This window comes from Molothrus aeneus, chromosome 4 (assembly GCF_037042795.1).
Source record: "Molothrus aeneus isolate 106 chromosome 4, BPBGC_Maene_1.0, whole genome shotgun sequence".
In the NCBI taxonomy this organism is placed as follows: Eukaryota; Metazoa; Chordata; class Aves; order Passeriformes; family Icteridae; genus Molothrus; species Molothrus aeneus.
In genome coordinates, this window is record NC_089649.1 from 52,538,377 (window position 1) to 52,682,555 (window position 144,179).

Consider the following 144,179-nt stretch of genomic DNA (forward strand, 5'->3'; position numbering starts at 1 on the left):
CTGAGCATTCTTTCATTGTAGGGATTTATTGGTCAGTAACACCTTCCTTCTCCAAATTTTTTGATGTCAGGAACTAAAATTTTTGTTAAAAGGGCAAGGTTAAAAAAATTCTCTTTGTACCTGAAGGAAAAAGTGAGGAGATTTGAAGTTAACTCAGCATGATAGATAAGGAAAAAATGTAAAACTTCTTAGTACAGCTATTATTGGCAACTCATTTTTATTAGCATATATATTTTGAATATTATAAATAGTATTTATTTTTTTGTTTTCTATTCCAATATTAGTACTGGAATTTCAAGTGCACCTTGAATTTACAACTCTTAGCTGTCTTGATATCAGTCTGTATGTGTTTTCATTGAAGAGCCCCTCTTGCATGGCCAGCATTATCAGTGGCAGCACTGTTGGCAGAATACAATGTCAAGCATTGCTTTCACATCCAAGCCAATTTGAACTGTAAAAGCTAAAAAGAATTTTTGTATAATGAAATCTGTTCTTCTGAGAAGCAAGATACATGCAGTATTAGTGAACTCTGTTTCTTGAGATTATACATCCCACTATTTACCCAAGTAAATTTCTAAGATGTAAAATTATAAATATTTCCATAAAATTGACTATAAATTTATTTTTCCTAGCTAGGGATATTATGAATATTTCCATTTTGAAAATATTTAGAAGACACTGAGATACTTTGATTTGTCACAATTTGTTGCATATTTCTCTATCTCACAGGTAAGTTGTCTTTGAAATATTTCACTCTGCTTTCCTTTTCTAACCATGCAGCTAACATCCACTGTGTACTCTGCTATCACTGTGTTATTTACATTTTCAGTAATTTCAATTTCTATTTAAATGCCTGTAACATAGATACAGTGTGTGGAAGCATAACTTCCCATTTCATTTATGTGTTTGGCTCATAAATGCATAAACAAACAAAGGGAGGAAAAAAAACCTGACAGAAAACCCCTGACTATTTTGTTATCCTGTTTTGTGGGTTCTTTATCTTGTGAGCTATTATGAGTCTTCTTTAGATTTATTTTTTCATGGTAAAGTGAGAGCTACATTCACCATTCTTTTTCTAAATAATGTCTAAAACATTCTACCCAAAAAGGCTAACTAAGAATTGCATATAAAAAGAGAATAGCAAAAGTAAAGCATGCAGAGGCTATGGTATGGCATAAATATAAAACCTTGAAAAATATATAGATACTGAAACATGGGAAGTTCCATCTGAGGATCAGGAAATAATTTTTTAATGCACTGGCACATGTTGGCCGTAGAGGCTTCAGAATATTACAGAGGTTGTGCAGCATGTAGATTGCTGGAAAATACTCAAAATTCATTTTGACATGGTCCTGGGCAAAATATTACAACTGATCCTCCTGAGTAGGGTGACTAGACTAGGTGACCACCACGTGACCCTTCCAACACCAACCTTTACTTGATTTTTCAAGTTTCCTTTCAGATATAATTTGTAGCAGGAGAGGGAAGGCAATGAATTTAACATTGCTAGCAAAGCTCTAATGAATGTTGTAGAAAAGATTACAACTATCTATTAAATTGATGTGGAAGTAAAATTGATTTTATAAACAGTGATAAGCAGTGAGCTAACTTAGAATATTTTTTTTACTGTCTTACATCTTTATGCTCCAGAACTCAGCCTTGTCATCTTGTCTGTTGTATTCCACTGGGACAGATTTTATGGTGTTTCAGTTACACTCTACAGAAAACATTTAAATCCATTTCTTTAGCCTCTGCTTTATACTGTGATGTGCAGTCCCTTTCTCAGTTCTTTGCTGAGGCTTTTATTTATGGAGAGGAATGAAGAGCTAAAGATTGCCAAAATGCCAGAAGGAATTTTCAAAGTCTGGATCTGTACCTCCAAAACTGTATATGAGTCATTCAGTGGATACAGTGACTGTGTTGAGTCCCTCTGACATGAGGAAAAAAAACATAACTTGTGGTACATTTTTGTCTAGACCACTAGTTAATTTGTTGTTGAAACAAAATCTATTATGCTTTCAATTATCTAATTGTGTTTAATTGTTGCTCTGGAGTTCTTTGAGAGTTTTACACTGCAAGTAGATAGAAGCTTGTAAGACATGTGAATATTAAAATCCTTCATTTGCCAAGAATACCTGGAGTTATAGTAGTAAATATTTATTTGTGGCAGGCAGAGCTAGGTTTACCTATAAAGAAAAACATGTGATAGCTATTTGTATGTGGCCTGTCATGCCAGGTTTTTCTAAAGTAATTGAGAGGTTACATTCTTTTCTTTGTCATGTTATTCAGGATTGTGTCACTAAGAGAAGGCAACTATAACTTTTTCCAATAGAATTGGAATTTTAGGATCTTTTCAGAAGTTCTTAAAATGTTTTAAAAAGAGAATGAAGCTATTTGGAAACTCTAAATGAAATTTATAGATAAGTTTTATTAGCATCAAAATGAATATAAACTCTACCACATTTGATCTTAAGTATAGAAATCATATATGGAATCTAACAAACTCTTTGTATGGACCTTGAAGAAAACTCAGATCATTATGACTCAAATATATAGCCATGTCTGTGAGAAAAGAGCAGTCCATTCAGAGCCTTCCAGTGTTCACAATTTTTTCAAGGGTTCTGAGGAAGCCTAATCAATTTACTGCTACTGAAATAAAACAGTTGTTCAGAAAATCACATCAGTCTTGCCTTAGGCCAGTAATAAAGATAAATAACTTCTCCAACCAAAACATCAAGACATCTTTAAAAGTTGGGTAGATGGTCCAACATGAATTTGGCCAGAAGACTAGACTTAATAATCTATATTTCAGTATTCTAGCATCTTAAAAGAGGTTTCTTGTTACATTTGAAAAGTATCACCACCAGCAAGAGTTTGTCATATCAGTAGAAATTTTGTAAAAAATAACCTGGCTGAAAAAGAGAGCAAAAAATACAGGCAGCTCTCTCTTTAAACATGAAAGACATGTAAATGATAATAAATAACCATTCACACTGTATTTGAGTGTCATAGAAATAGGAATCAGAGTGGATACCATTTCTGTAATAACAGATTCTAAAGCACTTTTTCAACATTTTTTTAGTTAATACACTAGAATAACTATGAAAATGATGCACCACCTTACATCACTGTCTCATTCAACAAGACAATGGATTACTATCTGCTTTTTTTTCTTTCCCATATATAACCCCATATTTTCCTGCCTAAACTCAGATACTGTCTCTTTCAGATGGTCTGACATAATTATTTAAAGAAAACACTTATTAACTTTTTTTATTGTCAATTTTTGTGATTACTCTTTTTACTTAAGTCTTGAAGAAGAACCAGTCAGCCTGGAAGCATATATTTTTAAAGTCTAAAAGAAAATGTATTCATTGTTTTGGAATGAAAAAAAAAAAACAAGCCCACATCAGAATTAAAAAAAGAAACAGGAAAAACACAAAAAAAACCCCACAACAAAACAAACCCCAAACAAAATCCAAAATTCATAAGCTCAAAAAACACCAAAACCAGAAACAATAATTCATAATATATTTGGAATTTATTAAGTTAAAATCCCACCACATCAGATTAGAATTGGATATGCTAGACAGCCACCTGTGTAAAAATAGAGAAAAGAAAAAACTTGTCTATTCTAGAGAGGAAAAAAAAGAGCTAACACCCACACTTCCATATGTCAGAAAAGAAATAAGAAGTTGAGTCAATTACCTACATTTTATAATGTATAGATAGAGAATGCTGGTAAACAATGTTAACTAAAAAGCTTAATTTTCAATGGAATAATCAAGATAATTAAAAAGAAAAATCAAAAAGCAGGCCTAACAAGTCAATTGCATATATTATTTATCAGGAATTAGTGTTTTATTACCATTCTCTAATAGTGGTAAAAGTAGGATCATATGTTTTAGATGCAGAAAAACCCCAAGAGCAGTTATTGAAAAAGAAATTGGAGTAAAATCCCAATTGATTTGCATACAGTGTACTGGCTCTAGAACCAATGCATATCTCTGAGAGAAATAAATGCTGATTAAAAATATGGGGAACAGAATTATCACAAAATAATTAACATAGGATTAGAGTAGAGGAAGATAAAGAACGTGCTGCAGTAGAACATGTAACATACAACTTTTCTCCCACTGCTCTGCATGAGATCCATCACAATTTATTTGTGTGCCTTGGGAAGGGCAAGTAAAGAATTTTTATGGATTTGTTCCTGGAGTGTTATTTTTCAATATATGCTGCTTTACTTCTGAAATAAATAAGAGTCAGAAAGAAATTTTAAGAACAGACTCATTCAATGTTGTATGCATCATAAAGGCAATCACAAACAGTGAAAAAAATTGCAAACCAACATAATAGAGGGTACAAATAAAATTGAGGCAAATTCACACACACAAAGCTTTATTAGTGATGTTTGTAGCTGATGGAAAACTCCAACTTCAAAATTACTTTAGGAAAACAGTTTTTAAAATTATGAGGATAGTGGGAGAAATGGGAAGAATCTCTCCCCCAACTCATGTATACCTTTTTTATGTATTAGTAGCAGTTATCCTTTATGTTACCTATACTAGGTCTTCAAGTTACAAACTGAAACATATGAGAGTACATGGGCAATCAATTTTTATTATGGATTTAGACAATATCTATAAGACAAGAGTGAGTAATCAGAAGAAGAAAAGAGTGTTTTAAACAATAATGATATTAACTTCCTACAAGGAACCTGATCTAACAGACATAACTATCCTTCAGAGTCTGACACTGTAAGATTGTGAGGATAGCAGCACCTGAGACCCTGGGTAAAGACACTGTCAGAGCAGCTTCAAGATGCATGATGAAAGGTAGCAAGAGTCTAAGTGAGCAGCAGGCTACAGAGAGAAAGATCCCCAGTATAACAAAAGCTAAAGCAAATGCAACACTGCAATATAGTGTTATTTGGACAGAAAGTTTCCTAAATTAGTCCCTAAATCTGATGATCCTGCCTGTGTTTTTTATTGTTTAGCTATCTCAGTGGGTTGGTTGCGCCACATTAAGAGTAAATCCTGGTGAAATTCTGCACTTATGAGAACTGTTTCAGATTTTGCAAAATAAGCAGTAAGTAGTTTCTTGTGTCTTTGATACACTGGAGTAATTCTCCATTAACACTGTCAGCCTATTCTGCATGCAGACTACCTCTGGTGCATTATCAGCAAGCAAACTTATTTTGAGCATATTACAATTGCTGGGTATTTGACAGAAGAAAATGTGGGTGGAAACAGGAGATTCATGACTTTCATTAACTCACACTTTAATAATGGTTAAAAAATAGTCAATGAATATTAAGTAGCTAACTTCTTTTTCCTTTAAAGGATGTTTGTAGTATTTAGAAACATGTATGATAAAAGCTGTGTGGCAGTCTGTTTAGTACATACAGAAAAGTTAAACATGGAATTTGCCAGGGAATGTTATAATTGCAGTTGAGAAACTTTTTGTCATTGGATCTTCAGAGTCATAGCATGAACTGTTGTCTTGAGTTTACATACATTATTATTCTAATGACATGTAATGATCACATGATATCAGAGAGTCTATGAGGTTTTGGAAGTTAACATTAGAATTATTTCAAAATAATAAAAATATGACATTAATAAGAACAGCAGCTACACAGACAAACAGCAATTTTGCTTTAATTGCTTACAAAACATTGCAGAGTCCTAGCAGAAGGGTATTAAGGAGTTACAGAGCCAAAAAACTTAAAAGGTTAGGAGAAGCTATGACTAAAATAATCATAACTTAATAAGACCTGTTTATGTGCACACCTTCTGTTACAGTTTTACTTATGACCCAATTTTTATACTACGGATTGCCTGATCCACCAAGTTTACAAAATACATAATTCTGAGAATAAATCCCAGTTGTCAGAGGAAAATATTTCATACTGGATTTGACAGCCTGAGAGAGGCAAGGCTACTAGAGCTCCTTGCCCCCATATCCAGCCTGAAGTGAGGCTGAAAATATGTTCCCAGTGGACACAGACAAACAGAGAACATTTGGATATACATTTGGATATGAAGGGCTGTCCACACATATTCCAGAGACACACAGAGAGCATTCACATGAACACAGCATCAACAGGCTCATCCTGCTACCCTTTCTGATTGAGCCAGGACAGACTTCAGTAGTGGAAATAAATATATCTATGAAATATGTTTATCTTGGCAGCAGCTGGGTTCAGACACCCAGTGTCTGTGCCTGGATCCCAGTATCCCCAGTTGCTGGCATCTGAATTTACAAGAGCCCAAGGTCACAGTGCTGCTCCATTTGTTGGTACAGATAATTTCACTCACACAGAGATGTCCACGGGTTCCTTGGTCCCACAGCCAACCTGCTGTGCTCTCTGCCTTAGACACACACACATCCAGAGCAAGTCCTTGGTCCCAGGACACTTCACCTACTGTCTGGATTAGCCTCATTTTCATCCCAACAGTCACTTCAATTTCTGTACCAGAGATTCACATATGCAGAATTATAGAACTTCTTGAGTTAGAAGGGACTTACAAGGATCATCAAAGTCTGACTCCTGACCCTGAAAAGATCCCCTCAAGAACCACACCGTGTGTCTGCAGGTGTTGACCAAAACCTTCTTGTACTCTGGCAGGATTGGAGTTGTAACAGCTTCCCTGGGGAGCCTGTTCCAATGCCCAAGCAGCCGGTGTCCAATATCCAACCTAAAACTCCCCAGATGCAGCTTGAGGCTGTACCCTCAGGTCCTGTCATTGGTTACCACAGAGAAAAACTGCCCCTCCTCTCATGAGGAAGAGCTTCATTGTAGACTTCATTGGGGTCTACCCATGGTCTCTTCTGCTCCAGGCTGAACAAACCAAGTGACCTCAGCTTTTCCTCATACAGCTTTCCCTCTAAACTTTTCACCATCTTCATGGCCCTTCTTTGAATGCTTTTGTATTGTGGTGCCCAAAACAAATGTGTCAGGTGAGGCTGCCCTGGTGCAGAGCAGAGCAGGACAGTCCCCTCCCTTGCCCAGCTGGTGATGCTGTGCCTGATGCACCCCAGAACATGATTTGCCCTCCTGGATACTGGGACACTGCTGACTCATATTCCAGTTGCCATCAACCAGGATTCCCCTGAATACTTTTCCATGATGCAGCACTACAGCCTTCCATTACATTCAGGGTTGCTCTGTCCCAGGTGCTGAAACCAGAGCTTGCCCTTGTCAGACTCCATACATGCACAGAGTAAAGAGATTCTTACCAGAACATAATTGACAGTGGAGTTTAGGTAATGATAGGAGAGACCACAGTGATTCAGGTACAGGGCATGGCCAAATAAGCCTATTGATCAGCCCCTGCTTACATGAGAATGGACAGTTTGGTTTTTTTTTTCTGTTTTCCTTCTAAGTCCCTCATTTATTCTTCCCCAAATCAGAAAATCCTTTCCCACCTTTGATTTCTGTTCTAAATACCACATGAAAAATTCTGTAGTATCCCAAAATCTTTTTCCTGTGCATCCCATAGCATTTCCTCCATTTTTAGGCAGCAAATAACCTTAATCTAAAAGGTGATCAGGAGAGCCAATTCCATGTCTCAAGAATAGGACTGATGACAGGGCCTAGACAGTGTGTGCCATCCTTAATCTTTACTTTGACTTCCTGTCTGTCCCTGTACTCCTGTGTTTCTCTGGTGTTGCAGAGATGGGCCCTTTGGTGGGCTGATGGCTCTTCTGGGATGTGATGGGAGCTGCTAACAGGGTATGATTTCCCTGATCTAACCCAGAGCCTGCAGTTGTCTCTTTGTGCTCCCTTTAACCACATATCCTAAACCTGGACATATTTTTCATAAACAAAAATATGTCCAGGTGACATATTTTTGCTCTCTGCAGGACTCCTGCTTCAATTGTTCTAAACATTGGAAAGCATTACATAAATGAGGCAGAGGAGCTGCAGGAGAAGGCAGCTGAGAAATGCCCAGGGAAATTATCTACTTTCAGGTCTCTGCTCAGCTTTCCTGTGCAAGTCTGGATCAGTCACTTAAATCACATTATCACAGGTGGACAATGATTATGTATTCTTCATTTTCTGGGTGACTGACTTTATTCCCTATGGTCTGATTTGCAAAACAACTGGGTACTCATAACTGCAGCATAAGCTAGTTAGAGTTGTGCTTTGAATTCATAAACTGTAATATACAATTATATTCTCTAAAAATCAGGTCCAGGTTATGTGAAATTGGGCACATACAATTAGTGACTCTTTTTGACCTTATTATCTCAATGTCTTTGTTCTCAACCTATGTTTTATTAAATAGGATATAAATAATAATGACATCCTTCCTCATATAATGCTTCTACAAAAATTAGTTTGTGTTGGGGAAGCTACCAGTTATTGTTACTGTTAAGTCTTCTATATTATTGACACAAAACCAAAATATTTTGTGATTGAATAAAATACTGTAGGAGCTTAGGAGCCTTCTTCACCTATCTTTTCTTATCCTTCATTTTCTAATAGAACAGATATTACTTATGCTACCTCATTTAGGGGATTCTCCTTTCTAAAAGATCTCAGGGAATTGTATTCCTCCCTATAACATCCTGACCTTGTCCCTAAAGCTGTTTGGGTATATGGCCTGTCACACATATTGCCAGTTCTACTTTATTGAGGCTCTTTACTAAGAAGATGTTTGCATATGATTTTAAATACATTTTTGACCCAAGTCAGACGAATGTCTATGTGTAATAGTGTTGCTACATCTCACATTAACAAATTTTGTTGCAATGAATACCATGCAGAAGTTGGTGAACAAAAGTTTTATACTCAGAAAATATTGTAGAAACATAGCGATAGAGGAAACAATTATAAACTCTATGAGCACCATGGATTCCACGTAGTAGAAAAGTATTTACAATGTGGTGCTAATATAATACTGAAGACAGTTTCAATGCATCTGCATAACACAATGAGATTAATCCCACAATATTTTTTCTTTTGGTTATTCAGCTTTACAAACTTAGTAACTTTAAAGTTTTTCTTCTGTTTAATAAATAAAGGTGCATAAGATTCTTATTAAGACTCACAATTGAATATATTTTAATCTGCTGTTGAAAAGCTGTCAGCTTTCAGAAAAAGAGATAAATGCTAAGAAAATTGTCTATACTAGGTTAACACTGATTTAACTATGTGAATGAGCAAATATTCAGTTGATTTTTATGTTTTTGCGTTATGATAACAATGAAAATTAATGAGTCATATAATTACAGGAAAAGTGAGGATAGAGGGAAAAATGATAAAATTGTAAGTGTTTTTACAATTTTATTTAAGCAGACATTCTTTTGCATAAAATCTGTATAGAATGAGATTCTGTTATTTTCCTGAAACTCTATTACAAAATAACTCAGGACAGATTGAAAGCACTTGCTATGATTAGTATTGAAAGATGGAAGTATTTTTGGAAGCCAGTTTTTAAACTTAGAAAATTATTTTATTTGCATCCTGATCCTTGTTTTTTTTCCTCAAACATATCCAAGAATACCCATACTTTCTTTAATTCATATTGTGCTTCCCAGGAATAAGAAAAAAACTCAAGCTTTAGTCAGCTATAATCTTCCAGAAATATCAGCAAAAGTATTTGTTCATATAATAGGAAAAAACAAATTAAAATATTAATTAAATACATATCTAATATGCAATAAATGACATTTTTCAAGTACTGTATAATTCTGATGATGTCATAAAATGTACAGCGCAGGGTCATCCTTTAGCAGTGTAGGAATAAGTAAGAAGACACAAAGTGATACCTCTTGGTCTTATATTATTTTGACAATGCAGGGTAGGGTTCAAGGGGTGTTTGCAACTCATTTTTGCTGTCAATTTCTATATATTTAGGAGGTATTTTTGGGACATGTATGATGTAATATTTGGAAGCCAGTAAATACTGAAAAATCCTGTAGAAAACATTATCTTTTTTAGAGTGCTAGTCAGTGCTCTGTGATAAATTTATGAAAAATCTTTCCTTAGGCATGGAAATTCCTCTTCAACTTAATTTCATGCATGATTCATTCATAACAAAGAGCTATGTTCAACCTCCCAAAGCATCCCTATATTGTCTCCCATAATTCTTGCTTTACTCTGTCCAGCTCTGTTAGTCCCATCCCGGTTCTCTTTTAGAAATTGTTTATCCATTAGGTTGAGAAAGTCATACTTCTTTCAGCAAAACTTTCTATTCCATGGCTTTGCCATTTAATTTATACACTCTTGATAAATAAATAGTTATATAATTTTATTAAACAGAGTTTACATTGTTTGTTGTGCCTGAAATAATATGAGCGAAACTGCATTAATTCATAAAAGAAACATCTAAATTGTCACATTTACTTAGTTAAGTCATGTTGTCAAGGAAACAGGGGTGACCTTCTCTAAAGAGAAAAAGTATTTTATGTTTATGAAGATTTCACTAGTTCATCTGTATTTTTTTTTCATTAAAAGAGACTAATTTTAATCTCTACAGCATGCAGTAATACAGATTAAACTTCCATAGTCAATTTGTATCAGATATAAGAAATAAATTTTTAATGATTTGCAGCTCATTTGACAGTGGTTAGTTTATATTTGATTGCAAGAAGTAAAACTTTTTTGTCATCAACTTTACAAAGTTTTTCTGCCCACAAACATCCATAATGCTTGAATTTTACTTTTTCTACTTCACAGAATTTTAATATTCCTTTAAAGAATGTTTGTAAAGAGATTGTCAGTGTGCCCTGAATCTTATGAGACATCCTTGTAGCCAGTGAACTTGGAAGCCTTGCTTGTGACTGAAAATTACATACTACTTAATGAGTGATGTGAGCAGATTGTGCAACACATCAAGTTTATGCAACAGCCACAAAATTCTATGTAAGTTAAATGTTTTCATGTTTCTGAAATTTTCAGAAAACAGACCTTTTTCCCTTTTATCTGAGTTTTAAAAAAGATGTAAAACCAAAGATGCAAAGACTAGATGTCGTGGTCAAGGACTATCTTGTCACTTGTGTAGATGTTCATCAGACTGCAAGGTGGATATTATTGTTTAATCTTGTGGTAATAATCTTCCCTACTTTGACTTAAATTACTCTAGTATAAGAACTAATAGTGCTGAAACTTGCTTTGAATTTAGCCCTACATGTTTGCTACAGTAGAAGTTGTGCTGTCACAGAGCTGGCTGGAAAAACTACTGAATGCCTCAGACATCTCTTCAGTCTCACATGTCAATTGCAGTTACAATCAGGAGAAATGTCTCACACTTAGCTCAATGAATACAGTTAACTCCCAGCTTTTTATCTGGCCTCCTCTGTAGACCATCTCAAATTTTAAAGTTTGCCTATGCAGGAAAAAGCCCAGAAAAAGAAACAAGAGCTGAACTGTTAAGAGGACAAATCAAAACTCTTTGATTCGATACAGGTCTCAAGAAGGCCAGTGCATTAAAGGAAAGCTTTTGTTACTATATTGTTAGCATTAGTAACTGATGTGCAGAACAGGTTTTTTGATGACAAAAATGCCAAATGAAAATAAATAGTGGAAGTAGATTTAGATTAACCTAAGAGTGAAAACTTCAGAATATTTTTTCTCTGTCCTAAGGATACACTTAAATATTTTGATGTTTTATATCTATGTTTTGACAGCATTTTGGGACAAAAACAGTGTGATATTTCTTTTCATGTTTTCTTTTCCTTTGGAAAAATGGATGTATAAATTCTCTGTTTAAAATTAAAAAATGGAAATAGAATAAATTTAAAGAAAGGAAATGGATATCAGCTCCTTCCTAAGTTACCTTAAAGGCCAGAAATAGCACAAAGCATCAGGCATTCCATTCATTTCAGTATGAACTCTCTTAGGTTTCATAGCTTGGGAACCTTAAACTCATACTTTGGACACAGACTTTATGTGACATCAGTGTCCTGATGGAGAGAAAGTTCAGCTCCATTAGTGGTCATCCCATAGCTCTGTGAAACTGCTGGCTAACAGCAGAAAATTGGCTGTTGAATTCATTTGACCATTATGAAGTCTCTCCTGAGTAATGGATGGGTAGAAGTGATAAAAAATCTACTCCAGTTATGAAAAGAAAATTAGTTCAGTCCCAGTAATTTACTTTCTGGAAGGGAACATTTCTCAGCTTCTCTCCATGGTATTGAACAGCACCCAAATAATCTACACAGTGTGAACACTGGATAGAGTTAAGATTGAAGAGTATGACAAACTATGGATGAATAGGCATCATGAGATATCAGGTTGATCTGACATAATATGAGAGATCATTATTTTCATGGTTACAGAATCATTAAGGTTGGAAAAGACCTCCAAGATCATCAAGTCCAACCTGAGACTCTTCTCATACTAATAACTTTACCCTGACTACTGTTCTGGGTTAGATTGCTTTTCCAATGCACTTTTGTTGCATGTAGCTAGCTACCTGTGGAACCAGGTGTATGACAATGAGTGCCTGTTCATACACATTCATTCATATATGCTCACATATGTGGAAATACTACAAGTGTCTAAACATCTCTGCTTATTAGAATATCATTATTACTGGTTTTCTAGACAAAGTATAAAGAAACTGTCTTTTACTTTAATCATTGTGGTTGTTGCTCAGCCTCTTGCTGTTCATCTTTTTATTCCTTTTTCCTTTACCTTCACCCATCTTATTTTCCTTTCCCTGTGTACCTGTCCAGACATATGTCCTACCCCATACATTTTGCCTTCTCCAAACATTTATCTCAAGTTTTATTCTTCTTATATCTCATTATACCTCATTTTTTGTCATGCTACCTGACTGTCAGACCTACCTGTGCGTTTATTAGATACTGATAGAAATTAATGCCTTCATTAAGACTGCATCTCTTTGTTTCTACTAAACAGTTTCAAGTAATGTCATACAAAAGCAATGTGACAAGATTTATTTTGGTTAAAACTTGGCAACAAGTACTGTTTGCCTTTGAAAATTATGTTTTATATTTCTGTTTTCATCATGCTGAACCTTCAGTTCAGATGGACACTTCAAATTGATTGGTTTTGAACAATAACAAAAAGAAAATATATATACTAATGATTCATAGTTCAGTAAACTGGCCTTAGAAAGATTGTTTCAGGGTGACCTCTGATTTTTCACACTCAATTAGCTACCAAACAGAAAATGTAATGAAAAAACTTACAGGAATTGTAACTTTTTAGCCCATTATTTTTCTCTCTGCCATCACAAGATCATTATTATTTGCAAAATGTGTATCAGGAAGCAGATTGCTGCTTTTTGATCATAAACATTTTTAATGTATTTGATACAGTTCTCTCTTCAGCGTCTTTAGCTGAAAACAGTTATTTTTATTGCTTTACTATAAAATAATATTTTTCCTAAACAAATCTCTAGTTAATAAGAAGAGAATCCCAGTTTTAACTGAGTAATTATACTAAATAGAACAAGGAATTTTTACACTACTGATAGTTCATTCATAAGAAAGACTTATCTCAGCAATTATACACGTTAGATTAATAGAAATTGCTTTTGTCAGAGACTTGCTTATGTATTTAAACAGCATATTTTTTCTTAAGCTCCTTCCTTAATTGTGCAGCTACTGTGGACTCTTAGAAATATAGCCTTAATGTTTTACTTCATTAGCTTTTATAGAGCTGAAGACACTAACTTTGAGGATTGTCTTCTATGTATTTTTGTCTCAGAAAGTGCACTTAAAACTGCAATAAACAGGCAACTAAAATTTGTCCAAATTTGGAAAGGCTTGTAATTATCAGTACAAACATATCCGTATCAATGGGATGTACTTTATTTAAATAATTTAACCTCTATATCCCCGTATTTTATTTTATTATTAAAAGAAACTTCAACAGAGGCTTAAAGGAAACTGTCATTTTACCGATGTTTGACTAGAGTTACTAATTTTTATTTCAATCAACATTGTAATTTCTAATAGTATTTGCATTAGGTTAGCATAGTAGAAGTACTTTTGGTGAAAGAAAGTTTACTTTTCATCTCAATGTGCTGACTGTTAGGGAATAAATAAAAAAATCAGTCACTATCTATTTATTTTGTCTGATATTTGTATGGCAGGCTGAAAAGTCTTCTGTGTAGTTTGCATGATATATTCCAATTTAACATCAGGCTAGCAATGTAAGGAAAACAACCATTAAAAATTCAGCTTTTTATAAAATGTGACTCAGGAATTATATACATATGCATAATAATGCAGGAAGATGAAAATATTGGGCAACATTGATGAATATATTGAGGAACTTGTTAGAGGATTTAGGTAATGATAAATATCAATAAATAATAAGAATTTCAAAAACATCATTAAATGCCTGTCTTTCAGAGAACAAGTAATGGAGAAAAATATAATTGCAGTCTTTTTTCATGTTAGAGTCATACTGAAAAAAAGACAAGATGATAGCAGAAAAAATAATTCAATTCTTTCTATTGATGTATACTGTGGAAAACCTAAGATATATTCCTGCATCAAAACCTTCATAAGACTGGTCTCATGATAAAGCTTTAGAACGGTTTGATACAGTGAGAAATAATAGGATGCTAGAAATCAGATATAGAGCTCCTGAATGAGTTCTTGTGTTTAATATGTTGTCTCAATCAGCCTCCTCACCAGAAACAAGAAAAGAGACAACAGTGGTAAAAGAAACAAAAGAAGACAAAAAAAAGGACAACAAAAGAAAAAGGGACATGTAAGCAAGTCAGAGATAAGTATAGTACCTCAAAGATCTCTTGCAGTTTTTAAAGGAGTCAATGAATTGATATAGGTATCAAGGTATCAATTTCTTCTTCAAAGACTTTGGTTAATTTCTTTAAGTTGTTACAGGGTAAGAAGAAAGATAGCCTTATAATTTAAAAATATCAGTGAAATACAGTAAGGGAAGGGTAACCATATGGATCAGTTTTCACAATGGCTGAGGGTCACCAACGGAGCCTCTTACAAATTAGTCATGGAATTACAATTGCTGTAGAAATTCATAAGCTATCTACAATGGGTGTGAATAGTGAACTCTGCTTTGCTACCAATATAAAGTATTTGGGGCTCTACAAAAATAAAATGAACAGAGGAGAATTGGAGCAAATCTCACATAGGAGTAATTGCTCAGTGAAGCAGTAGGTGAAATTCAGTGTTCTGAAGTAAAGTGGGGGGAAAAAAGCCAGTCCTTGATATGTGCATACAGCAGCTGGCATGAAATTAGGTATTTTTTCTCAAGCATAATATTATTAGATCATTGCAGATAGATCATTGAAGTCCTCAAAGTCCAGGTGCATTCAAACAGAAGTAGAATTTAGGGGAAAAAAAAAATAGTAGTAAAAATTTAAAAAACAAAAAAGCCAGGAAAACTACAAGAGGTTTAAATGTACTAAGACCAAAACAGTCTCATAGTGAGGTGACTGAGGTAAGTCCAGGGGTGAGGGTGAGATCGAGCTGTGCAGGGGGCTCCCTGGGCTTAGGGTCACCTGAGCAGCACCTGCCTGGAGCTGGAAGCCCTCAAGAGCTGATCAGGCAAGAAGTGGATGCAGCTGGGATCAGCCTGGGAGGTACAAACTGCTCCAGGGAGCGTGCTGAGCAGGGCAGGAATGCTGTGTGTGGAGAGCCGTGTGGCTCAGCAGTTCATGTGTGGAGGGAGTGCAATCTGCAAGAGGGTCCCCAGCTCAGGTGGATGCTGAGTGCTCTAGGACTCTGCCCTAATGGTGGGCGCTGGCCTCAGACCCTAAACCAGTGACTCCTGACACAGTCCCTGTGTGTTGCTTTCACCCAGATGCAACTGCTTTGGAAGGAGACTTGAGTAGAGGTGGTAGCTTGCAGTGGAAGCTCATGCCCTTGTTGGAGCAGGCTCCTGGCCAGACCTGTGGCCTTATGGAAAGAGGAGCCCACACTGGATCAGGTTTGTTGGCAGGACCTATGACCCCATGGGGGACCCACACTGGGACACTGAAGGACTTGACCCCATGGAAGAGACCCACGTGGCAGCAGCTCATGAACTGCAGCCTATGGGAAGGATTCAAATTGTAAAGATTAATGGAAGACTGTCTCATGTGGGAGGTCCCTGGGCCTGGAACATGGAAAGGAACCCTCCCCCTGAGAAGGAAGAAGTGGCAGAAACAATGTGTGATGGTCTGATTGTAACCCCATTACCCATCCCTGAGCACCCCTGAGGGGAAGGATGTAGAGAATCAGGAATAAATTTAAGCTGGGGAGAAGAGGAGTGGGAGAATGATATTATTAAGATTTAGATTTACTTCTCATTATCATACTCTGATATTATTGGCAACAAATGCAAGGAATTTCCCTGTCTCGGGGCCTCTCGCTGGTCAGAGTGACCCTGAGAAATGTTAGAAAGTCTTTTCCCAGCCTGGTGCTCGAAGAAGGAGTCAGAGCTCTTCAGTTCTCAGCCTCAAGGTTGTTTCTTGTTCCTTATCTTTAAAATATTTTCTCCTGTCCAGCTGAGATCCGTTCAACAGGACAGTCCAGGCACTCTGCCTGCCCCTGGGCAGTGTTACCTTTTTATACTAAAAATTACGTATACCCTATTTACAATTACTTTCCAATACCTATCATCTATGTTAGACAGTGAGCTTCTACTCTAAACCAATCTAGAAGTGCCAACATCATCCAGAAGTTGGAGGCTAGGAAGAAGAAGGAGAAAGACTGGTCACGCCCCAATTCGTCCATCTTGCCCCCTGAACCCCCATTCTAAAAACCCCAAAATCTACTTTTTCACCCCATGAAAAATTCAGTATCATTAAACTGTCGTGGCTTGCAGATCTTCATCTAAGGTTGGTAACTTGCTCCATGGGTCATAATCAAAACCACAGGCATCTTGGGCTCTGTGCCAGGGTCTCTGAGTCCCCTGGCAGGGGTCTTGGTCCTCCAGGGCAGGCAGAGGAATTTCCTGGGTTCTCACATTTCCACAAGTGTTTTACCTATGGTGATAATTTTTGAGTGTGTCTTCCTCTCCTTATCTCAACCCATGAGAGTTTCATTATATTTTCTCACTCCTGTCCAGTTGATGAGGGGAGTTATAGAGTGGCTTAATTGGAAATCTGGCACCCAGCCAACATCAAACCACGACACAGACAAAAATGTTGTTTGTCTAATATGGAAAACTGAATTCACTGTGGTAGTTTCCAATTTAAAAATTTCCATATACGACCTCTTTCTGCAGTTTTTAGGTTAATGCCAAGATCCCTCAACTTCTAATATGAAAAAATCAGCTTTAATAAATAAGAAGCCCTTTTGTTTGGGGATATTTTTTTTTTTGGTGGGTGAGGGGAATAGAGGAATATTTTTGAGATCTTTTTAAAACTTGCCTTATAGAGGAAACCTCTATATAACTTTGTGTGGTTTGGGGTTTTTTTCTTCAGGGAGTCAGGGAGAGGTGGTAGCTTCCCAAGCATGCCCAGCTAATTTATGCATATCTGAGGCAGAAAAGTACATTTTGGACTCTCTTACAAATCAGAATTATTTTCCTTCATGTAATGGATTACATTATTTATCATGAACAGATAATAGCTGAGATCTGTAGTATTTGTGCAGACTCAGACCACATAATCATACATGCTGCAGGTTGCTGTTCACAATGTCTTTGCAGTCTGCACTCAGTTTTGAGACTTAACATAATGGATTCCATATATTTCTTTCCTTTTCAGAAGAAATGCAAAGAAAAACATGCAAGTGATAAATGTGTCAGACCTGAATACAATTTTTTCAGTAGTTTCTCACCATATGTAAAGCTGTTCTCAGTCTTTTCCAGTTTTGGACTACCACGGTCACCAACACTTCAGTTGTTGTCCCTCCCACATATAATTGCATATGGCTCTTACATCTCACTGTAGTTCATGCCCAATCCATGGGAAAATAAAAAAAATGGTTTCATTTCAGAACTGCTATAATTCCCAAATTTTGCCAATCCGTCCAATTTTGCATTGATATAATTACCTACTTAAAATTGCATCAGTAACCAATTGCATCAGTTGCATTTCTCAGTCTCTGATGCTGGTCTTTTTATGAGGCGTTTAGGAAAAGGCATCTTTTTTATTTCTTCGTTTTATCATTTATTATAATCCTCAGACTCTGTTGTAGGTCTTAGAACAGTAGTTCACTACAATAAGAGCTATCTGCAGTGCGTATCTAAAATTCACACATATGAGGCACAAAGTAGCTTTTAAGACTAATAGGTAACCAGAACAATTGTGTACAGTGGGTTATCCATTAACTCTTTAGGGCTTAGAAAATGTCTAAGAATGTCAGCAAAGACAGATGCCCACTTTTAAAATAAACACTAGTTACTTTAGTGTGTTACTCTGAAAAAACAATTTTAACCTAGTCAGAAGAACTTTAAGTATTGTGGGATATCCACCATATTAGATGAACTATGGCAGCTGGTCTTTCATTACTTGGATGTTCTTAGGGAAGAAATTGTCAAAGGTTTTTTAGAAAAGCTTGTCAAGATATACAGTGTAAGGAATTTAAAATTAGGATTAATTTATTACAGAAAATTATTATTTTCAATTTAGATTAATTTACACTTATGATATCCATAACAGACAAAACACTGGTTTATAGTTTTTCCAACACTAGAGTGATAAGTCCTACTTGTATTCCTAAAGTAAAGCATATCTATTTTTATCCTGTTTGTGACTCAGCTAGATCTCACTGAAGATCAAAACGATCTATAAGTGCATCAAGAAGTTGTTGTAGATGACCTTTTATAGTTATTGAAGTCCTGTATTTTGTTTTAATTCTATGAAGTCTGGATCTATAGATTGGGGATTATACACATATAGCCTTTGGTGTGGTTGAAAGAATGTGCAAGAATGTGCAAGAAACCCACCAGGTGTGGTATTCAATTGCTCAATCTATTATCCTATTGAGTCTAAATGTTTTTGGTAGAAGGTAGCAGAAAAATGACCCAATTTAGCTGAAAAGAAGTCCAAAAATTCTTAAAATTATTATAAAGTTTGTTTATTTTTGTCAGCTATGCTATCACTAGTTTATTTTCTTTCAAGTTAATGAAAAGAAACTTTTCTCCATACATACAGAACACACATATGTGAAATAGCTAAAAAACTAAAACATATTCCTCCTATATGAAAAAAACCCACAAATCATAAGAGGCAAATAAGTTCTATATATGCAAACTTTCATTGTATAAATTCAAAACTATAATACAAAAAAACAGTACTGCTTTTTATCTGCCTATTTCTGGTACCTCTATATGAGAAATTTCTTCAGCTTATTTTTCTGGACATGACGGTCACTGACAGATCAGCTGGGCAATAAGATTTTTGGGATTCAGAAAACACAGTTAATAGAATCTATATTCCTAGACTGTATAAAATAACAAAGTGTGTTATACTCTCCAATATCATTTGAAGGTAAAGGCATCTTGAGCCATAATGTCAGCAGCAGTACCATCCTGTCATTTTAACAGGATATGAGCTCAATAACTTATTGTCATGTACTATAATTTGAAGACCTATTAAAATTTGTTTCATGGTTGAGTGCCCTAGAAAATACACAATAGTAAACTGGAGGAATGATTGTTATCACAGGAAAGGAATAAATTGGTTAATGTTTAAATATTTCCACATTTCAAGATACACATTTATTAAGATTTAGTGGTCTCCAAAGTCTACTATATTATTTTCTATTACCAATTTTTTGTCCTTTTCTTCCCTTCTTTTAGGTTGAAAGAATGGAGAAGAATGGAAGAAGGGAAGAGATCTCTTTGATCTATATTTAAGATTAGGTGGGTGTGGATGAATGGAAGATTGGTTGCTAGTGGTCAAACTGGACACAAATACCTGTTCACCTTTCAAGTGTGAACAAGATAGAAATACGGCTCTTAGCCCTCTATGTGGCCTTTATGTTTTGTTGTTATTTCATATCATCATTAAGCTGAATGATCCTCCACTGTGATATATTCTGAACTGAGAAAAGATAATTACAATTTTATTACAATATACTGTGGTCTCACTTTTACAGATGGATGAAATGAATTTGGATGTGTGTGCAAAAAAAGTCAAAATTAAGAGTTAATATAATGTGAAATTTGCTCATATCCTTGTTTTGACCCTCTGTACTAAGGATGCTTCTTTTTGTTCTAAAGGAAAGAATTCAGCAGATAAAAAGTGGACACAAAGGGACACTTTTTCAAGAGTAACAGGGAGAGCAGCACTGAAGTATGAAAAGGGAGAAAAAAACCAAAAAAAAAACGAAGCCAGAAGGTATAATCTGATCTGAAGCCTGTGACTAGCTTAATAAACTTACTGAATTGCTTAATAAAATCTCAAGCATAGGAAAGGACTGCATAAACTGATAATAAATTAGGAAGAAGTGTGTAGCAGAGAAAGATGTTTTATCTCCATTTTAATTGTTCAAACATTTGCATGTGTACATATAAAAGTTGTTAACTGAGCTGGGACTTTTAGAATTTAAACCAGACATGTTTTTATCAAGTTTTTTAGCAGCTTATGCCTCTCAATATCTGACTGTCCTGTCAGATCATCAAGCCTGAGGCAAGCACGTACAGCTATACATTTTTACCAACTTAAAAAACAGGAATCAAATGAATAAATGGATGAATAAATAAATAAATATCAGAAGGACTTTGAAGCCTCTTTCATTTTCTTCCAAATATATTTTTGACCTAATACAGTACAGAAGATGTGTTTCCAGAGGGCATTTAGCAAAGTCCCTTGGCAGTAGAAAAGACCTCTCACGCTCCACTGTTCTCCATTTTGGAAACAGTTAATGTACTGCTTCTATTTGTGCTTGGTTTTCATTTATTTCTTGACACCAGGGTAATATACTGAGTGTGCATTCCCCTTCTCCTGTTTTTCTGCCATTTGTAAAAGGCCAACTATTGTAAGTAGCTATAACAGAGGTTATTTGAGTTGCATTGGGCATTGCTAATGAAAACTGCTGCATTACAATGTTTTTGTCATTTCTGGCAGACCACATTGAACAAAAGCTGCTTTTAAACTACTAATCAAAATACCTTATATTTTTTACCTCAAATTTGTATAATGAGTTTCCATTAACAGGTTTTTTTTTTTGTTTTGTTTGGTTTGGGTTTTTGTTTTAGATTTTGGTGTTGGTTGGTTGGGGTTTTTTTGTTTGTTTGTTTTTGGGTTTTTTGGAGTTTTTTTACTGAAGTAAACAAGGGCTTTACTAACATTAAGATTTATTCTATATTTTATTTCATGAGTTGTATTTAACTCCCAGCCTTTTAACAGAAAATACTCTTTCTAGCAAGTTTCTAAATCTATTTTTCTGAGACAGTTCCGATTTGTTAGTTCTATTTGTTGATGCAAATAAGCTGCTAAGTAGTTAATTGTGTTACTTTTTCTACAGATGGATTATATGTCCATTATATTATGTGTGTATTGTATCTGTGGCTCACAAAGCCTAGCCTCTACTGTCATTATTTTGGTGCAGATACAGTATTAATCAAATTTGTTATTATCTTGCCATGCATGCAGCTGATGCAGTGTGTCAAAGCTGGAAAACTGTGCCCAGAACTTCCAGCATTGTCAGTTGGATAATACTTCTGATGGCTCCAGCCCTTACCTGGTGAATAAGTTATACCACTAAAAAGTTAATATAAAACATACTACAACAAATAAATTTATGAATATGTAGCTTAAACAAAGATTTTTTAATCCTAAAAGCTGGGACGTTTGGAATGAGGCTAAAATAGAGCAGGATTTATTATGCAAAGAACTTGCTGCAAAAAAAAAATCAATTCTTTTAAGAAGTGCTGAGCTGAGTGTAAGGGACAAGCTTTGGGGCATAAAGCCATTTAATCTATTGTGACAAAGCAGGAAAAGAACTTCTTAAGCAACAAAAGGCCAGGCCACAGGTTTGGCATTTCAGGATAAGAAGCTAAGGATAACATTTCCCACTGCAGAACTTTGCCCTTTTTATTCATAAGAGCTCTTTTTTTTTTTTTTGTTTCACTGACAGTAAAGTTCAGTGCAAGCCAAGGGGGAGACGTTACTACTTTTCAGGTGCTAATATAGTCACACAATTGTATTTATGATTAGAAATCTGTCAAATATTTGTTTCAGTATAATACTTTTCTAAGCTTATTTAAGACTAATTTAGTTTCTTGATTACTACCTAAATTAATGCTTTTGGGCCAGTGAGGATCTCTTACATTGCTTAAAAATTGCTAGAGAATTTCTCTTCTTCTTTTATGTGCACGCATTCAACACTGCATTAGCAACATGCTTCTTTCTTTAATACTTAATCCATTTAGACAATGCTATAGAAAAATGCAATGTTCTCTTTTTCAAAATCCTGTTTCGAGGGAAATAGAATTTATACCCTTACAATCTTATAGATATGGAAATAACCTTGCAGTCTTATGGAAAGGTGACTTGATTGAAGTCTAAACTGCTTGCAGATTCCTATGGAGTTTTACAATTTGTCTAACAACAACCACAGAAAAAAAGAACAGCAAAAACTCCTTGCTACAACCTGTGTTCTTTCCAGTATCATTCACACCAAGGAAAAATCTTTATGTTTTTAAAAACACTTGAGCATTCAGTCTCTCACTGTCTAACATCTTTGTTGACTCACTTGTTGTATTTTCAGACTTCATGTCTACATTTCTTTCCTTCATGTTTGCCTAGCAGGCATATGCCCACACCCCCACCTCTCCCACGAGGAGCTAGCTTGTGCCTGGTGTATTCCAGCAGTTGTGTTAGCTTTGGGAATAGCTTTGATGGAAATAGCTGTGTTAAACAGGACTTCTTTTACTACACAAAACTCTTATTCTATCACAATATATTTAGAAAATCTGTCATTTGAAAACCATTTCACTTGCATTTGATTATACACATTAGCTTTGAGTAAAAATGGACCTTCTGTTTTTCTATTAATGTCATGCATGATGATAGTAAGAAAGAGGCAACCTCATGAGTTCAAATAGAGACTCTTTAGGCTAAAATACACAGCTCAGTAATATAAATCATTGAGTTAAATATAGTGCAGACAGGTGGGTATCTTTACATCTAAGGTCTGAAGAGTTAATAGAAGAATAGTAAAAGTTTAAAGGCAGCATCATTATGCAAGTTGGTCCAGGGTGAATTTAATCTAAAACTTTTTTAAGACAGGAGTTATTGACCTGATTCTTCAATACCCCATAGGCTCTTCTCTAAAGCTTCGGTTCTGTATTACCTTTTGAAGTTGTTGAAGGATAGGTGAGCAATTTGCACTACCAACAGCCTAATTAGGAAGAATGATGTCCCTTGGGACAAGAAAACCTTCTTCATATTCAATCATCCAGTCCAAAAATATACAGGGTGGGGTAATGAGTCTTAAAAATGCCAATTTAGTGAGTTTCTAATCACAGATACTTCATCAGCTGACAAAATAAAAGCCTCAGTAGGTATAGCACTTCAAAATCTTGGACAATTTACATGTAATTTCAAGAATCAGCAGGGATACACAGCTGGATAAAAATAAAAAGCTTGCTGTAATTGAAAATTGCCTTGCAGCTTGTTTGTGATTAAAATGAAGTTTGGTTCCTTGAAATCTTGCTTAGCAATTAAATCTGTTTTACTTAGGCAATGAAATATTGTCTATTGTCCTTGAATGATTAAACCGGTACAGGCATGCTTTAATATTTCATGCTAATTGAACATGTATGCATACAGAAAATTTCAAAAGCCCATGTTAAACAACTTGGTTCTTATTTGAACATATCCAAGAAATGAACTCTCTCACTAGAAAAGGTTGTGATCATCTATATTATTTGTAAAGAATCTCAGTGACAGACTTGTGTTTTGCATGAAACACAAAAAAAAAAAATCTGCACTCTTTACATTTGGAATAGTTCTCTCCAAAAGCCAGGCGATAACTTTACCTACACATGACTGAGTTTAAAGTTCAACTTAAATTTAGAGTTAACCTATAATAAGAGTTCTTGTTTATTTTGACTTTCAATTTTTGTGTGTCTTTGTTGTGTTGAATAGATCAAGAAATGTGAGAACTGATTCTCTTACAATAAAACAGCCTGCAAGAGACTTCAAGTTTTTTATTTGCTTGTTTGTTTTCTTAAATGATTTTATTAGTTTTTGAGTTAAAATAATACTAAGAAACAGTTGCAAATGAAAAGTGAGATCTTACAGTTCTTCAAGCCATTTTCAACATAAGGTTCATCTATTTTCATTATTTTTGTTTACATTCAGGTGTAATGAGTCCCCAGTCCTCACTAGGTTTACATAGGAGAGATAAAACTTGAATTAATAAGGTAAAAAATTAAATAATAGTTACAATTATTGAATCAGAAAGAAAACATTTGTAGCATTAGAAAAACAAAACCCCACAAAAGCCGCAGGGAAATTAATAATGTATCTTCTAATCCTCAGCAGACAAATCACCTTCTTTATGCATATCCTATCCTTAAATATGCACTAGACATACTCATACCCCAACCCTCATTTTATTATTCTTCTTATGTATTTCTTCAGTATGCTCAGTATATTTTTTGCATTTATTTATATTCAGTATATTCTATGCATTTCTTCAGTATATACTTTCATATTTAGGACTTAGGTAATACTAGAGTTTTAATAAGGTATATATTTGGAAGTTAGAAATGATATTGAACTGTTTTAAAGTATTTAAATCTGTAATTGAATTAGTAGATAAAAACTTGGGGTTTTTCAACCTTTTGTTTGAATCCATATTGAGGATGTATTTAGCTCCAGATAACAGACAGATCTTTCTAATACTTCTTCAGAGTAAATGAACCAAAAGATCAATCCATAAAGGAGAGATTTCTACACTGGCTGAACTTATAAAAATTACCTGAGAGGACAAGGCAGTATTTGTAGCTTAAAGGCAGTAAATTTTCACTCCAAATTTGGAATTAGGAAAAAAAAAGTCAAATAAGTGTGGAAAGATTATTAAAAACATCCTGATTGAAATGCACTCTAAGAGGTGCTGAAACATTGCTTGACAGACTCAAGTAAAAATCAAGAATGCTAAAGGAGACTAAATTAGAAAACAGTAATCACTTCATTGACCAAAACTGGGATGCGAAAAAATATTTAAAGAATTATCCAAAAAGGATGATACAAAAAAAAGAAAAACATGGAGGAGCTTTTAAAAAGCAAAAGAGTACATGCACATCCAAAAAGTAATTGGAGAAAAAAGGTTCACTAGCTGAAAAACAAAGCATTCATTGCCACCATATTAAAAACAAACAAACAAGCAAAACCAAACTAAACCATAAAAAAAAAACCTCAAAAAAAACCCCAAAAAAAGAAAACCAAACCCCCTCCAAAAAACCCACCAAAACACCCTAAAAACTCCACAAAATCTAAATCATAGTTTTGATCTAGAATTCTCTTTTCTGGGAAATTTGAGAAAAAAATTCTGCAATCTTAAATCTAATGAGTAATACTGAAAGTAAAGATTTGAGGATTTGTATGTACTCATAGCATCAATCAAATGTGAAAATTGAAGAGTGAACATGTTCATTAATACTTATTTTCTTTATAAGTGTTCATTCTTCAATTTAAAGAAATTGTCCTTCACTAATCAGCTTTTGGTATGATTAACAAATGTAACCAGTGGTTCTAGGAATCACGCAAAGCCAAAAAAAGATAAAGTCTAAAGAGTACATTAGATCTAGAAAATAATTCAGGCTATTGAGGGACTCTCAGCTGGTATTTGGATACATGATGAGGCATGTTAACCTTATCTGCATTTACTGTATGTAAAATGTAATGTTTCATATTTTTCTCCATTTCTTTTATATATATGTTTGTTTTGTTTTTTTTTTTCATAAAAAAAGTATGAAGTCATGTTCCTAGATGTACCAGAGAGACATCGCTCCAGGATATAACTCGTTGGGGTTTTTTATTATATAATGGGCTGAGGCTAAATCTAATCCTTTGGTGAGAGGTAACACATTATTGTGGCTGTATTGGAGCAGGGATTCTCAACTTTTAATATAATGGTCCAGATCTTCAAAATATGCTTAAAATATTATGTAATTCTGAAAGAGTTTCAGTGGCTTTATGCAGAATATATTCTCCTTGGTATTTTTAACAGTGATTGTCCTTTTAATTTTCAACAGTTTTTTGCTCTGCTCATGTCCACAAGCTATTCCCACAACCAATAAAAGTATGCAATATTATATCTTGAAAATTACTAATTATACATGTAATTTTACAGTTCACATATAGTATTCACCCAGTTTTTAAAATACTGTATTTGTTCAGATCTGAAGGGAAGGTTGAATATTAACAGGTTTTTTTTCCTTCCGTAAGGTACTGAAAAGAAAGCTACTGTGTTTATAAGCATTTGTGAGAATGGGTGGGAAAAAAGGCATAGCATGGGAGGAAATTGTGTACAGAAGACCCAACATTCATAGGATAAGTGAGCCATGACTAGAATCTCATAGATAGCATGAGGTCCTGACTTATTTGAAGGTGAGGAGACTTGTATTTGACTTCCCAAATTATCTGATGCCTGGAGAGAATGAGAAGCATTCTGAATGAGCTGTAAAATAGGACATGGTAGTTTTCAAACAGCATATTGGAGGTCCAGGCATGCTGTTTGTAAGGAAATACTAATCATGGATCACAATAACACACCACAGGATGAAATTTTCTGCCTCAGCTGTTGCAGTCATTTGTTTTAGTATTGTAACTCTCTCTGTCTAGGTGTAACTCGTGAGGATGGATTCCACCATCCAGGTATTAGAATGCTCCTTGTTTCATCCTCAGAAAGATATGATCTGGTAGCTATGGCAAAGTGGAAGGTGAGGGAGATCTATGAGAAGGGGGACAGCCTTCTTTGCATCAGGAATGATAAACAAGGAAAAAAAACTTTCTCAAAGGCTCTGCAGTGGCAAGAGTCTAGGACCACAGATGTGAAGTTTGGTATGGTCACTGTTGAACTGGAAAGGAGAGGACATGAACTGCCTGATGCATGGAAACTAGAAGCTTGGATTATGTGGCAGTAGAAGCAAGGCTTCATCTCCCCCTAAAAATGTTTAAACCCATGGTCTTGACAAGGAAGCACAAACAATAAATTCAGACATGAGGATTCTGGGCCAGACTTCAAGGTATGATGAGTCTATAGAAGAGGAAGTGAAAGGTGCTAGTGATTGCTGACTACCTCTTGCCCAGGACAAAAGCATTAATTTGCCAAATATGTCTAGCACTGCTTGAAGCAGCAAGGTATCTCCCTCAGGACATGTGGCAATGCATAAGCCACTGTTTCCTGTGCTTCTGACTGCTCTACCCTGCTTCTCAACCACAGCACAAACACTGCAGCCAGAGAAACTCCCAACATGGCCATAGTTGTGTCAGGACTGTGGGTGAGAGTAGGGGTACAGAGGGCCCAGTAATGTTTTCATCAGCCCTTCTGATTAAGGTAAAACAAAAGGCAGAAGTATCCAAGTGCTTGACTATGCATCTAATTTCACAACTAACTTTAATTTTTCCATTATGGTACCTTGTTTAGACTGAAAAGCCTAATCACGATTGTAGGATATGCTATTGATGATGATGTCATGATTGCAATCATGATGTCCTGATACTCATGACTGATGTCATGAAGACTTGGAGGGACACACAAGTATTTGGAGCAGGGATATTTGAATAGGTGTTCTGGTTCAACCCACCCCAGAACTAAATCCCATATGGCCACTCACTCACATACCTCTTGTAGGACTGTGGAGAGAATAAAGATAGTAAAAAGGAATAAACTTGTGGTTTGTGATAAAGTCAGTTTAATAGGTAAATAGTTAAAAGCCATGTGTGCAAGCAAAGCAAAACAAGAAATTTATTCACTACTTCACGTTGTCAGGAACATGCTCAGCTACTTTCAGGAAAACAGTGTTCTATCATATGTGAAAGGGAATTTTGGAAGACAAACACCATCCCTGCAAATGTCCCCCATTTCCTCCTTCTCTCCCCCAATTTTATAGGCTGAGCACAAGCCCATACTGTATGGGATATCCCTTGGGCCAACTCTCCTGGCTGTGTCCCCTTCCAACTCCTTGCACACGTCTAGTGTCCTCCCTGGTGTGCTGAAGTGGGGTGTAGAGCAGAAAAGCCTTGACTCTGTGTCAGTACAGATCAGCAATAACAAAAACATCCCTGTATTATCATCACTGTTTTCTGCACAACCCCCAAAACACAGCCCCATACTAGCTACTGATGATTCAAGATGAGAAAAAAAGAACTTTTAGAAGGAATGGGGTGAGTAGGAAAGAAAATGTAGTATGAAAACTGCTCAAACACTGAGTAACAAAATCAGAAAGGTCAAAGCTCTAGCTAAAACTGGCAAAGATAATAAGAATAATAATTTTGCTTTGAACTCTTTTCAGGTTAAAAATAATCACAGTAACCTGCACTGGTATTACAGTTTGTTAATCATATATTACTCTCACTATGCCAGGTTCCTATACATCTTATAGGGTGACTAAATTTTTACTGTGTGGTAAAGTATTGCAACATTACATTTCTAGGTAGATTATTGAACACAAGAAGAAAAGCAGGAGGAGAAAAGAGGGTTATGGCAACAATTATGTAGTCTTACTTATTTCCTGTAAGGAATTAATGTATCTTCCCATAAGCATATCCTATAGGATACTGAACACAATTAATCTTAAGAATAAATGATCCCATGGACTATTTTCCTACTTTTTCTCAGTATCTATTAAGCTAAGCTGAAAGAAAGGGCTCAGCATTGAGAATAGTTGCTATTATGCCTGAGTGATTGTCTGGCATTATTAAAAAATGTGAGTTTTAACCCATCTGCAGTGCATTTTATTACTTTATTAGGCATTCAGCAAATTTTCAGTGCTAGTTTTGAGCTAAAAATGTCACAAGGCAGGTTAAGGCTGAAGATTTAAGTTAGTTGAAAAATAGAAGTTTCTGAAAAACAAGTCTGCTTGTAACAGACTTAAGAAAATTGTTCTCAATTTATAAAATGGAGTACCTGGCTACTGTAAGAGATAGAGCATTTCTCCTTGTAATGCTAGTACATCTACTCCCCAGAAATGCAAACCCTGATTATTCCTGATTTAGTTAATGAGCTTTATTTCTTGTCTGGTCTCATTAGGGAGCTATCAACTCTGATGTAAAACAGTTCTCACAGCATTTTCTTTGGCTCCACTTTGCATAAATAACAAGTAGATATCTGTTGGGTTCACTTTTAAGATGCTACTAAGGTAGTTTGCTCAAAAGGCAAATTAAGAATAAAACTCTCCCCACAATAGCATGGCTGACTACAAGTCATCCAAGGTACTGTGAACTAAAGTACCACTATATAAACTAAACCAGAAAAAGGGATAATATGTTCCTTACCAAAGTGAGTTTTCTGCCTTTTAGGGCAAATTGTTTTGTTCTTGTGGAATTAAAATTTCTTGGAGACTGAAAAGGTGATTACAAACTTTTCAGATGTTTATCAGTAATCTTATCAGTAATCTTCAGTGATAGTTCAAAAATTAGGCTTATGTATATTAAAAAGTAGTTCCAAGTAACCAGTAATTGTTAATACTAGAGAGGAAAATAAAGACTGGGGATGTTTTTCAAAACACTCATTTGCCTAGAGAAATATTTCTGTGTGTCTTACCTTCAAGTAATTTGAGTTATACTGGGGACAGACACAGACTTGAGTAGAGCTTTTCAAGTAATACGTTGAAGTCTAAATAGGTTTGGGCTGTGAACATGTAGTATAGCATAAGAGGACCTAAGGAAAAAAGTCAAATGAGAGAAATGGTGTTGTTTTTAAAAGATTGACTTCTAGAATGGAGATGTGTTTTCTGAATAAAATGGTAAAACATAGCAAATTCAACATCCTTGTTATTTGCAACATTATATGTGGTAAATGTAAAATGGATAGCATAAAAGGCAGATGTCCAGAGGGAGCAGTCTACAGTGTTTTAATATGACTGGATAAAATAAACTTTTGTATGAATGATTATAAGGATATTTTCATTAACCTTCTGTAACTTTTTACAGATATCTTGTTTCTAATTCTAGTAATTTAGTGTCATAAATGGATAGAATTCAATCACAAGAGAACTGATAAAATTACATTTAAAACACAACAATACAACCACACACTTTCTTTTAATTCTTAAAAAAATGAGTGGGGCCATTTTAAATTCTTTTTCCTGCAAATCATTTCCCAGCTAATTACAGGTCTTCTGATATTCCCTTTGAAGTGGAAGCAACTCCAGGTACAACACTGTATTCATGAAGAACTTGAGTTTGCTCTGAAACTATTAATAAATCCTAGATATTATTCCAGTTTATTGCAATGTTTTCTATGTGATTATATTATTTTGAAATATCAGAAAATATGCAGTCACCCTTTCTGGATTTTTCTAATTCCTGGATTCACACATGACACAAAGGATGCCTCACAGGTGGCGTGACCCATTGCTTCCTCATTACACTTAGAAGAAACCTATGTGACATTCTGCTTTTCCTTTGCATAAGAGAGATTTAGATACAATCCTTAGCTTTCAAGAATGCATTATTTAATATTCTCTTTATGCTGATTAGTATAGTTGTTTTAAATCAGGTCAACAAGATGTTTGTTCTGGCCTTCAGCTGGAATAACCTGCTTAACATAAATCAGTAAAAGTCATAAAGCAAGTTATTACTGTTAATTTATATTTGTGCATTTTATCCAGAGAAGATCAGGCCCTTATTTTTGCTGCATATTCTTTGATCATAGCTTTTTAGAAAGTAAGTCCAAGATTGATGGTGTACTGCATTCATTCCATTAATTGGAAAGATGTTTTGTGTACAACTTCTAAGTATAATATTCTATTATATTATTTTCTAATTTAATCTTAGTTCAGATTTTATTTCTATGTAAGCAAAATGAGAATTATGTTTTTCCCTCAAAATCTAGAAACTCCTGATGTGTAACTCTGCTACATCTCCTGCTGTATAAATATACTGGAGACAATATGGGTTTGTTGCTACATTTACTTAATTAGATAATAATGAAATTAATTTTCTTGGAATAAATGCTATCTATTAATTGAATGTTAATTTTTCACAAGCAAATATTGAAGTTTAAAGCCAATTCAGAGTTATCCAGGGAGTTGACTTGTACGTACATAATTATTTAAAATGTTATGAATCAAATTTTTTTACATTCCTTTGTAAGTTTGCTGATGAATAGTCACTACCCAGATACTACTGTTAGATCATGAGAGATATTTCTACAGAACCTGAGTAAGTCACATAAAAAGTGAAATGTGGTATCCATCCTGATGGCTGTACCCTCATGTGTATGCTGCTATCCATTGAATTTCCCCAAGAGGTCTGATTAAGTGCTGTGTCACACCCAGAAAATGGGGTGGCAAAGAGAGTAATCTGTCTTTGCGTTTAAATAGCATAATTTTAGTTTTTCTGGTTTTGTGAGTTTGTTTTGTTTTGTTTGGGTTTTTTTGTTTGGGTTTTTTTTTGTTATCATTGCTGTTGTTGTTTTATTTAGTTTTGTTGGTGAACTATAGTTCAGTATCTTAATTTGCATTAATTTTCTCCTAGGAAATTCTTCAATAAGTGCACATTAAAAACACAGTCAGAATGAGTAATTGAACTGAACAGTTAAATAAGGAAATTATTCTTAGTTTATGTAAATGATACTTTCTAGAACAGCTTAGGAGCATGGATAGAAGAAGGGCTAACATGGACTCTTTAGAAAACAATAACAATATTTCCTTTTTATTTGTTTTAAATTTAATTTATTTTTTGTTCTTTCTAATCCATTTTATGTTATTGATTATGTTTTATTCTAATATTTTTCTTTCTGTGCTTGAATGAAATCTTTCACATTTCCATTACTAGGAAGGCAATAAAGAATGGGAAATATCCAGGGGTCCACAAAAGCAGACAGAAAGATAGATGTGCATTCTAGATGTGTCTGTGTCCATCTGACAAATTTGTCCTGCTCAGATACTCTAGTTCGATTCATAGTTAGTAATTTATATCAGATTTAAAATCTTGGGCAATCATAAGAAACCATTTTCTCATGGTAATCATATTTGATGTGCTTCAGATTCCTGCTTTGAATTAGAAGAACATTTGTTTTGAAGGCAAATTCTTCAGCCACAATGTACAGGCTCTTCTGGGACTTCATATTCTCTTCTAAACAGAAAGTCTTAGGTAGACTTTGGAAGGTACATTTTCATTTCAGTGAAAAGTAGTGTAATCACCTGATATTCAAATATTTGCCAAATGATGCTAAATTGCTCAAGACCAGTATGATTTGGGGTCTTTTACTGGAGGAGATCTTCTAAATTTCCAAAGCACCAGCAAAATATGAGAATGTAATGGGAGGCTACACCTTTGTCTCATCTACAGGATAGATCAATCAGTCCCCTTTGCAATCATAACATTCTGGGGAGAGACTGAGGTAAAGATTACTAATGGTCTTTTTTTTTTCATTCCTCCTGAAAGAATTCTAAACTAATAATAGCTTACCATAGGGTAAAATGCCTAGCTATTTATATTTTTTTCCAAATAATTCTAATACCTTCATAGGTTGAAATTATTTATATTCATAAAATTTGAAAACAGGGTTTAGGAAAGACTTTATTTCTTGGACTAACCTGAATTTCAGCCCAATTTATTTAATAGTAAATCTGACAAGCTTTCTAAACTATGCCACAAAGGCATAAGCAATATTCTACTTTCTCAAAGTTATACTGGGCATTCAAACCTGATTATGGCATATTTTACAGCTGTATGATCTGGAAGTTCTATGACAGCTCTCATACTTGACATTCACAGCTACTACAAAGCTGCAGAATTCTGGATCCAAAAATTATGCCCAGGTAAAGTTGTCTGAAATCTATTTATAAACATTTTTTAAAGATTTAGTGTAGATACCAATTGCATTTCTTAATGCAAATATTCAGAATATAACTAAATATTGCTCTAAAGATTTAGTTTAATACAGTTAGCTCAATTAAAAAAAAAAGAAAATAATATTTATTTTGTTATATTCAAACACAGTGACAAAATTACTTGGATTTTTTTTCCACAGTTCAATCCACTATAAATTATCCTATTGATTCCTATATTTCTTCAATATCAGAATGTCAGAGAAGTACAGCAAGATTGAATGGTAATTCATATTGGTTACAAGTGTGGATAGAATTAAAGTCACATAGCTATAAGTATCTCTCTGGGATTTTTCCTTTGCTGTAAATAGTGTCTCAAACTAGAACTTCAGAGAAACCAGAGACTGTTATCAAAATGAAAGTAAATTAGTAGTGGAGAGTTCATGTACTGTAAGGATTCAATAAATAGAAAGACACTTGTTACACCTGTGGTGATTTCAGCTGTTAAATTGAAATTATTATTTCAATTGATAAAGGTGAAATAAATATTAAATTTAAATAATCTTTAATAATAATTATTTTACAAGTCAATAAATACCAAGTTTCCAAAGCAATACTTGGATATACAATGATTTCAGTTTTAATTTTTTGTTGCATGCTTTCAAAAAATATTTATAAGTTAATTTTATGAATAATTTATTAGCATATGGGATATGGTAGCCCTTTTTAAAGTATATTGTATGATGCATATTTAAACTCCCTTTTAGATTTCTTTGTGACATTTATGGAGAAAGTATAATTCCAGTTCTTCATTTTCCTTTGAGAAACAAACAGACTGCTTTTGTGAGTTTTAAATAAGTTTTGATAATGGGGCTTAGTAAATATTTGCAACATTTTAGATGAACTATCCTAAAAGGCATACAATTAACAAATTAAAGAGACATTGCAATTCTGCTGTAATGATTACCAGGAATTGCATATTAATACTATGCAATCAGTATTAATAGGGATTAATAAAAACCAAACAAACACCACTTTTTTTTAATAAACTTAATTTGGATTTCAAAATGATTGGATTTTATCAAAACAGATAAGTAAATATTTTCCTGTAAATTCTTCTGTAAATTCTCTACAATTCATTTAAACTCATAGGTGATGAATGAAAACTTATGAAGATTAATCTTATTAGAGTTTTATGAAATATTAATAATTTTTTAATAATCATTGCATCATGGGAACATGAATAAAGGAAATTAATTTACTTCATGAGATAGGAAACAATGTTCACATTACTACTGTAAAATACAGGGTGTGGAATACGGCATGAAATGCTAGTTAATCTGCATTAACTTGGTGGAATTGTTCTCCATAATTGTATTGAATAAATGGAGATAGGATACTGTTTGTGTCTGCATGTGTATGTTTGTATTTACACGCTCATTTCTGAGACAGAATCATGAAAAATATTAAGAGCTCCTGACTGCTGTGATTTTTCATAAGGACGCATTTTTAGATACATTTGTGATATGCAAATATGTATTTACATACACATATAACTGCAGTTTCTTTTTAGAATTTTAGTTAGCTTTTATGCTGAGAATTATAAAACAAAATGAGAAAGGCGTGTCTCATTTTTACTTCTCCTTACGCCAAGAAAACACTGTAGAACAATAAAAGATAACATCTCACAACATGCCCTTTTAAACAGAATTTCAGGAAAACTCATAACATTTCATTTGCTGTTGTCAAAAGTCAGCAAGAACCACTCCAGAAGTTTACAAAATAAAGGTCTTAAAATTAAGAGAGCACTTGTCTGCATTTTTTTGCTGAAGAGAATTGTATAATTGATAGAAAGAACTGTTCCTATTATAAATTCATAATGACATTTTTAGATAGTGGATACGAGGTCTCATTATTCCCATACTAATTGGCATCAATCTAATCTCACTTCTAATAGAATGGAATTAAAATAAATTTCATCAAAGTCTTGTAAGTCATTTGGGTTTCAGTTTCTCTGGATTTTTTTCTTTCATCCCAGAATCAGTCTTCAGCCTCTCTGTAGTTTTCTGATGTCACACAGAGAAACATGATCTTAGAAGGAACCTCAGGAGGACTCTACTCTTACCTCTTGCTCACAGAAGGTCACTTGTGAGATCAGACCAGATGGCCCAGGGTTTTGTTCAATCAGGTCTCAAAAAGTCTCAAGGATGGAGACTGAACCACCTTTCTGAATCCACCTGTTCTAGTTCCTGACTGTCTTCATGAGGAAAAATGCTTTTCCTATTTAGAGGGAAGATGTCTATTGTTGAAACTTATGATCATTATATCTTGTCTTCCTGCCATGCACCACCGTGATGGGATTTCTCCATTTTGCCTTCCGCAAGGTTTGTTAGTGTCAGGTTCCCTCAAATTCAGCTCTTCTCAAGGCTGAACCAGCTGCACTCTGCCAGCAGCGTAGTGGTTTCCTGCTGAAACCAGGTAACCTGATACTCCAGGTAACCAGTATCTTTATTGAGTAAGGGTCACAAAACTGACAGCCTAATGACCCATGAGGAGAGGGGAATAACCATTCCTCTGTACCTCCTGACCATGCTAGTCCAGCCCTGGCTGCTCTTGGCATTTTGTTTCCAGGCCATGCTGCAGGCTCATGCCCAACCTGCTATCAAGCAGCATCCCCTTAGAGCCTTCTCTGCCAAGGTGCCCCCCAGGTGGTGAGGTCCCAGACCATGTCACGCCCAGAGGATGAACTGGCATTTGTTCCTCATGAACTTCATGAGGTTTCTGGCAGTCCATCTCTTCCCTATTTTGTCCAGGTCCCTCTGGTTTGCAGCTGCAGCAGAAAGTATCAACTGTTCTGTGTCACTGGATGCCATCTGCAAACTCAGTGAAAGTGACTGCTGTTACATACCCAGCTAATGCTCTTTGTTTAACAGCCATTCAGAGAAAAAAGCTTGCTCTTAGTAAGAATTCAGGTGAAGATTGTAATTATTGCCATTTCATGTGCCTGTTTATGGGGAATTTATATTTTTATCAGACTGGGAAATGTTCTTCTGATTATTTTTCTTGGAGAACGCTGCAGCAAAACTGTCTGTATACTAATAATTTTGTTATAAAATTCAATATGTTTGTATATTTGACAGAAGAGTCTTCTAAACATTAATTAGAAAACTATGTAGCAATATTATCTCTGATGAAAAGATGTCTTTTTACCCTGATGAGTCAATATTTAGGTTCATAGATCAAATTTTTAATCATCTACTTCAGCACTTGAGTGGCACAAGTAATTGTGTTGGAGTTAAGTCTGTATCTCTTTTTCTCTATCTCTGTATCATCTGTATCTATATCTATATTTATCTAGATCAGTATTTTAGATGACAGTGAGATGAAAATGTTTAGAAGACTGGTAACACGGTTTTTGCTTTAAAGTGGCACTTATTAATTCCATTCATTAATGACACACTTTGTGATAATATTTGATTTTTATGCAGCATGAATCACTATCACTACAAACACAAAGCTGTCCATTCTTAAAAAAAATTTAAAAAATAGCAATTTAGCTGTGAACACTGTTGACATATGGTTAGTATTGATGTCTGTAGTCCTTGATAATATTCAGTATGGAGGTCAAGGTGATCAGATTTGACAGCTCCTTTGCCAGAATGATTGGAGCTGAAACAGAGTTGTCTTCTTTCTTCTCCATTGCATCATGTTTGATATTCTCATTATGCTTTCCCCCCTCTTGGAAGGGGGGGGTCTCTGCTGTTCATGATACTTCTTCTCTTGGTTTGAGTTCACTTGAATTTCAACAATTTGAAATAAGAAGATATTTTATGTCAGGTAAAAATCTCTTAACTTTTATTTAGGTGAATTAAATTATAAGTATAGATATTTGTACGGCACACCTCTACTTTGTTATTTGGTCTGAATATATAATTCACAGCCTGTAAAAAGGAAAGTGCATACAAAAAAGGGGAGAAATATTTTTTAACATTGTGGTTCGGCACAGGTCACTGTGCTTTTCACTATGGATTCATGCCATTATTGAGCTTCTTTTCTTTCTTGTCATATTTGTGCTTGCTAAGTTTACAAAAGCTGTATGACACTGATGTATTTCTCCAGTGGTACTGACAAGTACATGTTTTTTTCAACGACTCAAAAGTTAAAACATCTCACACTCCTGCATCCAGATGTGATATGGTGTCACTGATTTAAGCTTAAAGCTGTGACGAGGGTTTAGTAATCTGATTTCTGCTATGTTTTTTCTTACCAGCTGGTATAATAATGCCGGAATCAAAGGTAATTTAAATGGAAAATTTTCAAAATTTAGACCTAGGCATATATTCCTTCAGTATCCAGAATAATTCACAGTTTTTTGTAGGCTTTTCACAGACAAAACCACAAATTTAAAGTTCTGAAGCAAAGAACTTTTTTCCCTTTCTTGTCATGCTTATGGATATTTTCTACACTCTAAATGCAGGAAAGTTTGCTACACAGCCAACCATTCTCATCTTTGTTATGTCTTCCAGATAGATAAGTCAAAACCAGGAATTTAAAAAGGGAAGCTCTTGTATTCACTACCCTCAAGTCTATTCAGTTTGTGTATAACATCTTTTCCTTTTTCTTGACTTAAATTTTGGTCCATCATGTGTCTTTACATATGCAGATCAATTTTAATCTGATATAGCATAAAATTTTCTTGTTCTCAAGATAATAATTAATTGGATTATTTTAAGATTAAGAATTATATATCTGTCAATGTAGAGGTAGATTAAGTTTCACCAATTTATTAATGATCCTGGAATTAATAGAAACAGAACTGTAAATAACCTTGGTGAATGTATACAAAACATATTTAGATGTATGAAAAATACGCATAGTTAAGGGCTTTGAAGGTAAAAATCAAAGCAATAAATCTCTTAAATGATTTTGAAAGTTTTGTTCTGAAACTTTTTCAGAGGCATGAGGTACTCTTCAGTCCAGTTTAGGCATAAATGAAAATATAGCAGTTTTCTTTCAAGTTTAATTTTAAGCACTTCAATATACATTCCCTAATTGTGAAGCACCTTGACTAAAAATTCCATTGAAATCAGCATAAGTTGGAGAGACAGAAAGCTGAAGAACAATAGAAATTTAATTCTTGATATTTAAAAATTTACTTCCTTCCTGCTGGTATTTCTTGTATTTCAGGACAATAGTCCTGATGAGAGTTTTTAAATATGGGATAAAATATTAGAACACTTACAGAGTAACATTTCTTCTAAACATTTTCCATAATAAATCTATATAAGTTTTTTCTGCATTTATAAGAATATTTATGTCTAGTTCATAAAAAGAGACTGTATATAGTGACTTTTCATATGATATTATCTACAGTGAGAGAGGTCAGATTTTTTAACATTGTCCAAATACTGATTTAAATCAAGCCTTCAGTGCACAAGTGTCGCTTATTGGCTTGTGCTCTTAATTAGATGAAACCAGAAAACTCTAAGCAACCAAAGCGCAGTCACTCATAACTTTATTCATTAGTGGTTGTAAGGTAATTCCTAACTCAGCCCACGAGGCTTTATCAGTGTTAATCTACTATTCCTACTATTCAACTTGCCATATATTGAGAAATTCTAATGTGCGTTAATTAACCTCTTGAGTAATGCAAATTCCAAGTAACCAAATTAATTCACCCACCATATCTACCAGAAGTTTACTGTCTTTACTGTCTACCTTTCAGTGTGGTATTTTTTTTTTTTTTTTTTTTTTTTTACTATTTAATGGATTTTAGGATTTTAGAATTGTGGAAACATTAAAACTTTGATGATATTTTGATATTCAGTAAAAATGAGATTGCTGGGTTTATCTCAGATATCTCATGCAGAATTATTCCAGACTCAAGAACTAAAAATTAATGATTCCAATTGAAATATGAGTATGTTGTCAAAAAATAATTTTCCACAATATTTTTCATAAGCTGCATATTTAAAAATAAAACTTAACATGAGATGCAGACAAGATTGATTTCAGATTGTATTTTACGGGATCCAGAAGTTTAGTGATAGCACTAGATTCACATGAATACAAAAGGATTTATGTGTTTGTATTTTGTGGAGGGGGAAATAATTGCACAGTTAGTACCTCCTGAACACAAGGTAGGATATAATAACTGAAATCACCTTTGAATTAAGCTCTAGGAGACCAAAGAAATGCATAGATCAGAATTAAAATGAGGTGCCTGACAGATAATTAAAACATGGATTACAATTCCTCTGTACATATAGAAAAAAAAATTTAACTTAAACTGAAGTCATAGATAAGAACTAGACTGTGCTTCACAAAAACTTGTAATTAAAATAATTGTATAAAAAGCCCATAAAACTTCTTTTTCCTTGCATTCTTACACAATAGCTTTTCAATATCACAACTTGATTAGAAACATTTTATATCATAGGAGTATAGATGACTCCTTTATTAAAATTTTAAGATCTTGAATCCAGACCCCCCAGATAATATATATACAGATAAAGTACTGAAGTATTCGAGAGTTTGTGTTATCCACATAATTACAGGACTGCTGCTTTAATGTCAATAATGAAAATGAATTGAAATGTATGTTTTCAACAATTCTTTGATATAATTTCTTAGTGGAAAATTTGGGCCATGTTCCAGTGTTTCAATCAAAAGATACTTCTTATAACAAGTAATAATTTATCTTATGATATTGTAAAAATACTGAAACAAGAATTAGTTAAACTGCTGTGTGCTAACAAAATGTTGCATCACTTTACCAAGTTCAGAAAATATCACCAAAGAGATTTGTTCTACTAACAGGTGCAGTATTAATGGATAGTTTGAATGACAAATCATCTGTCATTCAGAATCTCTTTTATGCTACTGGGTACCTTTGCAATTTTTCAAATTGATCAAGAGTTGCCATTTGCAACATTGATTAAGTTCTTAGGTACCAGAATCATTCCTATTTAACCTTTTCCTCCAGGAATAAATTTGCGTGAAGGCAATATTAAATAAATTTGTATTTTCTTAGACAACCCATATTATTCTCTATTCATATAAATCTTATGATTCATTATTTCACTGGTGTTTGGAGTTTTAGATTGTAGTAATCAGTGTTTCTATTCTCATTAGAACTTTTTTGCATAATTAAAAAAAAGAGAAAAAAAGCTGCCGAGCCCATGTAAGTATATCCCTTGATAATAAGATACTACTGTTGAGAATGTTAAAACTCTAGACTATAGAGAAGTGCTGCATTAAAAAAAATCTGTAGAGAAATAAGCAATAATTGATGACAACTGAATTATTTTCTTTAATTTTTATTTATATATATATATATTTATTTGTGTTTGTAGTACAATCACATTTATCTACTGATGACATAAATTTTTTATGAGGTGCAAGATCTATAAACAGCTTTTTTTGAAGGCAGTACCTTTGCTATTGACAGATTTGTGACATTCCCTGGCCTGACATCTGCTACCTTTCTTCAGCAGTGTATTGAAACAGATAGAAATATCAGAGTGCTCTGGTTACAACCAAAATGGCAGGAAAGAGAATATTATTGTTACTTGAAGAAAATATATGTAATCTTGTCACATAATGTCTGTATTGAAATATTCCACAGTTGCTAATTATACCCTGCTTTTTATTGTTAAAATTTCTTGTTGCATACACTATACTTACCATCCACAATGTTTCTTCTTCTTCACATAAACTTTTCCTTACATCAGTGGTACAGTTTTTATGGACTCCACCAAAAAATCATAAAGTGATGCCAACACAGCCTTCAGCCTTTCTTGTATTATACTTTTAGTTATTTTCTAAACCATCAGTTTAGCTATACTGTTCATTACTCAGTAATGAGAGAAAGAAAGGTATCAACTTCCTGGAAAAAGAATAAATAATAGACTTGTATTCCAATTGACTTATTAAGAAGATTCTTATTCTCTTTCTTTGTCTTCCTAGTCAGGAGGAAGGAATATAAATAAATGTTTTCTCTGAAGATTGTAGTATTTTAGATTTCTCAAGAACAGGTTTAATTCTTGCCTGAAAACATGATGAAGAATCTTCAAAGTCCATAATAATTTTTCACATTGATTTGATACAGGACTTGTGCATGAGAAAATTTACACTAGAGATATCCTCTCTTGGTGGGGTTTGTGTGTGTATATATTTGCTTTTTCTCCCTTTTTTCCCAGTAAAAACATAATTACCTGATGACAACATTATTTGGTTTTGGTGCCTTTCCATGCAAGGTATTTGTGTTACTAGGAGTTTAATTTCATCACACCAACTTCTATTGTGGAAAATCCTCACTCTTTGCATTTCTCTCATTTTCTTCATTAAATTGCTGATAAATGAAGTTAGTTTATAAGAAACAGCAAATTAAGAAGAAAATAGCAATATCATAGTTATTTTAATAAAGACATAGCATCTCTTTTTATAGTAGAAAAAAAGGAACAAAATATATAATTTTTTTAACTTGTTTTTCATACTCTATGATTTCTGGATCAGTTTATATCTTTTAAAATTCTCTGCATTTGATGTAAACAAAGTAATACGAATGTAATTATTGCAAGAAATTGGCTCACATGATCTCAATAACTCTTTCCTTTTCAACCATAAGAAATAATTCAGCTTCCCAGTAACTGTAAAACTATAAATACATTGCTATAACTGTCTTTACTGGACCATTAATCACACAGCCATGTTTCTTTCTCTAGGATTCTTCAAGATGAATCAGTTTAACTGAAATTTATTGTATCTTCATTTCCCTTCCTTTCTTTTGCCAATTACTGTATATTGTCTTGCCATGCCTGAACTGAAAAAAACAATGTTAAATAAATGCAAAAATAAGACTAATAATATCACTCTAATCTCAAGTGGAAAAGGAATGTACATAGATGTTACACTGGAGGCACTGTTACATTCACAGATTACAAAGTTGCAATAAAAGGCTGCAAGTTAAGAATGCAATTAAGAAATCCTGAGTTCTGTTTCGGACGATTTTATGTTAGTAAATATATTTGACAATTTAGTTTGCATGATATATAAATATAAGCAATATACAATATCATAGAAAAGTCTAAATACTAATAGCAACTTTGTACATAAGGAAATATTTCTGATTATAAAAATGAGGTGGTTTTTCTAATGACTGTTCTTACCTAAGGGACATAGCATTAGGAAGAAAGGTAACAAAGGGCCACAACCAAATGATCCCTTTTTCAAAGCATTCTAGCTTCTTCCTGAAAACCAGCAATATTTCCAGGTATGCCTTCAGAGGCTGGTAACCTTTAAAGAATCAAGATGCAAAAATTTAGTTTAGTTTACTTTAATTTTAGTTTAGGTAATTTTCCATTATATCCTAAATATATGCACTTTCACTTTATGCTCACTTTTCTTCCCACCCCTCAGTTTATGTCCCTCTCCAGAGGAATGAATCCTACAGTAAGCACATCCTTGTTACAGTGTGTGTGCTCTCATTTAATCTTCAGACTTCTAGCTCTTGTAACTATTCTTTGTGTCAAAGCTTGTTCAGATGATGTTTTTCTTCTTTCATGTGTACTATTGGTGTCATGTGGAGTTATCCTTAGTCACAGTTTTACAAATCCACTGAACATTCTGAGCTGGAAGGGACCCACAAGGATCATGCATTCCAATCAGCTAACAAGATTCTTCTTGCTGAAAAGTGAGCCAATAATTTGTTTAGTTTAGAGTCTACGTCTTGATTATCTTGAAATTATGCATTTTATATCTCATTCTTATTTTTGTCTCTGTCCACTTCCTGCCCCCATCTTCAGACCTAAAAAATATGGTGCAGCTTTTGTTGCTGGTTAGTCCATTTCCTGGTTGGTTTTTTTCTTTTTGTTAGTTCTCCTCTGATTCCCAATATACTTCATAATTGTGGCCATTTCTCTATTTTTGTCTGTGGATTTTTTCCTCCTAGATTAATTTGTCCTCATTTTATTTTGGCACAAATTTCAGAAGATCTTTTTGCTTTTGTCTTTTTCTTTTCTTCAGATATTATTTAATTCCTTAACAGTGCTTTTCATTTTGCATGTTTGCCATTTGGAAAATAAAATCCTATTTTCAGCAGACTGTAACAGTTTGGATTATAGACTTACCTCACTTTGCTGCACCTGTTCCCTTGCATTTAGCTTACATTTATTGTAATAGACTGTCTTTTGTTGGCCAAATAGCTGTTAAAATTCAAAAATAAGAGAATTTCAGATGTATCTCTGACTCTATTTTAGTGAACCTGTATTTAATTAGGCATAAATTCCACTGTTGGAGCCTGGGAGGAAATCATGAACAGTGATGGGTGATGCCTGAGGACACTAAAGGAGCTGCAAAGCTGCATCATTAGCAACCTGTATCTACAACCCTAACTACACTCATAATATGCAAAATATGCACACAGTGGTATTCCAAGCTGCATGTGTCCTCACAGTAGAAAAAAATGTTCATATATTTTGCAACACTGGCATACACTAATTTCCTGAAAACAAAGAACTGTGAAAACCAATATAATGTTTGTTTTCTGAATCTCAAGTGTATGAAGAATTGAGTTTTAATCATCCTAAAAAAAGGTTCAGGTGCATTGACTTCTTTAGCTGCTGTAGGGTTTAATGCCCTAAAACATGCATTGTTTATCTAGCTTTTAGTCTATTGAAATGCCTTCTCTCTGGGATTGATATACAAAGGTCTAACACATGACAGGCATAACTTTTTTATTACATTATAGATCGTGGGTTTGATATAGCTGACAGGCTCCCTAATTTTTTTTTGCTACTGCTGTTTTAATTAAATCAAGGCTCTTGTTTTCTTATACCATTATTAGATGTAGTCATTTTAACTTGAAGCAGTTAATATGTTTCTGCTTCAAATTTACTGTTTTCTCTACCTAGCTTTATTTTGTCCAGACATTATTTCCTGACCTTTTCCTAATCTGAAATCTAAACCTTAAAGTCTCTTCAAGGATTTGATAACATGGCTCTGACATCTTGAGCTATTGTGCTAATACAGCCTAGAAAGCAGAGATCAAACTTGGCAATTTTATTTAAGATATCTACCCAGATGCACCCAAACTATGGTTGACTAAATGAGACAAAAAGAAATATCTGAGGAGATAAAAATCAGAGAAAGAGTTGTTAATTTTCTTTGTGCTTTATGTATTCTAATAAAGTCAGGGGTAATTGCTATTAGATTGTAGGACTAATACTCCAAGACACAAAACAATCCCTTTGCCACACTCTACAATATGCATTTTAAAAATCAATAAAAACTTTATGTAGTTCCCTTATCTTTATGCTCAAGTAATTTCTCAGTTAGTTGTCACAGAATAAACATCTGCTCAAATCTCCTTGGCACAAACCCCCACTTGTTATTCTGCCAGTTGATTCCTGATCTGTGGTTTGAGTCCACATTGTATCACTCTTAGGAATCATTTTGCTGCCATAGCTTCACAGATGCACAGTATTTAATGTTGTGTAGATTTGTTGGTTTTTTATTAATAGATATTTCACCAAGACATAGAATAATAGAGTTCTCCAAGTTTCACCAGGTGTGACATATATATTTTAATCCTTACATAACACTTTTTTTCAGGGATCTTTGTATTACCAGACTATTATTTTTAAGATTAATTAAATTGTATCTCCTATTCTATCTTTATAGCTGTTTTCTTGGATTTATAATATGTAGTTGAGAAAATATTTGTATTTTGTTCCAAAATATTTCTCACCTTGTAAGCTTCTACTTTTCAGACTTTGTTTTACTGATCTTTTCTACAGAAATATCTACATAAGTATGTTTCTTGCTGCAATTCTCTATTTAGAGAATCACAGAATCAATTAGGTTGGAAAAAGACCTCTGAGAACAGCCTATGGCCAAACACCACTATGTCAACTAGACCATGGCACTAAGTGCTATGCCCAGTCTTTCCTTAAACACCGCCAGGGATTGTGATTCCACCAGCTCCCTGGAAAGTCCATTCCAATGTCTAATCACCCGGTCTGTGAAGAATTTCTTCCTAATATCCAACTTAAACCTCCCTTGGTGCAGCTTAAGACTATATTCTGCCTTCCTGTAACTTGTTACCAGTGAGAAAAGACCAACCCCCACCTGGCCACATCCTCCTTTCAGGTATTTGTAGAGAGTGGAAGGCCTCCCCTGAGCCTCCCTTCCTCCAGGCCAAGGAACCCCAGCTCCCTCAGCTGCTGCTCATAGGACATGTGCTCCAGATGCTTCACCAGCTCTGTTGCCCTTCTCTGTATCCACTCCAGGCCCTCAATGTCCTTCCTGATGAGGGGCTCAGAACTGGACACAGGATTTGAGATGTGGCATCACCAGTGTTGAGTACAGGTGAAGAATCACTTCCCTGCTCCTGCTGGCCACACTATTTCTGGCACAGTCCAGGATTCCATTGGCCTTCTTGGCCACCTGGGCACACACTGGATCACATTCAGCCAGCTGTCAGCCAGCACCTCCAGGTCCTTTTCTGCTGGGCCACTTTCCAGCTATTCTTGCTCCAGCCTATATTCACTCATAATGTTAAATTCATAGTGTTAAAAAATTACCAAGTTGAAGAATCAGATGTTTCCCTTAAAGACACAGAAAAATTAGTTCCTTTAATGTGTTTTATCTATGTTTTGTAAAAAAAAGTCTGCTTAGTTAAAAGGAAATATAACAACACACTGCATGCAAAAACTATTCTTAGGAAAAAATCAATCAATTTTGGCTCTCTATATATGTGCAATACACGTGTAAATTTCAGTCTACTGAAAATAACAGGCATTTCAACACCCATGGACATAATTAATGTGCACCTGGGCATATGTACCTAATGTATAAGATCTTGTTTTCCTTCCTTAAGATGTTTTAAGAAGTTTCCTGCTGAAACCCATAAGGATATTAAAAGCTAGCTTTTTCCCTTCTTATTAGGACCCCCTCACTTCAGATTCATAGCCTCTCACGAACCAAAGTGAACAGATTTTGAAAGAGGGACAAAATAGCACTCCAAAGAGCTTCAGTGTTAGAGAAATAGAATTTTCAAAGTAAATATACTGACTGTGATAACTATGATTCCAGGCATCTGCTTTCCTCACCAGACCAATTAGCTTATGTCATTCAAAGAATTGGAGTCAACAGGCTCTTCAGAGGCAACATGTGTCACTGCACAATAGAGACTGCATTTATCCTGTTGAAATTGGATAAATTACTAAAGTACTGGTTTTTATGTGTGCAAAGAATTTATGAAATTTATCTTCCCCGGTTAAAAAGACTTAGGGTATTATTAAGACTGCTAAATTTCACCATCTCAGAAAAGAATGGTGGTTTGGGGCAATAACTCATCTATATTCCTGAGATCACACTTTTATAATAATAATTCCACTATCAGTTACTTAACTGATAAAAAAACCTGAACACAAAAACATGTATAACTATAGTTTTAGGATTCTGGTCATTATGGTACAGGTACTTTGGGCTTGGATTACCTTATGCTTTTGAGCACAACTGTGTTCACAAAAATTTGAATGTGAGATGCATCGCTGACTGAGTCAAGAACTTAACAGTTTTGAATCATTACAACTGACACAATGGAAACTAATTGTTTCATAGCTCAACAGATATACACAGGCATAATTATAAATAGGAGAATGTTAAATGAGATGAAGCTCCCTACATTATTACTAATGATCACTTCTAAAAGAAGGAAATCCTTATTAAATGCATCTTTGCTCTTGAAATTAAGTTCATTCTGATACCATTTCAAATGATGACAGCGGAGGTGAAAGCTTTAAGTAGTCATTTTAGCTTATTGTGCAAATTAATGAATGTCTCTTGATTTAGTTCAGATTTTTAGTTTCTCATCATGCAAAAAAAGGAAGAAAACTATCTGCAATAATTGCACAGAGTATATTATTTACCTTGTTAGCCTGAAAAATCGTCAGGGAGAATGTGTTTCCAAACCACAATGTCTGATGCCTGATTCAGAACCACTCACTCTGGAGGAAGTCTTAAAATACAAATTTTCTGAGTACTATAATTTTGCATATTACAGTAATATGGGGTGGAAGTGGTCCTATCAAGAGGACTGTGGACATGGAGATGCATGCAGGCATTTATTCTCACAAGCAGAATATCTTTATAACTATAGACATTTCATATAGAGTTTTTTTCTGGAAATTATGTCGACATGTTGTAGGCCCCTCCAAATGTTATTTCTACTACTGACTTCTGTGGTGGAAACACCACTTCTCAAAGTATGAGTAATACCAAGTATGGGATTATGCAGAATCAAACAGACTAATTTATTAACTCATTCTGCTTTTAGAATCATCAGGTTTTGTAATTGAGGTTTATGTTCTAAAATCAATGAGCTGTAGTCTCACGATTTCAGTTGCAACATCACCTAGACACAAAGGCACATTGCCTGATTTTAAAATGTCAGTATGCTTAAATGTCAAAACCTTATACACCTGAAAGTAAATTTTTTCATCTCTCAAAGTGTCTCCATTTTTTATGCTTGTCAAAGGAGAATCTGAAAACAAAATAAAGTAGGTCTGGTTTAATGATCATTTTCTCTTCTCTGTTATTGAATCATTGGTGAGTATTTCCTAATGGTGGATATTATTGAAATGGTTTAACCGGGTTTAAAAAGTTGCTCAGGCTCTTTTAAAGCTTTCCAGAATAAGAATTTTTATATACAATCTTGATCTTGTAGTTTCTGTTTTGTCAGGTTGCCATTTTTGTTATCTCCAGGGGTATACCATAGCAATTTATTATATTGTGCAAACACCCTGAAATAATGTGTGTGTATATATTTGATTTGGTTTTGCAAATCTAGAAGTGCTATCTGAGACTACCAATGCTTTTAGAAACAGGAAGAAATTCTGCCAGTCTTTTTACCTCACCTTACACTTAATTCATTCTAACATCAGTATGCCAAACAAGATTTTATGCCTAGCTGCATCATTTAAATTGAATATTAAATCAAACAGATTATTTGTACATTATAGTTATGAAGCGAAATTGTTCATTACCAATCAACTACAAATGCAAGGTAAATTTTCATTGATTTTTTTGTTGCTGATGATTTTGTTTCAGTTAGTAACTTGTGTGTTCTTGTGTAAACAGTATTATATTGCATTTTATTCTTGTTATTCTTTTAATCTAAAAACAAGCTTAGAAGTTATTATGTGTCCAAAAAAACCCAAGCAAACAAAACCCCCTAGAAAATCAGGAGACAATTCTGACTAGCGGCAGAACTCAGGGCAATGTTATCCATGTAGACCCTTCTGATAAATTAAGTATATAGTTTTCAGATTTAATGCTTATTGAACTATTCAAATATATTCACAATACTAAGTGTAGACAGTTCTGAGTCTGACATTACAGGAAGATTTATGAATCACATCTTTTTAAACTGGTTTTGGGTGTTTTACAACCTTCAGGAACCCTAAACAATAGGACTGTACTGGCACCTTGCATTGTCACCATGATGTGCTTATTAGATCAGCTGAGGTAGAGCTAAATTCTTTGGATGCACTAATTATTTCTGTATGTAGGAATTAAGATATTTAGGACCTTCAGCTATTTTTCTCTTCTTTCTGTGCAAGTATTTTCAGACTGTGTTATAGATACTTACTTAAAAGACAGCATAGTACTTTTTTATTGATCTATTTAAAGAAAAAAAAGTGAGTTGAATTCTTGGAGGTCTATTTAGGAGAGATTGGATGGATTTTTAAGCAGATGATACTGAAGGGTCAATAAAGAAATGCAGAAGTCTTAAGGGTTTTATGTGGCAAGCGTAAGAAACAGATTCCAGGGAAAAAAACCAACAGTAATCATTGCTATTCTGTAGTGTTTAAAATTTCTGGATTCGAATTCCAAGCATATATTATTTAACTTTATTCTTTGTGGTACACAGTTTAATCAAAGCATGCTGACTATGAGAAACATAAATGGAACCATTCACAGTATTCACAATTTATCAATGTTTTTAAATATGACATTTCTATTTGCTGTTTTCTCTGCTACATATAAAACATTTTCCAATAGTGAATGATTTGTGAAAAAAAGTCTCTATCATGGCTTTGGAAACATTCTTTTCAAGTTCTTTTCAGACAAAAAACCTATGACAAGCACTTTCAACAGCATATATTAAGGACATGTTTGAATATCCTATCCTTTGCTCATAGAACACTGCTTCAGGCAGGATAAAGACTTTCTGCAGCTGCAGTTAGAACATTTTATAGTACAACAGATATGCATGCCTGAGATTATGTAGATCTCAAACCAACCTCATAAGGTTACCAGCAATGCCAACTTCTCAAAAACTTTGTATATACAGAAAGCATACGTTGAGTATATTTATTAGGCATCCCTAACAGAAGCTAAGGATAAATATACTCAATGTATGCTTCTTTTAAAAGGTGTTTAGATGAATCTCAGATAAAAGATAGTTAAATGTGACATTATTTGAAGAATTTAATTTTTAAAGTCCAGATGTTAATAGTGACAGATTTTTTTTAATTTGGCTGGAGCACAACAGGAAAGGTATATTATGAAACAAGTAATATTTCTTTTAAAAGAAAGGAGTCCATGTAGCACTTGGGAAAGATATTGAAAAGTTCTTTTAACTTTAGCACAATAGTGTTTGATCCTTATGTATGTGATTAATGCTTAGTTTTGTACCATAAAGTGCTTAGTACAAATGCCAGAGATTAATGTAATTTTGTGTTAACTCCCTACATCTGTTCCAGCAAATACTTTCCTGGTTACCTATACCAGTGTACAAGCAGATATATTAGTACAAGCAGATATATTAGTTTTAAGAATAAAAATTTTGTGCCAGACCAAAGATGATAAGTATTTAATAACCTGGCAATGTATTTGGGATATTCTCAGGGAGAAAAGATTCATTAGAAGATCCAGTACCATAAAAGCAAAATTTCAGGAACAGGAAAGTTCCCCAAGTTATAACCAGAGACCCTCAAAGGCCTCTACTCATATTCAAAAAAATCTACAGAAATCATTAGCATGCATATATATATATATATATATATATATATATGTTCTGTAAATGTAATGAATATGCAGATAACCTGGTTTGTTAGGCTGCTGGGTGTGCATATTAGGTGGAGCAATTCCCCCTGCACCCAGTGCTGCAATAAACTAATGTCAACTTTCTAACCTAATGAACTACTTGGAGAGTTTATTTCCTGGTTTTCAGCCACAGGTACATGAAAAGACTTTTTTCAGGAGACAATAAATGGTCCCTAGACTTTGTCAGCTATGACTAGAAAGAGAAAGATGTCTTGTAGAGCACTTTCAAAACAATCATAAGACTGTTTTGACGAACTTGATGAACTGTTGTTCTACAAGTCATATTATCATAATGCAGCATGTGACTTATTCTTAAAAAGAAACTTGAAATATAGTTATGATTTTATTTTGTTTTCATTGGGAAGGGAAGTTCTGCAGAGGGTGTGGAAAGCAAAGGAGAGGCATGGTGCAGGGTTCTTTCTGAATCCTGATAAGGAAGTCCCAACAACAAATGGTGTCATTAAATAGCTGTTCTAAAAAGATACAATAAAAGGAGGAACATAGATAGCAAGTAAATATTTCTTCAGATGGTGGGAGTCTCCCTTTTGTGCCCTTCTGGATGCACCCTAAATAGGGGATAGGATTCTACTATTGAGAGACAATGCAGGAAGAGATTGTGCTACTCCTTTACTGAGATAACATCATTGCTGTGTGTTGCCTACTTCTCCTGCAGCACTCAATTTGTTTCTCATTTCAGGAGTTTTTCCTCCACTCCAACTCTCTGTGTAAATTTCTCTGTATTCTTGTATTATCTATTATTTTTGTTTGTTGGCCATGAATTTTGCCTGTAAAACTGATATTTAAAGCTAAGAAACATATTATTTTATTGTATATTCAGATTTTAATGACACAGCTACACTGATAAAGATCCTTGAGTGACTACACCAATTAATTTGGAGAATTTGGAGAGGATAACCTTCAGGTTATTTACAGATTTAACTACATCTGCTTAGAATTTCACTTTTTGTTCAGCAGGTTTCAGGTTTTACAACTTCAAAATCTCTGTGCTGTCGAGTTTTATATTCAATTTCCATGGCTGTCTTTCAAAACCCAGAAGTAAGCCATGTGACAGCTGTATTTTTGAGTGATATTTAAGAGGGTTTTTTTTCAGTCTCCTAAGAATTAAAATTATTGGATGTGAATTCTCAAAGAAAGATTAATTACTTAATCTTTCTTCTAATTCTTATTCCCTCTCAAAACTGCACAATTTCTGTTAAATTTCTATTACAACTTGTTGGCAGTAAGTGGATTTTCACTATGTCTTAATTTTTTTAATATAATTTTCCATTGATAAATAGTCTTCCAAAGACTCATTATGGAAGTAACCAGCATCATTGGGCTGTAATGTGATATTTCCTTTTTCAGTCATTACTATTGCTCCTGTTTGGTTTAGAAAGAAGAATGCACTGTCAGACGTACTGAATCTTCCCATAAACCAGAGCTCCTCTCTACATTATTTAGAGAATGTTGTGATTCAGATATTGAAATGATAACTTTTATTAATTATTTTATTAATTGTGTCCAAACAAACTTAGGGAAAAAATATTATTTAGTTCTACAGCTTCAATATCCAAAGAGGAAAAAAAAAGAAGACTTTATAAAGGTGAATTAATTTTCTTTAGTTTGTCTCAAAAAAAGCATATTAAAGCATATTTATTGTAGTTTGTCATAAAAAAAGCAAAAGCTAAACTTTGATATTTGAAAGTACCCAGGAAATCAAAAATTAAGACACTGATTTCTCAAAAGCTGCTCAATAAATGTTCCCTTCATTTATATCTGGCTACATTTTCAAGGACTTGTTTTGAAGACTAAAGATCAAATGCAACTCTTATAGATAAAAAGCTTCAAAAATTCTCTGAATTTCACTTCAGTAGCTTTCATGTTTCCATGTTTGTTTTTCCTTTGGCATAAATGTCTATGGCAATTATAATATTTAGAGATATTTACTGCTACAGAAACAAAAAATGAACACCAAATTTCAGGTGTTAATACATTTAAATGTAAGGATTTTCATAATGTCATAATATCTTCCAGGTTTCAAAACCCCAACAGAAGAACCTTTTGCAGAATGTTTGTTTTCTTATGTTTTCATTTCTACATAGTAATGAAGAAAAAATAATGAAGTCCATCCTGGAATAATTTATACAGTATTGCTTAGCAGATAACTGCTGTCTTATTTATGTCTCTTACTGTCTGCACTTATGCTCTGTTTTATGTCTCCTAATTACAGCAGAGGTGCACAAAGCATACCAGTGGTGAGTTGTGCCATTATATACTTTATAATTATATTGTATAATAAAATATGTATTTATTACTATGCCTCATACACAATATTTTTAAATAATAATTACTTTAATATTAACTTAAATATTTTAAAATATTGTGCTATTTTTAAATAATGCATTTCTTATTCAAAAGATCATATTAGAAATATAGCTCAATGTCTTGGCAAGGACTTAAATGACAGACAGACTTCAAATTCTACTGACTAGGGTGGATGAATTTGACTTGGTAGAAACTGTTACACAACAATCCAAAGTAGAAAAATATGTATTTAAATATGTGGGTCTTTTTATGACACTAAGGACATGAAAGACCCTGAACCTCATATTCAGTCCACAGAAAGATAATCCTTTCCTCTTTCTTTACAGGAAGAAGGCAGTTCCAGAACTCAATATTAGGAAATATCATGATGCAAACATATTTGACAACTAGTTTTTAGAGTTGCATGGCCAGGGAAGGATGATCTAAGAATGGCAGAGAAATTTATGAAGCTTATTTCCTCTCATACGGAAACAACAAGAATTTTGATTTCCCATTCATCTCAAAGCTACATACAACACTATGTGCTGCTTCAGGGTGGTTTGGTAGGTCTCAGGAGGGTATGTATAAAAAAGGTAGGTAGAAAGCAATCTTCGAGGCTGAGCATGAAAGTGAAAAAGAGGATAGAAAAGATCTTGAATGTTCCAAATATTGGGTAGAAAAACATGCGTGTTTTAGGTGTTTTTAGGTTTTTTTTCCCAGTCTTGTTTAAGAAGGGGGCATTTAGGCATTTTCAGGGGCAGGATACTGCTGATGTAATGTGATTTTTGGCCTAGGATATTATTGCCATTGTTATAGTCTCAGATTGTTAGGGCCTTTCCATTGCCAGTGCTTAAGGTTTTATTCCCAGTGCAACAAACTCCGAATCTCACAGTGCAAGCCATACAAACTCAAAATCCTCTCCCTTTATTATCTTATAAATCTGCAGTGATTACGGAAGGGAAGAACAGTAAATACAGATTTTATAGTCTACTATGTCTTTCTTAAATCATATAATAAAAACCTTGATTAAAATGCTAAATTAAGATTGTAAATGTGGCAGTTCAAAATATTTTGAAAAGATGGAAAGATAAGAATATAAAAATCATTTTATATGCTTACGGTCTTGATCCTTCTTTTCATTTTACTCAGTGCTGATAATCTGCAGACTTGAACAGAAGCAGGATCAAACCTCTCAAGAGCAGTGGCATTTTGATGTATTACACTAATACATCACCCTATGCAGCTCCTTGATGATGTATTGCCCTAGTGCTTTATCAAAGTGTCACTGCCCTGATGAAGGCATAGCACCTTCTAGCAAAGCCCTGGATGAGAAGTTACGTTGGAGAAGAGGTTATGTTCTGTTATATGCTATGCTATACTAAGGTATGTTTCATGCTGGTATAAGGAACAATACCAGAAAAAGAGAGATGAGGGTTCCAGGGTTAAGTGGCAGAGGTGGATACGCCCATCAGTCAGACAAAATTCACACAAATAAATTTCAATAGGACTTTGGGCTGCTAATGTAATGCTATTTGAAAATTTTTGTCCTTTACTTTTTTTCAATATCTTGATTTTTGATTTTGATAAAAAACCCCTAAAATATGACAAACTTTTAAGAATATTTTCCTGTAAAAATGGTGTCTAATGAAAGGAGAATCTTTACATTTGGCTAAATTACTTATCTCAAACCATCATCAAGACACTTATTGACTGGGAAGACTGGGGAAACTGACTGCACAAAATAGTTTGATAAAATTATTAAACCCTCATCTCCACTCTCAAGATAGTGAGAATGTTCTCAAATTGTTTTTTTACATAAAAATCTAAAGAAGTTTAGAAGATCCAGTAAGATAAACCGCAAAGATCACAAAACCATTCAGTATATCTCTAAGCATATTTCCATTGCAATGGAGGTACCAAATAAATATCTAAATAATCACATTATGTAAAAAAAAAAAAGCACAATTTGCTAAAATGGAAATAACATATTTGATGAGAGATGCATTATAAATGTCTTATAGCATCCCTATTGTTACAATTCAGAATATGAAAGTAGAAAGATGCCTAATAATGAACAGGTTTTTTTCAAAGTTTCAGTCCAGTTGGATGATCATGTAGGACCTGATTCTGCCATCATGATGCACACTGATTTTTGCTTTATTGAGTACTATAAATCTAGTCATGCATTCACATGAAAGTAATCCTATTAACGACTTCAGAAAGAGTACATTCAAGTTGAAAAAAAGTTGAAAACTAGGTGATACTTTGCCTCAATTTGGATTAGGTGTTTGTGATCTCTCTTTTCTCTAGCATCAGAAAAATCACCTTTTGGGACAAAGAGAAATTTTCACTCTTTGTATTTAGGACACCTCAACTATACATCCTTACATATTACAAATGTGTTTGGGTCTCTGTATTCAAACTACTTTTCCTGAGATTTAATGTTCTCTAAAGGAAGCAAGATATAAACTGGATAAACTGTTACTGGACAGACCTTGATAAAATCTTTTCTAAGAATACAGCTTAAAGATCTGCACCCAAGGATCTTGCCCATCATTCAGCAATGGCAGGGGAAATACACGTACAAGAAGAGCATGATGTATTCTTCTATTTGTGAAGATTTTCATTCTGATTTTCTTGAAAAAAGAATGGATTCCATGAAAAAGTATCTGTTATCCTAAAAAATTACTAGTAGGCTTGGATTTGTTTAACTATTCACACATTACTAGGAAAAAAAGTCTAAAATGAAATAAGTAAAAATTATTTATTATGTGTAGGTTGCAGTTAGACTACCTTTTTTCTTCATTTGTAGAATTTTGCTAAGAATTCTGTTCTAATGACATTGTTCAGAGTAGAGTTTGGATATTATCTTCTATTGTGTATGTTGATGAACAATGGATTTAGACTAATTTTCTCAGACTTCATAGAACTACTTAATCATATTCTTTTCTTTTAATATCTATTGTCTTAATTTTTTAGCACTTGTTGCTCATTTTTTTAAGAAGAGATGTGGAAAGCCAAGAATGAGACTAGTAAGAGTACAGGGTAACACTCTGATGTTGAATAAGGTCATTAATTTTACTGTGCATCCCACATGTTCATGGAAATATGATGTGTTGAACATTCCTAACTTTCTTTGCAATGGAAGAACTTTAGAGAACTAATAATTTTCTTGCAACAAAATACAAAAAATATGATCTGTCAAAATAGCAAATTGGGTATCTGTGGGTGGACACATCACACGGTTCCTTTTATGTTTCATTACCTCAACACTACATTTATAAACAGGTGAAAACCATGAAAATATAAATAAATGATCACAAAGATAAATAAATTTATGATGGGCTCTGTCAAGTTCAAATATGAGCTACCATAGTGCACATTGCCATTTCATATTTACAAAAATCGATTTGGTCTTCTACTGACACATACCAAATAAATACCATTATGTTCCATAATTTGAAGAATTTATTAGTTTTTACTTTTTATTTGTAACAAACAATACTTCAAAACACTGATATATTTTATAGGTATAGTTAACTTTTCCTCCTTTTCCCATAGATATTAGTTTTTGTTGGCCATTATTTGATAGCAAGGTTCAGTAATAGCCTGAAAGACTGTCCCATATTTACATAGCTACAAAAGCTAGTTTACTTAGTATGGCACAATAATAGGTTAGATTGTAGTATGTGTAAACTGTATTGCATGTGGTAATAAAAATTGATCTCAATTTTCAATCTTTTAAAATTAGAGTACTTGTATAGGAGACATAAAGATCTCAGTTGTCTCAAACACTGCTAAGACCCACTAAGGGACTTTGCCCACTGCAACAAACTGTGTAGAGAAGAAACTTCTCATGTGTGACTGCCAAACCCCTTGAATATACCTCTGTGGATTCCTGGAATTTGGACTGTAAATTAAGCCACCAGATGGGAACTTGAGATATGATAAAGGTGGTACCATTGTCCAAATATGTAAGGCCTAAGGAGAGGTAAGCAAGACTAGGGGAGAATAATGTACCACTGCAAACAATCCACAAGGAAAGCCATCTCAGCACCTGTGCTGATAATCAGCTCTGACTGGGTCTGCCAGGGGGTCACCATAACTCACAGACTCAGAAGAAGAGAAATACTAGAATGGGAGTACAAATATATAGATAGTGAAAAGTTTTGAATGACTTTGGGACCCTCACCACTGAGGAACCCAGGATAAAGAGGACCAAAGGGATGTCATCTGGATCCACGGGTGGAGATATCTTTCTGCTTTACCTGTCTCTTTCTCACTGTGTCCCTCTTCCTCCTCCTCTTTTTCCTATCTCTTTCTATATGTCTCTCTACCTCACATTTACTGTTAAATAAAATCTGCACTATGGACTTTGGCATACGGTCTTGTTTGCACCTCAGTTTGGGCAGAGGCATTTCTCAAGAACTAGATCTTAACAACTGGATAACAGGAAAAGTGAGTCAACTGCTTTTCTTGCCCTTTTCCCAAACTTCTTTTCTCTGTCTCTTTCATTCTCTGAGTGGAAAGAAGCTCCCCATTGTTACATAATGTTATATATTCTATTCTACCACAGGCCTTTCATTGCCGCTGCACAGAAAATACAATTGCATCTTATACTTCCTCTCCTTGTCTGTACCTCTTGTCTTCTGACTGTAGCCTGAGAAGAAAATAACATAAGACACAGTATCTTTCTTCTAATAAATGTCTTTCAACTTACTATGCATTTTTCATTTTAAATGTCATTTCCACAGTAATATTTTTTCTTGGTGAAATTTCTTTTTAAAATTTAAAATATAATAAGATAAAATAAAAATAATATTAAACTTAATAATATGGAAAAAAACCATTTTTTTCGGAAAATCTATGAGTTAAATATGACAAATAAAGTGTCATGTTTCTGAAAAGATTTTGTTGAGTTAGGCTGTTGAGAAATAACTTCATTAAAGAAGGTTATTTTGACACTGAAACAAACATAATAATATAAATCAGATTCTGCAGGAATTGTTTTTCACTTGATGGGCTTAGATTCCTGTTTGTATCAAGAAGCCTGTGTCCAGACTCTGACCAGTGGTGAGGGGCAGTCCACAGTAAGTTTGGTCATGACTATCAATGCATTTGTGAACTTATACCTGACATTTCCCAAGTATGCCTTATAAGAAGCAATACTTTAAAAGTTTGCTCTTATGACAATCTCCTGCTAATGCTCAGTCATCTGCAAAAAACAACCCATTGCTTTCAGCTATCCAAGGGTGAGATCTGATTTGCAAAGTTATCTTGGTAAAGACAAAATTACTTCCTGTAAATATTTTCTCTACACCTGTAAACTATAATGGATCGACAGTGACCTTCCCTTCCCCACTGAGATTGTGGCTGTTTGCATATTTCCTCCAGTCTACTTTTCACTTGAAAAAAGTAGTTGAGAGAGAAAGTCAATATTTTTGGGCTGTCTCTGTCAAGGTATGAGATGTAAGGTTGTTTTTTTATATATACATATATAAAATCACTTGTATTTTTTGTACCCAAGGTGTCCAACAAGAATGGCTATAGACATTTATGTTTGTGTGTGTATAGATCTCCTTTCTTATTAGGGTGTGTAAGGTAATATCAGAACAACAATCATCACTGCAAGTTATTCTAAAATGTCTTTTTATTTATTGTACATTCAGACAAACCATAAACAGTCATACCTATAACGTGAATAATACAGGTGATAGTGCTTCCACGAATTTATTTCTATGTGATGTAGGACTAAATATTTTGGAAAAGTCTACTTTAATGCCCCCAAAATATGTTAATAGCTCAGGATAATTTTTCAATCCACTAGAAGATGTAGCCACTAATAAAGTTATTCATAATCAGAAGATTTTATTTTTAGGGTTTGAAACCCTGATTTCTTTACCTTACTTTTCTATTGTGCTCATTTCTTCCTACTTAGTAGCACTGGCAAAACTTCAGATGTAAATTTATTCCATTTTGCATGTAGTTCTTCTACATAACATGAATCATGCAGCACAAATGTTTTACATAACATGATACACTTATTTATCAACATATTATTTAACAGTTAAAACCATCATTTAAAAATGTCAGACATTCTTACTTCACAAAAATTTTGAACTATATGTGTCTAGACATATTTAGAAGGCATATAAATTTCAAATAAATTTGGAAAAAGATCTTCAGATTTAAAAAAAAAAAAAAGAAAAATACAATTAGAAATCTTTTTTCAACATGATCTGACACCTCCTCTTTTTTTGTTCCTGAGTGTCTACATTCAGCTCTTATCACTACTGAGCTGCTCTAGAATCATATTTTCTGGTTACTCGGAGCCCTCTGTCAAGCCCAGGTGCTGAGAGAGCCTCTGTAATAGGACATGCCATTATTATATCTTGATCATTTTGAAGATAAATTTGACTTTTGTTTTCTGGAAATTTCTTGAAGTCGTCTGTGTAATCCTTCAGAATCCACTCAAGATACTGAAGAGCACAGGGATTACTGCAGGCACAAAGTCTGCATGGTCACCCTCACAGATTCATACCATACTCGTTACTACAAGAGAGAATCCATTACTGTTCCTTAACAAATGAAGTTCCTAAAGATAAAAGAAATGGGATAGCAAAATGGCTAATTGCTAAAATGGTTGCTTTCATCCTCCAGATGGAGATTTGGTTCCAGTATAGAGAGGATTAAGTGAAATGGAGACTCAGGTTCCTTTCCCCGAATATTCTGTACCCCAGAAAATGAATAGTTTTAAAGGAAGAGGGAATCATGATTTACATTTCACAGCTACAGTTTTAAATGCCAACATATAACATTCAAGTATAGCATTTAGCTCTCAAAACAATATGCTTTTATCAGCTTTTGCCACTTTCTCCTTACTTCCCCCATTAGATCTTTCCAAAGCCTCCATATGTTTACATGCTGGTAGAGTTTCTGCCTTCTGTAATAAGGGTCCTTTTCTGATACAGACCTTGACCAGAAAAACACAATCTTTTTGCATATTTTTATCAACAAATACCAAATTTTTTCTGGATTTACTGATTTTAGAGCCAATTTCAAGCTTGCCATACTAAAAGAAGGGCAACTACATGTATTGTCTGACCATCTGCCCATATACATATCCTGGCCATTTATTTTAGAATGTTTTACTAGCTGTTGTTAAAAGATATTTTGCAAGTTCATTGTTGAATGTAGATGGACAAAAATCCCAGGCAAACCCATCCAAATTCCTTAAGAAAGAACAAGTGGATAATTAACAAAACAAAACACAAAAGAAAATAGTGGGAAATGAGAAAACATATATTAGTATATGCAAAATAGATAAACAGCTACTAAATTAATGAAGTGAAATATAATCTAAGAGAATGTCTTGTCTCATAATACTTTATCTTTTATGGCTCCAAACATACAACTTACAATATTCCCATGGCAACCATTTATGATATTACAAAAGATTTATAAACTTTTGTAAAAAGATTATAACTTTTGTATTAAGGTTTACAACTTAAGGGGAAATAATCCATGAATGAAGATTAACTAGAAAGACAAATAATACTTTCACACAAATATGCTTCTTACACTAACAAAAATATGAAAGAAAATTAAAAATATAGACAGCATTGTTCTGAATTTTATGCTTTCCTAGGCATTCTTTTTATTTTGACTCACAAATTCCTGGGTTTTAGAATTTACAGTGCACCTTCAAATTACAAAGAGGTAACTGTCTGTTGTAACAGTGAGTATGAAATTGTTGTTTCTATATGGAAAACATAAGCTCCAACATTTGCTACTAAACAAAATGGCTAATTCAATGGAATCTGCTGCTTTGCATCTCTAACTGAGAAACATATACCATTCTAGCAGTGTCAAATAATTTGCTAAAGAATCTAAACAAAACATAAACATACAACCTTTTTTTTGCTGATGTCTGGTACCCTGAAATTTTATTTTCTATTGCCTTCTCTCAAACTTCAGCCCTTCACTGAAAATACTGAACAGAAAATATTTTTAATGATTCCTTATCATTATTCCTTATATGCATATTTCAGTGTATATACAGAGTATCGAAAATTTTAAATATGAGAAACTTCAGAGAAATAATGTTATTATGGAAATAATTATTCAAATTAATTTCTATATGAAATTATGTTTAAAACATGAACATGATTGTATCATTTTACCTTGGGTGGAGTTTAGAAATGTCTCTCTCAAAATCTGCTAAGTTATTCTAACTACACGCTTATGATGAACTTCCCAGACTTGCTATTCTATGGACTAGAAAAAATTTTAAGCAAAGTTTATAATTTCATAGTTTAGTGACATTGATTTTTATACTTCCTGTTGAATTATAAGTGGGAAAAATGAAAATGACGACTGTGTTTGAATTTTCTTTATTATTAGTATTCATAATGTTTAAGTTGATTAGAAACCTGTTGTTTTCCTGAAAGTATCAGTAATTGTAAACAAGACCATTTTGCCTTTCTTAAAATCAGTCTTTGTGGGTCTAATTATTTCATAGAACAGAATAATCAGATTACCAAACCCAAAAACCTAGACATCAAGAAGCTGTGAAACCAATAGGTTCTTGAATTCCTACATTGTATGTGTTATTTTTCCTGTTCCAGTCCTTGTGTTAGCTTTGAAAGGGAATTGATAGTTTGTGTGACTGCCGTTTCCATTTTTCAAGTACTCTTACTACTCTTTTCCTATACTACTATAATTTAGACATTCAGGGCATATTCAGATAATTATATTTACAGCACAAAATATATCAGTGTTCTTCCATGGAAATATGTATTCCATTATGACATTAATGTGTTAAGTCCTCCTTAAAAGTAGTGGAATACAATTTCCAAAAATCACTAAGATATTATCACTTGAATTTCTCCTGATATTCTCTCCACTTAATCAGGTCAGAAATAAGCAATAGCTATTCAAAATTTTCAACAAGTCTTGAGAAGTCCTATAAAAAAAGAGAAAAAATATTATAATTTCATATTATATGTTAATGTCATATCAAAATGCCCATGAAGTGAACCTAACTCTCATGCTAAGCTTTGACATTTAAAATGGATCTAGATAGTACTTAGGGTTTTTGTAAACTGATTTTCTTTAGAACAGAGGAGTTGTAATTACCCCTTAAGTAAACTAAAAGTAATTTTATGCAATTTAGATGTATTCAACTATGTAGCTACATTTTGATTAAACTTATTGTTGGCCTATGTATAATCACATTTTGTTTTTTTTTTTCTTCTCTATCTCTTTATATTTAAGGATCAGTGGCATTATTTTTATTAGCTTACATTTTAGACACCCATCACCAGTTAACATTCTATTTCCCTAGATTTTATTTACAAGTCTATGACTCAGAGGGGAAAAACACAAAGAAATCCTCCTAATTCTATGAAACATCACTACATTACAATAAAGTAATGAAAGGCTATTATGTTTCAGATTGGTCTGTATATTCAAGTTCCTGAAAGAAATGGGTTGCTGAATTGATTATAATTTGTGTGGAATGGACTGTATATGCATGTTAAGCAATTTTCTACAAAATTACACAGAATTGGAACATCACCATAGCAATATTCTATTGTATGCAATTTTAACTAAATATTATAATCTTAAATAGAAACTTTTTTGATATGTGTCATGCTCTGTAAAATTCAGTTTTACTGGAAGGAATTTTCAGAAAGTGTGTGAATGCTTATGCAAAATAAATTTTGTAAAATTTGCTAGGAATACCAAAAAAGTCCAAGAAAGTTCAAGTGAGTGTTTAGTGATAACACTTAATGCTAATGTGTTTAAGGGCAGTAGTAGAGAAGATGAGGTGAATTTGATTGTTCTCTTCCAGTACCTTTTCTCCTGGTCTCTATGGAACCCAGCAGTGCTTTATACAGATGCACTCAGCCTTTCATGGCCAGCTGCAGGATCTTAGCCACTCATTTCAAGTAAGAATTATGAAAAGGTTCATTCAGCTTCCTTGATCCTGAATAGTGAAGACTTCTTAAAGTTAGTATTTTTTGCTTCTTTCCATTTAAAAATATTCCTAAATAGGAGCTGTTCCATTATCCCAAAATAGAAAGTCAACAATACTTCAGCTCACTCCAAACCATCTGTTTACACTCATTTCTATCTCAAACTTCTCAGCCATTTGCATTTTGCCCAAGCTGTCAGTTCTTCCTTTGCCAACATTAAATAACATCCCACAGTTGTGGTAGTTCTTTTCAGTCATAGTGCTAGAATAAATTTTCATCAACAGAGGGAACATCTTAAGATAGATGTATGTATATCTGAAAATTATGTAAAAAGCAAGTAGTGCAGAAATGCTATGTTGTTTAATACACTGTTTTTAAAATTTGTTTCATTAACCATATACAAGTTATATAATGCAAATACAGACATTCCTTTAGTATAATTTTACCATCTAAATAATGCTATTTGTATTCGCCACACAATGTGAATTTATCATTTCACCTCAATTTGTTAGAAAAAGAGCCCTATTACCATTATGAGCTAGATAGGACTAAGATCATTAGCATTTAAAATCAGATTAAAATCTCTTATCTTTCCTGGTTTAATTTTTTAAGTAGTCTCCCTGTTTCTCATGGGGATGTGCTAAATAAATTAAAAAAAAAGAAAAAAAACACAATGGAAACCCTGTCATCAAAAGATATCGTATTCTTTTTTTAATATATTTTCAAAGACATCTCCTACCTTTTGACTTCAGACACACTGACTTATTTTGTATTACATTTCAGTGTAATTAATGTACCCTTATGCATAATGTGCAGTGAAAAGAGGTCTTATATGAAGAAACAAGAAAGATAAATGATCCAATATAAATGAAAAATACTTTGCTAGTCACTTAGCAGCAATAGGTCTCCTCAAGATTGTTTAAAAAAACCCCTGATTTTTGACCAGGTTTTGTTGTAGATCTTGAAACCGGGGCATTATAATATCAGGTCTTGATGATGATTAATACATGAAGTTGTGCCCAGAAATATTTGTCTTAAAAACTAATTTTAAAAATTTACAAACTTGAAAGGATTTACAATGTTATCAAATTTTTCCCATTCATGTTCCATCTACCATCTGTTGTCTACAGAAGTTGAAAGATTACAGAATTAAGTTGACACATTTGGCTGTATTAATTTAAAATCCAAATCACTAAGAAATGAGAGGATTCTTTATTCTTTATTCTTTCCTTTTTCAAAACATGATCTAAAAAAAGCACCAAACCCTTCTTCATAACAAGTTCTGAATTGTTGGCTGAAGTAAGTAAAGTCATTTCTTATGTAGATAACAGACTGACAGAGACAGCCGCAATGCAGTTTCTTAACACTGCCTTACTAGTGTGTGTTTGATCTCACAAGTACCTCTTTTGGGAAAAGAGCTCACTCCATTTCTATTAATGATAAATTTTGCCATTCTAAAGGATTTCCTAAAATAGATGTTTCTTACTGTGGTGGTGGTTTAAGGAAAACAAGACTGAAAACAGATATATCAGCATACATCTAGAATAACTTCGTTGGTTTCAGTGCTGTGATTTCATGCAACAAGAATAAAATACATGGTTTAAAGACATATTTTATGGAAACATTGTAAGGGAATGTGAGCCAGAAATGTAAAATGATTATAAAAGAGTTTAGCAAAGGGATAAAAAAGTGAGGAAAGAGAGTATAAAAATCAACAAATATTCAAAAGAATGAGAGGCAGAGAAAAATCATCAATCATAATTTGATTTTGACTCATGCAGAAATCAGTAAAAAATTCCCCTGCACATCCAGTCATGAGCTGCAAACTGTTGTTAGAAACAGTCTAGTGGTCTAAGGAGGCAATATAAAGATTCTCTGTTATTAGCCTGTACTAGCAGTCTGCGGAATTTCCTCAGGATTAGATACCTAAAAGTTTTAAAGATTATATGTTTAAGTATGAAAAAACTTCAGCATACTTAGCTCCACTTTCCACTTTTCCCATATTCCAAGAAATAGTAATCTAGGTGAACATTATACCTTTTATTCCAGTAGTGATCTGATTATGATTAATGAAAATGTTATTTCTACTTGCTTGAAAACCAAAGAGAAAATTATTTTTGCAGGTAGTGTTCTGGTTTGTAGCTTCGCAAAACAACTGTCTACTGCAGGTTCAGTTCTATAGTCTCTTATCTATACATATTATTTTTTAATGAAAGAAACAAAATACAGAGCTGGTTTTTTGCTACAAATACCTTTCTCTGTTTAAATCTTAGGAACTAGAAATCAGTCTTGAATTTCATGCTAAAAAATCTGTCTTCTCAAACATTTAATGTTAAAAAAATTTCACCTGATTTTAGATAATATAATTAATATGAAATCATCCTATCTGAAATGCTTAATGCAGGCAACGCAGAGCATCTGAACCTTTCAATTATAATTTCCAAAGTTTGTAATTTTTTAGAGTCATGTAGATCAGTGGTCTGAACACAGAATTTTATAGAGCACACACAATTAATCAGTTCATTAAATATGGAAAGTGACTGTGGAAGCTAAAATGCAGGTCATCTGTCCATTAAAAAAAAACATTTTTGCCCTTGAGTTGCTGGTGCAGCAGCTCTTCCTACATTTGTGTCTATCATTCATGTACAGAAAGTTTAGTACCAGGGCCAATATAGCACTCAATGTGTGTGTGCATATATACATAAAATTGATACAGGAAGACCTATTTTAATTTTGTTTTAAAATATTTGAATTACTCAAGTAATGGTTGGCTTGACTAAATTGATAATTTTTGAGAGAAATCAGCTCAACAGAGTTCAAAGCAAATATCCATAGTATTTTGATTTGCAGTTTATCAGGCTGATAAAATGTGAGGGCTTAAAACCTTCACATTATATACCTATACCCTCTGTACCCTCTGTCTTACTCTTAATTTACTAGATTTTGAGGAATCTAGTAATGGTCCCAAAAATGGGGACTTAGTCCTTTTCTTTATTAAGACTCTACCTCACAGGGAAAGAAAAGTGAAAGAAAAAAACCCTTGTCTTTAATAAGGCATAGGTAAATGGACAACAGGGTTAAGATATAGCAAAGGAGACCTCTTGAACAACAAGCAAGATAGAAAACCCATAACCAGTAACCACAGAATGATATTTTTCCATTTCCTTCATTTAATTCAGTGAAGTAAAAGCAGCAAGCAAAATCTGTACTCAAATCCACATGGTATTTCTAATTTGTCGAGCCACAGTACAAGGCAACCTTATGTTAAGATCCAATTATTAGAGAGACGCCTCTGCCCAAATTAAGGTGCAAATGAGACCATACGCTGAAGTCAACAGTGCAGATTTTAGTTATAAATGTCAGGTAGAGAGAGAGAGAGAGAGAAAGAAATAGGAAAAGGAGAAGGGGAGCAGAGTGAGAGAAAAAGAAATAGGAAGGGAAGCACAGAGAAAGAGAGATAGACAGATGAAGTAGAAAGATACCACTCCTGTGGATCCAGCTGCACCCTGTTGGTCTTCTTCTGCTCCTTTCAGTAGTGAGGGGTGGTGAGGGTCCCATGAAACACAGAGTTCAATGGGTTAGTATATGATCAGATGTGGGAATGCCCAAGCACCCTCCTGTGCAGGGATGGGGGAAGTTCTACAGACTCTGGATCTGTTGCAGCACTTGTGGATCACATGCAGTCCTCGGGTGGAAGGCCTCAGAAAGGAGTCTGGGGGGTGCTTTGGAGGTCTTTGATGGTTTATGACTCCTCAGACATGACAGATGCCTGTCATGTGAATGTCCTGTGGGAATGACCTTCTCGCAAGAGGGGCCTGGTTTTACAACTGAGGCAGTTTGTGTAAGGGAGGGCTCTCTGCAGGGTGTGTCCTTTATCTGACTTTTAGCCTCTAGTACTGGGTGTTCACCCCCTCTGGTTTCGCCATCACCCCCCAAAAACTCTCCTTCCCCTCTGTTGTGGGGAAGTGTGTGCAAACCTGGCCTTGGCAAATGAGCCTGTGGGCTATAATCTCCCCCAATGGAAGGAGCTGATTTTCGGGACAGCTGCTGGGTTTGGCTTTCTTTATGCATGCACTCCTCTCCCTCATCCTTGTTTACTTCACTTTAGACTGAGATAATTAGTCAACAAGAAAGACAGAAACATCTTGGAGTGAGTCCAGAGGAAGGCCGTCCTTGAGGATGATGAGAGGGCTGTAGTGCCTCTCCTAAGAAAACAAGCTGAGAGGATTGGGGTTGTTCTGCCTGGAGAACAGAAGGCTCTGAGGAGACCTCACTGTGATCTTCCAGTGCTTAAAGGGGGCTTATAAAAAGAGGGAGGCTGATTTTTACACACTTAGTAATTAGGCACTGGAAGAGGTTGTCCAGAATGTTTGTGGAGTCCTCATCCGGGAAGTGTTTAAAACCAGATTGAGACTGGATGCGGCCATGAGCAACCTAATCTAACCAGTGGCACCCTTCCCTATGGAAGGCAGGTTGGAATTGGACAGTCTTGGAGTCCTTTCCAATCTATGATACTCTGATTTGCATGTGCACATATTTTAAATATATCTATAGAAATCTTATGTCTAATCTATACATATTTTTAGTAGTAATATTTATTCTAAAAATATTTTTGTATCATAGAATATTCAGACTGATTTGCATATGGATATCGGAAGCTAACCCCACATAAGATTAGAAGTGAGACGATAAAATAACAATTTTTAATAAGGCTAGTGGAAGACATAATCCAAAGCTGTGAATCATACTGTGAATGCTCCAGAAGATTCATGGCATGTTAAAAGTTTTCAAGTGGGTCTTAATTTGTTTTCTGTTGCTTCTAACCTTATTCAGTGAAAGATCTGGCAGGTTTTCAAAACTGTTAAATCTTTTATCTCAACTTCATATTTTGTATATCTAAGCAGGCATTTTTGAGAGGAAGCGCTGGTTTTACAACTTTGTTGTCAGACTGTGTTGCATCTGCCATCTAATCATTAAAATGTTTTTCAAAAAGACTAAAGATAGTTCATCAAATAAGAAAAGAAAATACTAATTTCCATTAGAGGCAGCTGAAGGAAGAAGGACATCATTATTGCAAACACTTTAGTGAATTTTTCCTTGTTTCATTTTCTACCAGCTGTGATGTCAATGAATATCTAGTCCTGCAAAATTTCACACACATGAGTAGTTCTCATTGCTTTTAAATTAATTACTGTCATGATAAAACTATCAGCAAGAGACAGGCTATTTGGGATGGAATCTATACCTGGTGTTTAATTTCTTCCAGGAAATGTAGCCTCCAGGGGGCTATGTGAAATGGAGCTTAAACCTCTTTGTGACTCTAAAAGTTAGCAGAGTATTTTGTGTTTATTTTGAACTTCTTAAATATTATAATTATGTTCTTGTTTGTTTCTGTTCCTTCTTAGTCCTAAATGAATTTTGCATCTGTGATATTTCAGATTTTCTTCCCAAAACAAGAGATAAATTGCATAAAATGGTAAGGAAAAAAGACTAACAGCTGAAAAATATTCCTCAGCAATGTTATGAAATTGATAAGTGGGTAGGAGTAGACTTGAGTGTCAAATATTTAGGAAGTGAACAACTCTTACCCTATTTTCTCCTTGTACATATGAAGTTAATTTACCTTAGTAACATAAAAACAATTTTCTGCAGGTTTTCTATACCAGCTCAGGCTGTCTGCATACCTAAAAGTGCCAGTGGGTTGGGTTTTTTTCTAAAGAATACTTCTGACACTGTCTTTTCAGTTATGAGGTAGGAAACAATTTAGAAAACAAGCTGTTGAAGATTTTTTTTGTTTTTGCAAAGTTCACATCATCCACATTCCAGGTACATAAACAAATGATTTCTAGTGTGCTTGATTTCAGTACAGTTCTGCGGTTTTACAGCAAAGACTTTTAGAGTTTGGTACTCCTGTATTCTTCTTACTTAGGAAATAACATCTCTTCTTTCTCTGTAGTAGTCTGAACAACATGCTGTACTTTTGCGAACTGATGGATGTATTTTTCAATCTGTGAATCTGATTCTTTATAAATCCCTCAAAATTAAAAATACGTGCAGTCATGTAACTGCTTATGTCTTTGAAAAGGATTTATTTTTTTCATACTATTAAAAGAAGGAGATGAAACTCAAGAAAGTGAATAACAGCCTCTGATCTGATGTCAGTTTTCTCAGAACAATTCCAGATTGGTTATGCTCAGCAGGAGACAAAGTGCAAGTGAATAATGTTTATTTCACTCTGAACTGTAAAAAGGATTTAGGACTGCAAAACTGAATGTTCTACTGCTGATAAAATTCAAAAAATATCTAGGGGGAAATTCTTTAAGATTCACTTATGTTGCACCAGGCAGCTCAGAGAACATCAGTCCTGATGGACAAGGGCAACCATTATGTACATTACTGGGGTCAGTGAGGAAAGCTAAAACTGAATTATTAGTGTCCTGGTTAAAAGAAGAGTGGTGATTAAAATCTGAAACCCCTGTTTACAGAGATTTTTTCAATGTAGGGGAATTTAATTGGAAAAAAATATAGTCTAGATTCTTTAAGGTTTCTCTGTGACTTTTAATAATGGCATGCATACTATCAGTCCATGGTTATTATAATCATCCCATGAACTCCAAAAATACAGAAAGCTGTGAGTTTGGTAGATGCTACCCGGGAAAGTAAGAACATAAATAGGAACATAGCATTGACAATGTGAAGATTTTTTATGTGTTTGGAAAGTTACTGCAGGAGCAGAGGCAAAGAGACCTGACTCAACCTGAAGCAGATATTTCTGTGTTCCTTTTGACATGACAACCTGAGAAAGAAAGGTATGTTTAAATAATAAAACACATAGAAATGAAAAAGAAATCAAATGCTGTTTTTATAAAGGTTATCTAAATATGGACAGTGGCTACCTGCTCTGTGTCTCAATATCCCTCATAAAAAAGAATTTTATTTTAATCTTTAAAAAATTATTTTTAAAAGTGAGCTCGGATATTTAATGCAATATATAGATTCAAGGAAAACAAAATGTATGGCAAAGCACTGATAAAACCTTCTTTGATGAGCTGAAAGGAGCTATGAATTTTGAAGGGGCTGGAGAGAACGCATTCATTATCTTCTTTTCTGAGATGAACTAGTAGAGAATCTCAAAAGATGAGGTCAAACATTTCTTCTTTGACACCGATCTTTCCCCTTCATCTCCATAGATCACTTTAGCTATGTATGTCTTAAGAATTTTCAAAACTGTAATGATTTGCTTTGCTAACAAAAACACAAGAAACAAGACAGTTTTTGTTTGCCACATCTCTGTGTAGAAGTGAACAAGGATCTATTTGATATAATTTACATCTTTATAAGAATTTGCACCTTGAGATAATTATTTGAAAATTAGAGCGTTTCCAACTTTGTTAGACCCCAGACATTCCTAAATCTTATCCAGAATATTATTTATTTTTATGAAACAAAAACATTATGACATTTATAATATTTTGTATTAAAAAAGGAAAAAATATAAAAATATAGTTTTAAATATGAGATACATAACTTAGTTCAGGTGCATTCTGTCATTTAGAAGTTACATAGAGTAATGAATAGGAACAGCAAAACAATACAACTGCAAAGAACTATTTTTAATCAGTTTCTTTTATACCTACAACTTACAGTGTAAAAGTCTTCCCTCATACTATTTTTTTATTTGCTTGTGATTTGTTTCAGATGTTAAATGCCATAATAATTATAATATTCTTCTCTTTCTCAAAGAGACTTTGAAAGTTTTCTTGGACACATCTGCTCCATTACAGACTTTGGAAGACTGGTGTGTTAAGTGGATCATTTTTTCTACATGAATGCTGTAGAATATGTATCAAAGTTTTTTCACAACATGACTATATGAGATTTCTTTCTTCCTAAAGAAATAATAGAAAGGAAAGAAGAAAAAGTTCAACTTTAAATTATGTAGCTTTCCATATGCCATTCAGCAGGACTTATGAAGCTAAATAAAGGATCTAGCTGAAATTAAAAGTGATATAAAAAGTACAGATTAATTTTGAGATGAGGACATTTCAAAATCACGTGTTTAGTGATTATCATTGTTATACATACATTATTAAAATCCAGTGGGAAAACAAGTGTGCCCTTCCCTTCCCTTCCCTTCCCTTCCCTTCCCTTCCCTTCCCTTCCCTTCCCTTCCCTTCCCTTCCCTTCCCTTCCCTTCCCTTCCCTTCCCTTCCCTTCCCTTCCCTTCCCTTCCCTTCCCTTCCCTTCCCTTCCCTTCCCTTCCCTTCCCTTCCCTTCCCTTCCCTTCCCTTCCCTTCCCTCCTCTCTTCCAGCCTTTGGAAGGGTGGTATTTGCAATGTGTCATTTTTTTCTATGTGATTATTGTAGGAAGTAAATTTCCTGTAGAAATAAAGACAACACACTAGTAAATAAACATCTGTCAGAAAGAGAATTTACATTCACATCTTGCATATATGGAAATACTTTATTTTTTGACATACCTGTGGGTACCTGAGAGTACTCCACAGATCCTAAGTAACAAAATATGCAGAAGTATTTTCAAGATTAGGATCCAAGGGCTAATTCTCCAGAGTAAATATATTTTGAATTGGAAAAGTACTGAGAGAAAGACTGATAATTTTCAGTTAAAGAATGAAGCAATGAGGTTTTCAGAGAGCAGAAGTGTTATAGTCCCAGTTCTTATACATGCAGAAATAGCACTGCATTTTTTCACAGGCTGGTGTCTGCAAAGTTGAAAGTTGGAAAGGTCACAGAGAAACACTTTTCTAAAAAGCTATGTCTCCTTTCTTAACAGGATATCAGGCTGTCAGTATGCCACTTTACTTCTAATGTCTACACCACAGTATCCCTGGATTTTTTTCAGTAGCTTGTAATTACTAAGGTAAAAAATCCCAGTGTAGATGCTGTACCTTTTTCTAATGCATTTGGCAACATTCAGAATACTTTCTTCAGGGTCTGAAATCTCATCATTGTTATTTGTGATTTCAAACTAATTTCCCTTTGGACTCCTGAACCCTTTTTGTTCACAAACACATTTCTTCCACCTCTCAATTCTTTCTTCTGTGAAAGCTCTCTTCTCTCTTCTTGAAAATAATGTGATTCCTTGTGACTGCTAAACATCTGCAGAGGCAAATCAGCTGCCACAATGCTTCCACAAGGAGAAAGCTAAAAATCCCCTAAACCCCAGAAACTGTCTTGCTTGAATGCACCTACTACCTATATCTTGATTCTCTTTCTTTCTCTCCCTCCTTGAATTCTCCTTGAAAAAACTGCCTGAGAACTTACCTTGATTTTGATGAAGTAGTCTGCAACAAGGGATTTGCTAATCTGTTCTTTTACAGTTTTCTCACTCTTGTCATTAGTTAATATAGCCCTGCCAGGTCTAGAGCAAGTTTTTTTACTTTTGTTCTGAATAACTTACAACTGCTCTCAAATTCAGTTCCTCTTTCATTTTCTGCAAAAGAAGCAGAATATTAAACCAAGGTGAGCACTGTGCCATAATTAATATGCAGGTGGCATTCACAGGAAGCTGCCAAGCTGGAACATATAAGACTTGATACAGTACATTTTTTCCATTAAGTTATGTAATTGTAATAACTATCAATTAAGCAGCAGAACTAATTTCCTTTAAAGATACTACCCTTTATTTCCTCTCCTAGGAGTAGAATGTATTATCAAAGCCCAACAGCTTCTGCTCAAGAGAAAATCAAGCAGGTTTCAAAGCCAAGAAGTGTCATTGTAATCAAAACTAGAAAGATGTAAATGGACTTTCCAATACTGGTATTCTCATAAAACTAACAACCAGGGAGGGCAAACAAGCAGCAGATATCATGCAGGCTTAACTATGTGAGTTGAGGTCAAATTTCTCTTGGAAGCATTTTTGGCATGTTTTTCATGAACTTTAAATGCATGACACTTCTGTGCAACACAGTTACAAAAGATCCTTTGAGTTGGCTATGGTAGTAAAGCAGAATGGAAAACCATACACTCTGGACAGTTTAAAAAATTGGGGTTTTATTCTAGAAACTAATAATCTGGGGGGGAGAGAAGAAATTTGTCTGTTTTTTTCTTTTTTTTTCTTTTCCATTAGGTTTGAAAGCAGAAAGATTTGAAAGCCCTTACAACAATATAATACTTAGCATTTTTCAACATTTTGTCAGAACCATTCTGGAGCCTCAAAAGAATAAACTTTTATAGTCATAGTCCTAACTGCCTAATCTCATGTTCAGTCTTTGAAATTTACTTTGCATAAATTAAATTACTAATTTTAATAACTATATATCTCTTGTTTTATTTCATCTAATCAGGTAAACTAGTGCTACAGTAGGGGAAAGAAAAATATCACTAGGCATGAATCCACTTATCATAAAGTAGACATTTCAAGTAAATTGTAAGGATCACTGTCTAAAATTGTAGGTCCACTTATTGCATCATTTACAGATCCTTCTGTTCAGGGTTATGTACTTCAATTGAGATTATTTAAATTTCAAATATTTAAGCAAAACAAATATTAATTTTCAGCAAAATTTGTTGGACTAATGATAGTGTTCAACATTTGTATATGCCTTTTCTTATCTAGATTAATCCAATTTTAATAAACATTTTAGACAGTAAAAATACATATTTTTAACATATAATAAACAAATAAACATATGTAATGTTTAATCATACTCTAATAAACATTTATGAGACAGTGATCACAGTTTTTTTAGTTCATTTTAATGATAAGAATAACATGATAAGGATTGTATCTTAAAAATTGATATTTTTTAATCATAATGTTATTAGGACATGAAGTACAATTTTTTTACAAAACACTATGCTCTTGTTAGATCTTATTACATTCCAGCTTGGTAGAAGAAAAATTCCCTAAAACCACATTTCCAATTAATTAGAAGGTTGGGCAAGTAGATACTATTGAAGGGAATTCAGGTTACAAATATATTAAAAATGCAATCATATTCTGATATATAACACATTGAAGTCAAATTATTTTTGAACATATTATGAAGTCTATTAAAAACCCCCTAAACATATATACCAGGTAATTTATTTTTTATACTCTGAATGCAAGAGCCCTGAATTAATTCAATTAACTTGTTTGTAGTTAATATCTTTAAATGTAGCATCCAGAGAGAGATAAAAAGTGTTTTCAAGAGGTAAGAAGACCTTTCCTTTATACAGCATTTGGAATTAGATTATTATTTATTTAATCTATATGAGTACAAACTGTCCACATGTGAAAGATCAAAAGCCTGAGGACATATTTTGTACACTTCTTTCTTAAGAAGAACATGGTAATGCCTGTGTTCATTTTTTCCCATCACTTTGTGTAGGATGAAATAAAAAAAGAACAAACCGACCTGCCCCTCTAGTCTGCATTTGTAGAGGCTTGTGCTTACATCCAAAGTGACAGAATGTTGCGAGAAGAATTATGTTGAACAGCTTCAGTTTTTTGCCACTTTTATTGTCTATCACCACAGCAGAATTTGGCAGTTTGCCCAAGAGGGTAAGGACAATACTACCAGTATAACATTATCACAAAACTGAGCTGTCGGTCTGTACAGCCAGGAGTTTCCTTTACATTACTGTCACATGTGGGGATTTTGTTTATTTTATTGTCTGTTGTTGGGTTTTGCTGTGTTATTTATAAAGAAAATTCTTCAGTATCTACTCCTTGAGCATTGAATCACTCACTCTGGGAGGAGAAAAACCAAGGGCAAGAGAAGTGAAGGGCATGGGGAAAGAGATCAAGTCTGCCATTCATAGGGATCCAACTAATTGCTTTTACAGGTTATGGTGATGTTAAAAAGACAAAATGAGTCTGGGAACCTTCTAGGTCCCTGAGCTAAAATAGGTAAAATTTTAATCTGCTAGTACCAAATGATTACAGGGTAATTTGGGTTGGAAGGGACCTCAGCAGGTCTCTAGTCCAACCTGCTGCTCTAAGAAGGGTCAGGTTTGAGGACAGACCATCTTATCCAGAGTTTCATCTAGATATGTCTCAAAAACCTCTAGGAAAATTATAGCATATATTAGACAATCCAGAAAGAAAAGGGTATTCAAAAATTACTAATCTAACTCCTACCTTTAAAATATAATATTTTAAAATGAAACCCTATTGAAAAGGAACATGCAATATTGCATTAATATTCTGCCATTTACAAGGCTAACTTTTCTAAAATTTTTTGCAAGTGCATATTTTGGCAAGGATTTTAGTGTCTTCAGTATTTGATGTTACTGCAACTTTATTAGGCAGTATTATTTCTTTGATCATTTTTACCTCAGAGGATCTCAGCTGTGTCTTATAATCAGGGAACATGATTCTTTTCGACATGTTATCATTTTCCACAATAGCAGTTTTGGTTCAATATTTATATATTATCAGGTGGATCTATGCATAATTTGGATCTGTGGGGCTTTGGGGCTTTTTATGCTTTTAAGCTTCAGAGACAAAAGCACAGAAGTGTATTTTCAGGGAGGGTTGCTGGTTTACTTTTAGTAATGCCATAAATGTGATTTCTTTCCTTTGGTCAGAAATATAGGCATGCAAAAATACTTACTCCACTGGACAGACATCTTCTGAGTATATTGAATCTTGCCATTATAGTGATCATGATTAGGATGATTGCTTTTGTTTGGTAGGAAAAATAAAACCAGATTTAGATATGAAAGAAATAAAGATCACATTAAAAATGAAAAAAAAAGTCATCTTATTAAAAAGTTTTAAGAAAATTGTTTCCTATGCTTATTTTTATGAATACATCTTTATTTCACTCAGCTCTGTAGTTTTTAAACATAAACAACGATTTATTATTAAAAAGTATAGTTTAATTTTTTATATGTTTGGAACTGAAGTGTAACAAGAAGCAGATTCTTAATAAGATCAATATTTTAGCAGAATAATATATGCTTGTAGTCTGTTTGCACCAGGAAAATATTCTTTCTGACATACATAATTCTGCCATTAAGGAAGGAATGAACACTACAGATTTCATAAGTACTGAAAAACAAGAATGTCTTGTATATAATAGTTCCTTATTGTTTTGCTGCTGTTCAGAGTTTTTCTTTTCATATTTTAAGTACTTTCCTGTGATCAACCTGATCTCCTTTTCATTTTTTCTGCACTGTAGAGATATACAAAGAAAACAGTCTTACTAGACATCAGAATTATGACAGAATTTTTAGAATTTAGAATTTTTAAAACTCTGATTTATAAATCATGCCAGTTCTGAGGGTTAGACTTTGTTAAAAAAAAAAGGTATAAGTGTGGTTTTGTTTGCTTACTTTGCTTTAGTTTCTTTGTTTATTTTAATAAGAAAAATAAAAGTTTGCTATAGGGTGCTGAAATATAATAAAACAATCGAAATAGGATAAATTATTCAAAAGTTATGCTCATTGAGTAGTATTCCCAATAGAAATTCTGTATGGAACCTAGTACATTAAAAACCAAAAACCAAAACCAACCAAACACAAAAAAAAAGTGTTTCACCTTGAGAAAATAATCAAGGTCAAGTCAATGCTGCAAACCTGAATATGTTATGATGTTCACTGTAACTAAAATTGAAATCAAAACAGTAAGGGAGCTCTCTCAATTGAATTCAGTGTGTGTTCACATAGACAGCATGGGTAGACACCACGATGAAGTGAATAATCACAAAGTTCCTGTTACTGATTTAGGTTGCAAATCACTCTAGGGCTGAAAGATGTTGTTATGCTCTTTGTTCTGTTCTCTTTTCTTAGGGAGAGGGATGAAAGGAAATGCAGAGCCGGTGTCCTATCTGCATTTCCTAACTGTAAAAGCATATGGATGACTAGAATTTTACAGACTTTGAGAGTAGTCTTTGAAATCTGGAAGGCCTTTATTACAAAACTTTAGACACAAAACACCTGCATAAAATGGCTGTGTTGTTTGTGTTTGTTATTCTGGGAAAAGCATTGCGTTAACAAAGAACGGCCAAGTGTTGCTTGGCATCTGGATGCAGTGGCAGATTTCTACTCTGCTAAACCAAGCTACTTCAGGAGAAATAGAAGAATATCCCATTTGTCATGCTTTCTTGAGAACAGAACTGCTGCAGTCTTATATACAGTCTAAACATCAGAAATTCTACTGACAATGTTACCAGCTCTTCATTTCAAAAGAAAGTTCAGCCATGATGGAGCTGCTTCCTTCAACCCACAACAAGATTTCATAAAAATCAGGAAGAGACACATATGGGAAGAGACAAATAAACAGGCAGAATGTATGAACTTGAAGGTGAAAAGGTTTTAATAGGAGGAAGACACAAAAAAGTTCTCTTTTGAAAGTGTATATATCCATATATTTCTTTTTTTTTTCTTCTTCATGCCCGTCACACTTATGTTGTACTGCATTAGAGCGTAGGGGGTTGACAGAATAGAGAAAAGGGATGGATTTTGGTAATGTGTCTGCCAGAATACATCAAAACATCATTTTCTGCTACAGACTTTAGATGAAAAAAGTAAAACTAATACTGAATTTTACTCCCTGTCACAATAGACTCCTTTGACACAGAATATTTTTCTTGTTTTGTACGTTTTCCAATCAATTCAGTTCTTATGTTTCTTTAGTATTGCTTATATTCAAAGTCAGAAATTCCCTAAGTTACCAGAAAAGTAAATTGCTCTCTCTCTTTTGTAAGCCCCCTTTAAGTACCAAGAAGCCACAACAAGGTCTCTCTGAAGTCTTCTCCAGGCTGAACAACCCAAGTTCTCTCTGCCTGTATTCATAGGAGAGCTGCTCCAGCCCTCTGATCATTTTTGTGGTTCTCCTCTGGACCTACTCTAACAGGTCTATGTCCTGCCTTGAGGACTCCAGATCTGGGTTCAGTATTCCAGGTGGGATCTCATGACAGCAGAGCAGAGGGACAGAATCACCACCCTTGACCTGCTGGCCACCCCTCTCTCTCATACCTTCTCTTGATGCAATCCAGGATGCTGTTCCCCATCTGGGCTGCAAGCACACACTGTTGGCTCACGTCCAACTCTTCATTTACAAGAACCCTCAAGTCCTTTTCCACAGGGCTGCTCTCAATTAGTTCTTTCAGTATTTGATCATTTCTGGGGTTGCCCCAGCTGAGGTGCAGCACCTTGCACTTGTACTTGTTGAACTTCATGAGATTCTCATGGGCTCACTTCTCAAGTTTGTTCAGGTCCCCCTGGATGACATCTCTTCCTTCTGCTGTATCTTCTGCACTGCTCAGCTTGTGTCATCTGCAAACTTGCAGAGGGCACTTGATATCAATGTCTATGTCATTGATAAAGACATTAAAGAGCACTGTTCCCAGGACAGTGTTCAGAGGAACACTTTTTACTGGCCTCCATCGAGTCATGGAGCCATTGACCACAACTCCCTGGCTGCATTCAGCCAGACAACTCCTTATTCAATAATTAATAATAAAATCCATGTCTTTCCAATTTGGAGATAAGAAAGCCACCAAAGCACAGGCATACATATATTATTTTCTGAATTATTCTCATTTTTTTTTTAAATAAAAACAGTAATCCACTCTTGGAGCAAGTATTCTGTCATAAAATGTTTAGGCAGGAATTAAAAGCAATCTTGATTAATTCTTATCAGTAACTAAATTGATAACAAAGGGGTAGGCATATAATCTGCCTGACATTAAGTGTAGTACATGGAATTTCATCCAGAGAACAGTTGCAAAATAATTCAGATTATTCAGAGACTGGTGAAGGACAGAAAAAGAATATGGAACAATAGCATTTCAGATTAAAAATTATTGCTTAATATTATAATTGAAGAATGTGGGTTTTATGCTCTTAAAAGGACTGAATCAGAATACTCTTCTATCTCTATAATATTCATTTGTTACATAATCACAAACAGTGCCCTAAAAACATAAGATTCATCAAAGCATAAGTCATCAACCTCTATGATGCTTTGACAAGGGGGAGATCATTTTCTAGCCGAAAAAAGATAGATAGCCTTAAGAAGTGGAAGAATCATAGAACAAGCAAGATCATAGCCTGAACTCTTTTTTTCAGAAGTGTGTTTTGTCTTTGAAATATTGACGTTTGAAAAGCTATGCTAAAAAATCTCCAACAACCCACAAAATCAATCCAACTAAAACCCACTAGAAAACCCCAAATCATCACCACAAAACAAAAAAAAAGCAAGCAAAACAAAACCCTCATACAGAAAAAACCCCAAAAACCAAAAAAAATCCCCAAAACCCCCCAAACTGAGCCCTTGTAAATATATTCTTGGTAAAGTACAACAAGGTAAATATTCACTGCAAACTTCAGAGAGCACTGGAAGGGGCTTCTCCTCCTGAGAAGGTGAGTTAGGAGCTGAGGGCAGCAACAAGACTGGCAGAGGCAGCCTCAGACTCACTGGCAAGCTGTGTAGCCACAGAACCCAAGCAAGAAGGGCTCGCCTGTAGTAGGAATTCTGGTTTATCAAAGAGTTCACGCCGCCAGACAAGCCCACAGTGATGAGGGAGGTCTGAGATCAAGATATCAGGCTCCAGATCGGAAAGGTAAATGGCACAAGACAGGACTGAAATGTGGCTCAAGCAGAATCTATCAAGGAGCATCACCTCAAATTAACATCGCGCAAGTGTGCAGATGAGGATTTTAAACAAATTCAGCTCATGTATGGTCACTTTTGTACGTGAAATTTGACTAAAGCAAATATATTTAAAGAGATATGTGGGGAAATCTCACACATATCAGATGATGGAAATATGCAGCAGTAAATACTACAAATTATTTCAAATGCCTAACTTCTCCCATCAGGAGGACAAATGAAATGCATTGTGATACAATTTATCTGTTACACTGAATAGGCAACAAATAATTGACAGGTAAGCAAACCTTCCTGTAAAAAGTTTAGGGATGAGCTATAATTTGCTAAAATATACCTATAGATGAATAACTTTATATAAATAAAAATAAAAATAAGAATAGATAAATTATTATTTGCTAATGAAAATGGGTAATACTTCTAAAATTTTTAATAAGGAATTCTTTACCTAGCTGTTACAAAATATTTCAGAAGAAAATGTGGTATTTTTTTTCACAGGTTTTGTTCTACTGATCTCAGTTCTTAACAAAGCTTTTCAATTTCTTGATGCCTTAAGCAATACTTTGCAGAGGCATACTATGGCAGAAAAATAATGGATTTTCTCTGCACATGTACATTGGTTAGAGCAAGTATTTTCTACATGTAATGTCTGCTTTGCCAGAGATGAGAAGGGAGATTGTTTAAACAATTAAACATGTGATTTCTAGTCTCCAAAGTAGGATTATAGATGTTTGAATAATATTCTATCAGTGATGAAATTAAGCAACACCATTTTAAAACCATCACTTTATTTTCCAGAAGCTCATTCATTGGCAGGGGACATTTCACTTAGTTTTGTTACATATAGATCATATAAAAACATCATTGGGAGTTGGGAGTGTACCATTGCAGCAAAAAAATATAACCCTGTTCTGAGCTGCATCAGCAAGAGTACAGTAAGTAGATCAGAGGATGCTACCATTCCTACTCTACTCTACTCTACAGTCATTAAATTAAATATCAAATGTATTAGGCTTTTTTTATCTTGTATATTGTATCAGGCTTTGGTTCTCCCATTTTAAGCAAAAAGTTGACAAGCTTGGGTGGGTTTTTGAAATGGTTGCAGATAACTGTAGTGCTGGAGAGCATGCTGTATGAAAAAAGGTTGAAAGCATTTTGCTTGTTAAATCTACACAGGAGAACACTACGGGAATCTAATCACAGTCTTCCAATACTTAAAGTCCAGCTGACTGTAGAGGTTGTGTTTATAAATACCTCCCCCATTCCTGCTATTCTATTTCTCAGAAGATAGAGACATACCAACTAAACATGATACTATCAAGATTGGCTCCTCGCAATTCATGCTGTCTTTAAATACAGTTTTGCTTTATCCTCACAGCCTCTAAAGGACATGTAGCTCAGTTTTCTATTTCTCACTTCTAATACATGGATGTTCATTCTCAGTAATGAAAAACCCACTTAAATTCAACATTTCTTTGAATTTTTATGTCAGTTCTAATAAAAATTTCATTGTTGATGTTTTGGATTCAAAAAGTCCTACAGTCTTAGCATATGAAGAATTTCAATGAATGTGAGCATAATCTAGGGCAATAGTTCTTCAGAAAAAAACCCATAAAGTCTATTTTATATATATATATATACATATATATATGTGTGTGTATATATATGTGTTAAGAGAATCTATGAGGCTACACTTGAATTACCTTTGGAACACTGACAGTTAATATTTTTCATTTAGAAAAAATTACATATTTTAGTATAAAAGAAGAATATTCTTTACTCTATTTTTTCTGTTGAATATTTACAGCATCAACCAACATGGATTTTAGACATGCAAATTCAAATGCAAAAAAGAAATTACAAGAATAATAGAACAGAAATACTGCTGGAATATTTTAAATAGCTTCTAAATTGTTCATTTAAAATACATTTTGTTTCAATATGAAACAGTTCATTTCCCCTGAAGAAAGAGTGACTTTTTTTCAGAAATTAATGTTCAGCCAACATTATGTCTTTTATAACCTTTCGAAAATGTGAGTATGCTGATTAATTCACAAGACATAGATCTTGAACTACCCTTCTAAACATCAAGAGCTTTCATTGAAGGCCAACCCGCAGCAGCTTATTCCAAAGAGACAAGTTTTGACTTTCAGATTTTCATGAGGTCTTTCAGTCTTTATTTATGCTTATGCTGTATTTAGTTTATCCCATCTGCTTTCAATTATTGTGACTGCATGTGTTTTAGTTTGGGGGTTCTTATTTCATTTTGGTGTGGTTCTCTGTTTTTATTAGGCCTGTCCTTTCTGATGAAGAAGAACTGATTCCCCTGGAATTAAACATCTTCCAAGGCAGAGCAGGAAAACTAAATACATAATTATTTACAGCATGTAAATATGGGTCATATCTAAGGTCTTTGTGTCTATACAGTAAGATAAACTCTAGATATAGCAAAGGTTACTAGAAAGGTTACAGTGCAAAATAACTAACTAAATTTCCAACATCTGTTTAAGACTCGGTTTAGGACAATAAAATAGTTGTCAATTATTTTTTATAAGTAACATCTAGGTAAATAAACTTCGTAGTCTGTTGATGTTTTCTTCCTGCACTATAGTCATATTAGCAAAGTTAATTTTTGTCTTTATACTGTCATTAAAGAACCTATCAACTCACTGAAGATAGTTACAAATGAAATACTATTATGGAGAAAAGGCTAATATTACATGAAATAAAATGCTAAGAAGGTCAAAAATGTAGGAAGTTATCTGTTTAATAATGTACTTTGCTACTCTGGGATCCCATATTGTCTGTTTACTCAAGCAGGTGGATTTGCTGAAGAAGTGCTGATGATGCAATGTACTGACCCACATTTCTGTTCCCAATGGAGTGCACCAGCTGGTATAGTTTATGCTTATAGTTTAAACAAAGCTAACATTTTTCCCTTTCCATTGTCTCCTGCTGAAGGAATAGGAAACAATATAAATGTTGTCAAGTTGTCTTATAGGAAAAGGTCTATGCTTACAGTTATTTATGGGTTGGCGTTTTTTCTTTCTTATTATGTATTATTTCTTGTGAGAATATAAAATAAAAATTTAGATCTGCAAAACATTGCTGATATACTTATGAAAGTGCTTACCTTATCCTTAGATGATAAACACAAACCTTGAGATTATTAATCATTTATAATTGACATTATTCTTTGAACCTTACTCTACAAAGGAAAAGAAACTATTGCTCACTTTTTGATTGTTTTCTGTGGTTTCATTTCCACAGATGTCTAAAATGGCACAAAAACAATATTAAGATATCTAAAGTTTAACCTCAAATTTAGCATTGTACATCTTGATGGCTATCTCCTCTGAGGCTTTTGAAAATATTACAGAAAAAAAACAGGGTTAATGAACTGTAAAGGTTAACTTCTGTCATATTTGAGATGCTTTATGTGGTTGTGATGTTTGTTTAATTAACAATAGCACTTTGACTGCTCAGATATCTGTTAAAAAAAACCCAAAAATGTCTCTTTAAGAAGCAAGGTTGTTGAAATGAGACACTTTAATTTCAATGTGAGTCAAATATTCCAACATGTGAAAATGTTCTCAACATCCAGGAATATTTTGGCCTGTGATTTTTCATTTAAAATTAAAATATTGTCTCTAAGTTCCTAATTACAGAACCTTTTTAGGTTATTTGTGGCTCAAGCATAGTCTTTTGCTTTACTGATCTACATCAGCTAAATTCTTTTATATTCTACCAGAAACTGATCATGACTGATCCTCATGTGTAGAGTTAATGCCCACAAACAATTTTTTCATACATTTATACAGTTTTAGGGAAATCAATATATGAATTAGAAGACATAGTATTTACTGAGGGATATAATTACTTTATGTAGATGTAGTGGATATGTCTCAGGTATAGATAGCTGTGGATTAGTTTTGTTGTAAAATTGCATGAGGGCTTAATTGCATGTGTTGTGAAGGTTCTGGAACCTGCACTCATTCTGCAAGGCTTGCAATCAGATCATTGACTACTGATAAAAGTGGTTAATGAGAACACAGATGTGTGCTTGATGAAAGTTGTATTTGATGTTGATCATGAAATAATACTAGGAGAAAGAAAATGGTTAATGTGAGTGAATGGCGATGCACAGAGCTCAGTATATGTGGAGCCATGACTTAATCTTTGATGCTGAAAGTCAGATTATCTGTTGGCTAGTTTTCAGGACCATGGTGAAACAATATTTCTTGATTGCAATAAAACTTGAATGCTCATTGTGAACAATACTTTTGCAAGTTGTGGAGTTTTAATGCAATTTCTACTGTCTTTTCCAGGCAACTCCATAATGTCAAAAATTCCTTTGAAAAAACAAAACAAAACAGTATTTGAGTTTTCCAAATGGGTCAGAGCTTTTGATTTTTTTTCTTCTTATATTTTCTCTTTTTTCATTCACTAGCTTGCTTCATTCTAAGAAGCATATAAACCTGGAAATATTCTAAGAAATATTAGTCTTTAGAAAAAGCATTTTGATATGAAATTCTCCATGTGGAAGAAGCAATTTAAATTTTGGTAGATAAAATGCCTTTATTTGTCATTTTGCACTGACATATTCAAATGAAAATGTGTACTCTTCTGTTTAATCCTTGAGATAATGTGTATTTTATTGTGCTTAGGAACCATGACAACACAAAGAGATGTTTTGTATTTAAACCAGATACCAGAGTAACATAAGAATATGAGTGCTTGTATAACTTTAGATGGAATAGGACTGAGTCACTGTAATTGTGTTTTAGAATTTATGAAATTTTATTTTTCTTTGTATCTGTAATGGCAACATCTATTCTGGCATAGGCAAACTCACTTGTGGTAAAACCTGTACATAAATCAGGCATTGTAAAAGGTCATATATTGAGCTCCTTAGTCATCAGGTGTTTGGTTAAGTAATAATAACAATACTTCGTTCATTCTTACCTATGCTTATGACACCAAGCTGAGTCATGCAGTTGACACACCTGAAGGATGGATGCCATCCAGAGGGACCTGGACAAGCTCAAGAAGTGGACACATGGGAATCTCATGTAGTGCAACAAGGTGAAGTGCAAGGCGCTGCACCTGGGGTGGGGAGTTGAACAGATTTGAGCAGCCCAGCCAAGAAGGATTTGGAGATACTGGTGTAGGAAAAGCTGGACATGAATTGGCAATGTGCACTTGCAGTATGGAAAGCCAACCACATCATGGGCTGCAGAAAAAGGTTGAGAGAGATGATTCTGCTCCTTTGCCCAGACCCCATGCACAGTACTGTGTCCAGATGTGGTGTCCTCAGCACAAAAATAATACAAACTGTTGGAGAGGCTAGAGTGCCACAAAAATGATGAGTGATGAAGCACTTCTTCTTCAAGGAGAGGTTCAGCAATCTAGGATTTTTCCGCCTGGAGAAATCTACAGGGAGAATGTACTTCGAGATGGCTTAAAAGAAACATGGGAACAAACTTTTTAATTGGGCTTGCAGAAATAGAACAAGCAGTTGAGGTTTTAAACTAAATAGTCAACTCACACTAAGTATGAGAAAAAAGTTTTATGATGAGGGTGGTAAGACACAGGAACAGGCTGCTTAGAGAGGTTGCAGATGTCCTATCCCTGGAAACATTCAAGGTCAGATTGGACTGGGCTTAGAGCACAGTTGGAGAGGTCTGTGATCATTGCAGGAGAATTAGACTGTATGGCCTTAAAGTTTCCTTTCAACCCAGATAACTTATGATTCTATGGTTGCACTATTTATCAATCTGATATCAGAGTAGAAAGATGTCATGTGAATTGAAAAAGGAAAAAGCAATTCCTTAACATATACATATATATTTTCATTCTTATTTTTTTTTCTTTTTATTTGGGGAATGCTATGCTTTTAATTTGTTCAGTACTTGGAAATGAAATTTCTTGAAATTTTCACATGCATATCTCAGTGTTCTATCATTTTTTCTTTTTTTTTTCCTTTTTTTTCCCTCTGGAAAAGAAACCAAGAGAACTTTTCCTAGATTAATTATAAAAAGTTAATTCAGTCTTCTTCCTATGCCTTTTTAATATTAGTGTTCCCAGGTAAAATTACACTGTACTATTTCAAAGGAAAGCATTTTTTATATGTCAGTGCATGCCAAGCATTTATAAATGGTACTTACAGGGATTTTTTCATACTTCTTTTCAGTTGTTGTACCATTCTGTCATTACAATTCCTCTGAAAGGAAGGGAAAAATGCATTTTTCCTCCTGAAGACAGAATTTGAATTACTGATACCATGAGTTTGAAATAAGAAATACATTAATTGTTTTAAAATTCACAGAGCATAAAGAAAACAATGCCCATTACTGCTTTTTTATGGGTAAAATGTCTTTTTATTAAATATGGAAAAAATATATGGTTTCCCTTGTCCAGCTTCAGTGTGCTTAACCGAGATCTCATTAACCTGCAAGATGTTTTCTAATTCAGTCACAGATGCAGTCATGAGTAGTCGGCTGGAAATGAGGTAATTGGGGTGTGACAGAACTCTTAGTTTGTATCCATAATTCATTCTTCATAATAGAAGAAAATGTGAAGGTGCCCTATCAAAGAAAGTTTTTATTATAAGTTTAGATTTATAAAAGGTGATAATCGCTTTTCTGGTTTTGATATGAATGCACCATTTTACAGTACAAAGAGCAAAGCTCAGATTTCAGCAATACAAGGATGCAGGGAAATGCAGACTGGTGAGCCTCACTTGATCCCTCAGAAGGTCATGGATCGAATCCTAATTTCCAGGCACATGAAGGACAAGAAAATCTTCAGGAGTAATCAACATGAGTTCATAAAGCAAATCAAGCTATCATCAAGCTATGCTTGACCAACTTGGGAGCTTGATCATATCAAGCTGGCCCAGGAGTGTTGATCTGCTTGACAGTAGGAAGGATCTGCAGAGAGATCTGCACAGGCTGGCTCAGAGGCCTGGGGCTAATTCTATGAGGTCCAAAAAAGCAAGGTACTGTATCCTCCCCTTGAGTCACAACAATCCCACGCAGTTCTACATGGGGAAGAGTGGCTGGAAAGCTGCCCAGAAGAAAATGAGCTGGGGCTGCTAGTGGACATCTGGCTGAATGTGAGGCAGAGTGTGCCCAGGAGACCAAGGCCAATGGCATCCTGGCCTGTGTCAACAACAGTGTGGCCAGCAGGACCAGGGCAGTGATTGTCCCCCTGTACTCGGCACTGGTGAGACTGCACCTCAAATCCTACGTCCAGTGTGGGCTTCCCACTACAAGAGACATTGAGAGAATGAAGCAAGTCTAGAGAAGGGCAGTGGAGCTGGGGAAGGGTCTGGAGCACAGATTTTATGAGTGTCTGAGGGAGCTGGGGTTGTTTAGCCTGGAGAAAAGGAGGCTCAGGGGAGACCTTATCACTCTCTGCAACTGAGAGGATGTGGTAGAGAGGTAAGCATTTATATCTTCTATGTGACAAGTGAGAGGATGAAATGACCTTGAGTTGCACCAAGGAGAAGTTTAGATTACAGATTAAGAAAACTTTGTCACTGAAAATGTGGTCAGTCATTGAAACAGGCAATCTAGGGGAGTGGTTGAAACACCATCCCTGGAAGTCTTCAAAATATGCAGGGGTGTTCCACTCAGGGACATAGCCTGTAGGCTGGACTTGATTACCTTGATGGTCTTTTCCCACCTAAATGATTCTATGAGGAAATGCCCTGACTTGTAGAGAGCACTAGATTCTGACTACCCAGATTTAGGGAAGGTCTTTGACACTGACTTCCATAACATCTTCATAGAAAAGCAGCGGAAATAAGGGCTGGATGTGCAGTCAGTGAAATGCATAGAAAACTGGATACCAATAATTTTTGAAAGAATGTAGAATGAAAATACTACATTTTTTGAAGGAGTGCAGAATTTCTGTCACTTTTCCAGAACTGCAAACATTTGGAGGTGCTTAACCTGAATATTTATTCAGAAAGGAACACAGTAGAATTGGAAAAGTTCTTTTTCTTTGCCCTTCAATATTGGATGCTCCCCAGTATATTGCCCAGATAGACTTGAAAAGATTCAAGGATGTACTTCTTTACTTTGAAAAAGGGGCATTTTGCTGAAAAATATGGATTATTGTCTCAGGAGTTAATTTTGTTTTGTGTGACTCTATCCTTTCATCTCTGGATTGTTACATTGTAAGAATTCTAAAGCCACAATTAAGACTATTCCTTTCTTTCATGTGCTATATTTCTACATGGAAGAAGTTTATTTTTTTTTCACCACCAAGAAAAGATCTTCAAACATCTATTGCAGCTTCAGTTTCCTTCTTTTATACAAGCAGAGAAAATGTTATCAAGTCACTATATACATATACCTTGTATCAGTCTACAACACCTCACTGACAGGCCCATCTTCATTTTCCATAATGTCTATGTTGTGAAAAACACATTAAAAATATTCACAGCTCTCAATATATAATAATTAATAATACTGGGGAGAACTCACTTAAAATCCCCAAAGAAATAAATATACAAGATACTGTACCATAGTAAGGGTGTTCTTAGGTGTAACTTTAGAAGTGCTATCTTTCTTTCTGCCTAATAAACAAGACTCCTTAGCAGGAGAGCTGAGTGGCAGAACTGATAACAGCAAGAGCATGAGAGACTGTGGAAGAATTTCAAATAAAATAATTACCTTTACTAACTCTGCAAGAGTTTCAGTAAATGCTGAAGAGGAGAAAATTGCAGGTGCTGACTTCAGAGAGTTGTAAAAAAATCTCTGTAGAAAATATCCTAAACTATACATTTTAAGTTTCTGATTGTTTTTCTCCTATATTGCCTCCTGCTGCTGAAAGCCACCTGGTCTCTGTTACATCTCCTGTTCAGCATATTCAAACTTTGCTAGAACTGCTTCAGGGTTGAATATTTTAGAATAATGTTAATATAGCAGATTTTGACATTCTATTGTTCAAATGGCGACAATATTTTTTTTCTAATTATTTTTTTGCTGGGTTGAAATTCAAACTCCCTTCAGAGCAAAGGATGCTGAACTCCAGACTAAGAGAACTTAGCAACAATTTATTTTTTTTCCCTAGTTGCATCAAGCAGGGGAATAGATGACTTTTGTATTTAAATCAGCAGAGTCACATGAAAGAAAGAGCAACATCTGGCCAAACACCTACAAAAATGGTATTCATGAAATACTATCATCCTAAAAAGCTGATACACTATAATGATAACTGCTCAAATTTTAAGAGCTTCATTTCTCAGAGGTGCTCTTACAGAGAGCAGCTGAAGAGTACAAGTCTCAGAAGTGCTGAACACATCTCAGTAAGATATCCCATTCTCTATTCAAGATCAAAATACATTTTAGATTGGCTGGAACCTGCGTACTCACTTAGAAGTCTGTCTTCAGAGATCTGTTTTAAAATCTTTGCTAGAGAAAAGAATTTACTGCACAATGCAAATTTTTTGAGAAACATATATTCAAGATGACTGATTTTAATAAAGAGTTATCAATTCTTTATAAATCAATCAATGTTTTAAATTCATCCTAATATTTTAGTCAATAATTCTCAATGGTTTCTCCCTTCATTCCCCGCCCACCCTAGAAATTTAAAGAGAAATGAAATGTAGATAGAATGTGGATATTAAAAATCTTCAGAAGTAATTTGCTATAAAGAAAAATTGCTAAATATGGATTTCATGTAGATAGATCAACAGACTCAAATGATTTTCAAGATATACTCTTTTTGTCTTTGGAAGCACTAGGGATGTAGGCAGGAACACTACGTATATTCTTCAAGCTTCAGAAATGTTGGGAGAAATAAAAGGGTGGGGATGTAGCTGCTGACCCAGGGTGTAATGGAATAAGACTTGTTTTACTATCAAAGCTGCATATATGCTTTACAGATCCTTAGTAACAAAGGTTTAGTTGGTCAAGGCTTTCTGGCTATTTATGATTTTTTTGTTATATAAACAGTTAATTTTAAAGTTTAATACATAGTCCAATGCAATTGTAAATTTATTTTGAAACCCTTTAAAATTACAATAATGGATTAGAGTACCACACAAGGATACTGCAAAATTTAAGTATCACCATTGTCTAATCTATCATGCAGATCTCTAACAGAGTTAATAATGGTATGAAGCATAATTGCTGCAGCTTGCACAATAAGAATACATTGCTATTTGTCTGAAAGGAGATAAAGCTGAGAAGGAATTGCAATGTTCTGTTATTGAACTATATGTTTGAAATTCATGGAATTGCTGAATGCATGTGGAATTATTTCTAAATTTTGTTATAGCTATGCTTAAAATTTTGGTTGAGATGTTCCCTACAATTTTAAATTTCAGACTTCTTAATAGAAGTAAAATAAAATAATCTGAACAAAATATTAATTATTTCCATTAAAAAATTGCTAAGATATTTTGGGGATTTCATTGATTGCATTATCACATTTCATCGAGAGGAGTATCATATCTTCAGCTTTGAAGTAACACAGTAAAGGTATACACAGTCTTTATGATAGAACTTAAACTGGCGAATTCACCCCTTTCATAGTGAAAAAAAGTGAAAGAAATTCTAATTCTAATGTTTGTGACATGTGAAGTTCTGCTAGCAGTAACTTCATGATCAAACAGTTATTATCTGGTAAAAAAATGCACAGAAAGATTCTGGAAGCTATAGAAGGTGGCTCTTATGCAAGCTTAATGGTATTTTTAAGGCAAAAATAACTTTTAAATTTAAAAAAACTAAAATTATAGATGAGAGCTACTAATACTGTGTCCATAGTCCTATAACCTGTAACTAACTTATATTCTTGTACATTTGTAGTACTTTGGTAGAATAAAAATTAAAGAAAGAGACAAGAATAGTGTTAAAAGGAAAAATAAGTGTACTAAAACACGAGGACTTAATAAAATATTAGTAAGGAAGTTTTATAACATAAAGATCTTGCAACTCTTATGAATAGAGAACTAAAAGTTTTGCCACAGTTTGATAGGAAAATTGCATAGGTTTAATAACAAACCTTCAAGTATTTCAGTTATAATCAGTTAAATTTTCATAGTTAAGAACAAGCAGTAGGTGTATAGATGGTACAGATGCTGAAATGCATAACTAGGACAGATGGGAATAGGATCAGATGATAAACAGTATCTTTCAGCCCTATTTATATATCATTAGTATTACTGAAATTACCTTTTTACTTCCCTTTTTCAACTACAAATGTAGACATCCATGGATTACAAGTCTTAATTGCATCTGTTGCTGACTTGAACAGTGACAGACAGTGAATGATTTCCATGGATGCTGAATAAAGCATTCTATGATAAATATTAAACAGATGGTCTTCATAAAAAAAAATACTATTTTTTTTTTACATTCCGTTGGATTTCTCAAAAAGGGCAGACTGCTTAACTGAAAGAGGAGGTACAATATGCATAATACAGCAAATAATTTCATATGGAAATTGCTATCTTGGTCCTGTGATGGTAGTTTGACAAATATTGTTCCCAGTAATGTTGATTCTGATAGTATAAGGTAGTTGTTTTATCATTACTGCTGAGGCTTTGTTCTTCATTGGCTCATCTTCAGGAGTACAAGGTTCTTCAGTTGATCAAATCTAAAACCAAAAAAAGTTTCTCAAACTGGTTGTGTGATGCTGCATAGAAAAATTTTAATTTATTACAGTGTTATATAAATTTGGATTAAACTAATGGAAATCAGTATTTTACGGAATTTTAATATATACTTTAAAAAATTTACTGAAATATCTTTATATATTTTCTGCTTCCCACATAGCACCAGAAAGAAGAAATACTTGTTTTTCATTGCTATGAAATCAAAGGAAGAGAAAATATATGGGGGAGACAAGTATTTAACTTTTCTTGACAAAATGTACATAAATACACAGTCTATGCTATCTTTCAAATTTTATACTTTTTAAAGGGAAATAGAGAAGGGCAATATAACAGATATTTTAAAAAGTAAGCCCTTGCTGGTCCTATGGAAGACAGCAGTGCACCCATATAATGTAACTAGCTAATAATGAATGACTGAAGTTATGTTTTTAGTACATGTATTTGATTTACTACAAATAAAAATAGTTTTTCCTTGTACTAAGACAAAAATAGTTTTCTGTACATAAATACATTTTGATACTTCATTTATTTCCTCTGTTTCTTCTGTGCATGTGTGTACGCAAATGTCGATATCTAAGCTCTTTGCAAAAATTTCAGCATCATTACTCCACTATTACAAAAACATGAGAGGAATTGAAATGATTTCTTAACAGACATCATATAAGCTAGGGATAGCCTATTATTATATTCCTGTTTGGAAACAATCCTAGATGTCTCCTCTGCTGACTTGATAGAGCGGTTAGTAGTGTCTTCCCCTGTAAAATATAAAAGATCCATGAAATATATGGACTGTTTGATACAAAGCAATGTACTTATTCCTTAAATAGAAGTGGAGTTTAGTTAAAAAATTTAAAATAAAGTAAATACAATAATAATTATATTTAACATCTACCAAGGTTCAGTGTACAATTTCTAAGACTTCCTTCTTCTACTTAAGAACCATTCTAGTTAATGAACACTTGTCATCTTAGGAAATAAATTCTTGGGTCACGACAACCTGAGCTAAGCAGAAAAGTTCTTTAGTAGAGAGCTGAATAATGCCAATGAACTGAAACACCGACAACTGTCTTAATTTAGAATGTCAGTGAATGAAGTAATGTAAATAGTCTCTATTACTGAAAATTGGTCCAATATTTGTAAATTTTTACTAAAAAGGCTGTTTTATCTAAGGTAGATCATGCCTTTGTCCCCTTCCTTTTTCTGTAGCTATAGGATTTATCATCTGCAAGAAACTTAAATGTTGTTTTCAAATCTGGATGTGTGAAGGTCATAAAAAGTAGATCACCCTGTCCATAAAACTGCGACATTTCTATCCACTCATCTCTACATTCTGGGTCTTACCACCTTCTTAATTTAAAATATGTGACTCACTGAGGTGCATGGAAAATTTCATTCATGGAAATTTTCCCTTACATTTGTGACAGCATGGTCAGAGAAATATTAGATATGGGTCTATCTCCTCCAAGTTAAATTTCTAAACTGCTAAAGACAGTGGAAGTTTCTATTCTTATCTTTATTAGGTATGTACCTAAAAGGCAAAATACTTGTGAAAAACAGGACTAACAACACTGGCCTATCACACTCCAATTGCACTTAAGAAAACAAGGGATTTCACAGGAGATGATATGTGGTATGAGGATTTCTCAGAACCTGGAGAGATAGTTTTTAGTGCAAGTCTGAAGAGAGGAAACCAACAGACAATGGTCCATGAATCTCAGAAATATTCAATTTTCTGTGAATGATAAGAAGTGTTATTCAGCTTCCCTTTTAATTTGTTGCAAATACCTTAGAGAAAGACTTCCCAAGGATACATACATGAAGACCTCATGAGGACTCTGGTCTGCAAACCAATCTGATGATGAAGGTGGATAGTTCTTTTAAAATCACCTTGATATTAAAAGTCTAGTTTATACCTCCTGTATTATCCTTCTTTTTCCTTTTTGGGCCAGCTAAAAATGATGATGAGTAAACTGTATAGGATAATTTGTGTTTATTAAAACTGAGTAAAATATTTAGTAAATATTTAGATAAAACTGACAATATTAATTAAATATTTAGATACTGGCTTCAATATATTGTTTTGTGGCACAAGATGGTGATCATGAATCTTTTTAAAAGGAGATGATTATGATCAACTCCATTTCACATAAGGTATTTTCTGAAAATTTAATCATCGGCTTTGGAAGTGAGTTAATGGGTCCTTTTCCTTTCTATCGAGCATATTGTATTTAAAATTTCCTTTGCATATACAGAATTGAGAAGTCTGATTAAATATGCATGCAACAGAAGCTAGAAATTCAAAGGACAACCATGGGGAGATTTGATTGGGCTGAGCACTTCACAAGCATTTCTGTAGGGTACTGTAGGTACTCTTTCAGATTAGAAAACTTTGTGACTAGGATATAATGACTTTCTATTCCCTGTGAAACTCTCTCTCTTTTTGTCTTAGTCACTTTTCTCTTATATGACTAATGATATCATTCAAATGAAAGCCATGAATCTTTCACTCAGTAAGTTACAAAAAAGAACAGCACTTCAAGCTTTGAAATACTAACAGACTAAAGGAAAAGAAGGCATAAGAAAAAGAATGTGACCACTTTTCTCTCTTCAGTGACCAAATAACCACCTCAAAGTTAGTTATTCTAGCTCTCTCAAAGGCTTGCTTCAAAGAAGTCTTTTTGAAGCTTGAGAATTTTGTGACTGAGAACAGAATAGATATGTGAAGCCTACAGTCAGGATGAGCAAAGATCAGAAAATAGCTGTCTGGATAGAAGTCTTCTATCAAAAGATGTATAGTTCTTACCTGGTTTATTTCAGAATCTTTTCTTTTTCAGGTATGAATATAAATAATGCATTTGGAAACCTAGGTGTTTAGCAAATATTTTGCTTGAGAAGTGCATCCACCCACCGTAAACATAACAGAAATAGCAGTCTCATTCCCAAAAACTTACCAAGACAGCTCTGATCCAGAATAATGTTTCATGGGCTAGGTCTCCTTTTTCTCTATTTTATCATATCTGTACCTATATTTCAGGGATCTAGTAATATTTATGTCCCAACTCTTTGAAACCATTGAATTTCAAGTTATGAGTTTCTCACCCAGAAAATTCAGAAAATGAGTCTGAGAGAGTCTATGTTGCAAGTCACAGGATAGAATGTTGATGCTATTCTGTCCAAAGAATAGTATTATAATAAAATATTTAAAGTATAAAATAATAAAATAAAGTAATAATGTGGTGCTCAGTAGTTTAAATATTGTAATCAAATACTTATGTAGAAAAAAGAACCATAGAATCATGGCCCCATTTGGATTGGAAGGGACATTCAAAGACCACCTAGACCCACCCTCCTACCTTTGACATTGCCGTCATCCACTATATTAAGCTCCTCAAAGCCCCACCTAACTGATCTTGAACCTTGATCACTTCCAGGAATGGCAAATCCACAACATCTCTGGGAAACCTGTTCCAGTGCTCCCCCACATTCATAAATAATTTCTTTCTAACATTCACTCTAAACCTACCCTCTTTCATTTAAAAACTGTTTTTCCTTATATTGTCACTAGAAGCCTTAGTAAAAAACGTCTCATCTTTCTTATAAACCTCCTTTATATATTGAAAAAGCTGCTGTAAGGTCTCCTGAGAGCCCTCTCTTCTCCAGGCTGAAAAACACCAAATGTTTCAGCCTTTTTCACAGGAGAGATAATTTTTGTGGCCCACTTCTGGACTCACTCCAATAGGTCAATGTCCTTTTTATGCTGGGGGGCCCAGAGCTGGATGCAGTACTCTTTGTGGGTCTCATAAGGGCAGAGTAGAGGGGAGTAGAGTAGAGGAGAGAATGACCTCCATCAACCTGCTGATCATGGAAGGGTAGTCTTTTCCCCATGTCCTGAAGAAAATGATTTTACCTTCCGTGTTAAGGCCATAAACCTTGTTATATTTTTAGGAATGAATATATATATATGTGTATATATATAATGTTTGCATGTTTAAGAATGGTATGCAGCCTGGACTTCACAGCATGGTCATATGGAGATTTGATTTCTGTTCCCACCTTCAAAGAATGCCACAGTGTGAATGAAAATAGTCCCATGTTTTAATTTCCATCTGATATCTGAAGTATCTGATAGTCTCCTGCTCTAACAATATGAAAGATTATGTTCTGGAGTGAATGAACTGTTGCTTTGTTTCACCTTGATAACCTTAAAGTGACAAATTTTTCATCGTCAAATTGTAAATATCTCTTCATTAAATATTTGCAGCATTTTCAAGCTAAACAGACTAACAAATCATCAGCCTAGAGGCTTTCTCTGTATCATATTACTTCACCCACTGAATACTAAAGGTTTTTTAAATCTTGAAGGTATTTTTGCATTTCACCTGTAGAATGCAACATTTGTGACATTTTAAAGATTTAATTAAAGAATACTTCTCATAGTAGAATTCCACAGGAAGTGCTGGGTGACAAAACCCCAGTGTTGTGAAATTAATTGGACCACTAATGTATAGCTGAAACAAGTCAAAAGCTTGAACCCAATGAAACAACTCATTAATCTTCAACCAGCTGTACTGTGCTAGGTAAATAATTTCTGTATTCACATCAAGTTATCTTAAAAAATCTGAAAAGCTAAGGTATTGTTTTTAATCAGGAAAAATTATTTTTCAGGACAGAATATATTGCATAGGCATGTTTATCACTCGAATTTTTTTTTCTGAATTAATTGTTAAGGCTCTTTAACTTTTAAAAATACATTGTTTACATTTAAAAATGATAGAAAGCCTTTCTTTTCTTCCTTTCTTTCTTCAAAACCTATATTTTTAAGAAAGAAAATTTTACAAAAGGAATAAGTTAGAAGGGTTTTCTGGTGGGCATAGTGATAAGAATTTTAAAAGATTGTGTATTTTGATACCATGTTTTCTTCATGGATTATATGATTTGTACAGTATTTCTTGAAGAATGTCAAATAAGTTTATTGGCCTGTGTTTTAAAGCACAGAGATAATGGCATATTTAGAATATAGGCCTGCTTTTCTTAATTTCATAAAAACAAGTAGCTTTCCATACATGGGCACACAGACTGAAGCTCTGTGAGGGGAGCTGGAATCTGACAGTGATGGGAACTGAATCAGTAAGGCAGAAGGGAAGTAGGAAAGCTGAGGGAGATTTTACCTAAATCTCAGGAATGTCTCCTCAGGTTTCTTCTAGGTTTCTTCCATTCACTTGACATGCAAGCAAACACTTCCCTTTAGACTTTAATATAGTAAGACTTGTTTCCAACAATAAATTAAACTTCAAAGATTATAACATGAGAAACTCACAGATCATAGAAGGGGAAAATTGATTGGCCAAAACTGACCTGGGACTAAACTTGTAACACAGAACCAGAAGAAACTATCAAACTTCATAGACAGTGAAGTAGAATATTTAGGAGAAGGATGTGAAAGATAGGGCATGTGGAATGCCGCATTACTAGGAATTTATGACTAATGCTGAATGTAAAATCAGTAAAACAAAGGTCAGCGGTCAGAGAGAAGCAGCTGTTTCTTCACAACTGGGGGAAGGGAACTTGTAAGGTAAAGCAAACCATATAATTGAAGCTGCTCAGTGCTTCCTCTCAAGCAATTCTGCTTCTGATCACAGCAGCTTTGAGCAGGAAGATAAATGTGTGGCTGATCTGATCATTGATGTAGCTGACTTTACTTTGTGACCAGGAGAGAGCCAAGATGTTTTCCCTGCCACCAGTGGGAGATCTTTCAACAGAGACAAATAAGATAATTTGAGACCCTAAGAGAATGCAGACTATTCCATCAAATAAAAATACATTTCTATTATGTATAATGCAATGCTAATTGCCAAACATTTTTTCTTTAATGGATCTATTATTTTTTTTCAGTTGCTAAATTAAATTACTCCCTGTCTGTTGCAAGGAATGTACTTTCTCTTATGTGTTTCTTCCAAATACAAGAATTTGAACTGGATCACAATGATAGTGGTGAATCAGTCAAGCCATTGCAGAGCAGGATTAGCTGTCAATAGATAATTTCACTGCAGAATTCATCTTGACTTAGCAAAAGTGAATGACAAATTTCTTTCCTTCTATGTTTCTCTAATGAGGAGTTATTGAATTGCTTAAAAAGGGACCTGATTGGTGTTTCATATTTGAACTATGATTTTTAAAATATATAATGACTGCAAATTCACTACTGGCCTTTGAAACCAGGATAAATAAAAGAATATAAGAAAAAAATCACTATAACGGCTATAGAGGATTGACCCTTGCTGGATACTAGGTGGCCACAAAAGCTGCTCTACCACTCCCCTCCTCAACTGAATAGGGGAGAGAAAATGTAAGGAGAGACAGGGCAGGGAGAGATCATTTGTCACTTACTGTCACAGGCAAAAGAGACTTGACTTGAGGAGAGTAATAGAATTTATTACCAATCAAATCAGAGAAGTGTATAGAGAAAATAAAACCAAATCTTAAGTTCTGTCTACCCCTCCTCTCCTCACAGGTTTAGTACTACTAATTTCTTGTGCTCCTTCTCCAGAACAGTGCAATGGGACTTGGAACAGGGCTTGCATTCTGTTCTTCATCCATTGCTTCTGCCACTTCCTCCTCAGGGGTAGGACTACTCATACTCTTCCCCTGCTCCAGTGTGGGGTTCCTCTTATGGGAGACTTCTTCTGAGAGTTCTCCTGTGTGGGTCCTTCACAAGGGTTGCAGTTCTTCACAAACTGCTCCACCATGGGCTTTTCTCTCCATGGGGTCACAGCTACTGTCAGGAGCCTGCTCCAGCAGGGCCTTCCCTTAGAGTGACAGAATCCTTTGGGAATCCACTTGCTCTTGTGTGGAATCCTCCAAGGGCTGCAGGTGGATCTCAGCATGCCTGTGTTCCTCCATGGGCTCAGGGGCACAGCTGCCTCACCATGGTTTGCACCAGAGGCTGCAGGGGAATCTCAGCTCCAGTGCCTGGAGCAGCTCCTGCCTCTCCTTCTGCACTGACCTGGGTGTCTGCAGAGTTCTTCTGACATAATCTCACTCCTTGAGTGAGATTATCCTTGTTGTTGCAATTGTGCAGGAGCTTTTTGCTCTCCTTGTTAAATCTGTTATTCCAGAAGCACTACCATTATTACTGATGGACTCAGCCTTGATCAGTGGCAGGTCAGTCTTGGATCCAGCTGGCACTGGCTCTGTCAGACATGTGGGAAGCTTCCCAGAGAAGTCATCCCTTGTGGCCCCACATTACTAAACCTTGTCACTCAAACACAATGGCCCACTGTCAGTATATTGAAAATATTTTTCATGTGTGAAAGTGAACACTCTTTACTTAAGAGGTACAATAGCCAGGTATAGAATATATAGCTCTATGCACTGGCAAAAGCATGCATCCCAAAATTCTCCAAACCCCCTTGTGAGAGTAGCAAAAAGAAATCTTGACAGACTGATGTAAAGCTCTGAGAATAACTGAAAGAAGAGTTGTGAGTATTCAGTCCTGAAAAGGCATTGCTGAGAGACACAGCTATCTATATTTACAAGTGTTTCATTTCATCAAAAACATCCTGTAATCTTGATATTAAAGAAACCCCAATGCTTATTCACATGAATTGCAGGCTGGGAACTGATGCCATGTCATCTTGTCATGCCAGCTCTGCATTTGTTCCTTACACTTCTGTCATTCATTAAAAGCTGAATAGAAAATGTTTCACAAGTAACAATGCAGTTCACAATTATGTTATTTGTTAAAATACTTGTAACTCTGAAAAAGAGCAAGTCCCATGTTTTATAGATAAATGAGGTTTTTTAACAGATACATTAGGTATTTTATCAATACTTTTCTGAGCATAGTGCTGAATTCTGATCAACTGGAAAATTATTAAGTCCAGTAAGTACAAGGATAAGTTCAACATTTACTTACAGATTTTAAATCTCATGTGTTTTGTTTTTTAAAATTATTTTAAATATTTTCTATTTTATTTTGTTTATTTTTAATTCTTTTTGGCTGGAAAGTTACTGAAGAAATGAAAGAAATTATCTGAAATTATTTATTTGGCTCTATCTTGTTTGTTGTGATATCTTTCTGTGAGAAATATGGGTCTAATTCAGAATCTTTAGCAATTTGATGTCTGTTCTTCCCTTCCATGTCATTTTACTTTATGACCTAAAGACACAGTATTTACACAGCATATAATCACAAAAATAATACAATTAATTGTTTATAGGCATTATTTTTCAAATGGGAATTTCTATTTATTGTAATATGCAACATTTACCGAGTAATTTTGTAGATACAAAAATGATGCAATGTGTGATTTGGTGTGTCATTTCAGAACAGCTCTTGTACTAGGATCAGCTTCAGAAACCAGTGGTGATTAAAATTATAAATTCTGTCAGCCATTTGTAGGAACATGCCTGTGTTGGGTTTTGAGCTTATGTGACAGAGGATGAGGTAAAAATAAAATAATTGCTTTTAGTGGTTTGAGGGTTAGGTGACATGCAGGAAAAACACTAGTTCAGAATGTTCATTTTCCTTCAGTCCACTCTTGTTTCCATTACATTCTGAGGAATGTACTGTTCAACTGCAGATCAGCGTCACTTCTATGCTTCTAGCACTAATAATTTAAAACCTTACATCTCTGATATTGGCTCCCTGCTAAGCCTCTACCCTTTCAATTATAATATTGACTTTTCTTTATAGTTTCTTGCAATACTTCTTGTTATGTTATTGGTATGAATGCTCATTCCTAAAAAGGTCAAAGGAACACTGCAATGTACTTCTCAGCCTTTGTACAGAGGATTGCAAGCTTGTGAAAAGGGACTTTTTTCTTTCTTTTTCTCTTGAAAATTACAAAAATTCCTAACCTAATTTTATCAAGTGTATTGAAAAGGTGTATTTCTGTGTATTTGCCAAGTAATCATGCTCTCCATAGGTGAGTTACCTGCAAGATACATCATAATACCTGCAGCTTGCAGAAGATGGCCATCAGTGATGTGCACGAGCTTAAGAAAGGTCTTTCCAAACTATTGCAATTATGACTATATTGAGATGTTTTTTTCCTCTAGGGGAAAAAATAATCTTGTTCTTGCTAACATTTGAGATAAATTAACTTGGTTAATGTGTGTTTCTCTAGCACTTCCCCTGTCTTCCTTACTTTCCCAGAAGTAAATGCTAACTCCTTGCCCTTTTGGACCAAAGTTTAATGGATAGCATGTCAAAATGGAAGTAGCAGGTGGTGTACCAGTAAGCATTTCTGCAATACTATTGAGAAACAGAAATGTGAAATAATTACATTAAAACCAATATTTTATTTAATGTTTTCAGGCATCAGCAGGAATTTATTACCTATCAAGCAGACCTAATTTCAGGCACAGCTGAATACCAACCAGAAAGAAAGTGGCCTTCAAGTTTCTCTTCAATTTTGTTACACATGTTTTGAAGATATCAAGGGACCCAGGTTAATCTGCATTTGCACAGAACCAGCTGTTACTGTCTGCATCATTACATTTCAATGTGTATTCCAAAAGCAAAACTATTTTTTTCTTTCAACTTCAAGTTCTTTCTTTGTCTTCTTATAGGTCTTGTTGCTGTTTTCTTGCTTCATCATCCACTTCTAAAGTACTATTTCTTATTTTTATCCTGTGTGATTTCATTTTTGACCACATTCACAAGCATGTATGGACCAGCAAATTTCTGGACTGGGTTAGGCTGTAGCTTTTCAATTTGTCTTGCTTACAGCAGGGCAATATGCTTCTCTCAACAGCACAGTGTCTCACGGCATGACATCTCCACTGCTGCAGGAAAAACACTAACTTCACCCAGGACTGGAGTGGGGACTACCCTTTCTTTCCTCCTTTGTCAATATGTTTTGAAGCAAGGGTGCAAAAGAGGTATTTCTTTAATTCGAGAAAAAAAAAAAAGACTAATACTTGGATACAATTATTTTACTTACCCTGTTTTTGTGTCTAACACTTCACTGTCTGAACATTACAAACCTGTTATTCATTACTATTTGTTTTATTTTTCTGTACAGAGGATGCACATAAGATATTATTTAATTAACATGATTGTCTATCTCAACTTGTACAGCTATAAAGATCATAAAATATTCCACACACCTATCAATAATTGACATAGGATAGCACTGATACTTTAATATTTATGCTATATATAATACTTCCAGCATTTCTGGCATTAGCTTTAAAGTTCTGTGTGAGCATAAGAACAGAACTTTTGGTGGGCTGATGACTTTAACATTTAAATAGTCCAAACTTTCAAAGGATCTTTTAAAATATTTCTGTTCTTTATTTTATGCATATTTAGTCTTTAAAACAAATAGATTGATAAACCAGGGTGCACAGTGCTGCCCTTTGAAAGGGGAGATGAATGAGACAGTGCAAGGGAGTGCAGCTATAGCATGATAATGGAAGAGGCAAAGGCCAGCATTGGATGGCACTGGGAATATAAACAGCAATCAGTTAAAGATAAGAAATGTGGACAAAATTATTTTGAGGGTAACAAAATGAACAAAGAGCTAGTACCTAACATGTAAAATATATGTGTTAAAAAAAAAATAGAAAGTTAAACTGTAATATGGACTTGTAGACTTACATAGCAAAAGCAAGGTGTAAAGTTGTGTTAGAAAATACTCATAAGTAGTCCCAAGTGAATCCCAGACTAAGGAAAAGAAAATGCCACCATCAAAACCACATATATATGTGGTGAAGAATTTGGGATGCTGTCACTTTGATGTAATATCCTCATTCTTTCTTCTTGAGTAGTACTAGTATTGTGTATCTGAACTGTAAGTGTAATGTGAAAGAAAAACAATACACTAGGAAAATTTTGTGCAATAGTTATTAATTGCATTAATATTAATATTTATTTTGCCTTGATTGAATATTTTGGATTGTGAATGCCAGCATCACTGTGTCAAACTAGCTGTTATCAATGTCATGGTTTCTTTAGATTTTTAAGATTCAAGTTTCACTAAAGTTCTTGAATTCCTGCAAAAAATATGCATCCCTTTTTCCCCCATTACAAAACATGAAATGTAACATGGCCAGCCTTCCAGCACAGCTCATAGAGACTCTACCACTTCTACCCATCTCAGAAGTTGCCTGACTAGGTCAGGAATCATGGCTTTATTATGTGCTCAAAGCTGAGTAATGGGAACTTGTGAATTTTTTAACCGTACAGGGTGTGCCATCTGTCATTTGTCGGGGAATGTGCATACAGCATGTACAAGGTTGGTTCATAGACCATGCATTCTACCCCATCCTAAACATTGGGTTGATGTGATCTGGGGGTTGGTCTGGCGGTTGGCTTGTTTCTTGTCATTTACAGTTACTGGGAACCTTGGGAGCAATAAGAGTGTATCTAAGCATGGAGACTAGCAACAGATTTTGCACATCATAAGTGTATCTTCTCTGTGTCTAACAAGTTCTGGAAATGCAGCCTTGATTTTTCTGAGATCTGTATGACAGATTTTATCATGATAAATTGGAAAGACAGCATAAAGATTGCCGTATCAGCTAGTACTCTGCCAAGATAAACATTATTTGTTTACTTTCTGTCTGACTGTTATTGCCTATCACACAGTCTGCCTTTTTTATCACCTATTTAATGAACTGCAGAACTATCTTTCATTTGTTCTTGTTATTCATCTTGGCACAAAGTTTCTGAACGGGTGTGTTAATAGAATTAATGCACAGCAGTAAAAAAGAGTAGAATCCCGAAACAGAATTAACAATCTAATTTACTTTCACCAAACAACTACTGAGTGAACACATATGCCACTGAAACAGATTAGCACAAGTGCAGCATCTAAAACATTAATGAACTGCAGTGGACGTGAGTGCCTGCTCTGGACACTGAAACCTGCACATGTGTGAATTGCAAGAAGCAGGTTATACAACATCTGCCATTAAAATTTGAGCTAGATTATTTAACATATGTTTTAAATAATTAAATGACATGATTTTATACACACCGTTCAAATAGTTTTGAAATGCAATTATTCACATAAAACATATGCTTCTGTTGTACCACACATGCTTCTGGTTAGAAGTCCATGAAGAAGCAGAACCTGACAGGCAAACACAGCACTCTGTAATTCGTACATTTTACATGAAACATATGGTCTGCAGTCAAGCACAAAAAGCATCATATAAGGTGAAAGCCAGTACAGCAAATTACAAATCAGAATAGCACAGGAGAACTACTTTTGAGAACTGTTTTTTGAAAGCCATTGTATCTGTTTGCTTAATTTATTGAGACTATTCTTTATGACTTCCATGCTATGAGCATTGCTCTTCAGTAATAGCATTTAATATCCTTCCAGAGACTAAGCAGCAAAGTGACTGTACTCTTGTATCTCTGAGGTGAATATATGAAAGTCAACATTACTTAACATATCTCTGTTCAGCAGAGACGTGGTAAAAAGAAAGATTGAGTTAAGTCCTATTTCCTCAAAATCCATTCTTTTTTTTTCATCTTTGCTGTTGTTGTTGTTCTTGTTTTAGACTTTACAGTGTGTACTAATTTAATTCAGGATTACCATTGGAATGTCTCAGAGCTGGAGAGGAACATCAGCTAACAGCATGCTGGGGCATCACTTTAATAGATTTGGTCAGTCAGATGAAAAACCTTCCATTATAACCATCTCCTAAATCTGATCTGTTACGTGAAAGATACTAAAGCTCTTGCCTTTCTTTGTCTGTGATAGAAAATGCATTATGTGTCTTCAAGAATTATACACAAAAGGAGTTAGATTCTGTTTGTAAAACAAGCATGCCTGCTGGGTTTAATCACCACAAGCAAAAATCCCTTTAAATCTGCTACTAACAGCACTTTGGCATCTTTTATTAGTGAGTCTATAAAAGCCTCTTTGATTTTTTAAAATACATTGGAGCTGTTTTCTTTATAAGTGGTGGTACAACAATATTCTAACTGACCTTCATCCTTGCTATTGCTTTTGTGCTCTGCATATTCTCTTCTAATATTTAAAAAAAAAAAAGAAATAAACTCAGGCAAAGAACTGAGATGATTAGTCATTTGCCTTTCATCTCTGGGGCTACAGTCAAATGTGCTTTCAACAGGAGTATCTTATTATCTTCAGATCAGATGTCTTTAGGTCTACAGTGTAATGTATTTTGATGACCTTGGATTCTAGGCCAAAAAAAAAAAGAACAAATGCTTTCTTGTTTCTATTTGAATACTAAAAATTTCATATTCTCCTAAATGATTAGAGGAAAAAACCTTCTGCTGATTCAAAGAGAACTGAGAGAAGAGTAGAAAGTGTGGAATTGTACCTGCCATCATTTTATATCGCCTCCATTTAAGAAGCAAAACTTCATGTAATCATATATCAAATATACCTTCCGTTTAAATTTTGAATCCACTACAAGTCAGTTTTAGTTATACCTCTAGAAATAAGTAATAATATCCTTACACCAATTTCATCCAAACAAAGGATAATTAGACATCGAGTGTGGGTGGTATCCTCTCAGTTCATCAGTCTGCAGAATGGTTTTATATCACAATTTAAAAGATCCAAGAGACATGCCCTATAACCAGTAGCACAATACAGTCATGTAGAGGTGATCTTTTACAGAAGTTATGAGTAGTAGCTGAGCTTGTCCTGATATGGAAAAATTACCAAAAATAAGCTGTAAATAAATTTTACTTCATTTAGATTTACCTATAATAGCTTTTTTTTCTCATAAGTGCATGCCCACTTGTCACAGAATCACAGGATATTTTGGTTGGAAGGGACATTCATGGTCATTGAGTTCCACTCCTTGCCATGAGCAGGGAAACCTTCCAGTAAACCAGACTCCTCAGGGCTCCATCCAACCTGCCCTTGATAGATTTCACTTCTTGATCTTTGAGAAGAATCTCACTCAATATATTATATTAGCTTTCAGCCATTGTTTTCATGCTATGAATATTTTTGAGCTGAAACCTGGTGAAATGACCTCTTCAGAGACAGTAAGTGAATAAGAGTGGTTTTAGTAGAGCTTCAGGGATATAAGTAAAAGGTTAATTACCTCTCATTAGGGTCTTTACAACTGTGTGTATTAGTCTAATATATGTCATATCATTTAGATTCAAACAGCATTATTTCCTAAAACCCATCTATGAATAGCAGCTACTCTTAATTGTAAAGAACTGATCAATTGACTTCTGTTGCCTTATGTTAATTTTCAGTTCTGACGACAAAATCAATAGGAGGCCAAAGAAATTCTCTTAAAAACCCCAAAACATCTGTCACCTGGTGTATAGATTAATCATTCAAACAGCTGAAGTCTAAAAACCTTATTTACTCCATTCAGTTACCTAATTATGGCAGTAATCCAGGAAAATCGAAACACCTCCAGAACACAGAACCAATTATATTGGGTTTTAGTAAAGTTCCACCACTGTCCTAGACTGTAACAAGTCACAGAACAAAACTTTTAGCTGTTCATTATTCCAAAAACATAGACTCTACAGAACAGTCTTAACTATCCTAGAACTTTGGGATGTTTTACCTTTTTTTTTTTCCCTCACCTTACCAAAATGGCAACATCTGTAGCTGATGGCTTTTCCTGCAGTGCCCGTCTGCAGTGGTGTATCTCGAAAACTGTTACAGGAGGAGTTTGTGATCCACGTACTTGATTTATATGCAGGTGCATGGTGACCATTTACCAACGAGCTCCCGAGGAAAAGGGGGAGTGGGGAGCTGTGGTCAGTTTGTGGCAGTTCATCCCTTCTGCTGCCTTGCTCCACGTGGAGTCCCTTCAGTGGGATGCAGTCCTTCAGCAGACACTCCTGTATGGGTCTCTCCCGCAGGCCATAGTTCTCCAAGAACTGCTCCAGCATGGCATCTAGCAGAGGCTGCCCCACAACCCCTCCAACAAAACTTTCCCTCTTAAAACCTAGACACCCTTTTTCTAAGTTTTCTCCTTATTCTTGAAGAGAATATCTGAGTACACCATCTCTGAAAGCACAAGCAGACATAAAATGCTATTAAAAGCTATTTTTTCTGTAGCACAGAAGCAATCCTCAGGCATTAATTTTTTAAAAAAATATACATAGTGCATTAGAGACTAATTCAGATACCTCTCCCTGAATTTATAAAGTCTGATAAACTGCAAAAATGTGGCATGTAAACTCCACTTCATTGGCACATATACAGAGCAATGATTCTTTCTTTACATTCTCATTAAAATTATTTTCCTGTATGTTTTAGCATAAAAGTTTTTACTTCACTTATCCCAACTGAATGCTAAAAAATCAGATGTTGAAAGTGTCTTTAGAGAAAAGAAGTAAGTTGCTACCTAAAATTAAAAATATTTTGCTTGAAATAGAATCTTTTTTAAACACACAGATTGCCATACATTGAATATACAACTTGCCTATAGGCAAATCAAGTAGAATTGCATGACAAGTAGTGGAAGGAACAAAGGCAATAAAAGCAATATGCTGTAAATAATTTCATAATGGACCAGGTCAACTTTTAGTTATAAAACACCAGAGGATTCAGCTATATTCTTGATTCTTAAATATTAATCTTATATGCTGCTAATACAATAATTATAATCTATTTATTTAACAATGATTTAAAAAAAAGAGTAAAAAGATAAATGAGTAATAAAATCTTTTTATCAAAGAATATATATAGTTGCAGTGATGTTACCCACACCTCATAATGTGAAATTCAAGATAATGAATTATAATAAGGACCTTGATAAAATATTCAGAGAAGCTGGAACGACCTGCAGCAGAAATTATACAAGGAGTAGCACTCCTTGCAGACATATTTTTGGCTAACAATGAATAGTGATGTTACAGGAACCCAGAAGCTGAACCATTTCTTCCTAAGAGAGCTATTTCCCAATACTGGCACACAGTGTAAGCATATGAAGGAACTGTCTTGGGTTAGCTTACAGAGGATTCACAAACAAAGCTTTCTTGAAATTACTAGACCTTTTTAGCCAATACTTTGTCAGTAAAGACAATATCCCCTAAAGACAGAATGTGGTGAAGAATCAATAAATGAGCAATTGTACTTTCTTGATCATAAAAGAAGAAGAACTGGATCCTTTTCCTCCTTTCTGGGTCTTGAAAAAGACAAAATTATCAGAGCTCATAAAATCCATGTATAATGAAGTCATCTGAAGATAAAGCCACTCTTTCATGTATCGTTTGACAAGTAAGTGAATTCAATTAGGATCAAAGATGCAACTAGCTGTCCATAAATTGTTAGTATTTATCAGCCTTGGCTTTATACTCTATTAATTAAAAAGCTAGAAGAGATGCTTATTTAATATGCTGTTCTGAATATCTTTCTGCTTCACTAGACAAATTCCAGTTTGTTTTTGAATTAAAGTCCCTTTTAAAAATAAGCAATCATAGATAAAAGGTTTCTTTGCTAAAGATGAACCATTTTAAGGTGGTAAAGCGGTCCGAGTTTGATCTTAGAGTAAACATCTTTCAGCTGAACTTACTGATTTCCTAGACGCTGGATTTTTTTTTCTCACTTTTAACACAAATAAAAGAAAATTAGGATTTATTATAACTCTCCCTGCTACTTAATATAACCTTCACCTACTAGTTCATTAAAAAAAAAATTAGTTCATTGAATCTCAACTTCCAAATAGTTTCTATGGTTCTTATATTTATACTAAATTGAGGACATCAGATACAGCTCCAGTGTCAGTGTCCCTTGAACTGAAAAAAATAAACAATTTTTTCTTAGTTACCGATTGCTCAACAAATATATTTTAGTGCAAGTATATATTTTAAATGTGCTTTTTTAATGTTTGATATTTTTTCTAGGTATTGTTATCAAACAGCAATGCATGGCTGTATATGAGACACATCCATTCAGAAAAAAAAAAATTGCATGTTATTTAAGTATTCCTAAATTTATTTAATATATAAGTTAATTTTGTGTCACACATTTTTACAGTCTATATAAAATTTTCAACAAGGCCTTTGGCCACCAAGCCTATTATATAATTAAAATACAATTATGAAACAAAAATGCCCTAGAAAATATATTCTAATTGGTTTTGCAATCAGGGAACTCCCTTTTAATACAATGTATTAGAGTATAATATTGTGTCAACAAGCATAATTTCAATGATATATATGCAATATATAAAGAAAAATAAAAATTTTACCTTATGATTAAAACCCAAATGAAGCAGTTGATAATTGTAACAGAAAATGATGCTGAGCACCTAGTAACCTAATGCAGTATGATTGATATTCTGTAATGAGAGGTTAGCACAATGCCATTAATATGTCAGAGTAAAAATGATTTCTAGGTAATTTGTCTTTGTGACTTCTGAAGTTTTACTTAGGTCTAGAAATCTTTTATCCTTTTTCCAGAGTCTGCAAAATTGGTCAGATTGTTCAAAATTTATTATATGTATGTAATTAGACCTGACAGTTGGGTTAGTTTCAAAATGGCATTCAATACAATGAAAGGCTTTTCTTATGAATTACCAAGAAATTCTGAGTGGATATGCTTACAAAAATTTTGTTTCAAATATGTTGAAAACCAAGTCAAGTATTTTAAAACTAGTCTATATTTTTCTTTCTCTTAGATTTTAAAAAAGTTTTACTTATATGATATCTTAAGAGGAAAAGAATCCAAATAAATTATTAATTTCCATTTAAAATTGTTGGGTTTTTTTCTGACATCAAAAATTTGTCTCTTTAGAGGAAATCAGAATCATTTTACAAACGTTATTTTGGGGAGACTAACTACATTCAATAGCATTTTTGATATTTTATTTTAAGTTATACTAAAATTTGATTTTTAATGAACAGATGTTAAGCATTCTTAACAATACAGATGTCTTGCATGCCAAGTTGACAAACACAAAGCCCCCCAACTGTTACCTTTGTAAAGTTATGTCTGTATTCTTAATTGGAATATTAATCTCTTCTCTTTTTGTTCATTTCACTGTTTTTATTATCTCATTTTTGGCTTTCCTTCACAATTTTTCCATGCAGAAAAGTAACACAGTAATAGATCAGTTGTATCTGGGATGAATTGATATGGGAATTTTCATCCAATGTGATTATGGAAATACAGTTTTAAGATTTCAAGTGTTATCATAAGTGATTCCTCTTGACAGTAAGATTTTAGGAGTCATGCAAGTTCATACTTTCTCAGCCTAAATATAAATTTTTATTTCAGACAACATAAAGTAATACCATGAAAGAAATCTTGCCTGCTACTTGAAAACATTAAATAATGCCTTCAAGATTAATTTTATCTATTTCAAGTGTCAGGATTGTCACAATATGTCACATTACATTCCCTTATAACAAAAGCGTTCTCACACACGGTAGCACTTGTTCATGGTCTCTTTCTCTCTTACATTTGTGCATGCATATCTATGTGTAGATTTTTGTGTGCCTGCACACACACATATAGATACAGAAATACAAGAAAACACAAGAAAATACAAGAAATTCAAATTTCAGATTAAACATAAGACATGCAGGACCCATGTTCCTGACAAAACTTACCCATCAATATTTCAGCTAAGGTAAAATGTTTAATCCTGAGAAAGGTTCTCTTGGTGATAGATTACAGAGCAAGTTCAGACAGGTATCAAGGACAACATGAGAACAGGGTACCATGCCATTTGCCCTTGTTATTGTGAGACATGAAAACAAATCATTGCAACTAACAGTGTTTGCTTTAATAGACCTTCTATTGATATAAGTCATATCAATAAAAATATCCCCAAAATCTTCATCTATCTTTTACTGAGCTAGATAGTGAAGGAATTCCAGGAGTTAAGTACTGCTTTCTGTCTTGCTATGCTTTCTTTTCAGCTTCCCTTACTGCGCTCAGTAAGGAATTAATAATAGCATGAACATGATCACTGAAGCAGGTAAAGTAGTTGAAAAGTAAATCACATGACACAAGAAATCTTAACACTCAGGACTAGCTGAAAATAATAAAACATAGCTCATAATCCCAGTTCTGTTTTGCTTTGTTTTTTTCCTCCAGCACAGTAGTGCTTCTATTTTGATACAGTTCTGGCTGTCAGAAAGTGATCTGACTGGGATCAAAACTCAAAAGCATGGTGTACCAGCACTTCAGAGATCAGAGCCACTGTCAGTGGGATTTTGCTACCAGCTATTAGAGATAGCAAAATGGAGAGAAGCAAAGGAGTGAAAGCTGATCTTTCTCATGCTGAAATCAATAAGAGATTTGCCACTGACTTCAAAAGAAACTGTGTAAAATACACAACCAAGGAGAGAACGGTCAGAGGAGTAACTGGAAAGAGGAGGAATGTACGGAACAAAGCATGAAATTTAGGGAGTGAGGAAAATTATTTGGGAAAAGGCAAAAATGCAACAGGTTAGAAAATAGGGAGAAATTTTGATCTCAGAAAATTAGTTTTTTATATCCTATCTTTATCCTAGAAGTGAGAGTGAACAAACAGTTCCTAAAGCAAATTAAACAAGTGAGTTTATGTGTACACACACATGCATGCATATATATCAATTATAGGAATATTTGTGTATTTACTCATGTTTTCATTAGATTTAAATTCCAGAGAAACAAGGACTGTCTGCATGCTGAGGTAAGGCTGCAACCACATTTAACACAAAGAGAACTTGTGGAAGTTTTGAGAGACCTTGGGCAATTTCACCAGTGCTCCCAGGCTGGAGGCTTTATGGCAGGTTTGTTTACTACTGTTCTTCTTTCAATCAGTCTGCCCTGTTTCCAAGCCCTACATACATGTCTTGCAGCATGAACTGTGACATAAAAGGGAAGACAAGTAAAAAGGAAAACAGCATCTGGCTCTGTTTTGGTAAAATAATTTCATCCAGTTGAAAGCTTATCTTAGGACTCTAATCTGAATTTGTTGTTCAGATTTCTCTATGTATTCAATGGAGAAGGAAAGTTTTCTCCAGCAACAGATTTGTCAACATCTATTTTAGAATTGTAGCATTCTTTACTCTAGAATTTTTCCCCTCCTTGTGGGAGGATTCTTATTTTTCATTGATGAGCTACCAATCCTTAATGACTCATTTAGAACAAAAAATTGCTTTTAAGGTTACAGTCAGATAACTGACTCTTTCCATTTACCCATTCTAATTGTATACTAAAATTATGTATAATTATAGAAAGCCCAGTTAAAGGCTATACCACTTGAAATAAGACAATATTTCAAATCTGAGCAAATTCATTTATATTAATGATACATGGTTTAACATCCACTCATTTAATTTTTGCACTTGGGATGAACAAACATAATATAATAAAAAAATACACATACACATGAAATACTGAGGAATTTTATAAATTAAGAAACAATTTATCCTGAATAAATAGATTACATTAGTAAATAAAAGTAAGATTAATAAATGTTTCTGATTTTATAAGTTTTGTGCATTACCTAAGTGACCTTAGGTAATGATTCAATAATGACAGTACTCCATTGAAAAAATACCCATATGAATGTGTGATTTTTTTTATGCGTGCATGCATTCTTTTAGTTCCTTTGTGCATTATTTATTATCTGAAAATTAAGAAAAGTTGGCTCTGAAAAAAGTCATCATAAAGTGTCGACACACCAGGTAACAAATCAATGGTTCTTTAAATGACTTTGCTTTCTGGAGGAAAATATATTTCAGTTTGGGGCCCTAAATTCATTATGTCTCAGTGTATACTGAGTGAAAAACACTATCTCTGTCATTAATGTGTTTATAAAAGGGTCTTGTCTTCAACACCAAAGAGTCAGTTTTCTTGCTTGCTATTTTATGTATTCTTTGATGTATTGTTTGACATTAAAAGCTAATGCACACATCAGTTTTCAAAGACTTTTAATTGATTTTAAAATGTAGGTAATTTTTTTTAACAGGAGTTAGCTTATGTACATTATTAGCTTTTAAGAATTATTGCAATACCTCTGTGAGAAATTTAGATTAAAAAAAATATATTTTTAAAAACTCTTCAAGCCTCATATTTTCAAAAAAATCAATTTTAATGATTTAGTTTTTCCATAGTTATGATCCACACCTAAAATTTTCAAGCCTTGATGAGTTTTTGAGTTTCTTTTATTTTTATTCACTAAGTATTTCTTCATAAAGGAAAAAACACAGACAAGACAATTTAACTAAGTTAAGCCATATAATACAAAAATAAGCAAACAAGACCAGGTCTATATTCAGCAGATTTTTAGAATACCACAAGCCTGTTTTATTGGTCCTCTTTAATGGTATGACAAAGAAGTATCATGAGAGAAGTTTATCATCTACAGAAATTTTATTTCCAAATATTATATGTTAGCTGCATAGCAATACCAAAATCATAATGAAATATGAAACGTTATAAAACTGCTAATAGATATAAATTTCTGGCTTTTTTTGTCATACATCAAGCTACCCTGCTTCACATTTTTTTTCTGTGTATCTCCCTAATCAAAATGGAAACAAGTGTAAAGTTTTTGAGGCAATATTAAGGTAAGGAAAGCTCTTAAGACTGGATATTGCCTCTTCCATACAGGACATAGAGAAATAAACAGAGAAACTATGATTGTTCTGCTTCCCCAAGTCACTATAGGGCAGCACTGGTTCTGTTGAAGCCGGGTAGCTCCTTCCCAATTACCTTCTCACAGATGTTCTATGTTGGGGTAGTCATCTGACATTCATCAGTGCTAACTAAAACAATTTTGCACATCTACCTATCCTGTTCACACTCCTGAAACTTTTTTATGTTCAAGAAGCAGAATGTAGGCACGTTCTTCAGTGAATGATTAAGCAAACAAGTAACCCAGAGCAGTTACTGCTCACAAAATTAATCAACTTACTCCATGTAACTTAATGAGAGTTACTTGTATTTTGAGTTCAACTCAAAATCCAAATATTGATTAGCATGATCTTATGGTAATATTAGTTGGGCTTCCAGTTAGTAGGTAAAGAACTAAAATAAGTTTTTTATTACTCTAATTTTTAGACTAGACTTTTTAGACTGTCAGTGCAATTAATTTTTGAATAGCAATATTTAGAATGTTCTTATACCACTTTTAGGTGATCTCCATTTAATAACTAATTTTAATATCTCATGTAACAGAGTATATCATTGCAGAAGTTAATTTTGTGCTGACCTAAAGCTTCTCTGTCCTATGCCTCTAGATATATAGATATTTAAATATAGATATTTAGATGTGATGTTGCCATAACTTTCCAGAAAAACTTTCGATCCCTGTTTGCTTGAATTTTGACATAGTTGTCTTTCTTTCCCCTCTCTGTGAATAAGGAAACAGAATTAAATGTTAGCATTAGTATTTTGATAATCTTTGATCTGGGATCTGAAAAGACTATTACTAAGTGGTCAAAGAAAGGGAAGGCCTTATTCTTAGATCAACATCAAAAGGGAAAATTATTGTCAGAGATTGACTTCTTTTTCCTTTCTCTGCAGACAATAATTTCTTATTAATTTTGAAGCTATAAGAATTTCACCCTTGTCATCTTAAAAAGCTCTTTTTACAATTTCAGCTGTGGCCCCTGAGAATTCATCTTCAGTAAGGATTTTTCAGGATAGAGGACAGTATTTCTTTCATTTTCTGCTCCTGACAGCTACAGGTAATAATATCACTAGGTGAAGAGATGAGATCTTCTGCATTCAGAACACTTCCTAATAAAGCCAGGTAAGACGTGGGAGAAAAACGCATCACTCAAAGTTAAAGGAAAAAGTACTGAACCTCAAGTGACATCTGGAGCTGAACAGGTGATTGCAGTTTCCAAGCAGGAAGAGTGTATAAAATCAGGAAACCCAGGGTGAGGGCCACTGATCCTAAAAACTAAAAGCAAGTACAGGAGAGCAGGACTTGAGTGGTCTGGTCAGAGTCCCTCTCTTATTTGAGGACTGTTTGGACAGATCATACACATTTTAATAACTTTAAAACTAATATTCTGCTAACTTAAATGAAAACATGGATAGTTACAAAAGGGATGAAAGTTCAGTAGTAACTTGGCTTTCCCAGAGAACATAACAGGCATATTTTTCATGTTTGAATCACTGAAGAGGGCTATGCTATTTTTGTGCAGATTTTGTGGTAGTAAAGAGTGCAGATATTCACTTACCCTAATGGCATAGGAAACTGGGAAAAACCAAAACTTTCTTCAGCAGACCATCATAGCCACAGCAGGCAAATACAGAGGAAGCAGGACTAAATGGAGCTGAAATTTGTTTGAAGTCTCTCATTTAAACTACAGAATACAAGACTGCATGCATGTGGCTTGAACAATAGAAGAACTGCAACCCACTTGTAAAGAGGTATTTTCATGAAGGATTGGTTAATTTACATGCAAGGGCTGTTCCCAGGGTACACAAACACATTGAACAAGAACTATGAGAGCAGCATCTAAAACCCAAACCAAACAAAATAATGTGATTCTTAGGGAAAAAAAAAAAGGTGGAAACTTGGAAACTGCAACCAGAACACAGAAGCAAAGAAATCAAAATACTGAAGTGCAACTTAGAGAATGTGGGATTTCCAAACAAAATCCTGGTAACCATAGGGAAGTGGTAGGAACAAGACATGAGATAAAAATAAGGAAAAAAAAGAAAAATTCGAGCGAAAAAAGGTTATTTTATACAGCTTCACTAGAGGAATAAAGGAATAATAAATTACTGATCTAGTGATGTCAGTAATAACATCAGTAATAATATAAGTTCCATTAATCTTACTTTTTTATATTGGATAAGAAAATATAGAGATATCATTTTTAGCAAAAGCAAAGTAATATAAGGAGATGTATATACTTCACATACAGTGCAGGTGGAATAAAAGATTCCCTATGTAGAATTCCATGGTGGTTGGAAGGATGCAATTCCTGTTTAAAGGAGAACTATGAAGAAAATAGTGAACAAAAGCCTCTGAGCAGCGGGACAGTGCAAGGCTTGGATTGGACTGCACTGTGATACTGGACTGTCCACAGTGTGAAGGGAGCATGGAGTGTCTACTGATTTTACAGAACATAATGATATTTTAGTGAGGTGTTTATCCAGAAGACAAGCTATGGTTACAAACACATCTCTGCTTACAGTTGTGGGCTGAATTCTATTAGCCCAAGTGGAAGATGGAGGAAGAAAGCCTGCAAAAAGATTGAACACATTAACACAGCCTCTGAAAGTAGCACAGACTGAATGAAAAGCCAAATTGTGATAAGAAAGCCTTCCAATAAAGGAAATACCTTCTTTGATTGAAAAAACACCTAACAGGACACTGAAGGAAGTCACAGTCTATTAGAACTGACTGAAGACATGCTGACCAGTTTATTCAGTGAAGGGTGCTCACTGTGATGAATACAATGATTTTAGTTTTGTTTGGATAAATATCCTTTTCCTTCATAGCAGTAGTTTTCCACATTAAAGAGACAATTGGAGTCTGAGTGAAAAGATAAGAAAAAACTATTGAACTATTGAATTTCCATCTTTCTTTACAATGTGTGCTTTCAATGACTTTTTTGGTTTGGTTTTACAAATAATTCAAGTACGCTCTGTTCTAAGAGAAATCACTGTAATTTTCACTTGAAATAAAGACTCATTTTACAAAAAATTGAATAGTGCCACTTTTTAGAATTACCTGGCACATCTAATTACAAGCCTGCTTTCTAGAAATAAACCAATGTTCTCCTGACAAATACACTTTGTGTGGTAGAGTATTCCCCTTTGGTTGAGAAGCAGATGTATATATGCTTAAGAAAACAGAGAACAACACAAATAGAAAGTATGAATCCATGTTACCCTCCTGGGAAGCTGACTGTCTGCTAAACATTTCAACATAGTGATAAATATGAAACAAACTGATGTCATATATAAATGCATGCAAAGCTATAAGTTTTGATTCAATTCAGATATGAGTTCAAAGTTGAAAGTATATTGTTTTAATTGCATGATTTTTAAGGATACTTACCACTAAATCTGCACCTTCAAATTCTTGATGCCTTGAATTAGTTTCCAAGATAGGTATTCAAACTTTTAAACTAGTTTATCACTGCTACCCTCTACATTATTTTATATTACACTACATGTCATATTAAATAAATAATAATGTTATTAAGAAAAATTACATCTAATAAATATATACTATATATTAAATATATATGCATATAGTGCAGCATATTTAATATTATGGATGTATGTTCATTAAGAGTTGTTATTAGCATTTAAATGATGCAGTGATAACTATGGCAGAGACTCCTCTGCCATGAGGAGATTGATTCTCCATTCAGGTTTTGATTGATACTGTGCAATAAATGAGGCCAAATCACACAAAAGGGAAAATGATGCTTTAGATGAAAATCCACAGATCTCTTCTAAAAGGGCATATTGCATTTGTATCACTGTATTGGATGGAATTTATGGGATGGTGGGATGGAATTAACTTTCTTCTTAACAGCCTGAATGGTCCTGTACTTCAGATTTATGAATAAAATTCTTCAGTGTTTTGATAACACATAGTGTTTTGGCTATGACTGACAGTTCTTGCACAGTGTGAAGGGTTTCTCTTTTTTGCACTATGCCCCCACAACAAGACTGCTGCAGGGGGACAAGAAGTTTGGGAGCGAAAAAACTGGGACACCTGACCCAAACTGTCTAAAAAAAAGAGGAAGGAAGGATATTCATGGTTATGGAATTTGTCTTCCTGAGGAAACATTATGTGTGCTGAGGCCCAATAATTAATCTCTTGTGTGCTTCCCAGAAAGCAACAAAACATCTAAATGGAAATGAAAAACAGTAAATAAATTCCTTATTTTGGTTCGCTTATGCACAGAACTTTTGATTCACCTATTAAACTTCCTTTATCTTGATCCACATCTACTCTCTTTCATTCTGCTTTCTTCTCATCGCATAGGAAAGGAGGGTGAACAAAGAGTTGTGTGGATGATTGGCTGCTAGCCAGGTTCAGCCCAGAGAAATCACACATTCTACACAATAAGCAAAAGAAGATTGATATTGATGCTTGTGTAACGTGAAAAAATATCCTTACAGTCAATACATGAATTGAGAAATCTGTCTGAAATGAGGACTGAATCAGAGATTTACAATCTAACAATGGAGTGCTTTCTCTTCACACACAGTTTCCAAACCCAAAAGTGTTAAAAACAGCAGTTGATCAAGTCAGTGCAAAGCCTACTGTTTGCCAAATGAATGATACAAAAACTGCAATGATTGGATCATCGTGTGAATATTTTGAATAATGTGGATAATAAGAGTGTCATTGATATCAGTAATTCAAGCAAGATTTTTGTAGAGACAGCAGTAAATGTTAAACAAAACTGAGTGTCAGCATAACTAAAATAAATAAATACCACTTTTCTAAATTTTCAGTGATCATTAGAGCACTAGTTAAAGTGTTCAAAGAATGAATGCTTAGTGCTGAAAAGAGAGACACATAAAAAGAAGATAAGCAGAAAAAAATCTCAGACTTTACAGACTTATTATAGGGAAAAAATATGTCAATTTCCTGAGGAAAAAAGGAACACAGTAAAGACACAGTTTTCAGAAGTAGCAAGGGAAATAAATTCTTCATGAGTTAAAAAAATTTTTATCACCTGGCTATATTATAATGAAAGGGAGAAAAACCAAAGTAGTAGAAAGTGTGGAAAAGAAAGAGCATAGGAAAACCTTGAAGTCCCCAGCTGCACATTCTCAGGAAATTTTTCTCTCTCAAAGTAGATGCTAAAGCAGGAACTTACTGAAGTATATGAAACTACAGTACTCAAGGCAGGAAGGAAGATACTGTGAATAAAGTTGGAAAAGAGTCTCTGGTTCATTCCAACAGGCAATAGAAAATAGAAAGGGAACATTCTTCCAATTCAGTAAGCAAACCAGAAAATATGACACATCCATAAGGACAGACATCTCAAACTTTTTGCTATGTTTTTAGGATAAGTAAGAATCCACAGATGTATGAGAAGATGAGGCCCATACTATGAACAGTCTTTAAAGAAATCTTAATCACAATTACACCTCTGAGTGTATTGGTCCCGCCTTTGCCTACACTAAACTTCCAGAATCCCAGTCAGTGCTGGCTTTAAGCCATAGTAATTATATCAGTATAGAATTATGTCTGACTGAATGAATGTTTATTGTTTTCACTAAATATTTTACAACCAGCTAATTTAGTGGACATAAATCTATGTAGTTTCAGGGAATTACAGGGTTTGATGTATAACCATTATCATCTGGCATATTAGTGGAAAGTAGTTCAAAATGTTTAAAATATGTTGTTACATTAGGCTGTTAAAGGAAGAGAAGCACTTTTAAGCCACACAGTTTGAATCGATTTTTCCTTTATTATGCAGGGACATTTAATATGTAATCCTGATGACATAAAGGAAAAATGAAAGGTTAACCTTGATTTTGGAAATTGCTGGGGCAGAAGATTTGCAAGGAGTATGATGTAGATTTCATTGTGTCTTTTCTTTGTACAAGATGTATAGAAAGATTACTAGTCTCAGATCTTAAATATTTTGGTGGTCTGAGACAAGTCAGTTCTATAAATTATTCTAATCTTTCCTACATTAAAATCCTCACAGGCTGGTTTAAGTTTTATGCTGGATTGTCACCATATAAATTTCCTGGACAAGTCAAACACATGTCATTTACAATTACATTATATGATACAGGAATGAGGTAATATAAGCTTGCACTATTCAAGCAATGTTATGTGTAGCTCCTAATAAACATAAGAAGATATTTTTATCTGGTAAAGCACAAAACTATAACAAATGGTGAAGTACTTCTTTTTTAATGAATAGCAGAGAAATGACAGTATGTATGTTGGTGAAAGAAAAATAATAGCAATAATGTTTATTAGCACTTTTCCTTCATCATACATTGCTATTCCTCTTGAGAAAAAATGGGGAGAATATATACTAAGTGTCCATATTTCCAGAACTGATAAATAGAAAGATATTAATTCCCTGAACACCATGTTGTTGGAAACTGGAAAGATATTCTGAGTATCTGTTGCTAAATCTTCACTCGTGTTTCAATATGATTTCTTCAGCATCTTAAAGAACTGCTCTAAATACTTTTGTATAACTCTGCCAGGATTTTTGACCTTTTACTAAAGCATACTTGCAAAAATATGGTAGAAGTCACAGAACTATGGCTTATAATTTAGGTTAGATGTTAGTGTAGACAGTCCTCCAAAGTTCTCTTGTGTTTCCTAAATTAATAACTGGGAGGAAAAAAACCTACAACAACAACAAAAGATGTAATTTGCCAAAGGTCACTATCAAAGCTAGGAGCAGAACATAATTTTCAGATTGCAAGGTAATCTTTAGTAATATCAACATAATTCCTTCTATCACATGGTAATACTAACAAATTTGATGTCCTACATTAACACATACAAAACCCAAGCTGTAATAATATTTGCATGTACAAAACGTCTTCAGCAATCCATGAGAGTCCATCTAATTAGACTCTAAATTACCATGAGAAGATTCAAGTAATTATCAGTTTTGCTGTTTCTGGGGAAAACTCATCTGAGTTTCATCTGATGTTATGAAGTTGATTGCACTGTCTTCGCTGGAATTAACACTAATAGACACCAGAGAGATTCACAGGTCTCAGGTTATGAAAATATTTAAGTACTTCCTTAATTTTAAGCAAATGAATAACCCTTTTGACTTTGCTACATCATACCTCTACAGAACTTGAGATTGTTGCCTTAATGTCTTCTTGCACTCTGCAATCAGAAAACTGGACTTTGTCACTGATGTTAAGAGATATTATAAGTGATGAGTCCAACTTGGCACTAGTTGGAAAGCATCCTGAGGGATATGGGTCAGGCAAAGGACAAAGTCAGGACCCAGAATTTTAAGAAAGCAAATTTTTATTTATTCAAAGAATTTGTTAATAGGAAAGTGCCCTCAGGGACAGGGGTGCAGAACAGAGATAGCAAATCTTTAAGGAAACGTTTCATAGAGAACTAGAGCTCTAAAACCCCAGATGTAAGAAATAAGAGAAGGAAGGCAAGAGACCAGCATGACTGAGTCAAGACCTCCTGGTCAAACTAAAGGTCAGGAAGAAAATGCAGAGGCAGTGGAAGCAGGGCCAGGCAACCTGGAAAGAGTAGGGTAATGCATAAACTGGTTTTTTACCTGCACTGCTAAGCTAAAGAAAAGTTTGGATTGATTTTCATTAATTTTTTTCAATATAAATTCCTATGAAAGAGAAATTTGAAGATTAAAACAGAACTTAGCAACATTAATTTTTCATTAATTATTTTCAATATAAATTTTCATTAATTTTTTTCAATAATTTTTTCAATATAAATTCCGATGAAAGAGAAATTTGAAGATTAAAACAAGAACTTAGGAACTAGAAGTACATAAGAGTTTGCATTTCCCATTAACACCAGGTTGTTTTTGTATCCATGCACATACAGGAATGAGCAGTATAGCTTTCTAAATTAGCAGGTCTTAGAAACATGATTTGATAAAATAAATAAATAATGCTTCCTCAAGCAAGAATATATTTTGCTTGCTATTCTTAGAAATTCACCAACCATCTGTGGTCTAATATTTGTTGACCTCAATACATTATGGATGGCAATGCTAGATAAATATTTTTGTTAAGAAATCCATAAGAAAATGCCTTGGGATTTAGCTGCATGGCTCACAAATCTCTTCACAGGCTGTTGTTTTTTTTTTTTATCTGTTGGTTTTTAATCTGCTTTTATTACACATTTATGCATATTTTAAAACCAGACACTAATACAAATAGGAAATTAAATATATAAGATGTTATCTTTGCTTTTTCCTACAGCTCTAAGATAATGTGTAGAGTCTGTTCCATTTTCTATCAGCCACTCAGTTCTTTTTTATAATGAAAAATTAATCTTGGTGAAATGTTAAGGAACTCACTTTGTTCTTATTGCTGCCATAATCCTTTTAAGAATATTGGGATAGATGAGATTTCTTATCATGAGACTTCATTGATAAAAGCTGGGTTTTTCTCACCACAAGGTAGTTCAGTCAATTATTTATAGCCTTTTCTCATATACTTCCACCTGTCTCATGCCTGTACAGAAGTTTATCTTGACTATTAGACAGAAAGAAGTCTTGAAGGAAATAATGAACTCTTGGTATGTCTTTCAATTTTTCTTAACTCTATCATATGCAGACTGTGTTTTGCAGTGACATTGGAGTTTGGAAGATTTGGGGGTTTTCTTACTATATGCAAAAAACTAATTCTTGCATAATTTTTACTTCTTGCCTTCTTGTGAACTTCATAGATTTATCCCTACAGGCATTTATTCTGATTCAATTTCATAAGATCCCTGGAAGCCCATTCCTCCAGCCTGTTGAGGTCCATCTGGTAACAGTCATTATCCCAATCATATTGACTCATTACTCTATTTGGAGTTATCTGTAAACTTGTTAATCAAGCACTTCATCACCTCCTTCAGATCATTAAAAAATATCCAGGTCCCACTATAGACTCCTGGAGTATTTTCCTTCCTACTGCTCCCAAGATAGACTCCTGGAGTATTTTCCTTCCTACTGCTCCCAATGTAGTGATTTTAATCACTACATTTTGTGGCAAATCTTCCAACCTGTTCTGAACACCTTTTAGTCATTCTCTAATCTAGACCATGTAAGTCTAATTTTTATACAAGAGGACCCAAGGTGACTATTAAGACTGTTACATGAACAAGCTGGAATTAAATGTTTTGAATCAGTGACTTCTGTAGTGGATAGACCTTTGCTTGATACCAGGTGCCTACCAAATTGCTCTACCACTCCCCTTCCAAGCTGGACTGGAGGAAGAATATAAAATGGAAAACAACTCTTAGGATGAGATAAGGCAGTTTACTGAGACAAGAGAAAAAGTTTGTGCATGAATAAGCAAAGGAAAAAAAAAAGTTTAATCTCTACTTTCCATCAACAAGCAATGTTCAGCCACTTCCCAAGAAGCAGGGCTATCACCACATGTAGTGGTTGGTCCAGAAGGCAAACAAATAATTGCAAATAATAAATGCCTGGTCTCCTCCCCATCATTTCCACCTCCTCTTAGCTTTTATATCTGAGCTGATGTCACGTGGGATGGAATATCCCTTTGGTCAGTTCTGGTCAGCTGGCCTGGCTGTGTCCCCTCCCAGGCTCTTGCCCACTCCCAGCCCTGTGATGGGGGGAAATGCTGAGAGACAGCTCTGCTTCTGTGCCAGCCCTGCCCAGCAGCACCCAAACCACTGCTGTGCTAGCAGCACCTTTCCAGCTGCCAGTGCCCAGCACAGCTCTGGGAGGGCTGTTGTGAGAAAATTAATGCCTGCTCAGCCAGGCTCAATGCAACTCCAAATGAGGTTCTCTCAGATTTTTTGTTTGGTTAGAGAAGAAGGAAGAATATAAAACTGGTAAATTGATATAATCCAATTACAAAGTCTGTACAGTTAATACTGCACTAAAATCATAGTCTCCTTAACAATGTTATATGGACTTCCACAACATTAAAGTTAAGGTGAATTTATAAATCCAAAATTCTGGTTTTGGTCGGCTTGATCTTTATGCATACTCTTGAAATAGGACTATTTCTTAGATTGGATTATTCATTTCCCCAAGAGTCTTCAAGATACTGAACAATCTGGCCTCCATCCAACAAAGCATTTAATCACATAATTTCCTATTCATTTTAGTCTTATGTTTTGGAGGCTTGAATTTAAGCTTTAGTGCTTGTTTGGACTTGGGTCAAACTGTTCAGCAGCAAGAAGGAATGATCCTGCTTTAAGTTATTCAGGAGAAAAAAACAGTAATATTTGGACATAAATTATAAAAGATGTTTTCTTTAGGAGACATGAAACAGGCAGATCAGCAAAGAAAATGTATTTCAACTGGTTCAAAGAAAAAAAATATTCAAATAAATAATCTCTTGTTCCTTGTAAAGATTGTATCTAAAGAAGAAATACTATCCCTTAGGCTTTATTTTTCCAGTTTCCTTTATATTACTTTATTAGCTCTTTCTTTCTCTGAGAAGGTTTTGTATCTCACTTTAAAAGACACAATATATGATAATGAAAATTCTGTTGCAGTTGTGCACAATTAAGTACAAGCTTGTATAATTTAAAATTGAAAATGTTATATATATAGTTGTATAACCCACACTGAGACAGAACACATGAAGGAAGAAGATGAAACTGCATGATAGCACCTGCAGTACTTATCAAATTCACTAATTTGTATTTGTGAAATACATATATATTAATTCTCCTTACTTAGACACATTTGTGACAGATCTTTCTTATATGGAAAGATTTGTGGGAGAAAAAACAGACCACCAATTCCAAATGTTAACCTTGCACCACCACCATGTCCTTAAGTGCCACACCCAAAAGTTTTTTGGACACTTCCAGACATGAAGACAATACCACTTCTCTTGAAAGCCAGTTCCAATGCTTGACAACAATTTATGCAAAGAAATTTTTCCTCCCATTTAATCTAAACTCAAGTACTCCCAGCACCAAGAAGTCCACATTTAAATCCTGATGCCAAGATAAACAAGTCAACAGATAATAAACATTAAAAGCTTGGCAGCAATAAATGTATGTTTAGCTTTTCTTTTGAGCTTCCTAATGATGGTGTCATTAGAAACACCTGCTTAGGCCTGCAGATAAGGAGCAGCTGTTTGACGAGACCATCCTTAAGGGATATGTAAAGTAAGCACAAGATCCTGTCTGGTGATTTGCTGAGCCTTAAAACAAAGCCGTCAGTAAGAGACTATGTTAATAAAAATGCAGTTCTTTAGCATGACACACTACATTCAGAATCCTAACTTTATACTTAACTAAAGAAGACAAAAGGTGATCAGACTTTGGTGACAAAAATACAAAAATCTGGTGTATTGGTGATTAGTGCAAAGATACTGAAGAGACTATGACCAAGTAAGCTCCAAGCTTGATATGCTATTCCATCAAATGATGCCAAGTTCTGCAGAGAGTTCAAACATGCAGTCTTTCCAACTCTAAGGTCTTTTTACCAACTGTATTTATCAGGTCATTCAGAGTTTACTTTACTTGGTTGCTTGTTATAGCACTGAAAAGGGCCTCCCACAGACAGTTTTTGGAAATAAGTTACATTTACTATGAACTGTGAGGTATGCACTTCCTAAAAAGTAATTATTGGGGAAGACAACATGATGGAAGTAGAATAGTTCAGAATGTAGTAATTTATTTTATTAGAAGACAAAAAACACAATGTGTTTTTTAATAAGCCAGAGGTTTACATTTAAGTAGCAGTCATGTTGTTCTACAAGTGCCCTTATTAGGAGTGTGTAGGTGTATATATACATAGATCTCTATATATAGTGGGGGGTGTGTATATATATATAATGCTCTTCAAGGGAAAATTTTTTCTACATAAGGACTATTTTAAATAAACCACTAAACATATGCAATTTATTTATTGTCTTTAAAGAAAAGTTTAGCCTCCATTAATGCAAAATTCTGTTAATATTGAAAATGGGAGTTAATACAGGAAGTAGGAACTTTCAATAAAAAATATTATATAAGTGCCATGAACAAAATACTAAGGAAAAATCCATGTCTGTGTTACCTCAAAGAAGATATATTATAGAAGAATAAGCCTCTGAATTTTCTAAACAGCTTATGTAGTGTGAAAAGAACACAATGTGCCATACCAAAGAATTTCATTATATCCTAAAAATTTCATTTATGTCTTAAATTAGAAATTATCAAATGCTATCAAGAAGTGAAAAAGTCAAGTTTCTTTCCTCATCTATCAATTTGAAAGGAACATCAGCCTCTGGATAATTGCTTCTGTTTTGTTTTCCCAGATGATGTGGTTTACTCTATTTTATGTCAAAGAAAGCTTAAGGACTTGTTCCTCATACACTAGAGTATTAAACACACAGAAATTTTTCCTACAGTTCAAAAAGGTTTTTCCCACCATTTTGTCATTTAATTCGTTTCCCCTAGTCCTAAACAATTTAGATGTTTTAAATTAGTCTTTTCTAGTGGAAATAAATGTTTCGTAGATTGATCAGACCAACAAACTCTACTATATTTAAATCTCAGACCCGATTCTCCAAATGCCTATATAACTATTACTTGCATTCATCTTCCTGATGAATTTGACTTCAAAGGGATGAAACATGAAAGTAAAATTAATCAACTGCAGTAATATTTGCTGAATTGGGCCCTTAGAGAACATGTTATTCAGGCTAGAAATGCATAAAACACTAAAGAGACCATATTGTAAATAATAGTATTTCTTTATGTGATATATTTTGAGAAAATGTAAACACGAGTTCTCTCAATCTAGAGCATACTCTGAGGTAAAGTGCATTTTTTTGAAACTCTGTCCTCTGCACAGAATATTCAAATTATCAACATGCAACAGTCCTTTCTTCTCCCAGAAGAACTGTATGCAGGAAGTGGTGATATTTCAAACATTATTGACAACTTACCTACTTCTAACACAACACCTGGATGGATAGTGGATAGAAGACAGCTAGACAATGAGATATGTAACTCATTTTGTAAATGTAGAAAATCTATTCAGATTTTTCCACAGCTTGAGTAAACACCTCCTGATTTAGGGTAAACACCTCTCAGTTTAAGGAAAGATGAAATATCCTTCCTGTTCCATCTCCCTATGTCATTAATTGGCCCTTTGGTTTGTTTGCTGTTATAACAAGTTTTCATATTGGTACTGGAACAATGTTCTTTTAAAAAATTACATTTAATAAAGAGATTTGTCCAAATTATAATTATTAGGGGTTTTTTGCCTCTGATAAATAGATTTACACCTCTGTCAGATGTAAATACTAAGAATTTCTTCTATCTTAATTTCTCCAAGTTTTTAACATTGTCAACTTTTTACTCTTAGCATGTCACATTTGCTTTGTTTTTTACTTTATTCTTTATTAAAATATATATATTATTGTCCTCTTAAGTATATATTTTATTGATTCATGTTACCTGAAAGGGTAGCGTGAGCTGCCCATCAGAGGGCACTAACAGAGCATCCAGCTTCTTATCTCACCCTGCACAGGATATAACGTCACCTGTGTGGCCATCCTGGTTTCAGATTCCCTTAAGTGTCTTATGCTTGAAGCTACAAATCAATCTTGTAAGCACTGAGGGTGTGCACAGATCCCTGAAGGTAGCTTTTCAGAGATACAGTCAATGCCTACTTTAGCAACTTGGATTTACAGTAAATTTAAGCCTAAAGGCAGCCAGTGCAGAAGTAAACAGAGCAACATAAGCCAGTAACACACTAAAAAAATAACACTAAAATAATTTTGGCTTTTTTTTAGATAGCAATATATGTTAGAAAAAATGTTTTAGATTAGACCCCTTATTTCATATTTGTACTTTTCTGAACATTCTTTTTGCTTTTCACATCTTTCATCTCTTAATCAAACATTCTCAGGTGAATTAAATTGAATTTCACTCATGCAACACTGGTGAATTTTTTTGAGATCTAAAATAATGTAAACTACATCAGAGTTATTCCATAAGGTACCATGATAATTGGAAGAGATGCTTGATATTATGTCTTCACCCAGCAACATTTATTTGAATTATGGATGCAATTTTAACTCCAAGTATTTTAAACCCCTGTTTTATAGTTCTATAGTTTATAGAGAATGCTGCATAAAATACAGTGCTTTAAAGCAAATAAAAGAAATTTAATGAGAAGTACAACTTTCACATGTATAAAATACTTTACAAATGGGTTCATTTTATTAATATCTGAATTTTGTGCATTTCATGGCTGGCAGTGTTGTTAGAACTCTGTATGCAATGAAAACTGTCTTTGATCCTGTTAAGAAATGATAGTGAAAGAAAAAAAAAAAAACAAAAAATTTGAGTTTAACTATTAAGTAAAACTCTAAGAAGAAAAAAAATTCTGACTTCTGAAACAATTTTAGGAAACCTTATTTTGAAATGAATATCCATTACTTGTGAGCATGTTTTTTGAAGCTCTGCAGTATAGTTTAATTTGGTTTTCAGAGATAATACATGTCATGTGAGCAATTGGTAAAAAAAACCCAGAAGTTTGTAACAAACAGACCTAAGAAAACAAATCTCAGAAAAGGCATAGGTTTTACAAACAAACCTGAATGATTTTTGTTTTGAAGTAGTAGTATGCTTGTTTGAGATTGCTACAAACTGGCTGATCATCCTCAAGGAAACTCAATCCATTAAGGGACAGTCATAAGAAAAAGATATTTATCTTGTGATCTTCCCTTTTGAAACTACAATAAGGAACATAGTGGCTGAATCTCTTCACTTGCCTAAAGACATGCACAACTTCATAGTTCATTGTTTTCAATCACCCTTTTTCCTTCCTATAGTCTTGGATGTAAATGTGAAACTGCAGTTAAAATTGTTTTTCATATAAAAATTCCTAATAAGAAAAACTGAATCAATCATATCTTTCTAAAATAAAATTTTCCATGTTTGTCTTTTCTCTTAATTTTTTTCTTGGAATGCATTGTTAAGATTATTAAAATGTGTATTGCCAATAAGTATTCACTACTGAAAAGACACTGGTGTTGATACTTTTTTAACATTCATGCATATGAAAAGATAGTATTTACTTGCTGCTCAAATTCACAGTTTTTCATATATATTAAGATGCTATACTGTCTCAAAGGACATGTTATTGTGAATGAGTGAAAAAGAATAAAGAAGAAATATTTAAAAAATTAAACACATCTGATTTCTAGAGTATTTCCTACCTTAACCTTCAATTATAAGCAAGATTTTTGTGATAATTATCTTTATGAAGCAAAGGCAACATCTAACTACCTCATTTGTATAATCATAAAATATTTCAAAGGTTTTACATTTTCCAGATTAAAATGTAGTCTTTTAATATGTACAAAATGGTTTGGAAAACTGTGGGCAATGTTTCAGAAGCCTGAAAAAAAATATTGTCTTCTATCTCTGAATTCCTCTTCCTGTAAGGATTAAGCATAAAGAATATAGAGAAAAAAACCTGGTTCTCTACTTGTGATGTTAATAAAGCCATATGATACAAAAAAAGCTTTTCCATCACATATACACATGGTTGCACTTGATTGGCATGAAGCATCTCTTAAAGGCATCCATCTCTTTATGAATGGAGTAGTGATCCATCACAAATAGTTTTCTTTGCTTAAAAATTAGGAAGAGAATTACATATATTTATGCTGATGTGCTGGTTTTGGCTGCAGCACAGTTGATTTTCTTCACAGCAGCCAGTATAGGTCTGTGTGTAGGGTTTGTGCTGAAAACAGGGTTGATGATACAGGGATGTTTTCATTACTGCTGATCAGTGTTCTCACTTTTACCCTTCTGATTTTCTCCCCCCTCCCGCAGAGAGGGAGTGAGCAAGTAGCTCTGGGCCTTAGTTGCCAGCTGGTGTTAAACCATGGCAGCTGGTTTTCTTCTGTCTCTGTTGAGATTATTCACGTCACCTGTTTTACACTCCTGAGTAGACATGATTGTCTATTTTTATTATGCAGTTCTGTGCAGGCATCCAGAGAAAAAAGTATTAGTAACTGAAGTAAAGCACATCAAATAAGATACATGTCATCTGACATCCAATGTTCTGTGTCTGGTGTAATCTAGTTGTCTATATTTTCTCCATAGCTAGCAGGCAAAACTAGTTAACATCAACTGGTCCTTCACAGGTAGTGCTTTTGAGCTTGGATTTGTTATCTTTAATCTGTTTCTTGTTACCAACAGACATAATTAAGCAATTAATTTTAGGCACTTAGCTGGAGTTATGGGAGATGGTTAATAACTAAACCAAATAAACAGAAAATTAAACCAAATAAACCAGAGGTCTATTAATATTTTTCAAAATTTACAGATGAACCCCATTTCTATCTGCAATTGAATTTAAAGCTTAACATCTTAACAAACAACCTTGTTGATGATCCTTCTGCATTTCAATATTTAAAATTGGTGTATTCTAATAATATAATTGGATATTTATATATTATTGCACCCATTAAAATCCTATCCAAATCACTGGTATTTGATTGCATTAAAACCAGAGGGGAAAAAAGACACCTTTTTACTTACTATAATGTAAAAATCCTACTATTGTACTTTTGGATACTATTATGCCTGGCTTTGAATAAATCAGTGAACTTTAATGCACTACATTACGGCCTAATCTGCACACATCTGGAAACGAACTGGAACACATCATTAAATATCCAGGTTAGTTAATGTCTTGTACCAGAGGACCTGCCTTAGTGAGTTAGTGAATTGCTTCATTTGCTCCAAACTCTTGTTTCTAGATCTGGCTAGTAGTCAGTGTTTCTTAACAAAAAGTTCTTGCTATTTGAAAAAAAATCTTTACTCTTATAGCAGGGAAATGTAGAGACTGATTTAGGCTCACCTCTCCTGCTATGGAGAAGCAATGAATAGTCTTGTAGCAGGCTAGCCAGTGTTAGAAGCAGATCAGGAAAAGTTTTCTAGAATCACAATTAAATCATAAAATGGGAGAACATAAAAACTTACAAACCCCTTATATTATTCACAATTAACATGCATTTTTGTAGTTCTGATGATTGAATCCTTTCTCAGCTCATCTTCACTTTATAACAAAAAAATATTCTTTTTTTAATGCAAAATGTACTGTCCAAATCTATTACTTTGAGTGACAGTATATTTTTTCCTCGGTGTTCCCTTTTCTCTCTTTTGGGTATGTTTCATCACCTTTTTGGATTGTGAATTTCAGTGTCAGGAATACTTATGTGAATTACAAGAGGTAATCTGAGCTGTTAACCTCTTATTAGAATACAAAATCTATATGCAGTGACACTCATAGGCCACTGTCTGAATTTTAAGCATTCATAGCCATTTATCTCATAATACAGTTTAGGCTTTCAATAAGTGTTTAAAAGAGTCAAAAATAAAAACTCTTGCGGAAGTTAAAAAAAAAAGAAGAAAGAAAATGTCTTTCAAAAGAATAAAGTATAATCTCACAGTTTCCTTTAGATTTTTCTAGATTGAATAAACTGAGGGAATAATAGTTTGAAGACTAGCTTTCTTACACAGCCACTCAAGTAAAGAATATAAGCAGAAAAATACAGGGAAATTCGCTAAGAGGGGTCTTTCAGAACCTCTAAACATGAACATAATGTAAATACATTTTCATAAACAAGAAGGTCTCTGTGTGGAAAGCCTGAAAGAAAGGCCTCAGTATTGATTTAGATTTTCTGCTGGTTTTTGGTCATAAAACTGTCCTAGTTACAGGGACAGGAGGCAGAGTTTAGCATTATGTGGAGGTGACCACGATTGTGTATTTTACACCTCTCTAGCTCATTGTCAGTGGAGTGCATTTTTAAGGCAGCAGGGGAAGCAGAAAGGTGGTCATTCTCAGGCCCAGGGCTGGGTAGGGGAAGGGGCTGGCTGGCTCCCGCCACGGCTGCTGCTGTGGGCACGGAGCTTGCCCAGCACCCATCGCCCGGCAGAGTAGCTCCTGGTCCAAACCAGCTCTCCAGGTTTTGTTCTGCCCCCGATTTTGCATTCTTCCTTGACTGGGAGAAGGAGGTTGAGCCGCAAAAAGAACCTCTCTGGTGCACTATGCTTTCCTCTCATGAGCACCTCATGGCAGATGTCATGGGGGCAGCCACAATTTTGGTTTTGCCCTGGATGAGGAGGGGGCACGTGATACCTTGCCTTTGTTGGTTAAGCCATTCTCTTTTTGTGAACTCATTATTTATTATTGTTGTGTTTATTACAAGCCTCTTTAGAAAATTGTGACTCCGACTTCGGTCTCCCTTAACATTTATTTCTCCACACTAGAAAAGGGGATGTCTTGAGCAGCCTTAATTTCCCCATTAAGTTTTTAAACCCAGGACAAAAACTAAATTAAAAAGTGTGAGTAATCCATTTACATTTGTCCTTCATAAGTTACTCAACTTCCCACAGTATTCTTTTTTCCTATTACTTTGTCACTGTAACCTCTCATATTATGTAAATCTTACCTTATCATTAATCGTTTGTGTCGCCTTTGCATGAATCTCATTAATCTCTGGTACATCTTTACTGAGATGAAGCAACCAAACTGAAAATAAGGTCGTATGAGGACTTTCTAAAACATAGTATTTTTAATATATATTTGTATTTCTATTTATCTGATTTATTTTATCTTGCTTTAATAGATTTCTTTGGACTAGTTTGTTGATTTTTTTTGGTAAGAAAAATGTTTCTTTTTCTGTTTCTTCTGAATGTGCTTGAGTAAAATAAAAAAGTTCCCCTTCAAACAACCTTTACTGATAGCCAACAAAGTAGTTATTGATGTATGATACACTTCAACATCTGCAAGTGCAAACTATAAATAATGCATTATACTGAATAATAATTTTTGTGGTGTGATATCATTCAACACACCACTACATGGGGTATTGTACAACCACACACTGTGCTGTAATTTTAAGTTAGGCATTTTATTTTTCTGCAAGAATTTAGTAGTTCAGAAATTATATAGTCACAAAAATTAGATAATAGAATCAAACTGTTGAAAAAGTTTACATTCTGTTTAAACATCTGAAGTGATGGCAACAAAAAGTTCTTCATAACTGTAGGTTTTATGTTACTATGCAAATCAAAATAATCCAATTTTTTTTCTAGAATCAACATCTTAGATGAATTATTACAATAATTAATGCATTACAATTCATTGGTCTAAAACTTGTTTTTACACTGACCTCACTGACCCAATAATTTTTGAGGCACTTGGAAAGGGAACCATCCGTTAATATCAAACTGATTTTTTTAACAGTATTTTCCATTAAGTAGCACTGTAAGTACTGTAAGTTCCATTAAGTAGTACATATCTAAGATCCATGGTTCTTTTTATTCCACATAATCAAAGAATCATTTAAGTTGGAAAAGACCTTTGTAAACATTGAATCCAATATTTTACCAATAAATAACTTGTTAACTAGACCATAGCACTAAATGCCATGTCCACTTGTTTCTTGAACGTCTCCAAGGATGGTGATTCCACCACCTCCCTAGGCAGCCCATTCCAATGCCTAACAACTCTACATAAAGAAGTTCTTCCTGTTGTGCAACCTGAACCTTCCCTAGCTCTTCTTAAGGCTCTCTTGTCCTGTCACTAGTTACCTGGGAGAAAAAGCTGACACCCACCTGTCCACAACTTCCTTTCAGGCAGTTTTAGAGTGATAACATTTCCTTGAGCATCCTCAGGCTATGCAACCCCAGCTCCCCCAGCTGCTCCTCATGACTTACCCTCTAGATCCGTCTCCAGCTCCTTTGCCCTTGTCTGGACTCACCCCAGCCCCTCAATGTCTTTCTTGCAGTGAGGGGCCCAGAACTGGACACAGGATTTGAGGTGTGGCCTCACCAGTGCCAGGTACAGGGGGACAATCACTGCCCTGCCCTATTTCTGACACAGGCCAGGATGCCATTGGCCTCCTTGGCCACCTGGGCACAGCTGGCTCGTGTTCAGCAATTGTTGACCAGCATTGCCCTTTCCTGCTGGGCAGCTTTCCAAGCACTGCTGCCCCAGCCTGCAGCACTGCAGGGGATTGCTGTGACTGAAGCACTGGGCCTTGGTGAGCCTTGTACAGTTGGCCCATCAGTCCAGCCTGAATACCTGTATGGACAAAATTGACACATAAACACGGTTTTTCTTCTTGACTTTTACCTTCATGTAAGAAGTTGCATCAACCCTTTGTTTTCTATATTAATCTTACATTTTTTCCATTACTTAATTAACTTTTTTCCCCTTTGACAGTTGCTTTGCTTTCTTATTATAATTTTGTTACTGCTGAGATCTGAGGTGTGAAATACAGATTTTAATTCCCTAAACAATTGTCAATAATATTAGCTTATGCAATAGAGTGTTTCTCAATTTAAATTACTTCAAATTATTTCTCAGATATTTCAGAAATTATATGTGTTAATATAAAGTGAATGCCAAGAATAATGCATAATGAAATGTCAAGACTGCCTGTGCACAAGCATAGAACCATATTGATTTTTTCTGAATGCACATCTGTTTTTTTTTTTTTATTTTACCTTTTCCCATAGTTTTCTTTGCTAACAAACTAAAAAGGATTTTCTATGAAGATTATTTTGTAATCTTTTGCTCTGCATTGGACTCTGAGTTTTGTGTCCCTGATGATAATGAAGATATGAAAAGAGTTGTAGAACTAAGATGGTAAAACTAATATGACAAAGTGTATTCGAATAGAGTCCCCTTTGCAGGTTGCGTTACCTGTAGGTAGGAAATTTTCCACCTTATGCAGTGTGGAAGTGATTGTGTTAGCAATGTTAAGATTTGCAAATATAATTAAATTCAACAATTTAAAAATTACTTCTGGAAGTACTTTTAATGGAGGATAATGAAATAATTTCAAAAGTATTTCAAAATAGTTCTTGAGGGTTATAATCACAGCTCTTTTGATGAACCTTTACAGAAATCTAACTGATAATATGATAGTATTTGTGAATGAAAATCTGCCAGAATAAGCTAATGGCAATTTGATCAATCATTGGTTATCACAGTCACAAATAAATCCAGCATGCTTTGCACAGGTAGAATCCAAAATGAAATGCACTGAAGAAAATGGCAAATATTTCTGTTCTTGCTTTTTACCATGTTCACAAATTCTGTCATGTTCATTGAAGCTGAAATATTCAGTGAGCAGGAACTAGAGTTGATCACTGAGATGAGAAACACAAAATATTTCCCCCACTGGGTTGCACAAAGAGGGCCTCAGATATCAAGACAGAAGTCAAATGGATCCATCAAATGATTCTGTGTTGTTGAATCCCAAGATCAAATGGGACCTTTTTATATGCTTGATTAAACTCAATTCTAATTTGGATATAACTTGCTCTTAACTGTATGACCTCATCACAGGAAAGAAAGGCAAAGACAATCATCATGTATATTTGTTTAGGGTGAGCTTGCTTTCTTTAAGCTGTCTCATAAACAATAATAGGAAATTTCCACCAGAACTGTGAAGGAATGTGGAGACCTGGACAGTTAAACTTTCCAAACTACTCTGGTCCTTCATATCTACTTATATCCTCACTTGACCAGTTTCTTTCTCGCATAGTTTACAACTTCTACTTTAAGAAGTTTAAATGAGCAGAGATTTTGGGGTTTTTTTAGAGTAATACTTTTTTGTGTTTGAATCACATTCTTCCTCAAATTAATGCAACCTGAAGCAGAGCATACTTAAATATGCTCTGTACTTTTTTCTCTGATATGCTTTTTTATCTTCTGGAAGTCTATGATTTTGACTTTTTAAATGCCAGAAATTCTTAGAAGTGTAAAATATAATATAAGTTTATGCCCAATCAAAAGCATGTTTTGAAAACAGAAGTTTATGGACTTTTCCCCCAAAAATCAAGAAAACCTGATAGCTACAGAAATTTTGCCTCCATGTACAGTAGAAAACATGGAAAGTATGGAAAAGGCAGAAAAAATCTGACTCATTATGTCATGAGCAAATATTTTGACAGTTCACTAGATGAAGAGAAAGTGTGGAAAAAATTAATTGCAAATTATACATGGTTTCTATTTATTTAAATTTTCAGTTGATGGTTTAAATTGCAAAGGGGAAATGAATATAATAATGAATGTTTTTCATAAGACTATTGTTTATCTGCTTAATTAAAGACTTCACAGTGCAAAGACAGTCTGTTTTCCTATGTTGGAATGGAAAATCAGGGGAAATGGGAAAAAGACATTAAAAGAATGTATTCTAACTACTTTAAATTGGTAAATTAATCCCTGAGAATAGAAGAGCTCTTATATTCTGAAGTATTTTGAAGGAGAGAAGATTGAGAACAGTGTTGGCCAAATATAAGAATACAATTGTGACTCTCAAAAGTATTCTGCTAAGCCTGATATGCAATCCAAAGAACAAGATTTACAATGTTTCTAGTGCCTTTTTAAGAACTCCTAATATTATAAAAGAAATATTAGAAAGCTCCCTCCAAAAAAAAAAAAAAAAGCATATATAATGAAGGTGAAAAATCAAGCTGCTGCTGCTATTCAGTCAGGATGAAAACTATTAGGCACTTTTACTAGCTGGGCATAAAGTATTCCTGTAGCATTTTCTAAATCTTCTGAGTCACTGGATAGATCTTCAAGTATGTCTGAGGAATGTTAAAATAATGATATGATCTCTTCCCTTATATTCTGCATCAGCTGTGAATTATCTGTGTGGAGAATGAAAGTGACTTCATCAACTGGAAACAGATCCATTAGAACACTGGTCCATGCTGGTACAGTATACCGAAGCTAGAGGAGGAAGGAAACCCTAACACTTTATTGCTGCAATTTTTTAAATACTGAACTGGGTACATAGTATCTCATTTCCCTTATTTTCTTACTTCAGGATGGACTATATATATCCATGCCATTTACCTCCCCAGTAAGAACTGGGGAAGTTCACATGAAAGTGAAAATAGGTATGTCTCATCTCAGTTTATTGTTATTCTTGTATGTTTTCCTTTTGAAATGAATAATTTTCATTTGCCTTTTATAATTACAGTAAAAAACAAGACCAAATGTAAAAATCACACTTCTCTGCCATGCCTGGTCACTCGATGCTCACTTCAGATAGTTGGACATTAATCTGTCTTAGCACATGCCATGCATACTCCTTTTCTCTCTGGGAATTGTGCAGATGACTGACAGCAACAACCAGAGGGGGATGAATATATTGGAATACATGGATCCAACACTACAATGCAACACTTGTAAATATTAACAACAGAATAACTCATTTATTACCTGTTTGGCCTTGGTGTTTTTTGGCTTTTTTTATTCTTGTTCTTAATTTGATTGTCATACTGGTATTTCATATAAGCAGCCACACTTGAGAAAACTTGCACTTTATTTTAAGCACTGCTGTTTAACTCATGCCCTGTAGAGATGTCATGGGTAGCAGATGAGTGTAACATTCCATATTAATTTCATAACAATGAACTTTATAATATATATATATATGTATATTTATACACACTATAAACTGATTTATGGAGAGCTTTAACTCTTATCTGTGAAGAGACTTCCAATTGGACTTCAACCATTATTTTTTTGTTGTGATCCAAAGGGAAAATTCTTTTACCAAGGCTAAAATACTGATTACCATAATTTTTGTGTCACAGCAGTGAGCTTCCAAACAGTCCACAGATAAATGTAAGGATTCAATGGTAAATGATATAAATTACTTAGAAATGTTTCAGATAAGTAAAACAGAATTCATAATAATAATAATAACTCATAAGAAATATGCTTTACAATTTACTGCATAAGAGGAGAATTCATCTATCTCCAAGTCTGAATGTTTAGACTGGCACCATGCAGCATAAGTTCAAAGAGCTCTAAACACTTCCAGACATCTAAAACTCCTTTCCCAAACTTTTAAATATCTTAAAAATTTAAAGTGGATTCTTTTTAAAACAGACAGCTGAAACCAAGAACATTATACTTGCCAACCTGAAACAAGATCTCTATTCTTGCTCTACTGTTAAATTTTCTACTAAAAAAAAAAATAATTTTTCTCATGATCACTAACAAGTGATGTTACCTTTAGTAGATTTGGTTTTCTCAAACTAAAAGGAATAAATGGACTAACCTCCATTGTATCTTGCTATTATTCTTATATCAATTGGGTTTTTTTTATTTTTTAAGAAATATTACACATTTAAAAATAGAATAGAAGAACATATATGGATGGAACCACTAGAGTTAAGTCTGCCTTATAAATATTAAAATCACAAACAGAACATAGTCACTAGCTACTAAGAGATCTCATTTTCACACTAAGATTTTGCTTCCCTCTTTCCTCGATGTACACATTTCAAAATACAATAGTGCATATCACTTTCTTACTCAGCTTGATGGTGCATTTAATTATATGTGCAAGATGAATATGATCATTATCATTAAAATATTTTTTTTAAAAGAGACTGCTTAGGAAGGGAGGGTGTCAAGAAGATGGAGCCAGGCTCTTCTCAGTCATGCCAAGCAAGCACACAAGACACAGCAAGCCGAAGCTGATGCACCACCTGATGATTAACAAGAACTTCACTGTGCAGGTGACCAAGCATTGGAACAGGTTGACCAGGGAGGTTGTGGAGTCTCCCCCACATAAATCAATGCATTCTTCATCTATTCAAGAACCATCTGGACAGAATCTTGTGCTGTGTGCTCTGGGATGACCCTGCTTGTGCAGGGACCCTGGACCAGAATACCCAGGGACTTGAGCCGGGAGCCTGGGACCCAGTTATTAGAGACTGTGGGACTCTTAACAACTTGACCCATTTGGTGACTCTGTGATTTTGAGAATTTTTATTTATTTAAGGTGAAGTAAGATTCTTACCAAACTGATGTGCAGACTTGCCAAGAAGTAAAGTTGCAGTTGATAAACTTTTCCATATTTAAATTGCTAAGTAAGGACTGAAGAGAAACTTGTAGGTAGTAGATTGTATAAAATGCTTATATATTCTATTCTTAAGCTATTTCTAGTATGAAAAAAAAAAGACTGCCATGCCTAGAAACAGCTGAAATACATTTTCTGTCACAGGTGTAGGGCTGGAGGAAGGCTGGGGGAGAAGTGGTATTTTTTAAGAGATTTTTTTTAGTATTTTGACAGTGAGTAGTCCATTGGAATATCCTGCTAGTCAAAAGCAATTAATTTTCACAAAAATGTTGATAGAGAGAGATGGTTTTGCTTCCTTCTATTATAATTTTTATGTTTGATAAATACAGTTGACCTCACTCAATTGGACTATTCACAATGGAAATTACCTTTACTTATAATATTTATATTACTTTTTTATCTTTTTAATGCACATTTGTGTATGCTAATTTTCAGGAAAATAATTATTTAAATATTTTCTTCATTATAAATGTACATAAATGTAGAATTTTCCTCAGGATAAATTCTGATCCATTCTGCCTACTCTGTAGATATGTATGCAGAGGTCTGAGTGACAATAATTGGAGAGGAGACTTTGCATCACAAGGGCCTTTAGACCTGGGTTTCGACAGCAGCAGAGGCCAGGATATCTGTTTCCCTAGACAACTGTAGCTTTCTTCAAATTTAGATGCTTGTATGTAGGTGCTGAAAGCATCAACAGTGTAATGTCGGCGTATGGAATAAGACAACGTTCTCATTGGATCATGGTCTTTTGTCCAGCCTGACAGAGAATGTGTCAGATCTTTTAACCCTCACGGCCTAATTTCCTTTGTACTACATTGGACTTGTGACTGGCAGCAATGGGATATTCGCCAAATCTTTTAAGGTCAAGTTTGGCATATATATATATACACACACAGACATATGCATGCATACGTATGTGTGTAGAGGCAGCAATCATAACTTTTTTCTTATTTTACTCTTTCATCACAGTCATCTAATGAATTTTAGGTAATATGCTTGTTTTCTTCTCCATTTCATATCTATTAAATACAAAGAAATACTGCTGTAAAATATAATAAATATAATAATTTATCATATAATTAATCAAATTAAATAAGATTTTGAAAAATTAAAAATTCACAGAGGAATTGTACTTCATATAATATGGCTTTCTCTTGCCTGGAGAAAAGGAGAATCAGAAGTGACCTTATCACTTGCTACAACTACCTGAAAGGAGGTTGTAACAAGGTGGGGGTCATCTTCTTCCAGGCAACCAGTGACAGGATAAGAGAATACAGCTGCAGCTATGCCAGAGGAGGCTCAGGTTGGACGTCAGGAAGAATTTTTTCATGGAAAGTTTTGTTAAACGTTGGAATGAACAGCCCAGGACCATTCCTGTTCAAATAAAGACTGGATGTGGCACTTAGTCCCATGGAATAGTTGACAAGGGGGTGATCAGACAAAGATTGGATTTGAAGATCTTAGAAGTCTTTTCCAACCTATGTGATTCTGTGATTATGTGAAAATCTAACAATCTTAAATGCTGCATTGCCAAATCACTTTGATAGTTCTGAATAGTACATACAAGGTGATTAGTGTTCACTGGAGAGGAAATCATAGCAAGTTGCTTGTGAGAATAATATGATTTAATTTAACTTCATGACTCTTAGTCATATGGTTCTAAATTAATTTTTAGGCTTTAGTTTAGTTATTACTTGCTTAGAAATTAAATGCTTGCAGATGCTTAAGTGGGGTCTGTTATATTGCATAGCTTGAAATATACTACACATTGAGCTGGGATAATTAGGGAGCTATAGCTCTTTTAACCTCTTTTGAATTCTCACCCTTTATGGCTTGATTAAGAAAATGTTTCTTTCAAATATATTTCATAAGTTAATAGATGGAGGCATAGTGGATTTGCTCAACATACAGTTTCCTTTTGAGAAGTGACTGTCTGCTACTTTCTTACCATGTAGTCCAGCTCTCTGTGCATAAGATGTTAATATACCTGCACTATTGCCCTCTATTTGATTTAATCAAAATAATTTTGTTTGTCTTCTTCAAACCAAAAGCTACTGTTGGTGTCTGGTAGTGATGTGTATTTTCATAGGCAAATGGTAAGGAAAAAAATGTGCTCCAAGTATTTTAAAAGCTAAAATTACTAATTAACATTAGCTAGTATTGTATTCTTCATGGAATTAAAGGATGGACTGTTCCTTACCAGTGACAATATTTAAGTAAGATGTGTTTTTCTTTTGCCAGCAAACAAGGGAAGTCTGGTAGATTTAGTAGTCTGGTAGATTTAGTAGTCTGGTAAGAGCTCAGATTTGTCTTTTCTCCGGCAGTTGAAGAGAGTGCTGATGTACATACTTTAGCCAGCTTTTAATCAAATCCATGTATAATCTACAAGTTCCTCACTATGAGGAGTATAGAGGTTTTATCATTTGGCTATTTCCAGATTCTGCCATTTGTGGCACCACAATTTGCCATCTTCTTCTTCTCTGTCCAAATAATGCTTTTCTTCTCAGTGACATTTGCAGATGTACAAAATTATACTAAAATTCCTCAAAATTGTTACAAGGTATTTATGTAAAAAATCATCATAATTATGACATCATTAAACAGAGTTAGAATTGCAGCAACTAGTCTTCAATGCTTATCTTTTGTCAAGCAAGAATCCTGCAAAGTCCTTAGCACATGTACTATGCTGCATGCAAATAATGACACATTTATCCAGAATACTTCCCTAGAAACCTCAAAGCTGATCTGCAAAGAGGAATTAGACTTTTCTTTGAAGTTCAATAGCTATATATATTTATAAATCAACTTTTTACGTCTCATAAAGAAATTACTGGAGACAATTACAAAACAAACATAACTGGGACCCACACTTTTAGGTACTTATGACTGTGAGAGACTGAAATGTTAAAGGTTAATGACTCAAAAGATTGGCCATTTGCAAAAGCAGTGAGAGATTGCTGAGGCCAGGTTTTCACCCCAGAACCTAAAGGGAGCAGGAGAGTTTTTGGGTTTGTGGGGATGAGACCTCTGATCTGTGTAAGAACAGGTGCAGGGGGTGAGCATCCACCACTGGACAATGACCACACCAAACCAATTTTTGTTTAAAGCAGTTTAGCCCTGCAACCGATTGTGCTCTTGATAACCTGGGACTGAGTGTTGAATAAGCCTGAAAGTATTCATCCCTTCTGATAAGTCATAACTGTCTCAACTATACTGGTGTGAGAAACAGCTGTCATGTCTTAGAAGGTGTTATAAACCATTAAAGACCCCTGAAGCACCCCCATACTCATTATCTTGGGCCTTCCACCAGAGAACTGCACATGTGCTGCATCAGACAATTTAAAATTCCCCCACAGGTGAGGTACTTGGATGTTCCCACCTGAAATCATTCAACTTTTTTCAGGAGTTTCCCTCAACCCTGATGGATCAAGACTGCAACCATCACTTTGACCAATAGACATCAAAATTTAAACAAGTTCCATTGCTGGATCTATGGGTGATGACATCTGTCCTCTTCACTATCTACTCTTATCCATTCTTTTTTTTCCTTATTTATTTTCTTAATTGATATTTTTATACTTATATATTGATAAATTTCTATAGAGAATAACTAAAATAGCTGTATGCTTCCTTTCCAAATTGCAACCGAGTTGTTCTAAAATAAACCTGCCATAAATACACTGGTCATTCAATGTTGTTTCACTCTAAGCTGCCACAGGGGATCTATTATCAATAACCTCAGTTACCCCTTCTTCAGGGACAGGTTGTGACAAGGATAGATAAAAGTACACAGTGGACCTGTACTCAAAGGACTATTTTTTAAATTCTTTTTTGTAGAGAGCCTTGTTTTTTTATCTCTTTGCAAATCTACAGAATTTTATTTTCCAGGGAAAATGGTGCTTTTGATGGTTTTTATGATTTAGTCAGTGATTTTCAGTCATAGGTTTGCTGTTTGGGAAGAAGGGTGGCAGATTCACTGGTATCATAATTGCAAACTGTTGTCTCTCTTTGGTACTTGATTGTTAAATTGCCTTTGGAAAGAAAGTAGTTTGTTGATAGCAGATGTATACATGCCTGCCCTTGAATTCTTAAAGCTCCACCTACCCACAACAAAAAACCCCAAATCTTTGTGCATTTCTTTGTCGTATTTGAGAAAGAACAAAAGCTCTTAATTGCACATCCTCTTGGAAGCATCAAGACTAAAATGTTGTGTGGCGTTGTTGTGCTTTTCTCATTTGTAAATAAGTTAATTTTCAGATCGAAAAAATAGAAAGAGGAAATGTCAGAATGCAAAAATCAATCTTGAACGGTAGATGGAAAAAATTAAGGAACTGAAAGCAGCTGAAACTACAAATGCATATATCTTTAAATTTATTTAAAAGAATAAAAAAGTAATAAAAAATAGAAAATTTTCTTCTCTAACATTCACTCCAGAGATTTATAAACTCATGCATATTATAGAGATTTTATGCAAATGTTTTCTCTGCAATCTGAACAATAACAATGAATATTTTCTGGGCCAGTGTGAAATACCTGATGCTTGTGTAAGCACTTGCTCTATTCAGTTTTCTTTCTGACTCATAAGATTGGATCTGGTTTCTGTTACAGCTTAATTTGCATAATTCACCTCAAATCCCTGGTAACAAATATTTCTGCAAGCAACACAGTATGCAGTGTGTGGTATGAATTTTAGTGAATTGAAATTCAGGCACTATTTTCTTCCATAATAAGATCACAACTAAAAGGTCTTAATTTCCCAAGGAAAACAAATCGTCAGGGAAATATTTGCATTTTACAGTTTATGTAAACTCCTTTATGCCCCAGAGAAAACAGAGTACTCTTCTTCTCCATGAATCTTTAAAATTTCAACATATAACCCTGTAATTTGAGGAAGAATAGATCATTGCCAATAATGATTCATAAGTGTTTGTATCATTCAGCATCATAGCTCATCAAAATTTATTTCCCAATTTTGCATGGAGTTGAACCTCATTCGCAGTCCTATATTTTCATGCTCAAAAATTGTGTTTATCCTGTGTTTTTCATTAATATTATGAAGGGGAAAAATATGTACATCACTTTACACTATGAAAGACTTGCATAAGAAAGAATAGGATTGATGGAAATGTAGTACATAATTTTTCTAATCTGACCAAACTATAGAAAAAACTTAGAAAGGAAAGCAATGCATCTGTGTCCGAAAAAAAGAAAGAGTAAACAACAGCAGTAAATGCTTACTGCTAAAGTTACTTGCTGTATTTATTAGGAAAAGCTATGTGTTTCTCTATTTTCTCTTTTTTTCTTCAGGTCAGGTGGTAACTTGATATATGTACTACATGAAAGCTTCTTCAAAAAAGATGTAGTAAGATCATACTAAACACATGCAAAAAGGAGGAGAAAAAAAGGCAAAGTTTAATGAATTACATGATTGCTGTAACACCTATTTCTATTTCTATGAGTAATCTATTGGTTTAAAACAGGTTAAAACTTCTGCCTCACTTTAAAAAATACAAAGTTTTTAAAGATACAAAATATCTCATATTGTTTTTAAGTTATTAGCAACTGCACTAATGCCTAGTACTTCACAAACAACATTTTAAAGTGAATAAAGAATCAAACACCATCTACACATTTCCTCTTGAAGAACTTGCTATACTTATAGTAGTATTTCTCTCTACCCTTAAATTCTTTTTGTTTAGCTTTGTAAGCTGAGGCAGGAGAAATTATTGCAACAATAATTTCAACAAAGAGTTTTGTTTTCATTTTTTTATTATCATAACTTTAACCATTTAGATTGTATGTCTCTTGAGGATAAAGAGTTTGTTTTTTCTTCCAGAGAAGTCAAAGTGCTGTTCCCCAGAAAAATCTGTTGTTTTGACAGTGTTAAAAATAGCTATGAAGCCAAGCTATTGGCAGATGTCTACATGGTAGTCTATATTAGCACCAGCTATGAGAGCAGAGAAGTATTTGGCATTTGTATCCCTGATTGATGTTCACAAGCATCCAAGTATTGGGTGACTTCTGAAGTGTACAGCAACAATTAAAATGTCGTTGAATCTGAGTCACCCAGGTGGTAACAAATATTTTCAGGGTACTGTTCCTCCTAGGAGAACAGCCTGTCTTATTGGGCACAAGAAAGTCTTAAGTAGTCTGATGTTAATGAACCAACCATAGTTTCTGAAATGGAAACAGACTTCATATACAAGAGAAGGGAGTACAGGTGGTAAAAGGCAAGAGAAACAAAGCTAAGGGATAACTTAAATGATGGAGAAAAATTAGAGATAAGACAAAAAATAACCCAATACCACTACAAAGATAAATAGATTTTGCCAGCAAGTGTGCTGTGCAGCATTTCAAAAGCTCTGCATCCTGATGACATAAATAGGACACTTACCTAAAGCATGAGGTGGCTTCTTGGGGGTTACTTACCCATAGAAACACGGATTCAGAAAATATGGTTTATACCGATCATTGATCTTGGCACAAAGTCAAGATAAATAAAGGGTGCATGATGAAATCCCTCCATGTAATAGCTCCAGACAAATTGATACCTTCAGTCCATTCAACATGAAAAGATCAGTTGTGACTAAAAAGAAAATAATTTCATAGGAAATATTCAGCTAGGCCCACTCAGAATCTGTTCTTTTGCTGTCAACAGATATTCACAGAGCCCTCTCAAAAGAAATTAATGTCATCTTTCACCCATATTTTAGCCTAGCTTTTTGGAGTTATTTTTGCTCTGTAAATAAATTATATAGTGTTTAAAACTTGTCAACACAGCAAACCCATTGTTTTTACTAGATTATAATTTGCACATGTTGTCTAACAGAGCTGACATGCTTTCCTGGGATCTGAAGGAATCACTTTGAGGTTTATCTAACTTGGAACACTTGTTCTCAATTCTGTCAGTACAAAAATAAACCAACATCAAAATAGCTGTCATGTTTGTTGCTCAAATTATGTAAGTCAACTGACAATTGCTGAAGCCATCATTTACATCAACAGCTATGAAATGCTACTGTAGTAAGTGGTTAGAAACCACTGGTATTGTTAAACATTAAGAATCCATTAGGCAGCTATTATGGAGATGTTGAAATAATTCCCTAAAGTTAATACTAATATTCTGTTGCTATCCAAACAACTATTTCAAGTATTTTACAAAACTAATTTGGTATCTTAGTTACAGCATCATTTACAGCTGTATGTTGGATTTGGATTTAAATCCCAACTCATACTTTCTTTTGCTAGATGGAAAACTTTT

At 34.3% G+C, this 144,179-nt stretch overlaps 1 pseudogene; it reads right to left on the minus strand.

The window, feature by feature from the left end:
• Positions 1 to 44,779: 44,779 nt before the first annotated feature.
• LOC136556096 (uncharacterized) lies at positions 44,780 to 105,327 on the minus strand (annotated as a pseudogene).
• Between the last annotated feature and the right edge of the window lie 38,852 nt (positions 105,328 to 144,179).